General features: G+C 51.3%; 2 protein-coding genes across 2 annotated transcripts; one reads left to right on the top strand and one right to left on the bottom strand.

Moving 5' to 3' along the window:
• Positions 1-69212: 69212 nt before the first annotated feature.
• lypc (ly6 domain containing, pigment cell) lies at positions 69213-74284 on the top strand. The gene is made up of 3 exons (XM_070862399.1): positions 69213-69237; positions 69345-69467; positions 74073-74284. Exons 1-3 carry the CDS (start codon positions 69213-69215, stop codon positions 74282-74284), a joined length of 360 nt encoding a protein of 119 aa, XP_070718500.1.
• A 5876-nt stretch (positions 74285-80160) lies between these two features.
• LOC139229749 (chloride intracellular channel protein 1-like) lies at positions 80161-129483 on the bottom strand. Its single transcript, XM_070861303.1, has 6 exons — positions 129241-129483; positions 95637-95746; positions 94104-94235; positions 90366-90472; positions 81996-82177; positions 80161-80499 (listed from the first exon to the last, which is right to left on the bottom strand). The coding sequence occupies exons 1-6, from the start codon at positions 129274-129276 to the stop codon at positions 80338-80340; spliced, it is 729 nt and encodes a 242-aa protein (XP_070717404.1). The 5' UTR covers positions 129277-129483; the 3' UTR covers positions 80161-80337.
• Positions 129484-144179: the final 14696 nt, after the last annotated feature.

Here is a 144179-nt window from a genome sequence, read left to right as displayed (position 1 = left end):
CCCAGTCAGACAGCAGACTCTGCCACATTCAGACAGCAGACACTTCCCAAGTCAGACAGCAGACACTGTCCCAGTCAGACAGCAGATACTCCTCCAGTCAGACAGTAGACACTGCCCCAGTCAGACACCAGATACTCCCCCAGTCAGACAGCAGACACAACCACATTCAGACACCAGATACTCCCCCAGTCAGACAGCAGACACTGCCCCAGTCAGACAGCAGACACAACCACATTCAGACAGCAGACTCTCCCCCAGTCAGACAACAGAAATTCAACCAGTCAGACAGCAGACACTCCCCCAGTAACGCAGCAGACACTCCCTCAGTCAGACAGCATACTCTCCCCGAGTCAGACTGCAGACACTGTCCCAGTCAGACAGCAGAAACTGTCCCAGTCAGACAGCAGACACTGCCCCAGTCAGACAGCAGATATTCCCCAGTCAGACAGCAGACACTCCCCCAGTCAGAGAGCAGACCCTTCCCCGAGTCAGACAGCAGACGCTGCCCCGAGTCAGACAGCAGACTCTCCCCCAGTCAGACAGCAGACGCTCCCCCAGTCAGACAGCAGACAATGCCCCAGTCAGACAGCAGACACTCACTAAGTCAGAGAGAAGACACTGCCCCAGTCAGGCAGCACACACTGCCCCAGTCAGACAGCAGACACTGCCCCAGTCAGAGAGCAGACACTCCCCCAGCAAGACATGACACGCTCCCCCAGTCAGACAGCAGACACTGCCCCAGACAGACAGCAGACACTCTCCAAGTCAGACAGCAGACATTCCCCAAGTCAGACAGCAGATAATCCCCCATTCACTCAGCAGACACTGTCCCAGTCAGACAGCAGATACTGCCACAGTCAGAAAGCAGACACTCCCCCAGTCAGACAGCAGACACTCCCCAAGTCAGACAGCAGATAGTCCCCTAGTCAGACAGCAGACACTGTCACAGCCAGACAGCAGATACTCTCTCAGTCAGACAGCAGACACTGCCCCAGTCAGACAGCAGACACTGCACCATTCAGACAGCAGACACTCCCCCAGTCAGGCAGCAGACACTCCCCCAGTCAGACAGCAGACACTGCCCAAGTCAGACAGCAGACACTGTCCCAGTCAGACAGCAGACACTGCCCCAGTCAGACAGCAGATACTCCCCAGTCAGACAACAGACACTCCCCCAGTCAGAGAGCAGACACTTCCCCGAGTCAGACAGCAGACACTCCCCCAGTCAGAGAGCAGACCCTTCCCCGAGTCAGACAGCAGACGCTGCCCCGAGTCAGACAGCAGACTCTCCCCCAGTCAGACAGCAGACGCTCCCCCAGTCAGACAGCAGACACTGCCCCAGACAGACAGCAGACACTCCCCAAGTCAGACACAGACACTCCCCAAGTCAGACAGCAGATAATCCCCCAGTCACTCAGCAGACACTGCCCCAGTCAGACAGCAGATACTGCCACAGTCAGAAAGCAGATACTCCGCCAGTCAGACAGCAGACACTGTCCCAGTCAGACAGCAGATAAAACCCCAGTCAGACAGTAGACACTGCCCCAGTCAGGCACCAGATACTCCCCCAGTCAGACAGCAGACACTGCCCCAGTCAGACAGAAGACGCTATCCCATTCAGACAGCAGACTCTCCCCCAGACAGACAGCAGATAGTCCCACAGTTAGACAGCAGACACTCCCCAGTCAGACAACAGACACTGCCCCAGTCAGACAGCACACACTCCCCAAGTCAGACAGCAGACACTCCCCAAGTCAGACAGCAGATAGTCCCCTAGTCAGACAGCAGACACTGTCACAGCCAGACAGCAGATACTCTCTCAGTCAGACAGCAGACACTGTCTCAGTCAGACAGCAGACACTGCCACATTCAAACAGCAGACTCTCCCCCAGTCACACAGCAGAAAATGTCCCAGTCAGACAGTAGACACTGCCCCACTCAGACAGCAGACACTGCCCCAGTCAGACAGCAGACACTACCCCAGTCAGACAGCAGACACTCCCCCAGTCAGACAGCAGACACTGTCCCAGTCAGACAACAGACACTGCCCCAGTCAGACAGCAGATACTCCCCAAGTCAGACAGCAGATACTCCCCAAGTCAGACAGCAGATACTCCCCCAGTCAGACAGCAGACAGTGTTCCAATCAGACAGCAGATACTCCCCCAGTCAGACAGCAGACACTCACTAAGTCAGAGAGAAGACACTGCCCCAGTCAGGCAGCACACACTGCCCCAGTCAGACAGCAGACACTGCCCCAGTCAGAGAGCAGACACTCCCCCAGCAAGACATGACACGCTCCCCCAGTCAGACAGCAGACACTGCCCCAGACAGACAGCAGACACTCTCCAAGTCAGACAGCAGACACTCCCCAAGTCAGACAGCAGATAATCCCCCATTCACTCAGCAGACACTGTCCCAGTCAGACAGCAGATACTGCCACAGTCAGAAAGCAGATACTCCCCCAGTCAGACAGCAGACACTCCCCAAGTCAGACAGCAGATAGTCCCCTAGTCAGACAGCAGACACTGTCACAGCCAGACAGCAGATACTCTCTCAGTCAGACAGCAGACACTGCCCCAGTCAGACAGCAGACACTGCACCATTCAGACAGCAGACTCTCCCCCAGTCAGGCAGCAGACACTCCCCCAGTCAGACAGCAGACACTGCCCAAGTCAGACAGCAGACACTGTCCCAGTCAGACAGCAGACACTGCCCCAGTCAGACAGCAGATACTCCCCAGTCAGACAACAGACACTCCCCCAGTCAGAGAGCAGACACTTCCCCGAGTCAGACAGCAGACACTGCCCCGAGTCAGACAGCAGACTCTCCCCTAGTCAGACAGCAGACGCTCCCCCAGTCAGACAGCAGACAATGCCCCAGTCAGACAGCAGACACTCACTAAGTCAGAGAGAAGACATTGCCCCAGTCAGGCAGCACACACTGCCCCAGTCAGACAGCAGACACTGCCCCAGTCAGAGAGCAGACACTCCCCCAGCAAGACATAACACGCTCCCCCAGTTAGACAGCAGACACTGCCCCAGACAGACAGCAGACACTCCCCAAGTCAGACACAGACACTCCCCAAGTCAGACAGCAGATAATCCCCCAGTCACTCAGCAGACACTGCCCCAGTCAGACAGCAGATACTGCCACAGTCAGAAAGCAGATACTCCGCCAGTCAGACAGCAGACACTGTCCCAGTCAGACAGCAGATAAAACCCCAGTCAGACAGTAGACACTGCCCCAGTCAGGCACCAGATACTCCCCCAGTCAGACAGCAGACACTGCCCCAGTCAGACAGAAGACGCTACCCCATTCAGACAGCAGACTCTCCCCCAGACAGACAGCAGATAGTCCCCCAGTCAGACAGCAGACACTCCCCAAGTCAGACAGCAGATAGTCCCCTAGTCAGACAGCAGACACTGTCACAGCCAGACAGCAGATACTCTCTCAGTCAGACAGCAGACACTGCCCCAGTCAGACAGCAGACACTGCACCATTCAGACAGCAGACTCTCCCCCAGTCAGGCAGCAGACACTCCCCCAGTCAGACAGCAGACACTGCCCAAGTCAGACAGCAGACACTGTCCCAGTCAGACAGCAGACACTGCCCCAGTCAGACAGCAGATACTCCCCAGTCAGACAACAGACACTCCCCCAGTCAGAGAGCAGACACTTCCCCGAGTCAGACAGCAGACACTGCCCCGAGTCAGACAGCAGACTCTCCCCTAGTCAGACAGCAGACGCTCCACAAGTCAGACAGCAGACAATGCCCCAGTCAGACAGCAGACACTCACTAAGTCAGAGAGAAGACACTGCCCCAGTCAGGCAGCACACACTGCCCCAGTCAGACAGCAGACACTGCCCCAGTCAGAGAGCAGACACTCCCCAAGTCAGACACAGACACTCCCCAAGTCAGACAGCAGATAATCCCCCAGTCACTCAGCAGACACTGCCCCAGTCAGACAGCAGACACTGCCCCAGTCAGACAGCAGACACTACCCCAGTCAGACAGCAGACACTGCCTCAGTCAGACAGTAGACACTGCTCCAGTCAGAGAGCAGATACTCCCCCAGTCAGAGAGCAGACACTCCCCCAGTAAGACATAAAACGCTCCCCCAGTCAGACAGCAGACACTGCCACAGTCAGATAGCAGACACTGCCAAAGTCAGTCAGCAGATACTCCCCCAGTCAGATAGCAGACACTGTAAAAGTCAGACAGCAGATACTCCCCCAGTCACACAGTAGACACTGCCCCAGTCAGACAGCAGACACCCCCAAGTCAGACAGCAGACAGTGCCCCAGTCAGACCGCAGAAACTCCCCCAGTCAGACAGCAGATAATGCCCCAGTCAGACAGCAGACACTGTCCCAGTCAGACAGCGGACACTGCCCCAGTCAGACAGCAGACACTCCCCAAGTCAGACAGCAGATACTCCCCCAGTCAGACAGCAGACACTGCCCCAGTCAGACAGCAGACACTGCCCCATTCAGACAGCATACTCTACCCCAGTCAGACAGCAGACACTCCCCAAGTCAGACAGCAGACACTGCCTCAGTAAGACAGCAGATACTCCTCCAGTCAGATAGTAGACACTGCCCCAGTCAGACAGCAGACACTGCCCCAGTCAGACAGCAGACTCTGCCACATTCAGACAGCAGACACTTCCCAAGTCAGACAGCAGATACTGTCCCAGTCAGACAGCAGATACTCCTCCAGTCAGACAGTAGACACTGCCCCAGTCAGACACCAGATACTCCCCCAGTCAGACAGCAGACACTGCCCCAGTCAGACAGCAGACACTGCCACATTCAGACACCAGATACTCCCCCAGTCAGACAGCAGACACTGCCCCAGTCAGACAGCAGACACAACCACATTTAGACAGCAGACTCTCCCCCAGTCAGACAACAGAAATTCAACCAGTCAGACAGCAGACACTCCCCAAGTAACACAGCAGACACTCCCTCAGTCAGACAGCATACTCTCCCCGAGTCAGACTGCAGACACTGTCCCAGTCAGACAGCAGACACTGTCCCAGTCAGACAGCAGACACTGCCCCAGTCAGACAGCAGATACTCCCCAGTCAGACAGCAGACACTCACTAAGTCAGAGAGAAGACACTGCCCCAGTCAGGCAGCACACACTGCCCCAGTCAGACAGCAGACACTGCCCCAGTCAGAGAGCAGACACTCCCCCAGCAAGACATGACACGCTCCCCCAGTCAGACAGCAGACACTGCCCCAGACAGACAGCAGACACTCTCCAAGTCAGACAGCAGACACTCCCCAAGTCAGACAGCAGATAATCCCCCATTCACTCAGCAGACACTGTCCCAGTCAGACAGCAGATACTGCCACAGTCAGAAAGCAGATACTCCCCAGTCAGACAGCAGACACTCCCCAAGTCAGACTGCAGATAGTCCCCTAGTCAGACAGCAGACACTGTCACAGCCAGACAGCAGATACTCTCTCAGTCAGACAGCAGACACTGCCCCAGTCAGACAGCAGACACTGCACCATTCAGACAGCAGACTCTCCCCCAGTCAGGCAGCAGACACTCCCCCAGTCAGACAGCAGACACTGCCCAAGTCAGACAGCAGACACTGTCCCAGTCAGACAGCAGACACTGCCCCAGTCAGACAGCAGATACTCCCCAGTCAGACAACAGACACTCCCCCAGTCAGAGAGCAGACACTTCCCCGAGTCAGACAGCAGACACTGCCCCGAGTCAGACAGCAGACTCTCCCCTAGTCAGACAGCAGACGCTCCCCCAGTCAGACAGCAGACAATGCCCCAGTCAGACAGCAGTCACTCACTAAGTCAGAGAGAAGACACTGCCCCAGTCAGGCAGCACACACTGCCCCAGTCAGACAGCAGACACTGCCCCAGTCAGAGAGCAGACACTCCCCCAGCAAGACATAACACGCTCCCCCAGTTAGACAGCAGACACTGCCCCAGACAGACAGCAGACACTCCCCAAGTCAGACACAGACACTCCCCAAGTCAGACAGCAGATAATCCCCCAGTCACTCAGCAGACACTGCCCCAGTCAGACAGCAGATACTGCCACAGTCAGAAAGCAGATACTCCGCCAGTCAGACAGCAGACACTGTCCCAGTCAGACAGCAGATAAAACCCCAGTCAGACAGTAGACACTGCCCCAGTCAGGCACCAGATACTCCCCCAGTCAGACAGCAGACACTGCCCCAGTCAGACAGAAGACGCTACCCCATTCAGACAGCAGACTCTCCCCCAGACAGACAGCAGATAGTCCCACAGTTAGACAGCAGACACTCCCCAGTCAGACAACAGACACTGCCCCAGTCAGACAGCACACACTCCCCAAGTCAGACAGCAGACACTCCCCAAGTCAGACAGCAGATAGTCCCCTAGTCAGACAGCAGACACTGTCACAGCCAGACAGCAGATACTCTCTCAGTCAGACAGCAGACACTGTCTCAGTCAGACAGCAGACACTGCCACATTCAAACAGCAGACTCTCCCCCAGTCACACAGCAGAAAATGTCCCAGTCAGACAGTAGACACTGCCCCACTCAGACAGCAGACACTGCCCCAGTCAGACAGCAGACACTACCCCAGTCAGACAGCAGACACTCCCCCAGTCAGACAGCAGACACTGTCCCAGTCAGACAACAGACACTGCCCCAGTCAGACAGCAGATACTCCCCAAGTCAGACAGCAGATACTCCCCAAGTCAGACAGCAGATACTTCCCCAGTCAGACAGCAGACACTGTTCCAATCAGACAGCAGACACTGTTCCAATCAGACAGCAGACACTGCCCCAGTCAGACAGCAGAAACTGCACCATTCATTCAGGAGACTCTCCCCCAATCATACAGCAGACACTCCTTCAGTCAGACAGCAGACACTCCCCCAGTCAGACAGCAGACACTGCCCCAGTCAGACAGCAGACACTGCCCCATTCAGACAGCATACTCTCCCCCAGTCAAACAGCATACTCTCCCCCAGTCAGACAGCAGACACTCCCCCAGTCAGACAGCAGACACTCCCCCAGTCGGACAGCAGACACTCCCCCAGTCAGACAGCAGACACTGCCCCAGTCAGACAGCAGACTGACCCCAGTCACACAGCAGAAACTGTCCCAATCAGACAGTAGACACTGTCCCAGTCAGACAGCAGACACTGTCCCAGTCAGACAGCAGGCACTGTCCCAGTCAGACAGCAGATACTCCCCCAGTCAGACAGCAGACAATGCCCCAGTCAGACAGCAGACACTTCCCCGAGTCTGACAGCAGACACTGCCCCAGTCAGACAGCAGACACTGCCCCAGTCAGACAGCAGACCCTCCTCCAGTGAGACATCAGACACTCTCCCAGTCAGACAGCAGATGCTCCCCCAGTCAGACAGCAGACACTCCCCCAGTCAGACAGCAGATACTCGCCCAGTCAGACAGCAGACACTCCCCCAGTCAGACAGCAGACACTCACTCAGTCAGAGAGAAGACACTGCCCCAGTCAGGCAGCACACACTGCCCCAGTCAGACTGCATACACTGCCCCAGTCAGACAGCAGATACTCCCCCAGTCAGACAGCAGACACTGCCCCAGTCAGACAGCAGAAACTGCACCATTCAGACAGGAGACTCTCCCCCAATCATACAGCAGACACTCCTTCAGTCAGACAGCAGACACTCCCCCAGTCAGACAGCAGACACTGCCCCAGTCAGACAGCAGACACTGCCCCATTCAGACAGCATACTCTCCCCCAGTCAGACAGCATACTCTCCCCCAGTCAGACAGCAGACACTCCCCCAGTCAGACAGCAGACACTCCCCCAGTCGGACAGCAGACACTCCCCCAGTCAGACAGCAGACACTGCCCCAGTCAGACAGCAGACTGACCCCAGTCACACAGCAGAAACTGTCCCAATCAGACAGTAGACACTGTCCCAGTCAGACAGCAGACACTGTCCCAGTCAGACAGCAGACACTGTCCCAGTCAGACAGCAGATACTTCCCCCAGTCAGACAGCAGACAATGCCCCAGTCAGACAGCAGACACTTCCCCGAGTCTGACAGCAGACACTGCCCCAGTCAGACAGCAGACACTGCCCCAGTCAGACAGCAGACCCTCCTCCAGTGAGACATCAGACACTCTCCCAGTCAGACAGCAGATGCTCCCCCAGTCAGACAGCAGACACTCCCCCAGTCAGACAGCAGATACTCGCCCAGTCAGACAGCAGACACTCCCCCAGTCAGACAGCAGACACTCACTCAGTCAGAGAGAAGACACTGCCCCAGTCAGGCAGCACACACTGCCCCAGTCAGACAGCATACACTGCCCCAGTCAGACAGCAGACACTGCCCCAGTCAGAAAGCAGACACTTCCCCAGTCAGACAACAGACACTGTCCCAGTCACAAAGCAGAAACTGCCCCAGTAAGACAGCAGATACTCCCCCGGTCAGACAGCAGACACTCGCCCCGTCAGACAGCAGACACTGTCCCAGAGAGACAGCAGACACTCCCCAAGTCAGACAGCAGACACTTCCCAAGTCAGACAGCAGATACTCGCCCAGTCACTCAGCAGACACTACACCAGTCAGACAGCAGACACTCCCCAAGTCAGACAGCAGACACTGCCAGAGTCAGACAGCAGACACTGCCACAGTCAGACAGCAGATACTCCCCCAGTCAGACAGCAGACACTGTCCCAGTCAGACAGCAGATAAAACCCCAGTCAGACAGTAGACACTGCCCCAGTCAGACACCAGATACTCCCTCAGTCAGACAGCAGTCACTGCCCCAGTCAGACAGCAGACATTACCCCATTCAGACAGCAGACTCTCCCCCAGTCAGACAGCAGACAGTCCCCCAGTCAGATATCATACACTCCCAAGTCAGACAGCAGACACTCCCCCAGTCAGACAGCAGACACTGTCCCAGTCAGACAACAGACACTGCCCCAGTCAGACAGCAGACACTCCCCAAGTCAGACAGCAGACATTCCCGAAGTCAGACAGCAAATAGTCCCCCAGTCAGACAGCAGACACTGTCACAGCCAGACAGCAGATACTCTCTCAGTCAGACAGCAGACACTGTCACAGTCAGACAGCTGACACTCCCCCATTCAGACAGCAGGCACTGTCCCAGTCAGACAGCAGACACTGCCACATTCAGACAGCAAAGTCTCCCCCAGTCACACAGCAAAAACTGTCCCAGTCAGACAGTAGACACTGCCCCAGTCAGACAGCAGACACTGCCCCAGTCAGACAGCAGACCACTGCCCCATTCAGACAGCAGACACTGCCCCATTCAGACAGCAGACACTTCCCCAGTCAGACAGCAGACACTGCCCCAGTCAGACAGCAGACAATGCCCCAGTCAGACAGCAGACACTGCCGCAGTCAGACAGCAGACACTTTCCCGAGTCAGACAGCAGACGCTCCAGTCAGACAGCAGATACTCCCCCAGTCAGACAGCAGACACTTCCCCATTCAGGCAGTAGACACTGCCCCAGTCAGACAGTAGACACTGTACCAGTCAGACAGCAGATACTCCCCGAGTCAGACAGCAGACACTGTCCCAGTCAGACAGCAGACACTGCCCCAGTCATACAGCAGACACTGCCCCAGTCAGACAGCAGACACTGCCCTAGTCAGAAAGCAGACACTGCCCCAGTCAGACTGCAAACCTGCCCCAGTCAGAAAGCAGAAACTGCCCCAGTCAGACAGCAGATACTCCTCCAGTCAGACAGCAGACACTCGCCCCGTCAGACAGCAGACACTGTCCCAGACAGACAGCAGACACTCCCCAAGTCAGACAGCAGACACTCCCCAAGTCAGACAGCAGATACTCCCCCAGTCACTCAGCAGACACTACACCAGTCAGACAGCAGACACTCCCACAGTCAGACAGTAGACACTCACTCAGTCAGAGAGAAGACACTGCCCCAGTCAGACATCAGACACTATCCTTTTCAGACAGCAGACTCTCCCCCAGTCAGACAGCAGACAGTTCCCCAGTCAGACAGCAGACACTGTCACAGCCAGACAGCAGAAACTGTACCATTCAGACAGCAGACTCTCCCCCAGTCAGGCAGCAGACACTCCCCCAGTCAGACAGCAGACACTGTCCCAGTCAGACAGCAGACACTGCCACATTCAAACAGCAGACTCTCCCCCAGTCACACAGCAGAAAATGTCCCAGTCAGACATTAGACACTGCCCCACTCAGACAGCAGACACTGCCCCAGTCAGACAGCAGACACTGCCCCAGTCAGACAGCAGACACTCCCCCAGTCAGACAGCAGACACTCCCCCAGTCAGAGAGCAGACACTGTCCCAGTCAGAAAACAGACACTGCCCCAGTCAGACAGCAGACACTCCACAAGTCAGACAGCAGATACTCCCCAAGTCAGACAGCAGATACTCCCCCAGTCAGACAACAGACACTGCCCCAGTCAGACAGCAGACACTCCACAAGTCAGACAGCAGATACTCCCCAAGTCAGACAGCAGATACTCCCCCAGTCAGACAGCAGACACTGTCCAAATCAGACAGCAGATACTCCCCCAGTCAGACAGCAGACACTGCCCCCGTCAGACAGCAGAAACTGCACCATTCAGACAGGAGACTCTCCCCCAATCATACAGCAGACACACCCTCAGTCAGACAGCAGACACTCCCCCAGTCAGACAGCAGACACTGCCCCAGTCAGACAGCAGACACTGCCACATTCAGACAGCATACTCTCCCCCAGTCAGACAGCAGACACTCCCCCAGTCAGACAGCAGACACTCCCCCAGTCAGACAGCAGACACTGCCCCAGTCAGACAGCAGACACTGTCCCAGTCAGACAGCAGACACTCCCCAAGTCAGACAGCAGACACTGCCTCAGTAAGACAGCAGATACTCCTCCAGTCAGATAGTAGACACTGCCCCAGTCAGACAGCAGACACTGTCCCAGTCAGACAGCAGACACTCCCCAAGTCAGACAGCAGACACTGCCTCAGTAAGACAGCAGATACTCCTCCAGTCAGATAGTAGACACTGCCCCAGTCAGACAGCAGACACTGTCCCAGTCAGACAGCAGATACTCCTCCAGTCAGACAGTAGACACTGCCCCAGTCAGACACCAGATACTCCCCCAGTCAGACAGCAGACACAACCACATTCAGACACCAGATACTCCCCCAGTCAGACAGCAGACACTGCCCCAGTCAGACAGCAGACACAACCACATTCAGACAGCAGACTCTCCCCCAGTCAGACAACAGAAATTCAACCAGTCAGACAGCAGACACTCCCCCAGTAACGCAGCAGACACTCCCTCAGTCAGACAGCATACTCTCCCCGAGTCAGACTGCAGACACTGTCCCAGTCAGACAGCAGACACTGTCCCAGTCAGACAGCAGACACTGCCCCAGTCAGACAGCAGATATTCCCCAGTCAGACAGCAGACACTCCCCCAGTCAGAGAGCAGACCCTTCCCCGAGTCAGACAGCAGACGCTGCCCCGAGTCAGACAGCAGACTCTCCCCCAGTCAGACAGCAGACGCTCCCCCAGTCAGACAGCAGACAATGCCCCAGTCAGACAGCAGACACTCACTAAGTCAGAGAGAAGACACTGCCCCAGTCAGGCAGCACACACTGCCCCAGTCAGACAGCAGACACTGCCCCAGTCAGAGAGCAGACACTCCCCCAGCAAGACATGACACGCTCCCCCAGTCAGACAGCAGACACTGCCCCAGACAGAGCAGACACTCTCCAAGTCAGACAGCAGACATTCCCCAAGTCAGACAGCAGATAATCCCCCATTCACTCAGCAGACACTGTCCCAGTCAGACAGCAGATACTGCCACAGTCAGAAAGCAGACACTCCCCCAGTCAGACAGCAGACACTCCCCAAGTCAGACAGCAGATAGTCCCCTAGTCAGACAGCAGACACTGTCACAGCCAGACAGCAGATACTCTCTCAGTCAGACAACAGACACTGCCCCAGTCAGACAGCAGACACTGCACCATTCAGACAGCAGACTCTCCCCCAGTCAGGCAGCAGACACTCCCCCAGTCAGACAGCAGACACTGCCCAAGTCAGACAGCAGACACTGTCCCAGTCAGACAGCAGACACTGCCCCAGTCAGACAGCAGATACTCCCCAGTCAGACAACAGACACTCCCCCAGTCAGAGAGCAGACACTTCCCCGAGTCAGACAGCAGACACTGCCCCGAGTCAGACAGCAGACTCTCCCCTAGTCAGACAGCAGACGCTCCCCCAGTCAGACAGCAGACAATGCCCCAGTCAGACAGCAGTCACTCACTAAGTCAGAGAGAAGACACTGCCCCAGTCAGGCAGCACACACTGCCCCAGTCAGACAGCAGACACTGCCCCAGTCAGAGAGCAGTCACTCCCCCAGCAAGACATAACACGCTCCCCCAGTTAGACAGCAGACACTGCCCCAGACAGACAGCAGACACTCCCCAAGTCAGACACAGACACTCCCCAAGTCAGACAGCAGATAATCCCCCAGTCACTCAGCAGACACTGCCCCAGTCAGACAGCAGATACTGCCACAGTCAGAAAGCAGATACTCCGCCAGTCAGACAGCAGACACTGTCCCAGTCAGACAGCAGATAAAACCCCAGTCAGACAGTAGACACTGCCCCAGTCAGGCACCAGATACTCCCCCAGTCAGACAGCAGACACTGCCCCAGTCAGACAGAAGACGCTATCCCATTCAGACAGCAGACTCTCCCCCAGACAGACAGCAGATAGTCCCACAGTTAGACAGCAGACACTCCCCAGTCAGACAACAGACACTGCCCCAGTCAGACAGCACACACTCCCCAAGTCAGACAGCAGACACTCCCCAAGTCAGACAGCAGATAGTCCCCTAGTCAGACAGCAGACACTGTCACAGCCAGACAGCAGATACTCTCTCAGTCAGACAGCAGACACTGTCTCAGTCAGACAGCAGACACTGCCACATTCAAACAGCAGACTCTCCCCCAGTCACACAGCAGAAAATGTCCCAGTCAGACAGTAGACACTGCCCCACTCAGACAGCAGACACTGCCCCAGTCAGACAGCAGACACTACCCCAGTCAGACAGCAGACACTCCCCCAGTCAGACAGCAGACACTGTCCCAGTCAGACAACAGACACTGCCCCAGTCAGACAGCAGATACTCCCCAAGTCAGACAGCAGATACTCCCCAAGTCAGACAGCAGATACTCCCCCAGTCAGACAGCAGACACTGTTCCAATCAGACAGCAGATACTCCCCCAGTCAGACAGCAGACACTCACTAAGTCAGAGAGAAGACACTGCCCCAGTCAGGCAGCACACACTGCCCCAGTCAGACAGCAGACACTGCCCCAGTCAGAGAGCAGACACTCCCCCAGCAAGACATGACACGCTCCCCCAGTCAGACAGCAGACACTGCCCCAGACAGACAGCAGACACTCTCCAAGTCAGACAGCAGACACTCCCCAAGTCAGACAGCAGATAATCCCCCATTCACTCAGCAGACACTGTCCCAGTCAGACAGCAGATACTGCCACAGTCAGAAAGCAGATACTCCCCCAGTCAGACAGCAGACACTCCCCAAGTCAGACAGCAGATAGTCCCCTAGTCAGACAGCAGACACTGTCACAGCCAGACAGCAGATACTCTCTCAGTCAGACAGCAGACACTGCCCAAGTCAGACAGCAGACACTGTCCCAGTCAGACAGCAGACACTGCCCCAGTCAGACAGCAGATACTCCCCAGTCAGACAACAGACACTCCCCCAGTCAGAGAGCAGACACTTCCCCGAGTCAGACAGCAGACACTGCCCCGAGTCAGACAGCAGACTCTCCCCTAGTCAGACAGCAGACGCTCCCCCAGTCAGACAGCAGACAATGCCCCAGTCAGACAGCAGTCACTCACTAAGTCAGAGAGAAGACACTGCCCCAGTCAGGCAGCACACACTGCCCCAGTCAGACAGCAGACACTGCCCCAGTCAGAGAGCAGACACTCCCCCAGCAAGACATAACACGCTCCCCCAGTTAGACAGCAGACACTGCCCCAGACAGACAGCAGACACTCCCCAAGTCAGACACAGACACTCCCCAAGTCAGACAGCAGATAATCCCCCAGTCACTCGGCAGACACTGCCCCAGTCAGACAGCAGATACTGCCAGTCAGAAAGCAGATACTCCGCCAGTCAGACAGCAGACACTGTCCCAGTCAGACAGCAGATAAAACCCCAGTCAGACAGTAGACACTGCCCCAGTCAGGCACCAGATACTCCCCCAGTCAGACAGCAGACACTGCCCCAGTCAGACAGAAGACGCTACCCCATTCAGACAGCAGACTCTCCCCCAGACAGACAGCAGATAGTCCCACAGTTAGACAGCAGACACTCCCCAGTCAGACAACAGACACTGCCCCAGTCAGACAGCACACACTCCCCAAGTCAGACAGCAGACACTCCCCAAGTCAGACAGCAGATAGTCCCCTAGTCAGACAGCAGACACTGTCACAGCCAGACAGCAGATACTCTCTCAGTCAGACAGCAGACACTGTCTCAGTCAGACAGCAGACACTGCCACATTCAAACAGCAGACTCTCCCCCAGTCACACAGCAGAAAATGTCCCAGTCAGACAGTAGACACTGCCCCACTCAGACAGCAGACACTGCCCCAGTCAGACAGCAGACACTACCCCAGTCAGACAGCAGACACTCCCCCAGTCAGACAGCAGACACTGTCCCAGTCAGACAACAGACACTGCCCCAGTCAGACAGCAGATACTCCCCAAGTCAGACAGCAGATACTCCCCAAGTCAGACAGCAGATACTTCCCCAGTCAGACAGCAGACACTGTTCCAATCAGACAGCAGATACTCCCCCAGTCAGACAGCAGACACTGCCCCAGTCAGACAGCAGAAACTGCACCATTCAGACAGGAGACTCTACCCCAATCATACAGCAGACACTCCTTCAGTCAGACAGCAGACACTCCCCCAGTCAGACAGCAGACACTGCCCCAGTCAGACAGCAGACACTGCCCCATTCAGACAGCATACTCTCCCCCAGTCAAACAGCATACTCTCCCCCAGTCAGACAGCAGACACTCCCCCAGTCAGACAGCAGACACTCCCCCAGTCGGACAGCAGACACTCCCCCAGTCAGACAGCAGACACTGCCCCAGTCAGACAGCAGACTGACCCCAGTCACACAGCAGAAACTGTCCCAATCAGACAGTAGACACTGTCCCAGTCAGACAGCAGACACTGTCCCAGTCAGACAGCAGACACTGTCCCAGTCAGACAGCAGATACTCCCCCAGTCAGACAGCAGACAATGCCCCAGTCAGACAGCAGACACTTCCCCGAGTCTGACAGCAGACACTGCCCCAGTCAGACAGCAGACACTGCCCCAGTCAGACAGCAGACCCTCCTCCAGTGAGACATCAGACACTCTCCCAGTCAGACAGCAGATGCTCCCCCAGTCAGACAGCAGACACTCCCCCAGTCAGACAGCAGATACTCGCCCAGTCAGACAGCAGACACTCCCCCAGTCAGACAGCAGACACTCACTCAGTCAGAGAGAAGACACTGCCCCAGTCAGGCAGCACACACTGCCCCAGTCAGACAGCATACACTGCCCCAGTCAGACAGCAGATACTCCCCCAGTCAGACAGCAGACACTGCCCCAGTCAGACAGCAGAAACTGCACCATTCAGACAGGAGACTCTCCCCCAATCATACAGCAGACACTCCTTCAGTCAGACAGCAGACACTCCCCCAGTCAGACAGCAGACACTGCCCCAGTCAGACAGCAGACACTGCCCCATTCAGACAGCATACTCTCCCCCAGTCAGACAGCAGACACTCCCCCAGTCACTCAGCAGACACTCCCCCAGTCAGACAGCAGACACTCCCCCAGTCGGACAGCAGACACTCCCCCAGTCAGACAGCAGACACTGCCCCAGTCAGACAGCAGACTGACCCCAGTCACACAGCAGAAACTGTCCCAATCAGACAGTAGACACTGTCCCAGTCAGACAGCAGACACTGTCCCAGTCAGACAGCAGACACTGTCCCAGTCAGACAGCAGATACTTCCCCCAGTCAGACAGCAGACAATGCCCCAGTCAGACAGCAGACACTTCCCCGAGTCTGACAGCAGACACTGCCCCAGTCAGACAGCAGACACTGCCCCAGTCAGACAGCAGACCCTCCTCCAGTGAGACATCAGACACTCTCCCAGTCAGACAGCAGATGCTCCCCCAGTCAGACAGCAGACACTCCCCCAGTCAGACAGCAGATACTCGCCCAGTCAGACAGCAGACACTCCCCCAGTCAGACAGCAGACACTCACTCAGTCAGAGAGAAGACACTGCCCCAGTCAGGCAGCACACACTGCCCCAGTCAGACAGCATACACTGCCCCAGTCAGACAGCAGACACTGCCCCAGTCAGAAAGCAGACACTTCCCCAGTCAGACAACAGACACTGTCCCAGTCACAAAGCAGAAACTGCCCCAGTAAGACAGCAGATACTCCCCCGGTCAGACAGCAGACACTCGCCCCGTCAGACAGCAGACACTGTCCCAGAGAGACAGCAGACACTCCCCAAGTCAGACAGCAGACACTTCCCAAGTCAGACAGCAGATACTCCCCCAGTCACTCAGCAGACACTACACCAGTCAGACAGCAGACACTCCCCAAGTCAGACAGCAGACACTGCCAGAGTCAGACAGCAGACACTGCCACAGTCAGACAGCAGATACTCCCCCAGTCAGACAGCAGACACTGTCCCAGTCAGACAGCAGATAAAACCCCAGTCAGACAGTAGACACTGCCCCAGTCAGACACCAGATACTCCCTCAGTCAGACAGCAGTCACTGCCCCAGTCAGACAGCAGACATTACCCCATTCAGACAGCAGACTCTCCCCCAGTCAGACAGCAGACAGACCCCCAGTCAGATATCATACACTCCCCAGTCAGACAGCAGACACTCCCCCAGTCAGACAGCAGACACTGTCCCAGTCAGACAACAGACACTGCCCCAGTCAGACAGCAGACACTCCCCAAGTCAGACAGCAGACATTCCCGAAGTCAGACAGCAAATAGTCCCCCAGTCAGACAGCAGACACTGTCACAGCCAGACAGCAGATACTCTCTCAGTCAGACAGCAGACACTGTCACAGTCAGACAGCTGACACTCCCCCATTCAGACAGCAGGCACTGTCCCAGTCAGACAGCAGACACTGCCACATTCAGACAGCAAAGTCTCCCCCAGTCACACAGCAAAAACTGTCCCAGTCAGACAGTAGACACTGCCCCAGTCAGACAGCAGACACTGCCCCAGTCAGACAGCAGACCACTGCCCCATTCAGACAGCAGACACTGCCCCATTCAGACAGCAGACACTTCCCCAGTCAGACAGCAGACACTGCCCCAGTCAGACAGCAGACAATGCCCCAGTCAGACAGCAGACACTGCCGCAGTCAGACAGCAGACACTTTCCCGAGTCAGACAGCAGACGCTCCAGTCAGACAGCAGATACTCCCCCAGTCAGACAGCAGACACTGCCCCAGTCAGACAGCAGACACTGCCCTAGTCAGAAAGCAGACACTGCCCCAGTCAGACTGCAAACCTGCCCCAGTCAGAAAGCAGAAATTGCCCCAGTCAGACAGCAGATACTCCCCCAGTCAGACAGCAGACACTCGCCCCGTCAGACAGCAGACACTGTCCCAGACAGACAGCAGACACTCCCCAAGTCAGACAGCAGACACTCCCCAAGTCAGACAGCAGATACTCCCCCAGTCACTCAGCAGACACTACACCAGTCAGACAGCAGACACTCCCACAGTCAGACAGTAGACACTCACTCAGTCAGAGAGAAGACACTGCCCCAGTCAGACATCAGACACTATCCCATTCAGACAGCAGACTCTCCCCCAGTCAGACAGCAGACAGTTCCCCAGTCAGACAGCAGACACTGTCACAGCCAGACAGCAGAAACTGTACCATTCAGACAGCAGACTCTCCCCCAGTCAGGCAGCAGACACTCCCCCAGTCAGACAGCAGACACTGTCCCAGTCAGACAGCAGACACTGCCACATTCAAACAGCAGACTCTCCCCCAGTCACACAGCAGAAAATGTCCCAGTCAGACATTAGACACTGCCCCACTCAGACAGCAGACACTGCCCCAGTCAGACAGCAGACACTGCCCCAGTCAGACAGCAGACACTCCCCCAGTCAGACAGCAGACACTCCCCCAGTCAGAGAGCAGACACTGTCCCAGTCAGAAAACAGACACTGCCCCAGTCAGACAGCAGACACTCCACAAGTCAGACAGCAGATACTCCCCAAGTCAGACAGCAGATACTCCCCCAGTCAGACAACAGACACTGCCCCAGTCAGACAGCAGACACTCCACAAGTCAGACAGCAGATACTCCCCAAGTCAGACAGCAGATACTCCCCCAGTCAGACAGCAGACACTGTCCAAATCAGACAGCAGATACTCCCCCAGTCAGACAGCAGACACTGCCCCCGTCAGACAGCAGAAACTGCACCATTCAGACAGGAGACTCTCCCCCAATCATACAGCAGACACACCCTCAGTCAGACAGCAGACACTCCCCCAGTCAGACAGCAGACACTGCCCCAGTCAGACAGCAGACACTGCCACATTCAGACAGCATACTCTCCCCCAGTCAGACAGCAGACACTGCCCCAGTCAGACAGCAGACACTCCCCCAGTCAGACAGCAGACACTGTCCCAGTCAGACAGCAGACACTCCCCAAGTCAGACAGCAGACACTGCCTCAGTAAGACAGCAGATACTCCTCCAGTCAGATAGTAGACACTGCCCCAGTCAGACAGCAGACACTGCCCCAGTCAGACAGCAGACTCTGCCACATTCAGACAGCAGACACTTCCCAAGTCAGACAGCAGACACTGTCCCAGTCAGACAGCAGATACTCCTCCAGTCAGACAGTAGACACTGCCCCAGTCAGACACCAGATACTCCCCCAGTCAGACAGCAGACACAACCACATTCAGACACCAGATACTCCCCCAGTCAGACAGCAGACACTGCCCCAGTCAGACAGCAGACACAACCACATTCAGACAGCAGACTCTCCCCCAGTCAGACAACAGAAATTCAACCAGTCAGACAGCAGACACTCCCCCAGTAACGCAGCAGACACTCCCTCAGTCAGACAGCATACTCTCCCCGAGTCAGACTGCAGACACTGTCCCAGTCAGACAGCAGAAACTGTCCCAGTCAGACAGCAGACACTGCCCCAGTCAGACAGCAGATATTCCCCAGTCAGACAGCAGACACTCCCCCAGTCAGAGAGCAGACCCTTCCCCGAGTCAGACAGCAGACGCTGCCCCGAGTCAGACAGCAGACTCTCCCCCAGTCAGACAGCAGACGCTCCCCCAGTCAGACAGCAGACAATGCCCCAGTCAGACAGCAGACACTCACTAAGTCAGAGAGAAGACACTGCCCCAGTCAGGCAGCACACACTGCCCCAGTCAGACAGCAGACACTGCCCCAGTCAGAGAGCAGACACTCCCCCAGCAAGACATGACACGCTCCCCCAGTCAGACAGCAGACACTGCCCCAGACAGACAGCAGACACTCTCCAAGTCAGACAGCAGACATTCCCCAAGTCAGACAGCAGATAATCCCCCATTCACTCAGCAGACACTGTCCCAGTCAGACAGCAGATACTGCCACAGTCAGAAAGCAGACACTCCCCCAGTCAGACAGCAGACACTCCCCAAGTCAGACAGCAGATAGTCCCCTAGTCAGACAGCAGACACTGTCACAGCCAGACAGCAGATACTCTCTCAGTCAGACAGCAGACACTGCCCCAGTCAGACAGCAGACACTGCACCATTCAGACAGCAGACACTCCCCCAGTCAGGCAGCAGACACTCCCCCAGTCAGACAGCAGACACTGCCCAAGTCAGACAGCAGACACTGTCCCAGTCAGACAGCAGACACTGCCCCAGTCAGACAGCAGATACTCCCCAGTCAGACAACAGACACTCCCCCAGTCAGAGAGCAGACACTTCCCCGAGTCAGACAGCAGACACTCCCCCAGTCAGAGAGCAGACCCTTCCCCGAGTCAGACAGCAGACGCTGCCCCGAGTCAGACAGCAGAATCTCCCCCAGTCAGACAGCAGACACTCCCCCAGTCAGACAGCAGACACTGCCCCAGACAGACAGCAGACACTCCCCAAGTCAGACACAGACACTCCCCAAGTCAGACAGCAGATAATCCCCCAGTCACTCAGCAGACACTGCCCCAGTCAGACAGCAGATACTGCCACAGTCAGAAAGCAGATACTCCGCCAGTCAGACAGCAGACACTGTCCCAGTCAGACAGCAGATAAAACCCCAGTCAGACAGTAGACACTGCCCCAGTCAGGCACCAGATACTCCCCCAGTCAGACAGCAGACACTGCCCCAGTCAGACAGAAGACGCTATCCCATTCAGACAGCAGACTCTCCCCCAGACAGACAGCAGATAGTCCCACAGTTAGACAGCAGACACTCCCCAGTCAGACAACAGACACTGCCCCAGTCAGACAGCACACACTCCCCAAGTCAGACAGCAGACACTCCCCAAGTCAGACAGCAGATAGTCCCCTAGTCAGACAGCAGACACTGTCACAGCCAGACAGCAGATACTCTCTCAGTCAGACAGCAGACACTGTCTCAGTCAGACAGCAGACACTGCCACATTCAAACAGCAGACTCTCCCCCAGTCACACAGCAGAAAATGTCCCAGTCAGACAGTAGACACTGCCCCACTCAGACAGCAGACACTGCCCCAGTCAGACAGCAGACACTACCCCAGTCAGACAGCAGACACTCCCCCAGTCAGACAGCAGACACTGTCCCAGTCAGACAACAGACACTGCCCCAGTCAGACAGCAGATACTCCCCAAGTCAGACAGCAGATACTCCCCAAGTCAGACAGCAGATACTCCCCCAGTCAGACAGCAGACAGTGTTCCAATCAGACAGCAGATACTCCCCCAGTCAGACAGCAGACACTCACTAAGTCAGAGAGAAGACACTGCCCCAGTCAGGCAGCACACACTGCCCCAGTCAGACAGTAGACACTGCCCCAGTCAGAGAGCAGACACTCCCCCAGCAAGACATGACACGCTCCCCCAGTCAGACAGCAGACACTGCCCCAGACAGACAGCAGACACTCTCCAAGTCAGACAGCAGACACTCCCCAAGTCAGACAGCAGATAATCCCCCATTCACTCAGCAGACACTGTCCCAGTCAGACAGCAGATACTGCCACAGTCAGAAAGCAGATACTCCCCCAGTCAGACAGCAGACACTCCCCAAGTCAGACAGCAGATAGTCCCCTAGTCAGACAGCAGACACTGTCACAGCCAGACAGCAGATACTCTCTCAGTCAGACAGCAGACACTGCCCCAGTCAGACAGCAGACACTGCACCATTCAGACAGCAGACTCTCCCCCAGTCAGGCAGCAGACACTCCCCCAGTCAGACAGCAGACACTGCCCAAGTCAGACAGCAGACACTGTCCCAGTCAGACAGCAGACACTGCCCCAGTCAGACAGCAGATACTCCCCAGTCAGACAACAGACACTCCCCCAGTCAGAGAGCAGACACTTCCCCGAGTCAGACAGCAGACACTGCCCCGAGTCAGACAGCAGACTCTCCCCTAGTCAGACAGCAGACGCTCCCCCAGTCAGACAGCAGACAATGCCCCAGTCAGACAGCAGACACTCACTAAGTCAGAGAGAAGACATTGCCCCAGTCAGGCAGCACACACTGCCCCAGTCAGACAGCAGACACTGCCCCAGTCAGAGAGCAGACACTCCCCCAGCAAGACATAACACGCTCCCCCAGTTAGACAGCAGACACTGCCCCAGACAGACAGCAGACACTCCCCAAGTCAGACACAGACACTCCCCAAGTCAGACAGCAGATAATCCCCCAGTCACTCAGCAGACACTGCCCCAGTCAGACAGCAGATACTGCCACAGTCAGAAAGCAGATACTCCGCCAGTCAGACAGCAGACACTGTCCCAGTCAGACAGCAGATAAAACCCCAGTCAGACAGTAGACACTGCCCCAGTCAGGCACCAGATACTCCCCCAGTCAGACAGCAGACACTGCCCCAGTCAGACAGAAGACGCTACCCCATTCAGACAGCAGACTCTCCCCCAGACAGACAGCAGATAGTCCCCCAGTTAGACAGCAGACACTCCCCAGTCAGACAACAGACACTGCCCCAGTCAGACAGCACACACTCCCCAAGTCAGACGGCAGACACTCCCCAAGTCAGACAGCAGATAGTCCCCTCGTCAGACAGCAGACACTGTCTCAGTCAGACAGCAGACACTGCCACATTCAAACAGCAGACTCTCCTCCAGTCACACAGCAGACTCTCCCCCAGACAGACAGCAGATAGTCCCCCAGTTAGACAGCAGACACTCCCCAGTCAGACAACAGACACTGCCCCACTCAGACAGCAGACACTGCCCCAGTCAGACAGCAGACACTACCCCAGTCAGACAGCAGACACTGCCTCAGTCAGACAGTAGACACTGCTCCAGTCAGAGAGCAGATACTCCCCCAGTCAGAGAGCAGACACTCCCCCAGTAAGACATAAAACGCTCCCCCAGTCAGACAGCAGACACTGCCACAGTCAGATAGCAGACACTGCCAAAGTCAGTCAGCAGATACTCCCCCAGTCAGATAGCAGACACTGTAAAAGTCAGACAGCAGATACTCCCCCAGTCACACAGTAGACACTGCCCCAGTCAGACAGCAGACACCCCCAAGTCAGACAGCAGACAGTGCCCCAGTCAGACCGCAGAAACTCCCCCAGTCAGACAGCAGATAATGCCCCAGTCAGACAGCAGACACTGTCCCAGTCAGACAGCGGACACTGCCCCAGTCAGACAGCAGACACTCCCCAAGTCAGACAGCAGATACTCCCCCAGTCAGACAGCAGACACTGCCCCAGTCAGACAGCAGACACTGCCCCATTCAGACAGCATACTCTACCCCAGTCAGACAGCAGACACTCCCCAAGTCAGACAGCAGACACTGCCTCAGTAAGACAGCAGATACTCCTCCAGTCAGATAGTAGACACTGCCCCAGTCAGACAGCAGACACTGCCCCAGTCAGACAGCAGACTCTGCCACATTCAGACAGCAGACACTTCCCAAGTCAGACAGCAGATACTGTCCCAGTCAGACAGCAGATACTCCTCCAGTCAGACAGTAGACACTGCCCCAGTCAGACACCAGATACTCCCCCAGTCAGACAGCAGACACTGCCCCAGTCAGACAGCAGACACTGCCACATTCAGACACCAGATACTCCCCCAGTCAGACAGCAGACACTGCCCCAGTCAGACAGCAGACACAACCACATTTAGACAGCAGACTCTCCCCCAGTCAGACAACAGAAATTCAACCAGTCAGACAGCAGACACTCCCCAAGTAACACAGCAGACACTCCCTCAGTCAGACAGCATACTCTCCCCGAGTCAGACTGCAGACACTGTCCCAGTCAGACAGCAGACACTGTCCCAGTCAGACAGCAGACACTGCCCCAGTCAGACAGCAGATACTCCCCAGTCAGACAGCAGACACTCACTAAGTCAGAGAGAAGACACTGCCCCAGTCAGGCAGCACACACTGCCCCAGTCAGACAGCAGACACTGCCCCAGTCAGAGAGCAGACACTCCCCCAGCAAGACATGACACGCTCCCCCAGTCAGACAGCAGACACTGCCCCAGACAGACAGCAGACACTCTCCAAGTCAGACAGCAGACACTCCCCAAGTCAGACAGCAGATAATCCCCCATTCACTCAGCAGACACTGTCCCAGTCAGACAGCAGATACTGCCACAGTCAGAAAGCAGATACTCCCCAGTCAGACAGCAGACACTCCCCAAGTCAGACTGCAGATAGTCCCCTAGTCAGACAGCAGACACTGTCACAGCCAGACAGCAGATACTCTCTCAGTCAGACAGCAGACACTGCCCCAGTCAGACAGCAGACACTGCACCATTCAGACAGCAGACTCTCCCCCAGTCAGGCAGCAGACACTCCCCCAGTCAGACAGCAGACACTGCCCAAGTCAGACAGCAGACACTGTCCCAGTCAGACAGCAGACACTGCCCCAGTCAGACAGCAGATACTCCCCAGTCAGACAACAGACACTCCCCCAGTCAGAGAGCAGACACTTCCCCGAGTCAGACAGCAGACACTGCCCCGAGTCAGACAGCAGACTCTCCCCTAGTCAGACAGCAGACGCTCCACAAGTCAGACAGCAGACAATGCCCCAGTCAGACAGCAGACACTCACTAAGTCAGAGAGAAGACACTGCCCCAGTCAGGCAGCACACACTGCCCCAGTCAGACAGCAGACACTGCCCCAGTCAGAGAGCAGACACTCCCCAAGTCAGACACAGACACTCCCCAAGTCAGACAGCAGATAATCCCCCAGTCACTCAGCAGACACTGCCCCAGTCAGACAGCAGATACTGCCACAGTCAGAAAGCAGATACTCCGCCAGTCAGACAGCAGACACTGTCCCAGTCAGACAGCAGATAAAACCTCAGTCACACAGTAGACACTGCCCCAGTCAGGCACCAGATACTCCCCCAGTCAGACAGCAGACACTGCCCCAGTCAGACAGAAGTCGCTACCCCATTCAGACAGCAGACTCTCCCCCAGACAGACAGCAGATAGTCCCCCAGTTAGACAGCAGACACTCCCCAGTCAGACAACAGACACTGCCCCAGTCAGACAGCAGACACTGCCCCAAGTCAGACAGCAGACACTCCCCAAGTCAGACAGCAGATAGTCCCCTAGTCAGACAGCAGACACTGTCACAGCCAGACAGCAGATACTCTCTCAGTCAGACAGCAGACACTGTCTCAGTCAGACAGCAGACACTGCCACATTCAAACAGCAGACTCTCCCCCAGTCACACAGCAGAAAATGTCCCAGTCAGACAGTAGACACTGCCCCACTCAGACAGCAGACACTGCCCCAGTCAGACAGCAGACACTACCCCAGTCAGACAGCAGACACTCCCCCAGTCAGACAGCAGACACTGTCCCAGTCAGACAACAGACACTGCCCCAGTCAGACAGCAGATACTCCCCAAGTCAGACAGCAGATACTCCCCAAGTCAGACAGCAGATACTCCCCAAGTCAGACAGCAGATACTCCCCCAGTCAGACAGCAGACACTCACTAAGTCAGAGAGAAGACACTGCCCCAGTCAGGCAGCACACACTGCCCCAGTCAGACTGCAGACACTGCCCCAGTCAGAGAGCAGACACTCCCCCAGCAAGACATGACACGCTCCCCCAGTCAGACAGCAGACACTGCCCCAGACAGACAGCAGACACTCTCCAAGTCAGACAGCAGACACTCCCCAAGTCAGACAGCAGATAATCCCCCATTCACTCAGCAGACACTGTCCCAGTCAGACAGCAGATACTGCCACAGTCAGAAAGCAGATACTCCCCCAGTCAGACAGCAGACACTCCCCAAGTCAGACAGCAGATAGTCCCCTAGTCAGACAGCAGACACTGTCACAGCCAGACAGCAGATACTCTCTCAGTCAGACAGCAGACACTGCCCCAGTCAGACAGCAGACACTGCACCATTCAGACAGCAGACTCTCCCCCAGTCAGGCAGCAGACACTCCCCCAGTCAGACAGCAGACACTGCCCAAGTCAGACAGCAGACACTGTCCCAGTCAGACAGCAGACACTGCCCCAGTCAGACAGCAGATACTCCCCAGTCAGACAACAGACACTCCCCCAGTCAGAGAGCAGACACTTCCCCGAGTCAGACAGCAGACACTGCCCCGAGTCAGACAGCAGACTCTCCCCTAGTCAGACAGCAGACGCTCCCCCAGTCAGACAGCAGACAATGCCCCAGTCAGACAGCAGACACTCACTAAGTCAGAGAGAAGACACTGCCCCAGTCAGGCAGCACACACTGCCCCAGTCAGACAGCAGACACTGCCCCAGTCAGAGAGCAGACACTCCCCCAGCAAGACATGACACTCCCCAAGTCAGACAGCAGATAATCCCCCAGTCACTCAGCAGACACTGCCCCAGTCAGACAGCAGATACTGCCACAGTCAGAAAGCAGATACTCCGCCAGTCAGACAGCAGACACTGTCCCAGTCAGACAGCAGATAAAACCCCAGTCAGACAGTAGACACTGCCCCAGTCAGGCACCAGATACTCCCCCAGTCAGACAGCAGACACTGCCCCAGTCAGACAGAAGACGCTACCCCATTCAGACAGCAGACTCTCCCCCAGACAGACAGCAGATAGTCCCCCAGTTAGACAGCAGACACTCCCCAGTCAGACAACAGACACTGCCCCAGTCAGACAGCACACACTCCCCAAGTCAGACAGCAGACACTCCCCAAGTCAGACAGCAGATAGTCCCCTCGTCAGACAGCAGACACTGTCTCAGTCAGACAGCAGACACTGCCACATTCAAACAGCAGACTCTCCTCCAGTCACACAGCAGAAAATGTCCCAGTCAGACAGTAGACACTGCCCCACTCAGACAGCAGACACTGCCCCAGTCAGACAGCAGACACTACCCCAGTCAGACAGCAGACACTGCCCCAGTCAGACAGTAGACACTGCCCCAGTCAGAGAGCAGATACTCCCCCAGTCAGAGAGCAGACACTCCCCCAGTAAGACATAAAACGCTCCCCCAGTCAGACAGCAGACACTGCCACAGTCAGATAGCAGACACTGCCAAAGTCAGTCAGCAGATACTCCCCCAGTCAGACAGCAGACACTGTAAAAGTCAGACAGCAGATACTCCCCCAGTCACACAGTAGACACTGCCCCAGTCAGACAGCAGACACCCCCAAGTCAGACAGCAGACAGTGCCCCAGTCAGACCGCAGATACTCCCCCAGTCAGACAGCAGATAATGCCCCAGTCAGACAGCAGACACTGTCCCAGTCAGACAGCGGACACTGCCCCAGTCAGACAGCAGACACTCCCCAAGTCAGACAGCAGATACTCCCCCAGTCAGACAGCAGACACTGCCCCAGTCAGACAGCAGACACTGCCTCATTCAGACAGCATACTCTACCCCAGTCAGACAGCAGACACTCCCCCAGTCAGACAGCAGACACTCCCCCAGTCAGACAGCAGACACTGCCCCAGTCAGACAGCAGACACTGTCCCAGTCAGACAGCAGACACTCCCCAAGTCAGACAGCAGACACTGCCTCAGTAAGACAGCAGATACTCCTCCAGTCAGATAGTAGACACTGCCCCAGTTAGACAGCAGACACTGCCCCAGTCAGACAGCAGACTCTGCCACATTCAGACAGCAGACACTTCCCAAGTCAGACAGCAGATACTGTCCCAGTCAGACAGCAGATACTCCTCCAGTCAGACAGTAGACACTGCCCCAGTCAGACACCAGATACTCCCCCAGTCAGACAGCAGACACTGCCCCAGTCAGACAGCAGACACTGCCACATTCAGACACCAGATACTCCCCCAGTCAGACAGCAGACACTGCCCCAGTCAGACAGCAGACACAACCACATTTAGACAGCAGACTCTCCCCCAGTCAGACAACAGAAATTCAACCAGTCAGACAGCAGACACTCCCCCAGTAACACAGCAGACACTCCCTCAGTCAGACAGCATACTCTCCCCGAGTCAGACTGCAGACACTGTCCCAGTCAGACAGCAGACACTGTCCCAGTCAGACAGCAGACACTGCCCCAGTCAGACAGCAGATACTCCCCAGTCAGACAGCAGACACTCACTAAGTCAGAGAGAAGACACTGCCCCAGTCAGGCAGCACACACTGCCCCAGTCAGACAGCAGACACTGCCCCAGTCAGAGAGCAGACACTCCCCCAGCAAGACATGACACGCTCCCCCAGTCAGACAGCAGACACTGCCCCAGACAGACAGCAGACACTCTCCAAGTCAGACAGCAGACACTCCCCAAGTCAGACAGCAGATAATCCCCCATTCACTCAGCAGACACTGTCCCAGTCAGACAGCAGATACTGCCACAGTCAGAAAGCAGATACTCCCCCAGTCAGACAGCAGGCACTCCCCAAGTCAGACAGCAGATAGTCCCCTAGTCAGACAGCAGACACTGTCACAGCCAGACAGCAGATACTCTCTCAGTCAGACAGCAGACACTGCCCCAGTCAGACAGCAGACACTGCACCATTCAGACAGCAGACTCTCCCCCAGTCAGGCAGCAGACACTCCCCCAGTCAGACAGCAGACACTGCCCAAGTCAGACAGCAGACACTGTCCCAGTCAGACAGCAGACACTGCCCCAGTCAGACAGCAGATACTCCCCAGTCAGACAACAGACACTCCCCCAGTCAGAGAGCAGACACTTCCCCGAGTCAGACAGCAGACACTGCCCCGAGTCAGACAGCAGACTCTCCCCTAGTCAGACAGCAGACGCTCCCCCAGTCAGACAGCAGACAATGCCCCAGTCAGACAGCAGACACTCACTAAGTCAGAGAAAAGACACTGCCCCAGTCAGGCAGCACACACTGTCCCAGTCAGACAGCAGACACTGCCCCAGTCAGAGAGCAGACACTCCCCAAGTCAGACACAGACACTCCCCAAGTCAGACAGCAGATAATCCCCCAGTCACTCAGCAGACACTGCCCCAGTCAGACAGCAGATACTGCCACAGTCAGAAAGCAGATACTCCGCCAGTCAGACAGCAGACACTGTCCCAGTCAGACAGCAGATAAAACCCCAGTCACACAGTAGACACTGCCCCAGTCAGGCACCAGATACTCCCCCAGTCAGACAGCAGACACTGCCCCAGTCAGACAGAAGTCGCTACCCCATTCAGACAGCAGACTCTCCCCCAGACAGACAGCAGATAGTCCCCCAGTTAGACAGCAGACACTCCCCAGTCAGACAACAGACACTGCCCCAGTCAGACAGCAGACACTGCCCCAAGTCAGACAGCAGACACTCCCCAAGTCAGACAGCAGATAGTCCCCTAGTCAGACAGCAGACACTGTCACAGCCAGACAGCAGATACTCTCTCAGTCAGACAGCAGACACTGTCTCAGTCAGACAGCAGACACTGCCACATTCAAACAGCAGACTCTCCCCCAGTCACACAGCAGAAAATGTCCCAGTCAGACAGTAGACACTGCCCCACTCAGACAGCAGACACTGCCCCAGTCAGACAGCAGACACTACCCCAGTCAGACAGCAGACACTCCCCCAGTCAGACAGCAGACACTGTCCCAGTCAGACAACAGACACTGCCCCAGTCAGACAGCAGATACTCCCCAAGTCAGACAGCAGATACTCCCCAAGTCAGACAGCAGATACTCCCCCAGTCAGACAGCAGACACTGTTCCAATCAGACAGCAGATACTCCCCCAGTCAGACAGCAGACACTCACTAAGTCAGAGAGAAGACACTGCCCCAGTCAGGCAGCACACACTGCCCCAGTCAGACAGCAGACACTGCCCCAGTCAGAGAGCAGACACTCCCCCAGCAAGACATGACACGCTCCCCCAGTCAGACAGCAGACACTGCCCCAGACAGACAGCAGACACTCTCCAAGTCAGACAGCAGACACTCCCCAAGTCAGACAGCAGATAATCCCCCATTCACTCAGCAGACACTGTCCCAGTCAGACAGCAGATACTGCCACAGTCAGAAAGCAGATACTCCCCGAGTCAGACAGCAGACACTCCCCAAGTCAGACAGCAGATAGTCCCCTAGTCAGACAGCAGACACTGTCACAGCCAGACAGCAGATACTCTCTCAGTCAGACAGCAGACACTGCCCCAGTCAGACAGCAGACACTGCACCATTCAGACAGCAGACTCTCCCCCAGTCAGGCAGCAGACACTCCCCCAGTCAGACAGCAGACACTGCCCAAGTCAGACAGCAGACACTGTCCCAGTCAGACAGCAGACACTGCCCCAGTCAGACAGCAGATACTCCCCAGTCAGACAACAGACACTCCCCCAGTCAGAGAGCAGACACTTCCCCGAGTCAGACAGCAGACACTGCCCCGAGTCAGACAGCAGACTCTCCCCTAGTCAGACAGCAGACGCTCCCCCAGTCAGACAGCAGACAATGCCCCAGTCAGACAGCAGACACTCACTAAGTCAGAGAGAAGACACTGCCCCAGTCAGGCAGCACACACTGCCCCAGTCAGACAGCAGACACTGCCCCAGTCAGAGAGCAGACACTCCCCCAGCAAGACATAACACGCTGCCCCAGTTAGACAGCAGACACTGCCCCAGACAGACAGCAGACACTCCCCAAGTCAGACACAGACACTCCCCAAGTCAGACAGCAGATAATCCCCCAGTCACTCAGCAGACACTGCCCCAGTCAGACAGCAGATACTGCCACAGTCAGAAAGCAGATACTCCGCCAGTCAGACAGCAGACACTGTCCCAGTCAGACAGCAGATAAAACCCCAGTCACACAGTAGACACTGCCCCAGTCAGGCACCAGATACTCCCCCAGTCAGACAGCAGACACTGCCCCAGTCAGACAGAAGTCGCTACCCCATTCAGACAGCAGACTCTCCCCCAGACAGACAGCAGATAGTCCCCCAGTTAGACAGCAGACACTCCCCAGTCAGACAACAGACACTGCCCCAGTCAGACAGCAGACACTGCCCCAAGTCAGACAGCAGACACTCCCCAAGTCAGACAGCAGATAGTCCCCTAGTCAGACAGCAGACACTGTCACAGCCAGACAGCAGATACTCTCTCAGTCAGACAGCAGACACTGTCTCAGTCAGACAGCAGACACTGCCATATTCAAACAGCAGACTCTCCCCGAGTCACACAGCAGAAAATGTCCCACTCAGACAGCAGACACTGCCCCAGTCAGACAGCAGACACTACCCCAGTCAGACAGCAGACACTCCCCCAGTCAGACAGCAGACACTGTCCCAGTCAGACAACAGACACTGCCCCAGTCAGACAGCAGATACTCCCCAAGTCAGACAGCAGATACTCCCCAAGTCAGACAGCAGATACTCCCCCAGTCAGATAGCAGACACTGTTCCAATCAGACAGCAGATACTCCCCCAGTCAGACAGCAGACACTGCCCCAGTCAGACAGCAGAAACTGCACCATTCAGACAGGAGACTCTCCCCCAATCATACAGCAGACACTCCTTCAGTCAGACAGCAGACACTCCCCCAGTCAGACAGCAGACACTGCCCCAGTCAGACAGCAGACACTGCCCCATTCAGACAGCATACTCTCCCCCAGTCAGACAGCAGACACTACCCCAGTCAGACAGCAGACACTCCCCCAGTCGGACAGCAGACACTCCCCCAGTCAGACAGCAGACACTGCCCCAGTCAGACAGCAGACTGACCCCAGTCACACAGCAGAAACTGTCCCAATCAGTCAGTAGACACTGTCCCAGTCAGACAGCAGACACTGTCCCAGTCAGACAGCAGACACTGTCCCAGTCAGACAGCAGATACTCCCCCAGTCAGACAGCAGACAATGCCCCAGTCAGACAGCAGACACTTCCCCGAGTCTGACAGCAGACACTGCCCCAGTCAGACAGCAGACACTGCCCCAGTCAGACAGCAGACCCTCCTCCAGTGAGACATCAGACACTCCCCCAGTCAGACAGCAGATGCTCCCCCAGTCAGACAGCAGACACTCCCCCAGTCAGACAGCAGATACTCGCCCAGTCAGACAGCAGACACTCCCCCAGTCAGACAGCAGACACTCACTCAGTCAGAGAGAAGACACTGCCCCAGTCAGGCAGCACACACTGCCCCAGTCAGACAGCATACACTGCCCCAGTCAGACAGCAGACACTGCCCCAGTCAGAAAGCAGACACTGCCCCAGTCAGACAACAGACACTGTCCCAGTCACAAAGCAGAAACTGCCCCAGTAAGACAGCAGATACTCCCCCGGTCAGACAGCAGACACTCGCCCCGTCAGACAGCAGACACTGTCCCAGAGAGACAGCAGACACTCCCCAAGTCAGACAGCAGACACTTCCCAAGTCAGACAGCAGATACTCCCCCAGTCACTCAGCAGACACTACACCAGTCAGACAGCAGACACTCCCCAAGTCAGACAGCAGACACTGCCAGAGTCAGACAGCAGACACTGCCACAGTCAGACAGCAGATACTCCCCCAGTCAGACAGCAGACACTGTCCCAGTCAGACAGCAGATAAAACCCCAGTCAGACAGTAGACACTGCCCCAGTCAGACACCAGATACTCCCCCAGTCAGACAGCAGTCACTGCCCCAGTCAGACAGCAGACATTACCCCATTCAGACAGCAGACTCTCCCCCAGTCAGACAGCAGACAGTCCCCCAGTCAGATATCATACACTCCCCAGTCAGACAGCAGACACTCCCCCAGTCAGACAGCAGACACTGTCCCAGTCAGACAACAGACACTGCCCCAGTCAGACAGCAGACACTCCCCAAATCAGACAGCAGACATTCCCGAAGTCAGACAGCAAATAGTCCCCCAGTCAGACAGCAGACACTGTCACAGCCAGACAGCAGATACTCTCTCAGTCAGACAGCAGACACTGTCACAGTCAGACAGCTGACACTCCTCCATTCAGACAGCAGGCACTGTCCCAGTCAGACAGCAGACACTGCCACATTCAGACAGCAAAGTCTCCCCCAGTCACACAGCAAAAACTGTCCCAGTCAGACAGCAGACACTGCCCCAGTCAGACAGCAGACACTGCCCCAGTCAGACAGCAGACCACTGCCCCATTCAGACAGCAGACACTGCCCCATTCAGACAGCAGACACTTCCCCAGTCAGACAGCAGACACTGCCCCAGTCAGACAGCAGACAATGCCCCAGTCAGACAGCAGACACTTCCCCGAGTCAGACAGCAGACACTGCCCCAGTCAGACAGCAGATACTCCCCCAGTCAGACAGCAGACACTTCCCCACTCAGACAGCAGACACTGCCCCAGTCAGACAGCAGACACTTTCCCGAGTCAGACAGCAGACGCTCCAGTCAGACAGCAGATACTCCCCCAGTCAGACAGCAGACACTTCCCCATTCAGGCAGTAGACACTGCCCCAGTCAGACAGTAGACACTGTACCAGTCAGACAGCAGATACTCCCCCAGTCAGACAGCAGACACTCCCCCAGTCAGACAGCAGACACTCCCTAAGTCAGACAGCATACACTCCCCCAGTCAGCCAGCAGACACTGCCCCAGTCAGACAGCAGACTGTGCCCCAGTCAGACAGCAGAAACTTCCCCAGTCAGACAGCAGATACTCCCCGAGTCAGACAGCAGACACTGTCCCAGTCAGACAGCAGACACTGCCCCAGTCATACAGCAGACACTGCCCCAGTCAGACAGCAGACACTGCCCTAGTCAGAAAGCAGACACTGCCCCAGTCAGACTGCAGACCTGCCCCAGTCAGAAAGCAGAAATTGCCCCAGTCAGACAGCAGATACTCCCCCAGTCAGACAGCAGACACTCGCCCCGTCAGACAGCAGACACTGTCCCAGACAGACAGCAGACACTCCCCAAGTCAGACAGCAGACACTCCCCAAGTCAGACAGCAGATACTCCCCCAGTCACTCAGCAGACACTACACCAGTCAGACAGCAGACACTCCCCCAGTCAGACAGTAGACACTCACTCAGTCAGAGAGAAGACACTGCCCCAGTCAGACATCAGACACTATCCCATTCAGACAGCAGACTCTCCCCCAGTCAGACAGCAGACAGTTCCCCAGTCAGACAGCAGACACTGTCACAGCCAGACAGCAGAAACTGTACCATTCAGACAGCAGACTCTCCCCCAGTCAGGCAGCAGACACTCCCCCAGTCAGACAGCAGACACTGTCCCAGTCAGACAGCAGACACTGCCACATTCAAACAGCAGACTCTCCCCCAGTCGCACAGCAGAAAATGTCCCAGTCAGACATTAGACACTGCCCCACTCAGACAGCAGACACTGCCCCAGTCAGACAGCAGACACTCCCCCAGTCAGACAGCAGACACTCCCCCAGTCAGACAGCAGACACTGCCCCAGTCAGACAGCAGACACTGCCCCAGTCAGACAGCAGACACTCCCCCAGTCAGACAGCAGACACTCCCCCAGTCAGAGAGCAGACACTGTCCCAGTCAGAAAACAGACACTGCCCCAGTCAGACAGCAGACACTCCCCAAGTCAGACAGCAGATAATCCCCAAGTCAGACAGCAGATACTCCCCCAGTCAGACAACAGACACTGCCCCAGTCAGACAGCAGACACTCCCCAAGTCAGACAGCAGATACTCCCCAAGTCAGACAGCAGATACTCCCCCAGTCAGACAGCAGACACTGTCCAAATCAGACAGCAGATACTCCCCCCAGTCAGACAGCAGACACTGCCCCCGTCAGAGAGCAGAAACTGCACCATTCAGACAGGAGACTCTCCACCAATCATACAGCAGACACACCCTCAGTCAGACAGCAGACACTCCCCCAGTCAGACAGCAGACACTGCCCCAGTCAGACAGCAGACACTGCCACATTCAGACAGTATACTCTCCCCCAGTCAGACAGCAGACACTCCCCCAGTCAGACAGCAGACACTCCCCCAGTCAGACAGCAGACACTGCCCCAGTCAGACAGCAGACTGACCCCTGTCACACAGCAGAAACTGTCCCAATCAGACAGTAGACACTGTCCCAGTCAGACAGCAGACACTGTCCCAGTCAGACAGCAGACACTGTCCCAGTCAGACAGCAGATGCTCCCCCAGTCAGACAGCAGACAATGCCCCAGTCAGACAGCAGACACTTCCCCGAGTCAGACAGCAGACACTGCCCCAGTCAGACAGCGGACACTGCCCCAGTCAGACAGCAGACCCTCCTCCAGTGAGACATCAGACACTCCCCCAGTCAGACAGCAGACGCTCCCCCAGTCAGATAGCAGACACTCCCCCAGTTAGACAGCAGATACTCGCCCAGTCAGACAGCAGACACTCCCCCAGTCAGACAGCAGACACTCCCCCAGTCAGACAGCAGACACCCCGAGCAAGACATAAGATGCTCCCCCAGTTAGACAGCAGACACTCCCCAGTCAGACAACAGACACTGCCCCAGTCAGACAGCAGACACTGCCCCAAGTCAGACAGCAGACACTCCCCAAGTCAGACAGCAGATAGTCCCCTAGTCAGACAGCAGACACTGTCACAGCCAGACAGCAGATACTCTCTCAGTCAGACAGCAGACACTGTCTCAGTCAGACAGCAGACACTGCCATATTCAAACAGCAGACTCTCCCCGAGTCACACAGCAGAAAATGTCCCACTCAGACAGCAGACACTGCCCCAGTCAGACAGCAGACACTACCCCAGTCAGACAGCAGACACTCCCCCAGTCAGACAGCAGACACTGTCCCAGTCAGACAACAGACACTGCCCCAGTCAGACAGCAGGTACTCCCCAAGTCAGACAGCAGATACTCCCCAAGTCAGACAGCAGATACTCCCCCAGTCAGATAGCAGACACTGTTCCAATCAGACAGCAGATACTCCCCCAGTCAGACAGCAGACACTGCCCCAGTCAGACAGCAGAAACTGCACCATTCAGACAGGAGACTCTCCCCCAATCATACAGCAGACACTCCTTCAGTCAGACAGCAGACACTCCCCCAGTCAGACAGCAGACACTGCCCCAGTCAGACAGCAGACACTGCCCCATTCAGACAGCATACTCTCCCCCAGTCAGACAGCAGACACTCCCCCAGTCAGACAGCAGACACTCCCCCAGTCGGACAGCAGACACTCCCCCAGTCAGACAGCAGACACTGCCCCAGTCAGACAGCAGACTGACCCCAGTCACACAGCAGAAACTGTCCCAATCAGTCAGTAGACACTGTCCCAGTCAGACAGCAGACACTATCCCAGTCAGACAGCAGACACTGTCCCAGTCAGACAGCAGATACTCCCCCAGTCAGACAGCAGACAATGCCCCAGTCAGACAGCAGACACTTCCCCGAGTCTGACAGCAGACACTGCCCCAGTCAGACAGCAGACACTGCCCCAGTCAGACAGCAGACCCTCCTCCAGTGAGACATCAGACACTCCCCCAGTCAGACAGCAGATGCTCCCCCAGTCAGACAGCAGACACTCCCCCAGTCAGACAGCAGATACTCGCCCAGTCAGACAGCAGACACTCCCCCAGTCAGACAGCAGACACTCACTCAGTCAGAGAGAAGACACTGCCCCAGTCAGGCAGCACACACTGCCCCAGTCAGACAGCATACACTGCCCCAGTCAGACAGCAGACACTGCCCCAGTCAGAAAGCAGACACTGCCCCAGTCAGACAACAGACACTGTCCCAGTCACAAAGCAGAAACTGCCCCAGTAAGACAGCAGATACTCCCCCGGTCAGACAGCAGACACTCGCCCCGTCAGACAGCAGACACTGTCCCAGAGAGACAGCAGACACTCCCCAAGTCAGACAGCAGACACTTCCCAAGTCAGACAGCAGATACTCCCCCAGTCACTCAGCAGACACTACACCAGTCAGACAGCAGACACTCCCCAAGTCAGACAGCAGACACTGCCAGAGTCAGACAGCAGACACTGCCACAGTCAGACAGCAGATACTCCCCCAGTCAGACAGCAGACACTGTCCCAGTCAGACAGCAGATAAAACCCCAGTCAGACAGTAGACACTGCCCCAGTCAGACACCAGATACTCCCCCAGTCAGACAGCAGTCACTGCCCCAGTCAGACAGCAGACATTACCCCATTCAGACAGCAGACTCTCCCCCAGTCAGACAGCAGACTGTCCCCCAGTCAGATATCATACACTCCCCAGTCAGACAGCAGACACTCCCCCAGTCAGACAGCAGACACTGTCCCAGTCAGACAACAGACACTGCCCCAGTCAGACAGCAGACACTCCCCAAATCAGACAGCAGACATTCCCGAAGTCAGACAGCAAATAGTCCCCCAGTCAGACAGCAGACACTGTCACAGCCAGACAGCAGATACTCTCTCAGTCAGACAGCAGACACTGTCACAGTCAGACAGCTGACACTCCTCCATTCAGACAGCAGGCACTGTCCCAGTCAGACAGCAGACACTGCCACATTCAGACAGCAAAGTCTCCCCCAGTCACACAGCAAAAACTGTCCCAGTCAGACAGCAGACACTGCCCCAGTCAGACAGCAGACACTGCCCCAGTCAGACAGCAGACCACTGCCCCATTCAGACAGCAGACACTGCCCCATTCAGACAGCAGACACTTCCCCAGTCAGACAGCAGACACTGCCCCAGTCAGACAGCAGACAATGCCCCAGTCAGACAGCAGACACTTCCCCGAGTCAGACAGCAGACACTGCCCCAGTCAGACAGCAGATACTCCCCCAGTCAGACAGCAGACACTTCCCCACTCAGACAGCAGACACTGCCCCAGTCAGACAGCAGACACTGCCGCAGTCAGACAGCAGACACTTTCCCGAGTCAGACAGCAGACGCTCCAGTCAGACAGCAGATACTCCCCCAGTCAGACAGCAGACACTTCCCCATTCAGGCAGTAGACACTGCCCCAGTCAGACAGTAGACACTGTACCAGTCAGACAGCAGATACTCCCCCAGTCAGACAGCAGACACTCCCCCAGTCAGACAGCAGACACTCCCTAAGTCAGACAGCATACACTCCCCCAGTCAGCCAGCAGACACTGCCCCAGTCAGACAGCAGACTGTGCCCCAGTCAGACAGCAGAAACTTCCCCAGTCAGACAGCAGATACTCCCCGAGTCAGACAGCAGACACTGTCCCAGTCAGACAGCAGACACTGCCCCAGTCATACAGCAGACACTGCCCCAGTCAGACAGCAGACACTGCCCTAGTCAGAAAGCAGACACTGCCCCAGTCAGACTGCAGACCTGCCCCAGTCAGAAAGCAGAAATTGCCCCAGTCAGACAGCAGATACTCCCCCAGTCAGACAGCAGACACTCGCCCCGTCAGACAGCAGACACTGTCCCAGACAGACAGCAGACACTCCCCAAGTCAGACAGCAGACACTCCCCAAGTCAGACAGCAGATACTCCCCCAGTCACTCAGCAGACACTACACCAGTCAGACAGCAGACACTCCCCCAGTCAGACAGTAGACACTCACTCAGTCAGAGAGAAGACACTGCCCCAGTCAGACATCAGACACTATCCCATTCAGACAGCAGACTCTCCCCCAGTCAGACAGCAGACAGTTCCCCAGTCAGACAGCAGACACTGTCACAGCCAGACAGCAGAAACTGTACCATTCAGACAGCAGACTCTCCCCCAGTCAGACAGCAGACACTGCCACATTCAAACAGCAGACTCTCCCCCAGTCGCACAGCAGAAAATGTCCCAGTCAGACATTAGACACTGCCCCACTCAGACAGCAGACACTGCCCCAGTCAGACAGCAGACACTGCCCCAGTCAGACAGCAGACACTCCCCCAGTCAGACAGCAGACACTCCCCCAGTCAGAGAGCAGACACTGTCCCAGTCAGAAAACAGACACTGCCCCAGTCAGACAGCAGACACTCCCCAAGTCAGACAGCAGATAATCCCCAAGTCAGACAGCAGATACTCCCCCAGTCAGACAACAGACACTGCCCCAGTCAGACAGCAGACACTCCCCAAGTCAGACAGCAGATACTCCCCAAGTCAGACAGCAGATACTCCCCCAGTCAGACAGCAGACACTGTCCAAATCAGACAGCAGATACTCCCCCAGTCAGACAGCAGACACTGCCCCCGTCAGAGAGCAGAAACTGCACCATTCAGACAGGAGACTCTCCACCAATCATACAGCAGACACACCCTCAGTCAGACAGCAGACACTCCCCCAGTCAGACAGCAGACACTGCCCCAGTCAGACAGCAGACACTGCCACATTCAGACAGTATACTCTCCCCCAGTCAGACAGCAGACACTCCCCCAGTCAGACAGCAGACACTCCCCCAGTCAAACAGCAGACACTGCCCCAGTCAGACAGCAGACTGACCCCTGTCACACAGCAGAAACTGTCCCAATCAGACAGTAGACACTGTCCCAGTCAGACAGCAGACACTGTCCCAGTCAGACAGCAGACACTGTCCCAGTCAGACAGCAGATGCTCCCCCAGTCAGACAGCAGACAATGCCCCAGTCAGACAGCAGACACTTCCCCGAGTCAGACAGCAGACACTGCCCCAGTCAGACAGCGGACACTGCCCCAGTCAGACAGCAGACCCTCCTCCAGTGAGACATCAGACACTCCCCCAGTCAGACAGCAGACGCTCCCCCAGTCAGATAGCAGACACTCCCCCAGTTAGACAGCAGATACTCGCCCAGTCAGACAGCAGACACTCCCCCAGTCAGACAGCAGACACTCCCCCAGTCAGACAGCAGACACCCCGAGCAAGACATAAGATGCTCCCCCAGTTAGACAGCAGACACTCCCCAGTCAGACAACAGACACTGCCCCAGTCAGACAGCAGACACTGCCCCAAGTCAGACAGCAGACACTCCCCAAGTCAGACAGCAGATAGTCCCCTAGTCAGACAGCAGACACTGTCACAGCCAGACAGCAGATACTCTCTCAGTCAGACAGCAGACACTGTCTCAGTCAGACAGCAGACACTGCCATATTCAAACAGCAGACTCTCCCCGAGTCACACAGCAGAAAATGTCCCACTCAGACAGCAGACACTGCCCCAGTCAGACAGCAGACACTACCCCAGTCAGACAGCAGACACTCCCCCAGTCAGACAGCAGACACTGTCCCAGTCAGACAACAGACACTGCCCCAGTCAGACAGCAGGTACTCCCCAAGTCAGACAGCAGATACTCCCCAAGTCAGACAGCAGATACTCCCCCAGTCAGATAGCAGACACTGTTCCAATCAGACAGCAGATACTCCCCCAGTCAGACAGCAGACACTGCCCCAGTCAGACAGCAGAAACTGCACCATTCAGACAGGAGACTCTCCCCCAATCATACAGCAGACACTCCTTCAGTCAGACAGCAGACACTCCCCCAGTCAGACAGCAGACACTGCCCCAGTCAGACAGCAGACACTGCCCCATTCAGACAGCATACTCTCCCCCAGTCAGACAGCAGACACTCCCCCAGTCAGACAGCAGACACTCCCCCAGTCGGACAGCAGACACTCCCCCAGTCAGACAGCAGACACTGCCCCAGTCAGACAGCAGACTGACCCCAGTCACACAGCAGAAACTGTCCCAATCAGTCAGTAGACACTGTCCCAGTCAGACAGCAGACACTGTCCCAGTCAGACAGCAGACACTGTCCCAGTCAGACAGCAGATACTCCCCCAGTCAGACAGCAGACAATGCCCCAGTCAGACAGCAGACACTTCCCCGAGTCTGACAGCAGACACTGCCCCAGTCAGACAGCAGACACTGCACCAGTCAGACAGCAGACCCTCCTCCAGTGAGACATCAGACACTCCCCCAGTCAGACAGCAGATGCTCCCCCAGTCAGACAGCAGACACTCCCCCAGTCAGACAGCAGATACTCGCCCAGTCAGACAGCAGACACTCCCCCAGTCAGACAGCAGACACTCACTCAGTCAGAGAGAAGACACTGCCCCAGTCAGGCAGCACACACTGCCCCAGTCAGACAGCATACACTGCCCCAGTCAGACAGCAGACACTGCCCCAGTCAGAAAGCAGACACTGCCCCAGTCAGACAACAGACACTGTCCCAGTCACAAAGCAGAAACTGCCCCAGTAAGACAGCAGATACTCCCCCGGTCAGACAGCAGACACTCGCCCCGTCAGACAGCAGACACTGTCCCAGAGAGACAGCAGACACTCCCCAAGTCAGACAGCAGACACTTCCCAAGTCAGACAGCAGATACTCCCCCAGTCACTCAGCAGACACTACACCAGTCAGACAGCAGACACTCCCCAAGTCAGACAGCAGACACTGCCAGAGTCAGACAGCAGACACTGCCACAGTCAGACAGCAGATACTCCCCCAGTCAGACAGCAGACACTGTCCCAGTCAGACAGCAGATAAAACCCCAGTCAGACAGTAGACACTGCCCCAGTCAGACACCAGATACTCCCCCAGTCAGACAGCAGTCACTGCCCCAGTCAGACAGCAGACATTACCCCATTCAGACAGCAGACTCTCCCCCAGTCAGACAGCAGACAGTCCCCCAGTCAGATATCATACACTCCCCAGTCAGACAGCAGACACTCCCCCAGTCAGACAGCAGACACTGTCCCAGTCAGACAACAGACACTGCCCCAGTCAGACAGCAGACACTCCCCAAATCAGACAGCAGACATTCCCGAAGTCAGACAGCAAATAGTCCCCCAGTCAGACAGCAGACACTGTCACAGCCAGACAGCAGATACTCTCTCAGTCAGACAGCAGACACTGTCACAGTCAGACAGCTGACACTCCTCCATTCAGACAGCAGGCACTGTCCCAGTCAGACAGCAGACACTGCCACATTCAGACAGCAAAGTCTCCCCCAGTCACACAGCAAAAACTGTCCCAGTCAGACAGCAGACACTGCCCCAGTCAGACAGCAGACACTGCCCCAGTCAGACAGCAGACCACTGCCCCATTCAGACAGCAGACACTGCCCCATTCAGACAGCAGACACTTCCCCAGTCAGACAGCAGACACTGCCCCAGTCAGACAGCAGACAATGCCCCAGTCAGACAGCAGACACTTCCCCGAGTCAGACAGCAGACACTGCCCCAGTCAGACAGCAGATACTCCCCCAGTCAGACAGCAGACACTTCCCCACTCAGACAGCAGACACTGCCCCAGTCAGACAGCAGACACTGCCGCAGTCAGACAGCAGACACTTTCCCGAGTCAGACAGCAGACGCTCCAGTCAGACAGCAGATACTCCCCCAGTCAGACAGCAGACACTTCCCCATTCAGGCAGTAGACACTGCCCCAGTCAGACAGTAGACACTGTACCAGTCAGACAGCAGATACTCCCCCAGTCAGACAGCAGACACTCCCCCAGTCAGACAGCAGACACTCCCTAAGTCAGACAGCATACACTCCCCCAGTCAGCCAGCAGACACTGCCCCAGTCAGACAGCAGACTGTGCCCCAGTCAGACAGCAGAAACTTCCCCAGTCAGACAGCAGATACTCCCCGAGTCAGACAGCAGACACTGTCCCAGTCAGACAGCAGACACTGCCCCAGTCATACAGCAGACACTGCCCCAGTCAGACAGCAGACACTGCCCTAGTCAGAAAGCAGACACTGCCCCAGTCAGACTGCAGACCTGCCCCAGTCAGAAAGCAGAAATTGCCCCAGTCAGACAGCAGATACTCCCCCAGTCAGACAGCAGACACTCGCCCCGTCAGACAGCAGACACTGTCCCAGACAGACAGCAGACACTCCCCAAGTCAGACAGCAGACACTCCCCAAGTCAGACAGCAGATACTCCCCCAGTCACTCAGCAGACACTACACCAGTCAGACAGCAGACACTCCCCCAGTCAGACAGTAGACACTCACTCAGTCAGAGAGAAGACACTGCCCCAGTCAGACATCAGACACTATCCCATTCAGACAGCAGACTCTCCCCCAGTCAGACAGCAGACAGTTCCCCAGTCAGACAGCAGACACTGTCACAGCCAGACAGCAGAAACTGTACCATTCAGACAGCAGACTCTCCCCCAGTCAGGCAGCAGACACTCCCCCAGTCAGACAGCAGACACTGTCCCAGTCAGACAGCAGACACTGCCACATTCAAACAGCAGACTCTCCCCCAGTCACACAGCAGAAAATGTCCCAGTCAGACATTAGACACTGCCCCACTCAGACAGCAGACACTGCCCCAGTCAGACAGCAGACACTGCCCCAGTCAGACAGCAGACACTCCCCCAGTCAGACAGCAGACACTCCCCCAGTCAGAGAGCAGACACTGTCCCAGTCAGAAAACAGACACTGCCCCAGTCAGACAGCAGACACTCCCCAAGTCAGACAGCAGATACTCCCCAAGTCAGACAGCAGATACTCCCCCAGTCAGACAACAGACACTGCCCCAGTCAGACAGCAGACACTCCCCAAGTCAGACAGCAGATACTCCCCAAGTCAGACAGCAGATACTCCCCCAGTCAGACAGCAGACACTGTCCAAATCAGACAGCAGATACTCCCCCAGTCAGACAGCAGACACTGCCCCCGTCAGAGAGCAGAAACTGCACCATTCAGACAGGAGACTCTCCACCAATCATACAGCAGACACACCCTCAGTCAGACAGCAGACACTCCCCCAGTCAGACAGCAGACACTGCCCCAGTCAGACAGCAGACACTGCCACATTCAGACAGTATACTCTCCCCCAGTCAGACAGCAGACACTCCCCCAGTCAGACAGCAGACACTCCCCCAGTCAAACAGCAGACACTGCCCCAGTCAGACAGCAGACTGACCCCTGTCACACAGCAGAAACTGTCCCAATCAGACAGTAGACACTGTCCCAGTCAGACAGCAGACACTGTCCCAGTCAGACAGCAGACACTGTCCCAGTCAGACAGCAGATGCTCCCCCAGTCAGACAGCAGACAATGCCCCAGTCAGACAGCAGACACTTCCCCGAGTCAGACAGCAGACACTGCCCCAGTCAGACAGCGGACACTGCCCCAGTCAGACAGCAGACCCTCCTCCAGTGAGACATCAGACACTCCCCCAGTCAGACAGCAGACGCTCCCCCAGTCAGATAGCAGACACTCCCCCAGTTAGACAGCAGATACTCGCCCAGTCAGACAGCAGACACTCCCCCAGTCAGACAGCAGACACTCCCCCAGTCAGACAGCAGACACCCCGAGCAAGACATAAGATGCTCCCCCAGTTAGACAGCAGACACTCCCCAGTCAGACAACAGACACTGCCCCAGTCAGACAGCAGACACTGCCCCAAGTCAGACAGCAGACACTCCCCAAGTCAGACAGCAGATAGTCCCCTAGTCAGACAGCAGACACTGTCACAGCCAGACAGCAGATACTCTCTCAGTCAGACAGCAGACACTGTCTCAGTCAGACAGCAGACACTGCCATATTCAAACAGCAGACTCTCCCCGAGTCACACAGCAGAAAATGTCCCACTCAGACAGCAGACACTGCCCCAGTCAGACAGCAGACACTACCCCAGTCAGACAGCAGACACTCCCCCAGTCAGACAGCAGACACTGTCCCAGTCAGACAACAGACACTGCCCCAGTCAGACAGCAGGTACTCCCCAAGTCAGACAGCAGATACTCCCCAAGTCAGACAGCAGATACTCCCCCAGTCAGATAGCAGACACTGTTCCAATCAGACAGCAGATACTCCCCCAGTCAGACAGCAGACACTGCCCCAGTCAGACAGCAGAAACTGCACCATTCAGACAGGAGACTCTCCCCCAATCATACAGCAGACACTCCTTCAGTCAGACAGCAGACACTCCCCCAGTCAGACAGCAGACACTGCCCCAGTCAGACAGCAGACACTGCCCCATTCAGACAGCATACTCTCCCCCAGTCAGACAGCAGACACTCCCCCAGTCAGACAGCAGACACTCCCCCAGTCGGACAGCAGACACTCCCCCAGTCAGACAGCAGACACTGCCCCAGTCAGACAGCAGACTGACCCCAGTCACACAGCAGAAACTGTCCCAATCAGTCAGTAGACACTGTCCCAGTCAGACAGCAGACACTGTCCCAGTCAGACAGCAGACACTGTCCCAGTCAGACAGCAGATACTCCCCCAGTCAGACAGCAGACAATGCCCCAGTCAGACAGCAGACACTTCCCCGAGTCTGACAGCAGACACTGCCCCAGTCAGACAGCAGACACTGCACCAGTCAGACAGCAGACCCTCCTCCAGTGAGACATCAGACACTCCCCCAGTCAGACAGCAGATGCTCCCCCAGTCAGACAGCAGACACTCCCCCAGTCAGACAGCAGATACTCGCCCAGTCAGACAGCAGACACTCCCCCAGTCAGACAGCAGACACTCACTCAGTCAGAGAGAAGACACTGCCCCAGTCAGGCAGCACACACTGCCCCAGTCAGACAGCATACACTGCCCCAGTCAGACAGCAGACACTGCCCCAGTCAGAAAGCAGACACTGCCCCAGTCAGACAACAGACACTGTCCCAGTCACAAAGCAGAAACTGCCCCAGTAAGACAGCAGATACTCCCCCGGTCAGACAGCAGACACTCGCCCCGTCAGACAGCAGACACTGTCCCAGAGAGACAGCAGACACTCCCCAAGTCAGACAGCAGACACTTCCCAAGTCAGACAGCAGATACTCCCCCAGTCACTCAGCAGACACTACACCAGTCAGACAGCAGACACTCCCCAAGTCAGACAGCAGACACTGCCAGAGTCAGACAGCAGACACTGCCACAGTCAGACAGCAGATACTCCCCCAGTCAGACAGCAGACACTGTCCCAGTCAGACAGCAGATAAAACCCCAGTCAGACAGTAGACACTGCCCCAGTCAGACACCAGATACTCCCCCAGTCAGACAGCAGTCACTGCCCCAGTCAGACAGCAGACATTACCCCATTCAGACAGCAGACTCTCCCCCAGTCAGACAGCAGACAGTCCCCCAGTCAGATATCATACACTCCCCAGTCAGACAGCAGACACTCCCCCAGTCAGACAGCAGACACTGTCCCAGTCAGACAACAGACACTGCCCCAGTCAGACAGCAGACACTCCCCAAATCAGACAGCAGACATTCCCGAAGTCAGACAGCAAATAGTCCCCCAGTCAGACAGCAGACACTGTCACAGCCAGACAGCAGATACTCTCTCAGTCAGACAGCAGACACTGTCACAGTCAGACAGCTGACACTCCTCCATTCAGACAGCAGGCACTGTCCCAGTCAGACAGCAGACACTGCCACATTCAGACAGCAAAGTCTCCCCCAGTCACACAGCAAAAACTGTCCCAGTCAGACAGCAGACACTGCCCCAGTCAGACAGCAGACACTGCCCCAGTCAGACAGCAGACCACTGCCCCATTCAGACAGCAGACACTGCCCCATTCAGACAGCAGACACTTCCCCAGTCAGACAGCAGACACTGCCCCAGTCAGACAGCAGACAATGCCCCAGTCAGACAGCAGACACTTCCCCGAGTCAGACAGCAGACACTGCCCCAGTCAGACAGCAGATACTCCCCCAGTCAGACAGCAGACACTTCCCCACTCAGACAGCAGACACTGCCCCAGTCAGACAGCAGACACTGCCGCAGTCAGACAGCAGACACTTTCCCGAGTCAGACAGCAGACGCTCCAGTCAGACAGCAGATACTCCCCCAGTCAGACAGCAGACACTTCCCCATTCAGGCAGTAGACACTGCCCCAGTCAGACAGTAGACACTGTACCAGTCAGACAGCAGATACTCCCCCAGTCAGACAGCAGACACTCCCCCAGTCAGACAGCAGACACTCCCTAAGTCAGACAGCATACACTCCCCCAGTCAGCCAGCAGACACTGCCCCAGTCAGACAGCAGACTGTGCCCCAGTCAGACAGCAGAAACTTCCCCAGTCAGACAGCAGATACTCCCCGAGTCAGACAGCAGACACTGTCCCAGTCAGACAGCAGACACTGCCCCAGTCATACAGCAGACACTGCCCCAGTCAGACAGCAGACACTGCCCTAGTCAGAAAGCAGACACTGCCCCAGTCAGACTGCAGACCTGCCCCAGTCAGAAAGCAGAAATTGCCCCAGTCAGACAGCAGATACTCCCCCAGTCAGACAGCAGACACTCGCCCCGTCAGACAGCAGACACTGTCCCAGACAGACAGCAGACACTCCCCAAGTCAGACAGCAGACACTCCCCAAGTCAGACAGCAGATACTCCCCCAGTCACTCAGCAGACACTACACCAGTCAGACAGCAGACACTCCCCCAGTCAGACAGTAGACACTCACTCAGTCAGAGAGAAGACACTGCCCCAGTCAGACATCAGACACTATCCCATTCAGACAGCAGACTCTCCCCCAGTCAGACAGCAGACAGTTCCCCAGTCAGACAGCAGACACTGTCACAGCCAGACAGCAGAAACTGTACCATTCAGACAGCAGACTCTCCCCCAGTCAGGCAGCAGACACTCCCCCAGTCAGACAGCAGACACTGTCCCAGTCAGACAGCAGACACTGCCACATTCAAACAGCAGACTCTCCCCCAGTCACACAGCAGAAAATGTCCCAGTCAGACATTAGACACTGCCCCACTCAGACAGCAGACACTGCCCCAGTCAGACAGCAGACACTGCCCCAGTCAGACAGCAGACACTCCCCCAGTCAGACAGCAGACACTCCCCCAGTCAGAGAGCAGACACTGTCCCAGTCAGAAAACAGACACTGCCCCAGTCAGACAGCAGACACTCCCCAAGTCAGACAGCAGATACTCCCCAAGTCAGACAGCAGATACTCCCCCAGTCAGACAACAGACACTGCCCCAGTCAGACAGCAGACACTCCCCAAGTCAGACAGCAGATACTCCCCAAGTCAGACAGCAGATACTCCCCCAGTCAGACAGCAGACACTGTCCAAATCAGACAGCAGATACTCCCCCAGTCAGACAGCAGACACTGCCCCCGTCAGAGAGCAGAAACTGCACCATTCAGACAGGAGACTCTCCACCAATCATACAGCAGACACACCCTCAGTCAGACAGCAGACACTCCCCCAGTCAGACAGCAGACACTGCCCCAGTCAGACAGCAGACACTGCCACATTCAGACAGTATACTCTCCCCCAGTCAGACAGCAGACACTCCCCCAGTCAGACAGCAGACACTCCCCCAGTCAGACAGCAGACACTGCCCCAGTCAGACAGCAGACTGACCCCTGTCACACAGCAGAAACTGTCCCAATCAGACAGTAGACACTGTCCCAGTCAGACAGCAGACACTGTCCCAGTCAGACAGCAGACACTGTCCCAGTCAGACAGCAGATGCTCCCCCAGTCAGACAGCAGACAATGCCCCAGTCAGACAGCAGACACTTCCCCGAGTCAGACAGCAGACACTGCCCCAGTCAGACAGCGGACACTGCCCCAGTCAGACAGCAGACCCTCCTCCAGTGAGACATCAGACACTCCCCCAGTTAGACAGCAGATACTCGCCCAGTCAGACAGCAGACACTCCCCCAGTCAGACAGCAGACACTCCCCCAGTCAGACAGCAGACACCCCGAGCAAGACATAAGATGCTCCCCCAGTTAGACAGCAGACACTCCCCAGTCAGACAACAGACACTGCCCCAGTCAGACAGCAGACACTGCCCCAAGTCAGACAGCAGACACTCCCCAAGTCAGACAGCAGATAGTCCCCTAGTCAGACAGCAGACACTGTCACAGCCAGACAGCAGATACTCTCTCAGTCAGACAGCAGACACTGTCTCAGTCAGACAGCAGACACTGCCATATTCAAACAGCAGACTCTCCCCGAGTCACACAGCAGAAAATGTCCCACTCAGACAGCAGACACTGCCCCAGTCAGACAGCAGACACTACCCCAGTCAGACAGCAGACACTCCCCCAGTCAGACAGCAGACACTGTCCCAGTCAGACAACAGACACTGCCCCAGTCAGACAGCAGGTACTCCCCAAGTCAGACAGCAGATACTCCCCAAGTCAGACAGCAGATACTCCCCCAGTCAGATAGCAGACACTGTTCCAATCAGACAGCAGATACTCCCCCAGTCAGACAGCAGACACTGCCCCAGTCAGACAGCAGAAACTGCACCATTCAGACAGGAGACTCTCCCCCAATCATACAGCAGACACTCCTTCAGTCAGACAGCAGACACTCCCCCAGTCAGACAGCAGACACTGCCCCAGTCAGACAGCAGACACTGCCCCATTCAGACAGCATACTCTCCCCCAGTCAGACAGCAGACACTCCCCCAGTCAGACAGCAGACACTCCCCCAGTCGGACAGCAGACACTCCCCCAGTCAGACAGCAGACACTGCCCCAGTCAGACAGCAGACTGACCCCAGTCACACAGCAGAAACTGTCCCAATCAGTCAGTAGACACTGTCCCAGTCAGACAGCAGACACTGTCCCAGTCAGACAGCAGACACTGTCCCAGTCAGACAGCAGATACTCCCCCAGTCAGACAGCAGACAATGCCCCAGTCAGACAGCAGACACTTCCCCGAGTCTGACAGCAGACACTGCCCCAGTCAGACAGCAGACACTGCACCAGTCAGACAGCAGACCCTCCTCCAGTGAGACATCAGACACTCCCCCAGTCAGACAGCAGATGCTCCCCCAGTCAGACAGCAGACACTCCCCCAGTCAGACAGCAGATACTCGCCCAGTCAGACAGCAGACACTCCCCCAGTCAGACAGCAGACACTCACTCAGTCAGAGAGAAGACACTGCCCCAGTCAGGCAGCACACACTGCCCCAGTCAGACAGCATACACTGCCCCAGTCAGACAGCAGACACTGCCCCAGTCAGAAAGCAGACACTGCCCCAGTCAGACAACAGACACTGTCCCAGTCACAAAGCAGAAACTGCCCCAGTAAGACAGCAGATACTCCCCCGGTCAGACAGCAGACACTCGCCCCGTCAGACAGCAGACACTGTCCCAGAGAGACAGCAGACACTCCCCAAGTCAGACAGCAGACACTTCCCAAGTCAGACAGCAGATACTCCCCCAGTCACTCAGCAGACACTACACCAGTCAGACAGCAGACACTCCCCAAGTCAGACAGCAGACACTGCCAGAGTCAGACAGCAGACACTGCCACAGTCAGACAGCAGATACTCCCCCAGTCAGACAGCAGACACTGTCCCAGTCAGACAGCAGATAAAACCCCAGTCAGACAGTAGACACTGCCCCAGTCAGACACCAGATACTCCCCCAGTCAGACAGCAGTCACTGCCCCAGTCAGACAGCAGACATTACCCCATTCAGACAGCAGACTCTCCCCCAGTCAGACAGCAGACAGTCCCCCAGTCAGATATCATACACTCCCCAGTCAGACAGCAGACACTCCCCCAGTCAGACAGCAGACACTGTCCCAGTCAGACAACAGACACTGCCCCAGTCAGACAGCAGACACTCCCCAAATCAGACAGCAGACATTCCCGAAGTCAGACAGCAAATAGTCCCCCAGTCAGACAGCAGACACTGTCACAGCCAGACAGCAGATACTCTCTCAGTCAGACAGCAGACACTGTCACAGTCAGACAGCTGACACTCCTCCATTCAGACAGCAGGCACTGTCCCAGTCAGACAGCAGACACTGCCACATTCAGACAGCAAAGTCTCCCCCAGTCACACAGCAAAAACTGTCCCAGTCAGACAGCAGACACTGCCCCAGTCAGACAGCAGACACTGCCCCAGTCAGACAGCAGACCACTGCCCCATTCAGACAGCAGACACTGCCCCATTCAGACAGCAGACACTTCCCCAGTCAGACAGCAGACACTGCCCCAGTCAGACAGCAGACAATGCCCCAGTCAGACAGCAGACACTTCCCCGAGTCAGACAGCAGACACTGCCCCAGTCAGACAGCAGATACTCCCCCAGTCAGACAGCAGACACTTCCCCACTCAGACAGCAGACACTGCCCCAGTCAGACAGCAGACACTGCCGCAGTCAGACAGCAGACACTTTCCCGAGTCAGACAGCAGACGCTCCAGTCAGACAGCAGATACTCCCCCAGTCAGACAGCAGACACTTCCCCATTCAGGCAGTAGACACTGCCCCAGTCAGACAGTAGACACTGTACCAGTCAGACAGCAGATACTCCCCCAGTCAGACAGCAGACACTCCCCCAGTCAGACAGCAGACACTCCCTAAGTCAGACAGCATACACTCCCCCAGTCAGCCAGCAGACACTGCCCCAGTCAGACAGCAGACTGTGCCCCAGTCAGACAGCAGAAACTTCCCCAGTCAGACAGCAGATACTCCCCGAGTCAGACAGCAGACACTGTCCCAGTCAGACAGCAGACACTGCCCCAGTCATACAGCAGACACTGCCCCAGTCAGACAGCAGACACTGCCCTAGTCAGAAAGCAGACACTGCCCCAGTCAGACTGCAGACCTGCCCCAGTCAGAAAGCAGAAATTGCCCCAGTCAGACAGCAGATACTCCCCCAGTCAGACAGCAGACACTCGCCCCGTCAGACAGCAGACACTGTCCCAGACAGACAGCAGACACTCCCCAAGTCAGACAGCAGACACTCCCCAAGTCAGACAGCAGATACTCCCCCAGTCACTCAGCAGACACTACACCAGTCAGACAGCAGACACTCCCCCAGTCAGACAGTAGACACTCACTCAGTCAGAGAGAAGACACTGCCCCAGTCAGACATCAGACACTATCCCATTCAGACAGCAGACTCTCCCCCAGTCAGACAGCAGACAGTTCCCCAGTCAGACAGCAGACACTGTCACAGCCAGACAGCAGAAACTGTACCATTCAGACAGCAGACTCTCCCCCAGTCAGGCAGCAGACACTCCCCCAGTCAGACAGCAGACACTGTCCCAGTCAGACAGCAGACACTGCCACATTCAAACAGCAGACTCTCCCCCAGTCACACAGCAGAAAATGTCCCAGTCAGACATTAGACACTGCCCCACTCAGACAGCAGACACTGCCCCAGTCAGACAGCAGACACTGCCCCAGTCAGACAGCAGACACTCCCCCAGTCAGACAGCAGACACTCCCCCAGTCAGAGAGCAGACACTGTCCCAGTCAGAAAACAGACACTGCCCCAGTCAGACAGCAGACACTCCCCAAGTCAGACAGCAGATACTCCCCAAGTCAGACAGCAGATACTCCCCCAGTCAGACAACAGACACTGCCCCAGTCAGACAGCAGACACTCCCCAAGTCAGACAGCAGATACTCCCCAAGTCAGACAGCAGATACTCCCCCAGTCAGACAGCAGACACTGTCCAAATCAGACAGCAGATACTCCCCCAGTCAGACAGCAGACACTGCCCCCGTCAGAGAGCAGAAACTGCACCATTCAGACAGGAGACTCTCCACCAATCATACAGCAGACACACCCTCAGTCAGACAGCAGACACTCCCCCAGTCAGACAGCAGACACTGCCCCAGTCAGACAGCAGACACTGCCACATTCAGACAGTATACTCTCCCCCAGTCAGACAGCAGACACTCCCCCAGTCAGACAGCAGACACTCCCCCAGTCAGACAGCAGACACTGCCCCAGTCAGACAGCAGACTGACCCCTGTCACACAGCAGAAACTGTCCCAATCAGACAGTAGACACTGTCCCAGTCAGACAGCAGACACTGTCCCAGTCAGACAGCAGACACTGTCCCAGTCAGACAGCAGATGCTCCCCCAGTCAGACAGCAGACAATGCCCCAGTCAGACAGCAGACACTTCCCCGAGTCAGACAGCAGACACTGCCCCAGTCAGACAGCGGACACTGCCCCAGTCAGACAGCAGACCCTCCTCCAGTGAGACATCAGACACTCCCCCAGTCAGACAGCAGACGCTCCCCCAGTCAGATAGCAGACACTCCCCCAGTTAGACAGCAGATACTCGCCCAGTCAGACAGCAGACACTCCCCCAGTCAGACAGCAGACACTCCCCCAGTCAGACAGCAGACACCCCGAGCAAGACATAAGATGCTCCCCCAGTCAGACAGCAGACACTGCCCCAGACAGACAGCAGACACTCCCCAGTCAGACAGCAGGCACTCCCCAAGTCAGACAGCAGATACTCCCCCAGTCACACAGCAGACACTGCCCCAGTCAGCCTGCAGACACTGCCACAGTCAGACAGCAGATACTTCTCCAGTCAGACAGCAGACACTGTCCCAGTCAGACAGCAGATAAACCCCCAGTCAGACAGTAGACACTGCCCCAGTCAGACACCAGATACTCCCCCAGTCAGACAGCAGACACTGCCCCAGTCAGACAGCAGACACTGCCCCAGTCAGACCGCAGACACTACCCCATTCAGACAGCAACTCGCCCCTAGTCAGACAGCAGACAGTTTCCCAGTCAGACAGCAGACACTCCCCAGTCAGACAGCAGACACTCCCCCAGTCAGACAGCAGACACTATCCCAGTCAGACAACAGACACTGCCCCAGTCAGAGAGCAGACACTCCCCAAGTCAGACAGCACACACTCCCCAAGTCAGAAAGCAGATACTCCCCCAGTGAGACAGCAGACACTTTCCCAGTCAGACAGCAGATAAAACCCCAGTCAGACAGTAGACACTGCCCCAGTCAGGCACCAGATATTCCCCCAGTCAGACAGCAGACACTGCCCCAGTCAGACAGAAGACACTACCCCATTCAGACAGCAGACTCTCCCCCAGACAGACAGCAGATAGTCCCCCAGTCAGACAGCAGACACTCCCCAGTCAGACAACAGACACTGACCCAGTCAGACAGCACACACTCCCCAAGTCAGACAGCAGACACTCCCCAAGTCAGACAGCAGATAGTCGCCCAGTCAGACAGCAGACACTGTCACAGCCAGACAGCAGATACTCTCTCAGTCAGACAGCAGACACTGCCCCAGTCAGACAGCAGACACTGCACCATTCAGACAGCAGACTCTCCCCCAGTCAGGCAGCAGACACTCCCCCAGTCAGACAGCAGACACTGCCCAAGTCAGACAGCAGACACTGTCCCATTCAGACAGCATACTCTCCCCCAGTCAGACAGCAGGCACACCCCCAGTCAGACAGCAGACACTCCCCCAGTCAGACAGCAGACACTGTCCCAGTCAGACAGCAGACACTGCCACATTCAGACAGCAGAAACAACCCCAGTCAGACAGCAGACACTCCACCAGTCAGACAGCAGACACTCCCCCAGTCAGACAGCAGACACTGTCCCAGTCAGAAAACAGACACTGCCCCAGTCAGACAGCAGACACTCCCCAAGTCAGACAGCAGATACTCCCCAAGTCAGACAGCAGATACTCCCCCAGTCAGACAGCAGACACTGTCCAAATCAGACAGCAGATACTCCCCCAGTCAGACAGCAGACACTGCCCCAGTCAGACAGCAGAAACTGCACCATTCAGACAGGAGACTCTCCCCCAATCATACAGCAGACACTCACTCAGTCAGACAGCAGACAATCCCCCTGTCAGACAGCAGACACTGCCCCAGTCAGACAGCAGACACTGCCCCATTCAGACAGCATACTCTCACCCAGTCAGACAGCAGACACTCCCCCAGTCAGACAGCAGACACTCCCCCAGTCAGAAAGCAGGCACTGCCCCAGTCAGACAGCAGACTGACCCCAGTCACACAGCAGACACTCCCCCAGTCAGACAGCAGATACTCACCCAGTCAGACAGCAGACACTCCCCCAGTCAGACAGCAGACACTCACTCAGTCAGAGAGAAGACACTGCCCCAGTCAGACAGCAGACACTATCCCATTCAGACAGCAGACTCTCCCCCAGTCAGACAGCAGACAGTTCCCCAGTCAGACAGCAGACACTGTCACAGCCAGACAGCAGATACTCTCTCAGTCAGACAGCAGACACTGCCCCAGTCAGACAGCAGAAACTGCACCTTTCAGACAGCAGACTCTCCCCCAGTCAGGCAGCAGACACTCCCCCAGTCAGACAGCAGACACTGCCCAAGTCAGACAGCAGACACTGTCCCATTCAGGCAGCATACTCTCCCCCAGTCAGACAGCAGACACTCCCCCAGTCAGACAGCAGACTCTCTCCCAGTCAGACAGCAGACACTACCCCAGTCAGACAGCAGACACTCCCCCAATCAGACAGCAGACACTTCCCCAGTCAGACAGCAGACACTGTCCCAGTCAGACAACAGACACTGCCCCAGTCAGACAGCAGACACTCCACAAGTCAGACAGCAGATACTCCCCAAGTCAGACAGCAGATACTCCCCCAGTCAGACAGCAGACACTGTCCAAATCAGACAGCAGATACTCCCCCAGTCAGACAGCAGACACTGCCCCCGTCAGACAGCAGAAACTGCACCATTCAGACAGGAGACTCTCCCCCATTCATACAGCAGACACTCCCCCAGTCAGACAGCAGACACTGCCCCAGTCAGACAGCAGACACTACCCCAGTCAGACAGCAGACACTCCCCCAGTCAGACAGCAGATACTCCCCCAGTCAGACAGCAGACACTGTCCCAGTCAGACAACAGACACTGCCCCAGTCAGACAGCAGACACTCCCCAAGTCAGACAGCAGATACTCCCCAAGTCAGAGAGCAGATACTCCCCCAGTCAGACAGCAGACACTGTCCAAATCAGACAGCAGATACTCCCCCAGTCAGACAGCAGACACTGCCCCAGTCAGACAACAGACACTGCCCCAGTCAGACAGCAGACACTCCACAAGTCAGACAGCAGATACTCCCCAAGTCAGACAGCAGATACTCCCCCAGTCAGACAGCAGACACTGTCCAAATCAGACAGCAGATACTCCCCCAGTCAGACAGCAGACACTGCCCCCGTCAGACAGCAGAAACTGCACCATTCAGACAGGAGACTCTCCCCCAGTCAGACAGCAGACACTGCCCCAGTCAGACAGCAGAAACACACCATTCAGACAGGAGACTCTCCCCCAATCATACAGCAGACACTCCCTCAGTCAGACAGCAGACATTCCCCAGTCAGACAGCAGACACTGCCCCAGTCAGGCAGCAGACACTGCCCCATTCAGACAGCATACTCTCCCCCAGTCAGACAGCAGACAATCCCCCAGTCAGACAGCAGACACTCCCCCAGTCAGACAGCAGGCACTGCCCCAGTCAGACAGCAAACACTCCCCCAGTCAGACAGCAGACACTCACTCAGTCAGAGAGAAGACACTGCCCCAGTCAGACAGCAGACACTATCCCATTCAGACTGCAGACTCTCCCCCAGTCAGACAGCAGACAGTTCCCCAGTCAGACAGCAGACACTGTCACAGCCAGACAGCAGATACTCTCTCAGTCAGACAGCAGACACTGCCCCAGTCAGACAGCAGAAACTGCACCTTTCAGACAGCAGACTCTCCCCCAGTCAGGCAGCAGACACTCCACCAGTCAGATAGCAGACACTGCCCAAGTCAGACAGCAGACACTGTCCCATTGAGAAAGCATACTCTCCCCCAGTCAGACAGCAGACACTCCCCCAGTCAGACAGCAGACACTCTCCCAGTCAGAAAGCAGACACTGTCCCAGTCAGACAGCAGACACTGCCCCAGTCACACAGCAGAAAATGTCCCAGTCAGTCAGTAGACACTGCCTCACTCAGACTGCAGACACTGCCCCAGTCAGACAGCAGACACTGCCACATTCAAACAGCAGACTCTCCCCCAGTCACACAGCAGAAAATGTCCCAGTCAGTCAGTAGACACTGCCTCACTCAGACGGCAGACACTGCCCCAGTCAGACAGCAGACACTCCCCCAGTCAGACAGCAGACACTGTCCCAGTCAGACAACAGACACTGCCCCAGTCAGACAGCAGACACGCCACAAGTCAGACAGCAGATACTCCCCAAGTCAGACAGCAGATACTCCCCCAGTCAGACAGCAGACACTGTCCAAATCAGACAGCAGATACTCCCCCAGTCAGACAGCAGACACTGCCCCCGTCAGACAGCAGAAACTGCACCATTCAGACAGGAGACTCTCCCCCATTCATACAGCAGACACTCCCTCAGTCAGACAGCAGACACTCCCCCAGTCAGACAGCAGACACTGCCCCAGTCAGACAGCAGACACTGCCCAATTCAGACAGCATACTCTCCCTCAGTCAGACAGCAGACACTGCCCCAGTCAGACAGCAGACACTACCCCAGTCAGACAGCAGACACTCCCCCAGTCAGACAGCAGATACTCCCCCAGTCAGACAGCAGACACTGTCCCAGTCAGACAACAGACACTGCCCCAGTCAGACAGCAGACACTCCCCAAGTCAGACAGCAGATACTCCCCAAGTCAGACAGCAGATACTCCCCCAGTCAGACAGCAGACACTGTCCAAATCAGACAGCAGATACTCCCCCAGTCAGACAGCAGACACTGCCCCAGTCAGACAGCAGAAACTGCACCATTCAGACAGGAGACTCTCCCCCAATCATACAGCAGACACTCCCTCAGTCAGACAGCAGACACTCCCCCAGTCAGACAGCAGACAATGCCCCAGTCAGACAGCAGACACTGCCCCATTCAGACAGCATACTCTCCCCCAGTCAGACAGCAGACACTCCCCCAGTTAGACAGCAGACACTCCCCCAGTCAGACAGCAGGCACTGCCCCAGTCAGACAGCAGACTGACCCCAGTCACACAGCAGACACTCCCCCAGTCAGACAGCAGATGCTCACCCAGTCAGACAGCAGACACTCCCCCAGTCAGACAGCAGACACTCACTCAGTCAGAGAAAAGACACTGCCCCAGTCAGACAGCAGACACTATCCCATTCAGACAGCAAACTCTCGCCCAGTCAGACAGCAGACAGTTCCCCAGTCAGACAGCAGACACTGTCACAGCCAGACAGCAGATACTCTCTCAGTCAGACAGCAGACACTGCCCCAGTCAGACAGCAGAAACTGTACCATTCAGACAGCAGACTCTCCCCCAGTCAGGCAGCAGACACTCCCCCAGTCAGACAGCAGACACTGTCCCAGTCAGACAGCAGACACTGCCACATTCAAACAGCAGACTCTCCCCCAGTCACACAGCAGATAATGTCCCAGTCAGACAGTAGACACTGCCCCACTCAGACAGCAGACACTCCCCCAGTCAGAGAGCAGACACTGTCCCAGTCAGAAAACAGACACTGCCCCAGTCAGACAGCAGACACTCCCCAAGTCAGACAGCAGATACTCCCAAGTCAGACAGCAGATACTCCCCCAGTCAGACAACAGACACTGCCCCAGTCAGACAGCAGACACTCCCCAAGTCAGACAGCAGATACTCCCCAAGTCAGACAGCAGATACTGCCCCCGTCAGACAGCAGAAACTGCACCATTCAGACAGGAGACTCTCCCCCAGTCAGACAGCAGACACTCCCCCAGTCAGACAGCAGACTGACCCCTGTCACACAGCAGAAACTTTCCCAATCAGACAGTAGACACTGTCCCAGTCAGACAGCAGACACTGTCCCAGTCAGACAGCAGACACTGTCCCAGTCAGACAGCAGATGCTCCCCCAGTCAGACAGCAGACAATGCCCCAGTCAGACAGCAGACACTTCTCCGAGTCAGACAGCAGACACTGCCCCAGTCAGACAGCAGACACTGCCCCAGTCAGACAGCAGACCCTCCTCCAGTGAGACATCAGACACTCCCCCAGTCAGACAGCAGACGCTCCCCCAGTCAGACAGCAGACACTCCCCCAGTCAGACAGCAGATACTCGCCCAGTCAGACAGCAGACACTCACTCAGTCAGAGAGAAGACACTGCCCCAGTCAGACAGCAGACACTGCCCCAGTCAGAAAGCAGACACTGCCCCAGTCAGACAGCAGACACTCCCCCAGTCAGACAGCAGACACACCCCGAGCAAGACATAAGACGCTCCCCCAGTCAGACAGCAGACACTGCCCCAGACAGACAGCAGACACTCCCCAGTCAGACAGCAGGCACTCCCCAAGTCACACAGCAGATACTCCCCCAGTCACACAGCAGACACTGCCCCAGTCAGCCTGCAGAGACTGCCACAGTCAGACAGCAGATACTTCTCCAGTCAGACAGCAGACACTGTCCCAGTCAGAAAGCAGATAAACCCCCAGTCAGACAGTAGACACTGCCCCAGTCAGACACCAGATACTCCCCCAGTCAGACAGCAGACACTACCCCAGTCAGACAGCAGACACTACCCCATTCAGATAGCAACTCGCCATCAGTCAGACAGCAGACAGTTTCCCAGTCAGACAGCAGACACTCCCCAGTCAGACAGCAGACACTCCCCCAGTCAGACAGCAGACACTGTCCCAGTCAGACAACAGACACTGCCCCAGTCAGAGAGCAGACACTCCCCAAGTCAGACAGCACACACTCCTCAAGTCAGACAACAGATACCCCCCCAGTCAGACAGCAGACACTGTCCCAGCCAGACATCAGATACTCCCTCAGTCAGACAGCAGACACTGCCCCAGTCAGACAGCAGACACTGCACCATTCAGACAGCAGACTCTCCCCCAGTCAGACAGCAGACACTCCCTCAGTCAGACAGCAGACACTCCTCCAGTCAGACAGCAGGCACTATCCCAGTCAGACAGCAGACTCTGCCCCATTCAGACAGCAGACTCTCCCCCAGTCACACAGCAGAAACTGTCCCAGTCAGACAGTAGACACTACCCCAGTCAGACAGCAGACACTTCCCCAGTCAGACAGCAAACACTGCCCCAGTCAGACAGCAGACACTGCTCCAGTCAGACAGCAGATACTTCCCCAGTCAGACAGCAGACTCTTCCCCAGACAGACAACAGACACTCCCCCAGTCAGACAGCAGACACTCCCCCAGTCAGACAGCAGACACTGTCCCAGTCAGACAGCAGACACTGCCCCAGTCAGACTGTGGACCCTCCCTCCCAGTCAAACAGCAGTTACACATCACTCATGTTTTGTTGCTGGTTCTCAGTCAACAACGGACTGTTGTCAAGAAGTCTCAGAATATCCTCTTCATTCTGGATTGATCCGACATTCATTGGAGATGTAAGACTGAAAACATTTTGAGAAGGTTATGCCAGTGTCTGATTTGTTTGACTTGTTAGTGACAGTAAACAGCAGGTACAGAGCCAGTGGCAGGCAGGTCCCATGGTAGCGGGCATGGTCTATTCTGGAAAGGAAAAGATCAGCAGGGGTTTCCACTTCTGATTACTATTCAGTCAATTCTTCTGGAATTTGCACGTGTGTGGAAGGACATGAGGACAGAAGCGGGATAAGCTGTGATGCTTTCACAGTCAAATAGCCAGCAAGCACTCACTGTCCAAGCTTCCATGTGAAGAATAGCCATGATTGTAAAGAGCGTGTTATTTCATACAGGGTTGCAATGAATGGTATGCTTTATCACAATGTTACAATGAGGGGTATGGTGTATCACAGTGTTACAATGAGGGGTATGGTGTATCACAGTGTTACAATGAGGGGTATGGTGTATCACAGTGTTACAATGAGGGGTATGGTGTATCACAGTGTTACAATGAGGGGTATGGTGTATCACAGTGTTACAATGAGGGGTATGGTGTATCACAGTGTTACAATGAGGTGTATGGTGTATCACAGTGTTACAATGACGGGTATAGTGTATCACATAGTGTTACAATGAAGGGTATAGTGTATCACAGTGTTACAATGACGGGTATGGTGTATCACAGTGTTACAATGAGGGGTATGGTGTATCACAGTGTTACAATGAGGGGTATGGTGTATCACAGTGTTATAATGAGGGGTATAGTGTATCACACAGTGTTACAATGAAGGGTATAGTGTATCACAGTGTTACAATGATGGGTATGGTGTATCACAGTGTTACAATGACGGGTATGGTGTATCACAGTGTTACAATGAGGGGTATGGTGTATCACAGTGTTACAATGAGGGTATAATGTATCACAGTGTTACAATGACGGGTATGGTGTATCACAGTGTTATAATGATGGGTATGGTGTATCACAGTGTTGCAATGAGGGTATAATGTATCACAGTGTTACAATGAGGGTATAATGTATCACAGTGTTACAATGACGGGTATGGTGTATCACAGTGTTATAATGATGGGTATGGTGTATCACAGTGTTGCAATGAGGGTATAATGTATCACAGTGTTACAATGAGGGGTATGGTGTTTTGGATCAATAATAATAGACCCAGGTTCTGGATCTGGGTGAATGTTAAATAAGAGACAATACAAATGAAGTAAAGAATAAAACACCGTTTACTGAGAGAAAAGAGACATAATACAGTTTACGAAGAAAAGAGAAGTATGATAAGATACAACAAAGCTCACGGCCCTCAGCCCGTCGGGAACTCTGCAACAACGGCTGGTCAGGAGCCTTGATCGTCCCGGCACCGCTCGCGAATCACGGTCCAAGGTGAAGTTCAAAGAGCTACTGGACATGTCCGTTCCTTTATACAAATGAACAAACATGGATGCATGTGGCTTATAGCTAACTCCTAATCTGTAAGGCCCCAGCTGCTCTTCCACAAAGCATGAGATCTCAAGGCGCCGACCGTCCCATAAACAAGCTGGTGTGCGCCTCAAGGTCTCTCTCTCTCTCTCTCTCTCTGCGTCAACAACATTCCACGAGGCATGGAGCAGAAACACACTGTAAATGTCGAAATATCATAATTAACCCTATGTGAGTAACCCTATACAATACAATCCACCCTTGATATTTAGACATTCTAAGTAATATAATCGAGTTGAAGGCGTAATGCATCAGTTACATGTTGAGTATGCGCAAGCAACGCCCACAATCTACACCAAAGAATGAATACAAGCAGTAATATCAGTAATAACGTGATGATTAAAACAACGATAGGATGTATTAACAGCTTCAAAATGGCAGATCAGTGTTAACTAACCGCCACTCTATAAGGCCATCCCATGCTGTGTTTGAGGATGGAAGTAGCATAGTCACAGATAATGAGACACAGAGTATGGCCAACACGAGTTGGCAAGTCGCTATTTTGGGCAGAATCCCTGTGGGAGGAAGCATAAGTATATTAATTCAGCCCCCTTTAGTCAATTTACCCTTGTCAACACAACACCAATCAGGAGCACCCAATAAGTGTTTCCTTCTCCTTTTGCTAAGATTTCCCCTGCTCGTAAGGGTTTCTGGGGGTACTGCACCCACACTTTTCCTCCTTCACAAACTGTGTCCTGAGTCTGATTTCCTTTTTCAATAGTAGGGACACTAACTTTGCCTAACATGTGGATTATGGGAGTTCCCCCCCACCCCCTGCAATGGTCGGTGATTCAGATTGTGCACTGCTTGTGGTAAGACCTTTAACCACCCTTGCAATGTGTTAGTAGGAGTTAATATTTTAATCTGTTGCTTAAGTAGTCCATCCATGCGTTCTATTAAACCTGAAGCTTGCGGTTAGTAAGGTATGTGAAACATCCAATAGATCCCGTTGTCTACCGCCCACTGTTGCACTGTTTGACCTGTGAAGTGTGACCCATTATCGGACTGTATTCCTGCTGGCTCACCGTAGTATGTGATTACATTCTCCAGTCCTTTAATCGTACTTTGTTGATTCGCTTTAGTCACTGGATAAGCTATCAAAAGTCCAGAATAGGTATCAACAGTAGTGAGAAAATATTGCAACCGTTGTTGCAATGGTAAAGGTCCTACATAATCAACTTGCCATATTTGTGCTAGTTGAGTCCCTCTCTTAATATGAGCACCGGGTTGTCGTTGTAGGGGAAAATGCTTCACCTTTTGACAAATTTCACAGGTGTTTATGATCTGTTTAACACCTTCCGTAGTCAAATGTAACCCCCTATGTCGTGCCCATTGTATCGTACCCTGAATGCCCAAATGTCCAGATTTGTGGTGGGCCCACTTTCCTATACCATATTCTTCCTCTTCCGCCTCTTTGACAGCACGTACCCGGGCTATATTATCAATGGTGTTATTATATTCAGAGGTCTGTGAAGTGTTTTTCATGTGAGCGTCCACATGACATACAGTTATTTTCATCTTCTGGGCTTTGGACCATATTTGTTCCCATAGGTGCTTTCCCCACAAGTCTTTCCCAGTTATTTGCCAGTTATATTCATGCCAGTTTCTCATCCAGCTCGCCATGCCATTGGCTATTGCCCATGAGTCAGTATATATGTGTACTTGTTGCTGTTCCTCTTCTAACGCAAGGACTACAGCTGCTAGTTCTGCTAGCTGACTGGAGCCTCCCACGCCCTCATCATGCACAGTTGCCTGGGTTTTTGGATTGAAGGCAGTGGCTCGCCATCATCGAAGGCCATTTCACCAGACCGCTGAGCCATCTGTGAACCAGGCATGGCTACATTCTTCAGGTGTTAACTGTTCAAAAGACACGCCCCAGGAGATCGGTGACTCTTTGCCTAAACTGACAGACGACTGCGTAATTCACTATCATCTGTTTGTGGGTATTCAGCCACATGCTCATGTAGTCGGGTGATTCCTTCTTTTCCTTTACTTTGCTCGGTCTGCGATATACCATTTCCAGCGCACAATGGAGCTTTGCTGCGCTCGCCCGATCTTGTGTGTCTCATTTTCTGAGTGAACCCAGGATAATATGGGTAGGTCTGATCTTAACCTGACTTTGTCATCCCCTGTCTGTCCTTCTGTTTCTGTTAGGGCCCAATAACATGCTAATAATTGTTTCTCAAATGGAGTGTAACGAGTAGCAGTATCTGTCAATTTTCTAGACCAGAACCCTAACGGTATATGAGTGCCATGTTGAACCTGCCACAAACTCCATACTGCAGTATCATTGGTAACGGATACCTGGAGCTCAAAAGGCTGCCGAAGCACTCACGGGGCTAGGGGTAAAGCTTGAGCTACGGCTTCTTTGGCTGCCGTAGGGTAGGGCTATGTATGTAACCTTGAGGTCGGCGTTTTAACGTGTATTGCCTCCCTTCCCAAGTGAATGCAAACTGGTCCTGGGATTCTTCCGCTATTGGAATGGAGAACAAGGCATTGGCCAGGTCGATTACCGCATACCACTCCGCACTGTTATAGTTACTACATCTGGGACAGCGGTTGCCAGGGGAGGGGCAAATTTGTTCCGTTGTCGATAGTGCACAGTCATCCTCCAACTTTTGTCGGGTTTCTGCACAGGCCAAACAGGGCTATTGTAGGGGGACACCACATGTCTAATGATACCCGCCTCCAAGAGCCCTTGTATGGTTTCCCTTATTTCTTTGTGTCCCCCAGGTATTTGGTACTGTTTCATAGTCACTATACGCGATGGCTGTGATTTTACCACTGGTTCCCACTTTGCTTCCCTAGCAATAACAGTGATCGGCCGTATCCCGAATGAGAATCGCCCGAAAGAGGTGTTGTGTGTGGTTCCCTTTAAAAGGTCCATCCCAATAATATGTTCCTTTACTGCCAATATCAGGTCCGTTACCCAGCGCGGAGGCTCACTTCCCAACACCATTCTGATAGTTGTTTGGACAGCGGGTGTTTCTGCCCCTCCGAACCCATTAATCATCATACAGGTCCCCGTGTGTTTCCTAGGATTTCCATGGATAATAGTAACTTCTGCCCCTGTGTCTTGTAAAGCAACATCTCTTTGTATGTTCCCCCCCCCCCACCCGCCAATGTATCGTAATCGGAATGTGTGGCCTCAGATCCCCGGGAGCTTGGGTTGATGTGGTTCTAACGGGGAGTACTCCCGGATCCCTGCTACACCCCTAGTTGAGGGGATTACTAGCCTTCCACAGCTCTTCTACGTTGGGGTATAAGCTAGTGGGAGGTGGTTTCTCCACATCCACAGACTTATCGCTATCCGATTTAGTCTCCCTTACCTCCCTCCTTTCACTCTTCCCTGTTCCCGGGACACAATGTTGCTTCCACAAAGAATACATCGCTCCTGTTGGGATTCCATCAATTTTTTCCTTGGGGACCCCTGTCTTCAGTAAAGCTGCGAACATGTCCCTCCGCGTAATTCTTTTTTTTGTCTTTCCTGACCCTGTACCTTTCCCAGAGGTCGAACCTTGTCGCTGGTCCCGATCCCCCTCTACATTAGCCATTCTCGACTCTCGCACACTATCTTCTGCATCCTCTAACTGTCCTAACAATAGGCAAGCGTGCCCCACCCGCTGCCCTTGGGCTGGTCCCAATAATGCGAGTAGCACACCCTTCATCATAAGAGGGCCACTCTTCATCAGCCTACTCCGCATTCCTGCCGTAAAGAGTTCCTGATCTGGCCCCCCATATGGTTGGTGGTGTATTCCTCCCTGTGTTGCCATGTAGCGCAACTGTATCGCACCCACCGCCATAGTATTCCAAGGTTTTACCTCCCCTTCCCAATCAATGGCAGAGGGATATTTTTGCCGGACCCCTGTAGTAACCATGTCCCATAGCGAACCTGTGCCCTGGACATTCTGTAGCACTGCTGTGATATGGTGGTCCCGAGTCATAGACCCCATTTTTGTTAACTCTTCGGGGTTAAGTATTACGCCTGATGCTCCCTGGTCCCAAATCCGGGTTAGCCACTCTGACAATGATTCCCCGAGTTTTTGGCGAAATCGAGACCCTATTTCTTGTAACTCACTCATGGTGAAGCCACGCACCCCTCTAGTGGTTACTGGCTGTTCCCCATCTTGCTGTTTCGTCTTATTTGTCATAAGGGGTCTAGCTTTCATGCTCAGAGTGTATGGGGGAGGGTCTTTAGTTTCCTCCCGCTCCCCCCAACCCCCTCTCCATCTATCCACTCAGATTCTGAGTCAGAGGAGTACCAGATATTTTTAGTGCACCCCCCACAATTTTTTCCAGCTTGTATACACTCCCCACATGATTTCACATTGGCTTTTAAACCTCACTGGGATCTGATTGAGCAAGTCCATACCACATGCAGCAGCAAATCAGTGCAGTACAAAGGATATATTTCAAATCCATCTGTAATTTCAGTCGTCTGGCTTTCTTTTTATTTTATACTGTCGCCAGACGGCATATTAAAGTTTCTGGTTGTTCATTGACCTTGTCCGCGTTCTTGTGCAGTGCGGACTGCTTCAGTCAGGGTCGAGTTTTGACTTTCCAAAACCTTAACAGCTGTTTTTAACTGTAGGTTTTCTGCCTCACTTTCCTTAAGTTGTTTACACATCGCCCTTAATGCTGTCAACAAAATCCATCCCATTTGTGGGGGACTACTTTTCTCCTGTGGGATGCCCACTTCCTCCAGGAGAGACAGTACCGCGTGGGGTACGGTTCTATCTTTGCTCTGTTCCAATAACTGCGTATCCCAATGTTGCGAGGGTCCAAACCTAGCACATTGGCAAGAGAGCCAAAACCCTCATCCCTCGTGCTCCACCCTGGTATTCTATACTTCTCTCCCGCAGGAGGAGACTGCTTCTTGTCTTTTCTCTTAAACATTTTACCACATCCTGTTCGTGACGCCAAAATGTTTTGGATCGATAATAATAGACCCAGGTTCGGGATCTGGGTGAATGTTAAATAAGAGACAAGACAAATGAAGTAAAGAATAAAACACCGTTTACTGAGAGAAAAGAAACATAATACAGTTTACGAAGAAAAGAGAAGTATGATAAGATGCAACAAAGCTCACGGCCCTCAGCCCGTCGGGAACTCCGCAACAACGGCTGGTCAGGAGCCTTGATCGTCCCGGCACCGCTCGCGAATCACGGTCCAAGGTGAAGTTGAAAGAGCTACTGGACATGTCCTTCCTTTATACTAATGAACAAACATGGATGCATGTGGTTTATGGCCAACTCCTAATCTGTAAGGTCCCAGCTGCTCTTCCACAAAGCATGAGATCTCGAGGCGCCGACCGTCCCATAAACAAGCTGGTGTGCGCCTCAAGGTCTCTCTCTCTCTCTCTCTCTCTCTCTCTCTCTCTCTCTCTGCGTCAACAACATTCCACGAGGCATGGAGCAGAAACACACTGTAAATGTCGAAATATCATAATTAACCCTATGTGATTAACCTTATACAATACAGTGTATCACAGTGTTACAATGAGGGCTATAGTGTATCACAGTGTTACAATGAGGGGTATAGTGTATCACAGTGTTACAATGAGGGATATAGTGTATCACCGTGTTACAATGGGCAGTATGGTGTATCATGCTGTTACAATGAGGTGTATATGTATCACAGTGTTACAATGAGGTGTATAGTGTATCACACAGTGTTATAATGAGGGGTATAGTGTATCACAGTATTACAATGAGGTGTATAGTGTATCACAGTATTATAATGAGGTGTATAGTGTATCACCCAGTGTTACAATGAGGGGTATAGTGTATCACAGTGTTACAATGAGGTGAATATGTATCACAGTGTTACAATGAGGTGTATAGTGTATCACACAGTGTTACAATGAGGGGTATAGTGTATCACAGTATTACAATGAGGTGTATAGTGTATCACAGTATTACAATGAGGTGTATAGTGTATCACCCAGTGTTACAATGAGGGGTATAGTGTATCACAGTGTTACAATGAGGGGTATAGTGTATCACAGTGTGACAATGAGTGGTATGATGTATTACAGTGTTACAATGAGGTGTATAGTGTATCACAGTGTTACAATGAGGGGTATGATGTATTACAGTGTTACAATGAGGGGTATAGTGTATCACAGTGTTACAATGAAGGTTATAGTGCATCACAGTGTTACAATGAGGCGTATAGTGTATCACAGCATTACAATGAGGAGAATGATGTATCACAGTGTTACAATGAGGTGTATAGTGTATCACACAGTGTTACAATGAGGGTTATAGTGTATCACAGTGTTACAATGAGGGTTATAATGTATCACACAGTGTTATAATGAAGGGTATGGTGTATCACGGTGTTACAATGAGGGGTATAGTATATCACAGTGTTACAATGAGGGGTATAGTGTATCATCGTGTTACAATGAGCAGTATGGTGTATCACGGTGTTACAATGAGGGGTATAGTGTATCACAGTGTAACAATGAGTGGTATGATGTATTACAGTGTTACAATGAGGTGTATAGTGTATCACAGTGTTACAATGAGGGGTATGATGTATTACAGTGTTACAATGAGGTGTATAGTGTATCACAGCATTACAATGAGGAGTATGATGTATCACAGTGTTACAATGAGATGTATAGTGTATCACACAGTGTTGCAGTGAGGGGTATGGTGTATCACAGTGTTATAATGAGGGGTACAGTGTATCACAGTGTTACAATGAGGGTTATAGTGTATCACACAGTGTTACAATGAGGGGTATGGTGTATCACAGTGTTATAATGAGGGGTGCGGTGTATCACAGTGTTACAATGAGGGGTATAGTGTATCACAGTGTTATAATGAGGGGTATGGTGTATCACAGTGTTACAATGAGGGGTATAGTGTATCACAGTGTTATAATGAGGGGTATGGTGTATCACAGTGTTACAATGAGAGGTATAGTGCATCACAGTGTTACAATGAGGGTTATAGTGTATCACAGTGTTACAATGAGGGTTATAGTGTATCACACAGTGTTACAATGAGGGGTATGTTGTATCACAGTGTTATAATGAGGGGTATGGTGTATCACAGTGTTACAATGAGAGGTATAGTGCATCACAGTGTTACAATGAGGGTTATAGTGTATCACAGTGTTACAATGAGGGTTATAGTGTATCACACAGTGTTACAATGAGGGGTATGTTGTATCACAGTGTTATAATGAGGGGTACGGTGTATCACAGTGTTACAATGAGCGGTATAGTGTATCATTGTGTTATAATGAGGGGTACGGTGTATCACAGTGTTACAATGAGGGGTATGGTGTATCACAGTGTTACAATGAGAGGTATAGTGTATCACAGTGTTACAATGAGGGGTGTGGTGTATCACAGTGTTACAATGAGGGGTATGGTGTATCACAGTGTTACAATGAAGGGTATAGTGTATCACAGTGTTACAATGAAGGGTATAGTGTATCACAGTGTTACAATGAGGGGTGTGGTGTATCATAGTGGCACAAGAGTATGGTACATCTGAAAAAGGAGAGAAAGCGATTGCATTTTTCACGACCACAGGGTGTCCCAAAGCACTTCACAGCCAATGAAGTACTTTTGAAGTGTAGTCACTGTTGTAATGTAGGAAACACGGCAGTCAATTTGCACACAGCAAGCTCCCACAAACAGCAATGTGACAATGACCAGATAATCTGTTTTGGTGATGTTGGTTGAGGGATAAATATTGGTCAGCAATCCAGGGATAACTCCGCTGCTCTTCTTCGGAATAGTGGCCGTGTGATCTTTAACATTCACCTGAGAGAGAAGACGGGAGCTTGGTTTAACGTCTCATCTGAAAGATGGCACCTCCAACAATGCGCTCTGGGGGTGTCAGCCTTGATTTATGGGCTTAAGTCTCTGAAGTGGGACTTGAACTCACAACCTTCTGACTCAAAGGCGAGAGGCAACAGAGCCACCTGAAAGGGTGGCATTTTTAAGACAGGTATAATAAGGCCTCTATCATTGGCCTCATGGGCTGAACACAAGCTGATTAGTAAGTAAGGACCTTCAACATTAGGGGGCAGTAACTCAACTGTAATGGTACGCTCCCAGCTGAGCCCTGGCTCACAGAACCAGTTGCTGCTGTTAACACCGTTTCTCTCCCGGTCGCACTCTGCCGGGATTAGTTCGAATGCTTCCGACAGAATTCCCTCTCTGTTTCCCTTTTAGGTGTAACCCTGAAATGCTACACGTGCATCTTCCCTGCCCTGACAACAAGCGACTGCCTGAAATTCCCGAGGATGTGTCTAGCCACGGAGACCTGCTTAAGGAGCAAAGCTGTGGGCAAGAAAGGTAATCTAAATACTCTACTCGCTGTCTGACCCACTGCACCACCCAGTCCGAGAGGGAGAAAGGACAGTGTGTGACCCACTGCACCACCCAGTCCCTGAGGGGGAAAGGACAGTGTGTGACCCACTGCACCACCCAGTCCCAGAGGGGGAAAGGACAGTGTGTGACCCACTGCACCACCTAGTCCCAGAGGGGGAAAGGACAGTGTGTGACCCACTGCACCACCCAGTCCCAGAGGGGGAAAGGACAGTGTGTGACCCACTGCACCATCCAGTCCCAGAGGGGGAATGGACAGTGTGTGACCCACTGCACCACCCAGTCCCAGAGGGGGAAAGGACAGTGTGTGACCCACTGCACCACCTAGTCCCAGAGGGGGAAAGGACAGTGTGTGACCCACTGCACCATCCAGTCCCAGAGGGGGAATGGACAGGATCTCCCACACCACGGAGTGCACTTCCTCATTGAGCCATCATGGGCGGGGAATAGGAAAGGGTATGAAGAATAATTTGAAAGTTAAGCAACAAACAGAGGTATTGCCACCCCCTGTGCAGCAGCACAAGACCCAGCAGAGCTCAGTGTTGTTTCCAAGGTGGAATAACCTCCTTCTGATATAAATAATGTGCCACATAGTCTCCACAGTTTTGCCTTGGCTCCAAGGTCTGAAGGGGCATTTTGTCAAAGAAAATGTGAACTTGTTACGGTATAATGACTTCCTGGACTTGCACATCCTTGTATTCAAATCCCCTCTATTGCCTCACCCCTCCCGATTTCTGTAACCTCCTCCAGCCCCACTACCCACTCTGAGATATCTGCACTCCTCCAATTCTGGACTCTTGCGCATCCCTTGATTTTAATCGCACCACCATCAGTGGCCGTTCCTTCAGCTGCCTGGGCCCTAAGCTCTGGAACTCCCTCCGTAAACCTCTCCACCTCTCTCCCCTCCTTTAAGACGCTCCTTAAAACCTACTTCTTTGACCAAGATTTTGGTCACATATCTCCTTATGCAACATGGTGTCAAATTTTTGTTTAATAATCGCTCCCCTGAAGTGCCGTGGGATGTTTTACTACTTTTAAGGCGGTGTACAAGTGCATGTTGGCCTTTATTGCAAAGGGGATGGAGTATAAAAGCAAGTAAGTCCTGCTACAACTGTACAGGATATTGGTGAGGCCACACCTGGAGTACTGCGTACAGTTTTGGTCTCCGAATTTAAGGAGGGATATACTTGCATTGGAGGCTGTTCAGCGAACGTTCAGTAGGTTGATTCTTGAGATGAAGGGGTTGAATTATGAAGATAGGTTGAGTAGGTTGGTCCTATACTCATTGGAGTTCAGAAGAATGAGAGGTGATTTTATTGAAACATATAAGATAATGAGGGGTTTGGACAAGATGGATGCAGAGAGGATGTTTCCCCTCATGGGGGAATCTAGAACTAGGGGGCATAGTTTCAGAATAAGGGGCTGCCCATTTAAAATGGAGATGAGGAGGAATTTCTTCTCTCAGAGGGTCATGAATCTGTGGAATTCTGTCCCCAGAGAGCTGAGAAGGCTGGGTCCTGGTGAATCAAATAACTTGGGCTGTAGAGAGGGCTTTAAACTAATTAGTGGGGGCGGGGATTCAGCCGAATGAAAATTTAAGAAGTCAACGAATAAGGAGAAGGCAATAGAACAGGGTTGCACTGGGGGAAATGAAAACCTGAGCGTGACAGGAAGGGACAGAATGTATAAACATAAAAGTGAATCAGGAAGTGGGGTCAAAGCAGGAAATAATTGTAAAAAAACAAATTTAAAAGCTCGTTATCTGAATGCACACAGCATTCGTAACAACATAGATATTCAGAGGTATTTGACAATTCGGAAGGACAGACAGAAAGGAAAAGGAGGTGGGGTCGCACTGTTAATAAAGGATGGGATCAGTGCATTTGTGAGAAATGATACTGGCTCAGAATATCAAGATATTGAATCAGTTTGTGTGGCGATAAGGAATAATAAGGGGAAAAAGTCACTGGTGGGCGTAGTCTATAGGCCCCCAAACAGTAGCTACACTGTTGGACGGAGTATAAATCAAGAAATAATGGAGGCTTGTAAAAAAGGAACGGCAAAAAACATGGGAGATTTGAATCTTTACAAAGCAAATTGGCCAGGGTAGCCTTGATGAAGAGTTCATGGGCTGTATCCGGCATAGTTTCCCTGAACAGTACATTGTGGAACCAACCAGGGAGCAGCCTATCTTAGATCTGATACTGTGTAATGGGGCAGGATTAATAAACAATCTCCCAGTAAAGGATTCTCTAGGAATGAGTGACCATAGCATGGCTGAATTTCAAATTCAGTTGGAAGGTGAGAAAGTTGGATCTCTAACCAGTGTCCTAAGCTTAAAAAAAGGAGTCTACAAAGGTATGAAGGCAGAGTTGGCTAAAGTGCACTGGGAAAATAGATTACAGAGTGGGACGGTTGATGAGCAGTTGCAGACATTTAAGGAGATATTTCATAACTCTCAGCAAAAATATATCCCAATGAGAAGGAAAGACTGTAAGAGAAAGGATAACCATCCGTGGCTAATTAAGGAAATAATGGATGGTATCACCTTGCTAACAAGGGCATACAATGTGGCCAAGACTAGTGGGAGGCCACGGGATTGGGAAACTTTTAAAAGCCAGCAAAGAACGACTAAAAAAATAATAAAGAGAGGGAAGATAGATTATGAAAGTAAACTAGCACAAAATATAAAATCAGATAGTAAGAGTTTCTATAGGTACATAAAAAGGAAGAGAGTGGCTAAAGTAAATGTTGGTCCCCTAGAGCATGAGACTGGGGAATTAATAATGGGGAACAGGGAAATGGCAGAGACTTTGAACAAATATTTTGTATCGGTCTTCACGATAGAAGACACTAAAAACATCCCAATAATGGATAATCAAGGGGCTAAAAGGAGGGAGTATCTTAATACAATCACTGTCACTAAAGAAGTAGTAATTGGTAAAATAATGGGATTTAAAACGGACAAGTCCCCTGGGTCTGATGGCTTGCATCCTAGGGTCCTTAAAGAAATGGCTGCAAAGATAATGGATGCATTAGTTGTAATCTACCAACATTCCCTGGATTCTGGGGAGGTCCCAGCGGATTGGAAAACCACAAATGTAACACCCCTATTTAAAAAAGGAGGTAGACAGAAAGCAGGAAACTATAGACCAGTTAGCCTAACATCTGTCGTTGGGAAAATGCTGGAGTCCATTCTTAAGGAAGCAGCAGCAGAACATTTAGAAACGCATAATTCAATCAAGCAGAGTCAGCATGGTTTTATGAAAGGGAAATCATGTTTGACAAATTTGCTGGAGTTCTTCGAGGATGTAGCGAGCAGGGTGGATAAGGGGGAAACAGTGGATGTGGTGTATTTGGATTTCCAGAACGCATTCGATAAGGTACCACATAAAAGTAAACTGTACAAGATAAAAGTTCACGGGATTGGGGGGAATATATGGATTGGCAAATATGAGGATTGGCTAACTAACAGAAAAAGAGAGTCGGGATAAATGGATCATTTTCCGATTGGCAAAAACTAGTGGGGTACCTCAACTGTTTACAATCTATATTAATGACTTGGATGAAGGAACTGAGTGTAATGCAACCAAGTTTGCTGATGACACAAAGATGGGTGGGAAAGCAAATTGTGAGGAGGACACAAAAAATCTGTAAAGGGATATAGACAGGCTAAGTGAGTGAGCAAAAATTTGGCAGTTGGAGTATAATGTGGGAAAATGTGAGAAAAAATAGAAAATCAAATTATAATTTAAATCGAGAAAAATTGCAAAGTGTTGAAGTACAGAGGGACCTGGGGGTCCTTGTGCATGAAACACAAAAAGTTAGTATGCAGTTACAGAAATTAATCAGGAAGGCAAATGGAATGTTGGCCTTTATTGCAAGGGGGTTGGAGTATAAAAGCAGAGAAGTTGAGCTACAACTGTACAGGGGGGTCAGACCACACCTGGAGTACTGCGTATAGTTTTGGTCACCGTATTTAAGGAAGCATATACTTGCATTGGAGACTGTTCAGAGAAGGTTCACTAGGTTGATTCTGGAGATGAGAGGGTTGACTTATGAAAATAGGTTGAGTAGGTTGGGCTTATACTCACTGGAGTTTGGAAGAATGAGGGGTGATCTTATTGAAACATGTATGATACTGAGGGGGCTCAACAGGATAGATGCAGAGAGAATGTTTCCCATCATGGGGGAATCTAGAATTAGGGACGTAGTTTCAGAATAAGGGTCCGCCCATTTAAAACTGAGATGAGGAGAAATTTCTTCTCTCTGAGGGTTGTAAATCTATGTTATTCTCTCCCTCAGCGAGCTGAAAAGGCTGAGTCAGTGAATATATTTAAGGCCAAGATAGTCAGATTTTTTGAGCGATAAGGGAGTCAAGGGTTATGGGGAGCGGGCAGGGAAGTGGAGCTGAGTCCATGATCAGATCAGCCATGATCTTATTGAATGGCGGAGCAGGCTCGAGGGACCAGGTAGCCGACTCCTGCTCCTATTTCTTATGTTCTTGTGGTCTTATGTTTTTGTTGACGCGGCCTCACTCCCCGAATTCTGTATATGTTTTTGGTTAAACAGGCCGGCTGAAGTTCACCCTGTACGAGAAGGGCTGCGTGCTCACGACTCTGTGCGGCGTCTGCGGCACCAAGATGGCGATGGGTATCGTGTTCACCTACAACAACAGCTGCTGCGACACCGACCTCTGCAACGGAGCCACCGGACCCAAGGCCCCGCTGGCTCTGACCATCGGGACGGGCCTGGTCTCTGCCCTGGGCCTCACCCGCTTGTAAAGCAAAACGCTACGGCTCAAGTCAACTCTGTCGCTGCTTAGGATCTGCAGCGGGGAGCGGGGGAGGGCAACACAGGAACAGGAGAAGGCCATTCAGCCCCTCGAGCCTGTTCCGCCCATTCAGCATTGATCATGGCCGCTTTCTTATCTTAACCCCATTCACCTGCCGTGGATCCGTCTCCTTCTTATACGCTTGTCTAGCGCAAACCTATCCATCTCGGTGCGGCCTTCCAACTCGGGTTGGAGATATTACCTACCCATAGGCTGCCTTTTTCCATCCATTCAAGTCTGCTCGCACCACTCTCTGCCATAATCCCTTATCTATGTGCATGTACCCGTGCCTCTTCACTTCTCTATATATCGGTGTGACTGCCCCTCCTCTCCTCGCATCCTGAGTCACCCTTTCGAGTCTGTTTCCTTAATATTTCGACATAAAATCCAAGCCGCATTGGAAAAATGGACAGATGCCAGCAGAAGTCACACTCAAGGAACATCATGACTAATAAACTTTTCTTTTGATTCCTTCACGGGATGTGGGCATCGCTGGCAAGGCCAGCATTTGTTGCCCATTCCTAGTTGCTCTTGAGTGACTTGCACGGCCATAAGAGTCAGCCACGTTGCTGTGGGTCTGGAGTCACCTATAGGCCAGTCCGGGTAAGGATGGCAGATTTCCTTCCCCGACGGGACATTAGGACCCACGCATGCAAGTTACACACACACACACTCTCCCCGGCCCTCGACAAATCAAGTGACAAGAAGGGAGAAACTGGAGGCAACCGGAACGGGGAGTCGGATTAGCCAGTTCATGGGCGAGAACACGGGAGCAGGAGCAGGCCATTCAACCCCTTTAGCCTGCTCTATCATTCACTGAGACGGTGGCTGATCAGCAGCTTAACTCCACCCACCAGTCTTGGCTCCATATCCTTCCATAGCAAAAATAAATCGATCGGTCACGGGGGTGGGTAGGGTTGCATCAGGTGAGGTTTCATCACATGACCTTCCTGTCTCCCAGCGTCCCGCCATTGGCCGCTCGGCATGTCCATCCTCGCGGTGCCCCGCCTTCCCACTGACCAATCGGATTGGATGATTCTCGACTGTCGGTCAATCAACCTTATTTAAAAAAAAAAATCCATCTCGAATATTTTTCTAATTAGTAAGAAACACTTGCATTTATATAGCGCCTTTCACGACCACCGGGCGTCCCAAAGTGCTTTACAGCCAAGGAAGTGCTTTTGGAGTGTAGTCACTGTTGTAATGTGGGAATTGCGGCAGCCAATTTGCGCACAGCAAGCTCCCACAAACAGCAATGTGATAATGACCATATAATCCTTTTTTTTGTTATGGAATCGTTGGTTGAGGGATAAATATTGGCCAAGGTACCAGGGTAACTCCACTGCTCTTCTTCAAAATAGCGCCATGGGATCTTTTACGTCCACCTGAGAGCGCGGACAGGGCCTCGGGTTGAGGTCTCATCTAAAAGACAAGATGTACGAGAGTACAGCACAGGCGGCCATTCAGCCCACCGAGTCTGCGCAGGACCTATCGAAGAGTAATCCAGCCCACACCACCCCCTACTCCCTCCCCCATACACCATAGTAACTAAAAATGTTCAAAAGGAATTTTTTGTGTGTTGAAAAAGCACACATATTTTTTTATGCTCCTGTGAGTATTCTCCCGCACTATTGTTTGCATCAACAGTGTCCAGGAGATCTGTCTTTCATTCCTGGAGACTCCAGGACGATCCTGGAGAGGTTGACAATCATAGGGTTGGGGGAAGGGGTAGGTGAAGGGGAAAAAAACACCCAACTGGAAATCAGTCACAGAGCAGGGTTGGGGGAGTCCCATTACAACTCATTTCCCCTACTCTCAGGGAGTATATCCCAGATGGTATACCCCTCCCCTCTCTCCTGACTCAACTGGCAAGAACCGTTCCTTACTGTCCCATTGGATGTTATACTTCCCCCCCCCCCCCCCCACCTCCACGCCCCTCTCAAAAGTGGCACCAATGCTGCATTAGGCCACTGAAAGTTCAGATATCTTCTGGTAGCTCGGCCCAATCCCTGGAAGTCTAAGGGGGTGATTTGATCAAAGGTTTCAAGATATTAAGGGGAACTAATGGAGAGAAACTATTTCTGCTGGTTGGGGAGTCTAGGACTAGTGGGGCACAGTCTAGAAATTAGAGCCAGGTATTTCAGGATGAAACAAGGAAACACTTCAACACACAAAGGGTGATAGAAGTTTGGAACTCTCTGCCACAAATGGCAATCGATACTGGGTCAATTGTTGATTTTAAATCGGAGACTGATTTGGTTTAAAAAAAAAACAAGGTACCTGTATTAAGGGATATGGGCCAAAGGCAGGTGTATGGAGTTAGGTCGCAGATCAGCTGCGATCTCATTGAATGGCAGAGCAGGCTCGAGGGGCTGAATGGCCTCCTGTTCCTACGTCGGTTCCTCAGGTGTGTCTTCTTTGCACAGAGCCGAACGTTAAGGCCAGGGATTGAGACTCGGGCCCTCTTGCTCTGAATTCTTAGCACCAGACACCACCGGTGGAGTGATGCCCCCTCCCTGACATTTAAAGCACATTCAGGCCACTATTGCACTCCCAAAAACAACCTACACCCCAAGTCCGGATTAATATCCAGTGCCCCGCTTCCCCCCCAAGTATTTTCACGTGGGAACAGGTCCCGTACAGCTATCATTTTCTCCCTCACCCCCAGACTCAAAGGTGTCCTCCAGCACTCAAGGTGAAGAATTGGGACAAGGCCGCACAGGGGAAGCATGACAACCCCTAGGCCAGTACCCGAGTGCAGGAGCTCCTCCTACAGGAGAGCAGAGGAACAGGAACAGAAAAGGACTCGCAACCAACACCCTCCTTATTGCGTCTCGTCAAGTCTGTGAGGGATGGTGGGGGTCAGCACTGCTTCGTGAGCCGGCAGTTCTGTTTCCATGGTAACTAACCTCGTTAACATTGATGAACGATTGGAGGTGCACAGCATGGCACACTCAATTGGAAGTTATACTTGTTAAATAAAGCCTAGCTCTAAATAAGTGAGTGCGTGTGTTGTGTGTGAGCCTTGTAGGGACTGTTCCAAGCTGTAGGGGGCAGTAGACCTAGCCCCCACATCAGGAGCTTGAGTTCTCTGTTGATAGGCGGTTTGGAATTTTCTGCTTTTTCAAAAGCCGATATTTATTGGCCATCTCTAGTTGCCCCTTGAGAAGGTGGTGGCGAGCCACCTTCTTGAACCGCTGCAGTCCGTATGGCAAAGGTACTCCCACAGTGCTGGTTGGGAGTTCCAGGATTGGGACCCAGCAACGATGAACGGAACTGTCATGGTCGTTCCACGGATATTGACTGCACTTTATTGGCTATTTTACCATGGGGTGCATCACAGCCGGGCCTCCTTCCAGCCCTCAGCTGACGCACACACTCGTCCACTTTCCAACTCGCTGGATTGCAATAAGAATCCAAGAAATAGGAGCAGGTGTCGGCCATTCAATAAGATCATGGCTGATGACTTACCTCAACACATCTTTCCCACCCCATCCCCATATCCCTCGATTCCTTCATCAGGAAGTGGCGGTTGTGGGTAGATCGGGTGATTTTCCTCCTCCCTAAACGCACGGGCATAAAGGGCAATTGTGTTACCGCGATGAGGGGAGCAGAACATAAGAATTAGGAACAGGAGTAGGCCATCTAGCCCCTCGAGCCTGCTCCACCATTCAAGATCATGGCTGATCTAGCTGTGGACTCAGCTCCACTTACCCGCCCGCTCCCCATTACCCTTAATGGTTAAAAATCTGTCTGTCTGTGACTTGAATACATTCAATGAGCTAGCCTCAACTGCTTCTCTGGGCAGAGAATTCCAGATTCACAACCCTCTGGGAGAAGAAATTCCTTCTCAACTCGGTTTTAAATTGGCTCCCCCGTATTTTGAGGCTGTGCCCCCTAGTTCTAGTCTCCCCGACCAGTGGAAACAACCTCTCTGCCTATCTTGTCTATCCCTTTCATTATTTTAAATGTTTCTATAAGATCACCCCTCATCCTTCTGAACTCCAACGAGTAAAGACCCAGTCTACTCAACCTATCATCATAAGGTAACCCCCTCATCTCCGGAATCAGCCTAGTGAATCGTCTCTGTATCCGCTCCAAAGCGAGTAGATCCTTCCTTAAGTAAGGTGACCAAAACTGCACGCAGTACTCCAGATGCAGCCTCACCAATACCCTGTACAGTTGCAGCAGGACCTCCCTGCTTTTGTACTCCATCCCTCTCGCAATGAAGGCCAACATTCCATTCGCCTTCCTGATTACCTGCTGCACCTGCAAACTGACTTTTTGGGAACCAGGGACTTTTTCTGATCTGTACATTGCGTGGTGTATTGACACAGCTATCAGACAGTGTTGCATTTTTTTTTTATAAACTTGTTCATCGCCGGTTCGGAGAGATACCCTAGCCATGGTGTCACCCAAGAGGGCAGATGGGGTTTCAGTTTAACATCTCAACTGAGAAAGATGGCACCTCAGACAGTGCAGCGCTCCCCTCAGCACTGCACTGGGGAGGCGCCGTGCCTGGATTATGTGCTCAAGTCTCACGAGTGCTGTCTCGAGCCCTGTCTCGAGCCCGCGAGCTTCCGACTCAGAGGGGAGCGCGCTGCCCACTGAGCCATGACTGGCACTAGCCTCGGTAGCAATTTCCATGGCGTTGGCGGCACTGGGCTTTTTTTTTTAAATTAAAGGGAGTGGGTTCAATTCAAAGTGGTGGTGGGTAAGGGTTTCCAGGGAGGAAGCGGCAGACAAAAATAAAGATTGGGGGCCGCAGGTGGGCAGCCATTACCAAACGGCCGAGGGCATCACAAACCGGTCGCTCCCGTAACGATTCGCCTCGACGTTAATGGTGATTTCAAGAGGGTATGAAAGAAAGAAACTTAGATTTATATAGTGCTTTTTCACGACCGCCAGCCGTCTCAAAAGCGCTTTACAGCCAATGAAGTACTTTTGGAGCGTGGTCACTGTTGTAATGTAGGAAAAGTACATATGAGGCGAGAAAGGGGGCTTTTTTAAACTCATGCAATATTCACGAGGAAGGGAGGTGGAAAAAAAAAGATAGCGAGCCTGTGCTCCAATGAGGTGAAATTCCCGCGCAACATTCGAAGTTCCCGCCACATTGTTCCTTTCCTGGTAACTGCACATTTCCGCCTCAAAGTAGGAGTGCCCCCCCCACCCCCCTCCCCTCGGCTCGCCCACACGGTTCCTTCCCATTGAAGCTGCTGACTGAATTCTCAGGAATGCTAAGCAAATGGAATCTATCCCCATCATCGCACTGGTCAAGGCAAAAGGACAAGGAGTGGGTGCGAGCGACGCAAGACTTCCCGTCCGAGGTAACCGGCCTCAGGATCGAGAGCACCAGGGTCAGGTACAACATGCCCGATTCAGGCCAAACCTCCCTTCAACCCCATCCCCAACCATTTGTACAGTCTTCACCCCTGAATGCACTAGGGTGACTTTCCTGACGCTTTAGCCACCCTCCTTTCCGACCCCCCCCCCCCACAATTCCCACACGAGGCCCAATTCTACAGCCTCCAACTGATCAGGAAGAGGAAAGCCATCATCCCTTGACCTTGCACCTCCCACCCATGAGAGAGAGACTGGGGTGAGGGTTGCCCTCTGAGGCGAGATGGAATAGAAAGGGCCTGTAATTCATAGAAATTTACAGCACGGAGGGAGGCAATTTCGGCCAGAGTCTCGTTTCCAAAGCAATCACGCAGGCTTCGACTAAACATAAATATATATTTTGAGGAAATACTCCAGGAAAGCAAATAAAGGGCAGAGAGAGAGAGAGAGAGAGAGAGAGAGAGAGAGAGACCACGGAACATTGGACAAGTAATACTTCTTTTTATAAAAAAAAAGACACAGGGGAAAAAAAAAAAAGGATTGACTATCAGAACGGCCAACGCGACTCTACGGAGATTTTACGCGGCTCCTCATCCGGCAACATTGGTGGAACTTCTCGTTTTATCTTGTGTTAAGGTTGTTCCCCGTTGACCGGCGGGATCCTTATTTGAGGGGTTTGGCCACCAAAGCGTACGCAAGCTCGATCTCTTCGTCCTTGGGGCAGGTGTGGGCAAACTCTTCACAGTCATAAGCATTCTTCAGGTACCGCCAAATTCCTACGAACTGCTGAGGGATCTCAAAGGCTCGATACTTCCTGCACACCACCTGAGGGAGGGGAGGGAGGAGTTAATTATTATAAAGAAAAATATAAATATCTCCCTCAACACAATCTGCTAACATACAATTTTACAGATTCTAGAACTAGATTCTGGAAACTAGAACTAGGGGGCATAAGGGGTTGCCCATTTAAAACAGGGGTTAGGGTTAGGGTGCGGAGGGTCGTGAATCTTTGGAAATCCCTACCCCAGAGAGCTGTGGAGGCTGGGTCGCTGAATATATTTAAAGGTGGAGATCGACAGATTTTTGAATGTTGAGAGCAGGCAAGGGTTATGGAGAGCGGGCAGGGAAGGGGAGTTGAGGCCAAGATCAGATCAGCCATGATCTTACTGAATGGCGGAGCCCCTCACTCTGGTATCTCTCATTACCCTTTGGTTTAGAAAGTGCCGCCTTACTTTGTATTCCCAAGTTACCCACTTTTTTTTTGGGCAAACTCCTCTAATCGCTTGAATTTTCACCCTTTCACCACAATAATCAATGTTCTCAATTCTATTCATATACTTCAACTGGATTGCCTCAAACCCGCACTAGTTTTAGTAGAAAGATACCAGGGGGCGAAGGACTTGAGTTATGAGGAGAACCACCCCAGTTTCTCCTTAGAGCAGAGAAGGTTACACGGAGATTCAGTAGAGGCGTACAAAAGCATGAAGGGTTTCAATAAGAGTAAGTAAGGAGAAATTGTTTCCGCTAGCAAGAGGGACAGTAACAGATTGAAGACTATTGGCAGGCGAGATGTGGAGAAGTTATTTTACACAGCGAGTTATGATGATTTCACCCCGAGTGATAGAATTAGATTCAACAATAACTTTCAGGAGAGAATGGGATAAATACTTGAAAAGTGGAAAAATTTGCAGGGCGATGTGGAAAGAACGGGTGTGGGGTGGGGGATGGGTTAGAGTGGGACTAATAGGACAGCCGAACGGCCTCTTTGGTGTTGTATAATTCTACAAGAGGGAAAGAAAGAAAGACTTGCATTTATATAGCGCCTTTCATGGCCACCAGATGCCTCAAAACACTTTACAGCCAATGAACTACTTTTGGAGTCTAGTGACTGTTGTAATGTTGGAAACACGGCAGCCAATTTGCACATAGCAAGCTCCCACAAACAGCAGCGTGATAATGACCAGATCATCTCTTTTTGTTATGTTGATAGAGGTATAAATATTGGGCCAGGACACCGAGAATAACTCCCCTGCTCTTCTTCGAAATAGTGCCACGGGATCTTTTACATCTCCCCAAGAGGGCAGATGGGGCCTCGAATTAACGTCTCATCTAAAAGACGGTACCTCCGATAGTGCAGCACTCCCTCAGCACTGCACTGGAGTGTCAGCCTAGATTTGTGCGCTCAAGTTCCTGGAGTGCGACTTGAACCCACAACCATCTGACTCAGAGGCAACTGAACCACGGAACACCAAAAAGCTCAACTACTTTCATCATAAGGTTCCAGTTCTCGACGCCATTAAAAATAAAATGGCAGTTTTTACCTGGACAATGTGGAGTTTGGGCAACAGGTTGCAGTCAGCCAGGGTCAGCTCATTCCCGTCCAGGAACTTCCTGCCGGACACCGTGATATCCTCAGTGCTGTTCTCGTCGATCTCCTCGGGTACAGGTGTGTTGAGAAACTCGTCCAGCTTCAACAGGGATTTCACGAGAGCCTTCTCCAATGCTGAGGGAGAGAATAGCTAGTATTTATAGAGCGTCTTGAAGGAGGAAAGAGAGATAGAGAGGCAGAGAGGTTTAGGGAGGGAATTCCAAAGTTCAGGGCCTAGGCAACAGAAGGTACGGCCACCAATAGTGGAGCGATTATAATCAGGGATGCTCAAAAGGCCAGAATTTGTGGAGTGCAGATATCACGGGGGTGGTAGTGGTGGGGGCGGGGGGGGCTTGAGGAGATTACAGAGATAGGGAGGAGTGAGGCCATGGACGGATTTGAAATCAAGGCTGAGAGTTTTGAAATCGAGGCATTGCTTGACCAGAAGTCAATGTCGGTCAGCGAGCAGAGATGACGGGTGAGCAGGACTTGGTGCGAGTTGGCAGCTGAGTTTTGGATCACCTCTATTTTGCGCAAGGTAGAATGTGGGAGTGTGTTGGAATAGTCAAGTCTTGCAGGTAGTAAAGGCATGGTTGAGAGCTTCAGCAGCAGATAAGCTGAGGCATGGGTGGAGACGGGTGATGTTATGGAAGTGGAAAGAAGAATCACTCGAGAGACGGTCGGACACTGCACAGTGTCAGCCGCGGCTCAATGGGTAGCCACTCGCGCCTCAGAGTCCGAAAGTCACGAGTTCAAATCCCGCTATAGGGACTGGCGCACAAAAATCTAGGCTGACACTCCGGTGCAGTACTGAGGGAGTGCGGCACTTTTGGATGAGACATTAAACAGAGGCCCCGCATGCCCTCTCAGATGAACGTAAAGGATCCCATGGCACTACTTCGAAGAAGAGCAGGGAGAGTTCTCCATGGTGTCCTGGGCCAATATTTATCCCTCAATCAACATAAAAAAAAAAAAGAGATTATCTGGTCATTATCACATTGCTGTTTGTGGGAGCTTGCTGTGCGCAAATTGACTGCCCACTTTTCCCACATTACAACAGTGACTACAATTAAACAATGAATTGGCCTAATTGTCATGGTGCAAGGGGAGCCATTAAGAAAAATGCACTCGAGCTGAATTTGAAAAACAGGAGCCAAGAATTTCTTTTTAGACTTTAGGGAAGCTATGAATGCAGTGAGAGCTTTTGACGAGAGTTTGACGAGAGTTTGCCAAGGTTGATGGGAGGAAATGTGGAGTGGGGGGTGGGGAGCTGGGGAGGGAGGGTGGTGTGAAAGGGGGTCGGGTAAAAGTGTCAGGAAAATTCAAAGTGAATGGAAACCTAATGTAGGACCACAAACTGGTATCGCAGAGAGTCAGAAGATGGACGGGTCCCTGCTCAGAGCGAGTTCAACCCAGGGGTCGACACCGCAATTTGGGTGCAATTGTAACCTAACCCCGCCTGTCAGGAAGCTGAGTGGATTGAGTGCAAGGCTGGGTTAACGCGTTGCCACTCGATTTCACTCTCCGTAGCAGAGAGTAATATCGGGCGGGGATGTAAAACCGATCGCACGGGACTCCCACCAGATGAGCCAGGTTAAAATCACCCCTATAGATCTCTGGGGAGGGGTGTCAGGCTGCAAAGGCAACGTGCAAGGAGGAACCAACATCAGACCATACATACACTCACTTGTGCGCACACATACATGGTCACTCAGCCTCTAAATAAAGTGGGTGAGTTGGTGCCTAGTTTGGCCGGGGGGGGGGGGGGGGGGGAGAGAGAGAGAAAGAGTGAGAGAAAAGAATCAAGCTCCATTACTTCAGATATGGCTCCTCTTTCCTCCCCCCCCCCACCGGTTGACAGATTGCCCAGTGACAGCCACACTCAGGAAAAATAAAGTCACTTTGGCAAGGCAACAAAGGGCTGTCAAACGAGAAGGAATGAAACAGAACGGCCAAAGAGGAAGAGAAGAGCTTCTGTTCCACTCAGTAATCCGGCCCCAACTGGAGTGCTGTGTTCAATTCTGGGCACCGCACTTTAGGAAGGCTGGGAAGGCCTTAAGCCAGGGCGCAGAAGAGATTTACGAGAATGGTTCCAGGGATGAGGGACTTCAGTTACGTGGATAGACTGGAGAAGCTGGGGTTGTTCTCCTTAGAGCAGCGAAGAGTGAGAGGAGATTTGATAGTGTTGTTCAAAATCATGGGGTCCAGGCAGGGTAGCTAGGGAGAACCCGTCCCCCTTGACGCAAGGGTGGAAAACCAGAGGACACAGATTTAAGGTGATTGGCAAAAGAACCAAAAGCGACACGAGGGGAAACTTTTTTATGCAGCGAGTGGTTCGGATCTGGAATGCACTGCCTGAGGGGGTGGTGGAGGCAGACTTAATCATGGTTTTCCAAAAAGGGAATTTGATAAGTATCTGAAGGAAATACATTTTTGCAGGTCTACGGGGAAAGGGCGGGGGAGTGGTACTAGCTAAGGTGCTCTTGCAGAGCCGGCATGGGTTCGACGGGCCGAATGGCTTCCTTCTATGCTGTAACCATTCTATGACTTCACCAACTCTTAACACCCACATCTGAAGCCCGAATAGCAGCACTGGAATGAACTTCACCACAACTCACTCAGAACGAGCTGCTCCCAGCTCATTAAACATAAACAAGAAACAGGCCCAGCTAGTTTCCATTCTCAAAGGAGTTCGAAAAGGCAAGTCATATATGTGGCAATTATTCAGTCTGTTCTTCATGCCAGCTCATCATTCCACGAACTTCACCCAGAACTCCAAGTATGACAGCACAGAAACAGGCCATTCAGTTACCAATAGGTCCCCGCCAGTGGTTATGCTCCACATGAGCCTCATCCCAGCTTTCTTCAACTCATCCGAGCAGTGTATCCTTCTATTCCTTCCTCCCTCATTTGCTTATCTAGCTTCCCCTTGCATGCATCTAAACTATTTTCCTCAACCATTTCTTGTGGTACAGCGTTCCACCTATTCCAATCAATCCAAGTTCATAACACGCACCAAGTCCTGCTCACCCACTGTGCTCGCCGACCTACATTGGCTCCCGGTTAAGCAACGCCTCGACTTCAAAATTCTCATCCTTGTTTTCAAATCACTGCGTGGTCCCTTTTTAAAAAAAAATTCATTCACAGGATGTGGGCATTGCTGGCAAAGCCAGCATCTATTGCCCATCCCTCATTGCCTTCGAGAAGGCGGTGGTGAGCTGCCGCAGGCCGTGTGGTGAAGTGGCTTTGTCGTAGTGGTTTGGTGCAAATGAGTGGCTTGCTAGGCCAATTCAAAGGGCAGTTAGGAGCCAACCAGATCTGGAGTCACATATGGGCCGGACCAGGTAAGGATGACAGAGTTCCTTCCCAAAGGACATTGGTTAACCAGATGGGTTTTTACGACGATCCGGTAGTTTCACGGTCACCATTACTGACACCCAGCTTTGATATCCCAGATTTATTTAATTAACTAAATTTAAATTCCCCAGCTGCCATGGTGGGATTTGAACTCACGTCTCCGAATCATTGATAGTTCAGTAACATAACCGCTATGCTACCGTTCCTTCCCGATCTCTAATCTCCTCCGAGATCTCTGTGCTCCTCCAATTCTGGTCTCTCCAGCATCCCCAATTTTAAATCGCTCCACCATTGGTGCCCATGCCTTCAGCTTCCTTGGCCCCAAGCTCTGGAATCCGCTCCCTAAATCTCTTCCCCTCTCTTTAAGTCACTCATTAAAACCTACCTTTTTGACCAAGTTTTTGTCCCAATATCTCGTCCTGCTGCTGCTCACTGACAAGTTTTATTTCAGAACGGTCCGGTCACGCACCTTAGGATGCTTTAGTACATTAAAGGCGTTAAAGCCCATCTGGTTCACTAATGTCCTTTGGGAAGGAAATCGGTCGACCTTACCTGGTGCGGCCCACGTGACTCCAGATGTGGTTGGCTCTTAACTGCCCTCTGAATTGGCCTAGCAAGCCACGACGACAAAACCACTTCACCGCACGGACTGCAGCGGCTCAAGAAGACGGCTCACCACACCTTATCAACGGCAATTAGGGATGGGCAATAGATGCTGGCTTTGCCAGCGACGCCCACATCTGTGAATGATTTTTTTTTTATTTAAAGGGGCCACGAAGGGAATTGAAAACCAGGATGAGAATTTTGAAATCGAGGCGTTGCTTAACCGGGAGCAAGCAAGTTGCTACTAAATACGGGATCCTGGGCTTTAGAAATAGGAGGCATAGAGTACAACAGTAAGGAAGTTACGCTAATCCTTTCTAAAATCACTTGTTGGGCCTGAGCTGGAGTATTGTGTCCAATTCTGGGCACCGCACTTTAGACACATAGAAGAAACATAGAAATCTAACAGTGCAGAAGGAGGCCATTTCGGCCCATCGTGTCCACGCCGGCTGACAAAGCTGCACACCCTCAGTCAGCAGCCCTGAAGGTTACATATAAACCTATGAACAATGGCGGACGGGTAAAGAGCACCCGGTCCAACCAGTCCGCCCCACACAACTGAGATATCCCATATATCGCAACACTTTAGGATAAAAACAGAAAATGCTGGAAATCTCAGCAGGTCAGGCAGCATCTGTGGAGAGAGAAACAGAGTTAACGTTTCGGGTCAACGACCCTTTGTCAGACATGGAGTGTGTTCGAAGAGAACAGATTCTTAACAAGCACTGAAAGGGGGAGGGGAAGAATGAACAAAAGGGAAGGTCTGTGATAGGGTGGAAGGCAGGAAAGATGAGAGACACAAAAGGGATGATGGGCCGAATTCAAATGATAACGCCACTCCAGTTCTGAGGAAGGGTCATCGACCTGAAACGTTAACTCTGCTTCCTCTCCACAGATGCTGCCTGACCCGCTGAGATTTCCAGCATTTTCTGCTTTCATTCTAGATTCCAACATCTGCAGTATTTTGCTTTTGTATTTTTTTTAAAAAACTTTAGGAGGGACGTCGAGGCCTTGGAGGAGCAGATTTGCCAGAATGGTACCAGGGATGAGCGACTTCAGTTCTGTGGAGAGACTGGAGAAGCTGGGGTTGTTCTCCCTAGAACAGAGAAGGGTTAAGGGGAGATTTAATACGTGGTGTTAAAAACTATGTTTGCTATTGAGGGAGTAAAATAAGAAACTGTTGCCACTGGCAGGAGGGCTCTTATCTAGCAGACACAGGTTTAAAATAATTGGCGACGAGCCAGAGGGGAATTGGAGATTTAAAAATGTTTTTTTTTAACGCAGCAAGTTATTGCAATCTGGAATGCACTGCCTGAAAGGGTGAAGCTGTTTCAATAGAAATGTTCCAAAACAGGAATTGGATAAATACATGAAAAGGAGAAATCTGCAGGGCTACGGGGAAAGGGCAGGGAGTAGTGGGACTGATTGGACAGCTCTTTCAGAGACACGATGGGCCAAATGGCCTCCTCCTGTGCTCCATGATTCTGAAAATTAGTCATTCCCCCCCCCCCCCCCCCCCACCACGGATTCCAGCAGGAAGGCCGCGGATTCAATTCCTTGAGGCTGAGTGAACTGCTCTTAGCCGGGACCACTGCAAGGGAGGATCCTGATCTCTATTCCAGTGACCCTTGAATATTGGACAAGGATTGCTCGGACACCGGCCCCTCTCCTCCCCCGCCCACCGATGAGCCTACCAACAGTCACCAGCTAGGCCGACCTCTGAAGCATGACCACCAGAGAAAGGGATGTGCGTGCGGAGCCTTGAAGCAGTCAACGCACTCCTGGGGGTGGGTGGGGGAAGAGAGTTGGTCACGGGTAACCCACAGAAAGAAGACATGCGTCCTTTTTTTTTTTAAAAAAAAAAGAATTGAGCAACAGTGCGGTACTGCACCAAGATAAACCCTGCTCCATGGCCCCACCTGGTGGGCTGTACCCCTCGATTACGTTGCCTTCAATTTTCACTCAAAAGAATCAACTTGCATTTCTACAGCACCTTGCATGACCACCTGATGCCCCAAAGCACTTTACAGCAAGTGAAGTACTTGTCCAGTGTTGTAAAGTTGGAAAAGCAGCAGCCAATTTGCGCACAGCAAGCTCCCACAAACCGCAGTGAGATAATAATGTTGGTTGAGGGATAAATATTGGCCAGCACACTGGGGTTAACTCCCCTGTTGTTCTTCAAAATAGTGCCGTGGGATCTTAATGTCTCAACCAAAAGATGGCACCCCCCCGACAGTGCAGCGCTCCCTCTGTACTTAACACAAGAACATAAGAATTAGGAACAGGAGTAGGCCATCTAGCCCCTCGAGCCTGCTCCGCCATTCAACAAGATCATGGCTGATCTGGCCGTGGACTCAGCTCCACTTACCCGCCCGCTCCCCGTAACCCTTAATTCCCTTATTGGTTAAAAATCTATCTATCTGTGATTTGAATACATTCAATGAGCTAGCCTCAACTGCTTCCTTGGGCAGAGAATTCCACAGATTCACAACCCTCTGGGAGAAGAAATTCCTTCTCAACTCGGTTTTAAATTGGCTCCCTCATATTTGAGGCTGTGCCCCCTAGTTCTAGTCTCCCCGACCAGTGGAAACAATCTCTCTGCCTCTATCTTGTCCATCCCTTTCATTATTTTAAATGTTTCTATAAGATCACCCCTCATCCTTCTGAACTCCAACGAGTAACGACCCAGTCTACTCAATCTATCATCATAAGGTAACCCCCTCATCTCCGGAATCAGCCTAGTGAATCGTCTCTGTACCCCCTCCAAAGCTAGTATATCATTCCTTAAGTAAGGTGACCAAAACTGCACGCAGTACTCCAGGTGCGACCTCACCAATACCCTGTACAGTTGCAGCAGGACCTCCCTGCTCTTGTACTCCATCCCTCTCGCAATGAAGGCCAACATTCCATTCGCCTTCCTGATTACCTGCTGCACCTGCAAACTAACTTTTTGGGATTCATGCACAAGGACCCCCAGGTCCCTCTGCACTGCAGCATGTTGTAATTTTTCCCCATTCAAATAATATTCACTTTTACTGTGTTTTTTTCCCCAAGGTGGATGAGCTCACACTTTCCGACATTGTATTCCATCTGCCAAACCTTAGCCCATTCGCTTAACCTATCTAAATCTCTTTGCAGCCTGTGTCCTCTACACAACCCACTTTCCCACTAATCTTTGTGTCATCTGCAAATTTTGTTACACTACACTCTGTCCCCTCTTCCAGATCATCTATGTATATTGTAAACAGTTGTGGTCCCAGCACCGATCCCTGTGGCACACCACTAACCACCGATTACCAACCTGAAAAGGACCCATTTATCCCGACTCTCTGCTTTCTGTTAGCCAGCCAATTCTCTATCCATGCTAATACATTTCCTCTGACTCCGCGAACCTTTACCTTCTGCAGTGGCCTTTTGTGTGGCACCTTATCGAATGCCTTTTGGAAATCTTAATACACCACATCCATCGGTACACCTCTATCCACCATGTTCGTTATATCCTCAAAGAATTCCAGTAAATTAGTTAAACATGATTTCCCCTTCATGAATCCATGTTGCGTTTAGGAGTGGCTCAATCTGTTGACACGATGACCCAATCTCAATTCCGTCCCACTCCCCAGTCCTGCCGAGTTCCATCAGGGGCTGCTCCCCAAGAGAAAAACAATTTTTGTGCTCAAATCTCTGGAGCAGGACCCATGGCCGACATCTGTGTGGGCCATTGGCAGGATAGGCACACTAACCTGTGTTCTCGCTCAGGCCAACATCCCCAACAATGAAGCACTGACCACACTTGATCTGCTGGACCAGCCACATCGCCCGCATACCCGACACAAGATTCCCAAAGCAAGCGCTCTACTCGGAGCTCCGATACGGCAAACGAGCCCCAGGTGGGCCGAGGAAACCCTCAAAGCCTCCTTGAAAACAACGTAACATCCCCACCGACACCTGGGAATCCCTGGCCCAAAACCGCCTAAAGTGGAAGAAAAGCATCCGGGAAGGCGCCGAACACCTCTAGTCTCTTCGCCGAGAGCAAGCTGAAGCCAAACGTGAGGCAAACCAGGCTCACCACCCATCCGTTCCTTCAAACAGCATCTGCCCCACCGGTGAGAGACTGTAGGTCCTGCATTGGACTCTCCAGTCACCTCAGAACTCATTTCTAGGGTGGAATCAAGTCATCCTCGACTCCGAGGGACTGCCCATGATGATGGCCGACACCTAAACGGTAGGGAGAGTCCCCTTTGCCAATAGGAAGGCTCGATCTGCTGACACAATGAACCAATCCCAATCCCAATCCCGCCCCACTCCCAGTCCTGCCGAGTTCCAACAGAGGCTGCGCTCCCCAAGAGAAAACCGATCCACTTACTGTCATTCATGCCGGGATTGGAGTTCTTGATGTAGGCCGAAAACTTGGAGAAGACATTACTCCCGGCAGCGTTGGAGTCTGGGTTCCTTGCTGCAAGTCGTGGATATCTTAAAATAAAAAAAAACACATTAGAAACAGGGAGGGTGGGGACGGGGGGGTGAAAATGAGTGGAGTGAGGGCACGTGACTGGAGGTCACGGGGTACCAATTCTGGGCCTGTCCAGTTAAGGGTCACAGGTTGGGGTTCAGAAGCTTTTCTCCGTCACTAGTCCAGGGGTTGATGTATGGCCTCCCAGCTGGCATCACTTAACTAGACACCAAGGCATCGAACTGGAGGCCCTGCAGTCTCAGCTGTGGACTGGGTAGAGGTTTTTTTTTTTTTTTTTTACTTATTTGTTCCTGGGTGGCCAGCATTTATTGCCCATCCCCAATTGCCCTCGAGAAGGTGGTGGTGAGCCTGAGTGTGTGTGTTTGGGCAACTGAGTCAACCACATTGCTGTGGGTCTGGAGTCACATCTAGGCCAGACCGGGTAAGGATGGCAGATTTCTTTCTCTTAAAGGACAGATGGGTTTTTAACAACAATCCGGTAGTTTCATGGTCAACATTACTGACATTAACCTTTTTTGCAGATTTATGAGGGGAGTGGAGAAACAGAGGGACCTTGGAGTGCATGTCCACAGAGCCTTAAAGGTAGCAGGCCAGTTAGACAAGGTGGTTAAGGCGGCATACAGAAAGCTTTCCTTTATCAGCCGAGGCATAGAATACAAGAGCAGGGAAGTTATGCTGGAACTGTATACAGCACTAGTTAGACCACAGCTGGAGCACTGCGTGCAGTTCTGGTCACCACATTACAGGAAAGATGTGATTGCGCTACAGAGAGTACAGAGGAGATTTACGAGGATGTTGCCAGGACTGGAGAATTTTAGCTACGAGTGTTGGAGCGGATTTTTGGACATATACTTGACTAGTATACGGGACCAAACATTTTTGTTTTTATTTTCCCCTTTAATGAATTTTGTAAGGGACAATACTGATGCATTATGCTTTATATTAAAAAAAAACACAGTTAGACTTCAAGGTATGCTGGCCTTGAGTTATGGAGATAGGAAAGTGAAATAATGAACGACTGGAGAGATAAGTGCTGGGTATGTTTGTTTATACCGGTGCCAAAAGGCCTGCACTTGTTTATAATGCCCTGTCACAATGCAGGCTGGTTTATATCAAGAGCTCAGCCTTGGATAGTAAAAGCTTTGTAAACCTTGTAATGCGATGATTAGACTTAAGGACTAGTGCTAAAGCATGTGATGTAAAGTGATGTAATTTGTAAGATAAAAGAACCTCACTGGAGATACCAATTTGAGAAGTGGTTCAGAGACAGGGGTCCCTAACACTTCTCCCAAAGCTTTGTCTCTGATTTAATAAACCTCTTTATATATTATACAGTCTCGGAAATATTTTTCCACAACAATGAGGAAAGATTGGATAGGCTGGGTTGGTTTTCTTTGGAACAGGAGGAGGCTGTGGGGAGGTTTAATTGAGGTGTATAAAATAATGAGGAGCTGAAATCGAGTGGATAGGAAGGACCGACTTCCATTAGCAGAGGGATCAGTAACCAGGGGACATAGATTTAAATGTTAGTAGAAGGATTAGAGTGGAGATGAGGGAAAATTCCTTCACCCAGAGGGTGGTGAGGGTCTGGAACTCACTGCCTGAAAGGGTGGGAGGCGCAGAAACCCTCACCACATTTAAAAAATACTTGGATGCACACTTAGAGAGGCGTGATCTACAGGGCTACGGACCTAGTACTGGAAGGTGGGATTAGGCTGGGTTGGTCTTTTTCGACCGGCACGTACAAGATGGGCCGAAATAGCCTCCTTCTGTGTCGGAATTTTTCTATGATTCCATGATTTAACTGAATTTAAATTCCCCCAGCTGCCGTGGTGGGGTTTGAACTCGTGTCTCTGGATTAGCAGTTCAGTAACATTACCACTATGCTACCATACACATGGTGGTGAAAAAACTACTGAAAAGAAGTGCAGGGATTTCTCCCGAAGTCCTGTCCAACATTCCCGACTCAGTACAATCGTCAAAGACGGCTGCACGCCAAACAGAAACCGAAGGTGCAAAACTTTAAGGGACGACACCCTGCCCACGTGACGCAGTAATCCACCGACCTTCGAAACACCGTCAGGAGCTCGGGCGGGTAAAGGAGGTAGACTAGGAAGAGTTGGGAGGTTAGGACTTGGGGATTGGGGGGGGCACACATTGGGGAAAGGGTGCCAGGGACCGGGGTTTTTTGGGGGGGGGGGGGGAGGTGGGGAGCAGCAGAGGGTAGGCGACTTGGGAATAGGGGCTCAGGAGATTGGGACTCAGGGGGAGAAAGAAAGAGAGAGTGGGGCAGACTGGGGGTCAGATAGAGGGAACCGGGAGAATGATTGTCAGGTAGAGGGAGAATGAGGGATGAGGAGAGGCAGATTGGGGAGTGGGGTTTGCAAGAGCGAGATGGTGACGAGTCAGTGATGGTTGGGGCTCGAATGGGTGGGGGGGGGGGGTGAAAGAGAGACAGGCAGATTGGGGAATGGGGGTGGGTATGGGGCCCTGCATTTCCTGTTAGGAGCAGCAGCATCTTGGTGAGAGGCAGTGGCACAGAGAGAGGGACATCTAGTTTGGGGGCGAGTGAAATCTGGGGACCTTGCTGTGGGTATACAGTGCAAGATTCTTTCTACTGGTAGGCAAATGGGGAACAAAGCGAGAGGGACAGAGGATTCTCTCCGCGCAGAGGGGAGCTGCATGCTCTGACTTTAGATATCAAACTCCAATACATGGTGCAGGAGGATCAGATACATGCCGGACGGGTCCCCTAATAGAGCCGGTGGGGGGGGGGGGGGGGGGGGGAAAAAAGAGGAGAATGTAGAATCATAGAATGGTTACAGAACAGAGGGGGTCGTTCGGCCAGTCAAGCCCGTGCCAGCTCTCTGCAAGAGCACCTCAGCTAGTCCCACTCCCTCGCCCTACATCAATTTTTTTTTCCTTCGGGTACTTATCTAACTCCCTTTTGAAAGCCAGAATTGAGTCTGCCTCCACCACCCTCTCAGGCAGCGCATTCCAGATCCTAACCACTCGCTGCGTTAAAAAGTTTATCCTCATGTCGCCTTTGGTTCTTCTGCCAATCACCTTAAATCTGTGTCCTCTGGTTCTCGACCCTTCCACCAATGGGAACAGTTTCTCGCTAGCTACTCTGTCAAGGCTCCTCATGATTTTGAGCACTTCTGAATACCCTCTTTAAAGGCCTTCACATCCTTCTTGAAGTGCAGTGCCTAGGGTTACGGACCTATAGCTGGAAAGTGGGATTAGGCTGGATAGCCTCTTTGTTGGCTAGCATGGAGACGATGGGCCGAAATGGCCTCCTTCCGTGCTATAAACTTCTATGGTTATATGATTCTGTCAAATCTCTTCTCACTCGTCTCTGCTCCAAGGAGAACAATCCCAGCCTCTCCAGTCTATCCACATAACTGAAGCCCCTCATCCCTGGAACCATTCTTGAAAATATTTTCTGCACCCTCTCCAAGGCCTTCACATCCTTCCTAAAGTGCGGTGCCCAGAATTGGACACAATACTCCAGTTGAGGCCAAAACTGTGTTTTATACAGGATCATCATAACTTCCTTGCTGTCGTACTCGACGCCTCTATTTATGAAGCCCAGGATCCCGTATGCTTTCTGTATTGTTACGCACGTACTTGGGAGGGCAGAGGTTCTCCTCCAGAAATTCCTCGATTTTGTTGGTGTCTGTCTTCACTTCATTCTCGTAGAGTAGAAACGGCGGCTGAGCGCCAGGAGCCAAATCCTCCAGGACTTTGTTCTCAAATTTCCTAAATCCGGGAGCGAAGGGGGAAAAAAAACCAAAAACGATCTTGGGTTAAATAGCGAGTACAACATTTCAGGAGACCGGTTCACTGGTCAATTCAACCAGCGAGACATTCACGCGAATCCAGCAGCGGTTGGGCTGAATGAGATTCCTTACATCCTCCGTAATATCAGCGGTCTCTGGCCCACCTCAGCTCATCCGTTGCTGAAACCCTCATCCACGCCTTTGTTGCCTCTAGACTTGACTTTTCCAAAAAACTCCTGGCTGGCCTCCCACATTCTACCCTACGTAAACTTATGATCCAAAACTCGGCAGCCCATGTCCTAACTCGCACCAAGTCCCGCTCACCCATCACCCACCGTGCTCGCCGACTGACATTGGCTCCCAGTTAAGTAACGCCTCAATTTCAAAATTCTCACCCTTGTTTTCAAATCCCTCCATGGCCTCGCCCCGCCCCTCCCCATCTCTGTTATCTCCTCCAGCCAACCCCCCCCCCCCCCCCCCCCCCCCATTCTGCCCTCCTGAGCATCCCCGATCGCTAAACCATCAGTGGCCGTGCCTTCAGCTGCCTGGGCCCCAAGCTCTGGAACTCCCTCCCTAAACCTCGAACTCCCTCCCTAAACCTCCCTACCCCCTTTAAGATGCTCCTTAAAACCTACCTCTTTGACCAAGCTTTTGGTCATCTGCCGTAATATTTCCTCATGTGGCTGGGATGTCAAACTTTGGTTGATAATCACGCCTCCGAAACGACTTGGGACATTGTACTGCGTCAAAGGCGCCGTATAAATATAAGTTGTTGCAAGCCACCAATTTAGCAGTTGTGCTCAAGAGGTCAGTGGAATGCAGGGGTAGGAAATGGGAAAAGGTTACATGTGTGCAGAAGGGAACGGTACTGTGGCCAAGGCCTGCAGCTGGGGCACAGTCAGGGCTGTCGAGCCCCAACCTTCCAGGATTGGCCTGGAGCCCCCGCCCCCCAAGGGATTAAAGACAGTGAATGATTGGGGCCACGTGATGGAGCCAGAGAGACTAGGAAAGTCCCAGGCTCCGGCCCGTGTGGTGCTGGAGGCTGGAGGCACACCCAATAGTAGTTGGACAATGGAAAAATAAACAAGCCCAATAAAGGAGTTCAAGTGCGTGACATTTCTTCTCATTCAACAAAATGACTTCATAATCTCCTCGCTACCTACGCGACACCGCGAATGATCCAGGGGTAAATTATGCTGGTGGATCTTGTGGCTTTAAACATGCTGATGGGGAGATGAGGTAGGGCGAGGGGAGCATAAACACCAGCATGGACCTGCTTCTGTGCTATTAAAATCACGGCCGCCATGCCATTCCGGAAGATCTCTCCACGAGGATAAGGCTTTTGAACCCACCCACCAGTCCCCACGTACGCCCCACTGACCTCTTCATGTCGACTGTGGTGACGTTGAATGTGACGCCCTTCAGCCAGAGGACCATAAAGAGCCGCTGAGAGAACGGACAGTTGCCGATGCTCTGCCCATCGCTGCCAGCCTGCGAGAGAAGGAGGAGGAGAGAGGACAAGTCAAGAGCAAGGTTCAATACCCGACCCCCTTGAACCGTGCCCTTTACCCCTCCAGTTATCAGCTCCCTCATTGGGTGCAGTTCCACAGTTCGGTACCTCAACCAAAAGCTCATCACACACACACACACACACACACACACACACACACACACACACGACAAGCTATTCAACCACAGAAGGCACCACAGGCAAGCCTGCTTCTATCCATTAATAGACACACACACACTTTCTGGCAGGGTCACGGGATAACAAACGATATCAGGAGCAAAGCTCCCTGGCTGCTTTCTCCTCCGTACTGAGAGTCGCTGCCTTGTCGGAGGGACAGTATCACCCACCCCCACTCTATTCGAGGGGACACTGTATCAGCTCTTCTGCAAGGGTGAGCTCTGATAAGCTCAAGGGTCCGAGTCATCCAAAACCCACCCTGTGATTGAGGTCTCCATGTGTTGGTCGTCAAGACTGAAGTAGATTCAAACCCAGTTGACAAGTACTCGAAGATAAAGGCCCTTTACATCAATACTTGGATATGCACTTCATAGAATCATAGAAATTTACAGCACAGAAAGAGGCCATTTTGGCCCATCGTGTCCGTGCCAGTCGACCAAAGGCTACCCAGCCTAATCCCACTTTCCAGCTCTTGGTCCGTAGCCCTATAGGTGACGGCACTTTAAGTGCACCTCCAAGTACTTTTTAAATGTGGTGAGGCTTTCTGCCTCTACCACCCTTTCAGGCAGTGAGTTCCAGACCCCCATCACCCTCTGGGTAAAGAAATTTCCCCTCATATCTCCCCTCAATTACTTTAAATCTATGCCCCCTGGTTGTTGACCCCTCTGCTAAGGGAAACAGGTCCTTCCCATCCACTCTATCCAGGCCCCTCATAATTTTATACAATCAGGTCTCCCCTCAGCCTCCTCTATTCCACTTGAAGTGTCTTTGTACACTGGGTGTCCTTGTACACGAATCACTGAAGGTTAACATGCAGGTACAGCAAGCAATTAAGAAAGCAAATGGTGTGTTGAGGTTTACTACAAGAGGATGAGTACAAGAGTAAAGATGTCTTACTGCAATTATATAGGGCCCTGGTGAGACCACACCTGGAGTATTGTGTACAGTTCTGGTCTCCTTATCCAAGGAAGGATATACTCGCCACAGAGGCAGTGCAACGAAGATTCACCAGGCTGATTCCTGGGATGGGGAGGGGGAATTGCCTTACGAGTAGAGATTGAGCAGACTACATCTATATTCTCGAGTTTAGAAGAATGACAGCCAGTTTCATTGAAACATACAAAATTCTTACAGGGCTCGACAAGGTAGATGCAGGGAGGATGTTTCCCCTGGCTGGGGAGTCTAGAACCGGGGGTCACAGTCTCAGAATAAGGGGTCGACCATTTAGGACTGAGATGAGGAGAAATTTCTTCACTCAGAGGGTGGTGAATCTTGGAATTCTCCACCCCAGAGGGCTGTGGAGGCTCAGTCATTGAGTATATTCAAGACAGATCGATAGATTTTTGGATAATAAGGGAATCAAGGGATATGGCGTCAGTGCGGGAAAGTTGAGTTGAGGTAGATCAGCTATGATCTTATTGAATGGTGGAGCAGGCTTGAGGGGCCGAATGGCCTACTCCTAATTTTATGTTCTTGAAGTGCCACAACCTACAGATCAAGAGGTGGAAAATGTGATTAGGCTGGGTAGCTCTTTTTCAGCCGGCACAGACATGATGGGCCGAACGGCCTCCCTCTGTGCCACAAGATTCTATGATTCTATGACCCTTCAACAATACGGAGTCATACAAAACAATTAAGTCCCAGGTTTGGTCTGCAGCTTGTGCTGGATTCACCGATCTCAGCCAATAGGGACACTAGAATTGGAAAAAGGAGAGACTTAAGCCCTCAACTAAACTGCTGCTCCCAATCCCTATCCACTGCCTCCTCCTGGAAAGGCATATGCACAAGGTCAAGCCTGGCCAACAAATACAAAATGTAATATAGTGCTCCACCTAGTGGACTGCTGAGGTAATGTAACTACATGTAAATACAATAAAATCACGTGACAAGGTCACCTGACAAGTTCCTGTCGAGCCATCTTGTATGAGCGTTTGTGATGTTGTAAAGAATATATCATGCAAAGAAAGGGAGAACTTGCATTTATATAGCACCTTTCATGACCTCAGGACTTTTCAAAGCATTTTACAACCAGCGAAGTACTTTTTGAAGTGTAGTCACTGTTGTAATGTAGGAAACCAGGCAGCCGATTTGCGCACAGCATGATTTTTTACATCTCCCTGTATTGGGAGTATCAACCTTGATTTTGTGCTCAAGTCTCTGGAGTGGGACTCGAACCTACAAACTTGTCGGGTGGACATAAAATATCCCATGGCACTATTTCGAAGAAGAGCAGGGGAGTTCTTCCTGGTGTCCTGGGCCAATATTTATCCTTCAACCAACATCACGAAGAAAAAAAATCATCTGGTCATTATCACATTGCTGTTTGTGGGATCTTGCTGTGAGAAAAAAATGGCTGCCACATTACAACAGTGACTACACTTCAAAATGTACTTCATGGCCTGCAAAGCTCTTCGGGGCGTCTTGAGGTCGTGATAGGCGCTATATAAACACAAGTTCTGTCTTTATGACAGAGGCGAGAGAGAGCTACCCAGACAGGGAGACAGGGAGACAGGGAGACAGGGAGACAGGGAGACAGGGAGACAGGGAGACAGGGAGACAGGGAGACAGGGAGACAGGGAGACAGGGAGACAGGGAGACAGGGAGACAGGGAGACAGGGAGACAGGGAGACAGGGAGACAGGGAGACAGGGAGACAGGGAGACAGGGAGACAGGGAGACAGGGAGACAGGGAGACAGGGAGACAGGGAGACAGGGAAAAAACATTCTGGTAGTTAGCAGAAAGGGCAGATGAGTAGTGAACGCCCTATGCTTTGAATGAGGCATTTCATTGCCCACGTAGAAGAGATCAGTTCAAGGTCCATTCCCTCCCACCCAGTGACTAACTATTAACGGATAGAGGCGATGGAGTAGGTAGATCAAAATTATCCAGTGACTCATTTCGGGTTACACCTCTTGCTGCAATAGCTTGACTCAAATCATTTACCAGTGGGTAGTGTGGTGAAGGGGTGGGGGGGGGGGGGAGAGGCAGGGCTGTACCAGCCAGTGCAGACTCCGTCGCAGACACCAAAGTCACATACACAGGAGGCGGCAGTGCAGTCCACCGCAGAGAGAGAATGCAGAAATGAAGCCCAGGGCGCGTGGGCAAACCAGTCCCACCCACCTGTTCCCGCGATGACTGTCTGTCCCACCTGTGACAGTCTGTGGTTCTCTTATTGGACGGTTCAGCCACCCAAGAACTCATGCTAAGAGTGGAAGCAAGTCTTCCTCGATTCTGAGGGACTGCCCATGATGATAGGCCTGCCACTAATTGATGCTTCGTAATATCTGCGCTCCTCCAATTCTGGCCTCTTGCGCATTCAATTTTCATCACCCCAGTATTGGCGGCTGCGCCTTCAGCTGCCTAGGCCCCAAGCTCTGGAATTCCCTCCCTAAACTTCTCCACCACTCTCTTTCCTCTTTTAAGACACTCCTTCAAACCTACCTCTTTGATGAAGCTTTTGATTATCTGCCCCAGTACCTCCTTGCGAGGCCGGGCAGGGGGTGGGGGGGTGGGCAGAGCGAGGCGGGGTGGGGTGGGGACGCGAGAATCTATGTATAGTGATTAAATTACTAGTCTAGTAATCCAGAGGCCTCGACTAATAAACTGGGAGACGCAAGTTCAAATCCCACTGCAGCAGCCTGGGGAATTTAAATTTAGTTAATTGAATAAATCTGTAATTTAAAAAAAAAACGGTATCAATAATAAAACTACCGTAACAACTCATCTGGTTCACTTGTGTCCTTTAAGAAAGCAAAACTGCCTTACCCAGTCTGGCCTATAAGTGACTCTAGAACCACAGCAATGTGGCCGACTCTGAAATGCCCTTTGAAATGGCCAAAAGTTGTGCCAAACCGCAACGACAAAGTCAGCAACGTGGGAGTACCTTCACCACACGGACTGCAGCGGTTCAAGGCGGCGGCTCACCACCACCTTCCCACGGTGCAATTAGAGATGGGCAAATAAATGCCGGCCTTGCCCGCGATGGCCACATCCGGGGAACGAACGGAGAGCTGTTGCAATGTGCCCGACAATGTCGGACACCTAGACTTTCGTGGAGTTGCTGAGCTACCGTTAAGTCTCTGCTTAAGTAAAATGAAGGGCGCTGACCTGGATTCCCTCCTGTTCAGAAATGGGATTCTTGGTTCTCCGACTAGGCCACAAATGAGGAGCGAAGCAAGAAGAAAAAGGGAGAGCAACACACAGGTCCCCATTTGTTGCAACACTGAAGCCAGAGAGTTAGAATTTGTCCCATCCAAAAGGAACCTTGGGCTGATTTCATAAAAATCTTACAACACAGGAGCCCAGTTGGTCCGTGACATTCCTAAGGCAGCGCATTCCAGATCACAGCAACTCGCTGTGTAAACAAACAAAAACTAAATTCTCCTCCTTATCTCCTGATATCATAAGAAATAGGAGCAGGAGTCAGCCCCTCGAGCGAGCTCCGCCATTCAACAAGATCGTGGTTGGTCTGATCATGGACTCAGCTCCACTTCCCCACCCGCTCCCCTCAACCCTTACTCCCAATATCCTTCAAAAATCTGTCTATCTCCACCTTAAATACATTTAACGAGCCACTCTCCACAGCTCCCTGGGGCAGAGAATTCCAATTCTTTTGCCAATTATTTTAAATTGGTATCTGCCGGTTTCTTGGGAAAACCCCAGTGCGTCAGTTACATGCAATTCCTTTCAAACTTTTCAAAAAACAAACCGCCCAATTTCCAGAAGGAGCAGTATGCTTTCAAACCAGTATTGGGGTTTAGAAGTAGCAGTGAATGGTTGTTTTTCCGACAGATGGAAGGTACACAGTGATATTCCTCAGGGGTCAGTACCAGGACCACTGCTTTTCTTGATATATATTAATGACTTGGATGTGAGTGTACAGGGCACAATTTCAAAATTTGAAGATAACACAAGTATAGTGAACAGTGAGGAGGATAGCGCTAGACTTCAAGAAGACAGAGACTGGCTGGTGGAATGGTGCGGACACGTGGCAGATGAAATTCAACGCAGAAAAGTGTGAACTGATACATTTTGGTAGAAAGAATGCGGAGATAAACTAAATGGTGCAATGGTGCATGAACAGAGAGACCTGGGGTAGGTGTGCACAAATCGTTGAAGGTGGCAGGGCAGTTTGAGAAAGCAGTTAAACTGGCTGAAGTGCTCTTGCAGAGAGCCAGCACGGGCTCGATGGCCACCTTCTGTGCTGTAACTATGATATCTGATAGTTATGACCCCTAGTTTTGGTCTGCCACACAAGTGGGAACATCATCTCTCGGTCTACCCGATTAAACCCGTATTGAGAGTCTGTCGTCGGTCTGCGCCATCCACTGCAAGGCTTTTGGTCGAGGTGGAGCGAGTGGGACTCTGCCAAAGGGGATGGTCACCTACCAGAACGAAGGGTTTACTGCAGCGTGAAGCTTTACAAGGATTCCAGTGCTATACACGGTGCCTTGGATGTGTTATACATGAGGTTATTGGATTTTCATAGGAAGAACAAACACTAGTTTAAAAACCCTGAAACCCAAATGTAACAAAGGGAGATTTAACAGTCACCTTGAACGGCTCTTGGTCACAGCTTCCCAGTTGTGAATTGTTTTTTGAGCCATCAGAACAATCTGAGGAGGTGGGCCACACCGCCCAGCTTTATTGCCTATGCCTAGTTGACCTTGCAGTCGTCCATCAAGAACAAGAAAGCTTGCATTTATACAGCGCCTTTCACTCCCTCAGGATGTCCCAAAGCACTTGACAGCCAATGAACTACTTTTTGAAGTGTATTCACTGTTGTAATGTAGGAATTCAGCAGCCGATTTGCGCACAGCAAGCTCCCATCGCAGCAATATGATAATGACCAGATCACCTGTTTTAGTGATGTTGCTTGAGGGATAAATATTGGCCAGGACACCGGGGAGAACTCCCCCCTGCACTTCTTCCAAGTACCATGGAATCTTTTACATCCACCTGAGCGAGCAGACAGGGCCTCGCTTTAATGTCTCAGAAAAATGGCACCCGTTTCAAACATGCAGGTGCAGCAAGCGGTCAGTCATTGAAAGTTGGCATGCAGGTACAGCAGGCGGTGAAGGCAGCAAATGGCACGTTGGCCTTCATAGTGAGAGGATGTGAGTATAGGGTCAGGGAGGTCTTACTGCAGTACAGGGACTTGGTGAGGCCACACCTTGAATATTGTGCACAGTTTTGGTCTCCTAATCTGAGGAAGGACATTCTGGCTATTGAGGGAGTGCAGCAAAGGTTCACCAGACTGATTCCCGGGAAGGCTGGGCTGTCATATGACGAAAGACTGGATCGACTAGGCTTATATTCACTGGAATTTAGAAGAAGGAGGGGGGATCTCATAGAAAACATATAAAATTCTGGTGGGATTGGACAGGTTAGATGCAGGAAGAACGGTCCCGATGTTGGGGAAGCCCAGAACCAGGGGACACAGTCGAAGGATAAGGGGGTAAGCCATTTAGGACCGAGATGAGGAGAAACTTCTTCACTCGAGAGTTATCGGCATGTGGAATTCTCTACCACAGAAAGTTGTTGGGGCCAGTTCGTTAGCTATATATTCAAAAGGACGTTAGATGTGGCCCTTACGACTAAAGGGATCAAGGGGTATGGAGAGAAGGCGGGAGTGGGGTACTGAGGTTGCATGATCAGCCATGATCATATTGAATGGCGGTGCAGGTTCGAAGGGCCGAATGGCCTGCTCCTGCATCTATTTTCTATGTTTTTAATGATCAGATTGAATGGCGTTGCAGGCTCAAAGTGCCGAATGGCCTACTACTGTTCCTATTTCCCATATTTCCATCAGTACTGTACTTGAGCATCAACCTAGAATCTGTGGTCAAGTAGCTGGGGTGCAACTTGAACCCACAGCCTACTGATACAAAGGAGAGTGCGCTACCTACCGAGCCAGGGCTGATACTGCAGCCACAGTGCACTGGCATGGACTCCAGTGGCAAGGGCACTAATCAGGCAAACTGCTCTGTGCCAGACGGAGCCAAGCTTTGAGTGTCGTTGCGGCTGCACCCATCCAGGCAAGCAGCGAGTATTCCATCGCAATCCTGACTTGAGCCTTATGGATGGTGGAAAGACTTTGCGAGGCCATCCCTCTGCCCTGCCCTTTAGGCACCGTGTAGATAAAGACTGGTCCAGTTAGGTATCTGGTCAATGGTAACCATTCCCCCCACAACCAAGAAACGTTGATGGTTGGAGAAGTCAGCGATGGCCGTGCTATTGAATGTCCAGTTGAGCAGCAAGTATTACATCCCACTCCAGGGTACTTGCGCACAAAAATCTGAGGGAGCGCTGCACTTTCAGAGGTACCATCTTTCAGATGAGACTTTAAACCGAGGCCCCGTCTGCTCGCAGGTGGATGGAGAAGATCCCATAGCACTATTTCGAAGAAGAGCAGGGAAGTTATCCCCGGTGTCCTCATCAATATTTATCCCTCAATCAACATAACCAAAAAAAAACAGATTATTTGGTCATTATCACACTGCTTGGTGAGAGATTTCTTGTGCGCAAATTGGCTGATGAGTTTCCCACATTACAAGTGACGACACTCCAAAAAGTACTTCATTGGCTGTAAAGCGCTTAGAGACGTCCGGTGGCCGCGAAAGGCGCTATATAAATCCAAGTCTTTATTTCAAGGTGAAGATGGCTTTGCTGTCACTTGCTTGAGATGGTCATTATAACAACGACGACACTTCATAAAGTGCTTCATTTGCTGCAAAGCGCTATGGGACATCCCGAGGTCGTGAACAGCGCCATATAAATGCAGGCTCTTCCTTCACTGAACTTTGCAGCGATGGGTTTACATGTGGGCGGCCTGTTACCTCGCTTCAAAGAGAATCAAGAGTCAAGCCTGTAGTGTTGGACTGGAATCACCTGCGGGTCTGACCAGGTTGGGGGTGGGAAAAAAGAGACAGGCTCCCTCTCCCCGAGGGACATCAGTGAACCAGTTGGCACTTATGACGATCTGGAATTTCTGTCGGCCTTTCACAACTTGCTTTGTACTCACGACATAAGAACATAAGAAATAGGAGCAGGAGTAGGCCATACGGCCCCTCGAGCCTGCTCCGCCATTTAATACGATCATGGCTGATCCGATCATGGACTCAGGTCCACTTCCCCGCCCGCTCTCCATAACCCCTATTCCCTTATCGTTTAAGAAACTGCCTACTTCTATCTTAAATTTATTCAATCTCCCAGCTTCCACTGCTCTGAGGCAGTGAATTCCACAGATCCACAACCCTCAGAGGAAATTTCTCCTCATCTCAGTTTTAAATGACCTCTCGGGTTACTCAGCCAGCAACATATCATGCCACACCCGGCATCTTCTCCCACTGGTGTCAGCAGAGGCTCAGTGGGTAGCACGCTCGCCTCAGAGTCAGAAGATCGTGGGTTCAAGCTGCACGCCAGAGACTTGAGCACGTAATCCAGGCTGACACACCCCTGTGTCAGTGCTGAGGGAGCGCCGGACTGTCAGAGATGCTATTAAGGCAAGGACCCCGTCTGCTCTCTCGGGCGGATGTAAAAGATCCCGTGGCACTATTGTGAAGGAGAGCAGGAAATTTCTCCCCAGTGTCCTGGACAATATTAATCCTTGAACTCACATCTAAAGATTATCCAGTCATTATCACATTGCTGTTTGTGGGAGGTTGCCGTGCGTAAATTGGCTCCCACGTTTCCTACATTACAGCAGTGGCTACACTCCAAATTGGCTGCAAAGTACTTTGGGAAGTCCTGAGGTTGCGAAAGGCGCTGTATCAAAGTATGTTCTCTGGTTACAGTAACATAACCACTAGACTACCGTGCCCATCAGGAGCCGCGAGGAACATGCACGTGGATGTCACGCTCCCACTCGAAATGCACCACACTTTCCGAGACCAAGTGTTTCCTAATGTCTCTCCTGAATGGCCGGGCTCTGATTTTAAGGTCATGTCTGCTAGTCCGAGGCTCCCCACCAGTGTAAATGTTTCTCCCCATCTACCCTATCAGTTCCTTCAAAATCCTAAAACCCTCAAACAAATCATAAGAACATAAGAACAAAAGAATTAGGAACAGGAGTAGGCCATCTAGCCCTTCGAGCCTGCTCCGCCATTCAAAAAGATCATGGCTGATCTGGCCGTGGACTCAGCTCCACTTACCCCCCCTCTCCCCATAACTCTCAATTCCCTTATTGGTTAAAAATTTATCTATCTTTGATTCGAATACATTCAATGAGCTAGCCTCAACTGCTTTCCTGGGCAGAGAATTCCACAGATTCACAACCCTCTGGGAGAAGAAATTCCTTCTCAACTCGGTTTTAAATTGGCTCCCCCGTATTTTGAGGCTGTGCCCCCTAGTTCTAGTCTCCCCGACCAGTGGAAACAACCTCTCTGCCTCTATCTTGTCTATCCCTTTCATGATTTTAAATGTTTCTATAAGATCACCCCTCATCCTTCTGAACGCCAACGAGTAAAGACTACTCAATCTATCATCATAAGGTAACCCCCTCATCTCCGGAATCAGCCGAGTGAATCGTCTCTGTACCCCCTCCAAAGCTAGAATATCCTTCCTTAAGTAAGGTGACCAAAACTGCACGCAGTACTCCATGAATCACCCCTCGCCCTTCCAAATTCCAGGGAACACAAGCCTAGTTTATGTAATTTCTCCTCATAACCTAAGCCTCGGAGCCCTGGTAATATTACATCAGAAATAGGAGCAGGAGTAGGCCATTTGACCTCTCGAGCCTGCACCACCATTTAGTAAGATCATGGCTGATCTGATCACGGACTCAGCTCCACTTCGCTGCCCGCTCCCCATAACCCTTTGCTCCCTGATCGCTCAAAAATCTGTCCATCTCCGCCTGAAATATATTCAAGGCTCCCACGTGATCTTTGACATCCACCTGAGGGAGCAGACGGGGCCTCAGTTTAACGTCTCATCTGAAAGATGGCACCTCCGGCGGTGCAGCACTCCCTCAGCACTGCACTGGAGTGTCAGCCTGGATTATGTGCTCGAGTCCCTGGAGTGGGGCTTGAACCCATAACCTTCTGACTCAGAGGCAAGTGTGCTGCCCACTGAGCCACAGCTGATGTACTGAACAAAGCTGGACAGGTCCCTTCCCCTTTGTGTCCCTAAGGACTCGGTGGAGGGACAAAGAGATTCACTTCGAAAGCACTGCATTGGCTGTTAAGCGCGTTTGGGACGGCCCGGGGTCGTGAAAGGCGCTTAACATTCCTACACCCGGCAACACAGGGTCAGTCTGGACTGCACCCAGGGCTGCTTACTGCTGGCTCTTCACTGGTTTTGCTGTATTGCTTTCACCAACCAAATATTTGCAGAAGTAGTGCACTGATTCAATGGCAAACACCTGGAGCCTGAGAGAGAGAGAGAGAGAGAGAGTGTGTGTGTGCATCACATGACAATCACCTGGTCTCAAACCTACTGCCAGCCAACATTCCTCTCACTGCAGAGTATTTCAGGCACTGAGCTAATCAACGCCAAACTCTCGAGGGTCCAGACTAATGCAAGAAATGGTGAATTGGAAGAAATAATGAGACCATTAAAGTCTCTTCAGACGGGTGTTAGAATTGAAGCATTCAATTCCCTGGTACAACAGCTGACACGACTTGAAACATAGAAAATAGGTGCAGGAGTAGGCCATTCGGCCCTTCGAGCCTGCACCGCCATTCAACAAGATCATGGCTGATCACCCACCCCAGCACCTCCCCCCCCCACACCCCCCGACCCCCCCAGCCGCAAGGACCACATCCAACTCCCTCCCGAACACATCCAACGAACTTGCATCAACAACTCTCCGCGGCAGGGAACCCCACAGGTCAACAACTCTCCGAGTGAAGAAGTCTCTCCCAATCTCAGCCCCAAACAACCTACCTACTCCCAGTTTCCCTCCCCCACCCCCCCCACCCCCCCCGGCTCCAGACCCACCCAACACCAGGAACACTCCCCCCGCACCCAACCCGGCAAAATCCTTCCCAAATGCCGAACACCCCCGGATGTCGAGCCCCCAGCCCCGGCCACCCCGGAGTCACGCCCCCGCGACGCCAACCACAGCACATCCACCAACCGCCGTCAACCCCACTCTGAACACTCCCCGCACCGAGGCACAGAGCCCCCAGGCCCGCCCCCTCCTTGAACAGAGTGAACATAAATAACGGTTAACAAGCAGCTCCAAACATCTGAAGGCCAAGAATGGCCTGTCGGACTCCAACCTTGGGCGAATGTGAGGGGAAGGGTTTCACCCAAGAGTTGAGGCAAAGAACTCGACATATCATCGGTTAAATGGTCCTGTCCATACCCTACACCAGGCCCACCCCTAAAAAGGAGAATTAAAAGACCGAGAAGGCATTTCAAGGCAGACGGTGCAGAGAAGAGTTGTTTGTATCACCAGCCGTCTGCCCGATCGGGACTACTGCCAGCTCCTTGTCATGGTCGTATGTACAGTATGTCTATCCTGATTGTGTGTTGTGTTTGACGAACATTTGAACTGCGGCTCCCTTAATAAAATGCCTTATAATTCCCAATAACCTTTGGAGATCAGTGCGTGACCTGTGCTCCTAATCTTACTCTTCCCCCCCCCCCGCTATTTGAAACGTGGCCCCACTGTACCACTCCGTCGCATCTCCCAGAAGAAGCAGTGAGTTCCTGATTCTAAACATCCTCCCTTTGCTTTTGGGAGCTTGGACTGATTCCAGGAAGGGATCTGGGAACATTTACGCACTCCCAAGGGACTCCACCCAAATTTCCCCGAACACGCAGGCAGGAAGACTGGAAGAGGAGGAAAATTGAAGACACACAGGACTCTCAAACCCCACCGGCAAACACCACGGTGCTGAAACGCAGTGGTGCACGTCGAGCCTGCAGTCACATCAATCGCGCGTGACATCGGCCCCCCCCCCCCCCCGCTACCCACAAACCCAACCACCACCCGGTAAAGTTCACTTACGGCCAAACAATTGCACCTTAGAAAAAGGATATATTGGCCTTGGAAGGAGCACAGGACAGATTCGCCCGAATGTTACCAGGGCTCCAAGGGTTAGGTTATGAGGAGAGATTACACCAACTAGGCTTGCATTCCCTGGAATTTGGAAGGTTAAGGGGAGGGGGATTTGTTTGAGGGTTTTAGGATTTTGAAGGAACTGATAGGCTAAGATGGGGAGAAATATTTACACTGGAGGAGTCTGGGACAAGCAGACATAACATTAAAATCAGAGCCAGGCCGTTCAGGAGAGAAGTTAGGAAACCCTACTTCACACAAAGGGTGGTGCAATTAGAGTGGGAGCGTGACATCCATGTGGCTACTCCTTGCGGCTCCTGATGATGGGCATGGTAGCCTAGTGGTTATATGTTACTGGAACCAAAGAAAATACAGTACTTTTATCATCAGAGGCAGTCCCTCGAAATCGAGGAAGAGCTGCTTCCACTCTAAAAGTGAGTTCTCAGGTAACTGTACAGCCCAATACGGGAATTACAGTCTCTGTCACAGGTGGGGCAGATAGTGGTTGAAGGAAAGGGTGGGTGGGGAGTCTGGTTTGCCGCACGCTCCTTCCACAGTCTGCGTTTGGTTTCTGCCTACTCTCGGCGACGAGACTCAAGGTGCTCAGCGCCCTCCCGGATGCACTTCCTCCACTTAGTGCGGTCTTTGGCCAGGGACCCCCAGGTGTTGGTGGGGATATTGCACTTTATCAAGGAGGCTTTGAGGGTGTCCCTGAAATGTTTCCTTTGTCCACCTGGGGCTTGCTTGCCATGTAGGAGTTCCGAGTAGAACGCTTGCTTTGGGAGTCTTGTGTCGGGCACGCGTACAATGTGGCCCGCCCAACGGAGCTGGTCGAGTGTGGTCAGTGCTTCGATGCTGGGGATGTTGACCTGATCGAGAACACTGACTTTTATACAGGGCCTTTCACAGCCACAGAATATCCCAAAGCACTTTACTGCCAATTTTGAATTGTAGTCACTTGTAATATAAGAAACGCGGCAGCCAATTTTCACACAGCAAGATCCCACAAACTAGCAATGTGATAATGACAAGATAATTTTTTTTAGGTGCGAGTTCAGGGATAAATATTGTCCAGGATACCGGGGAGACATTCTCTGCTCTGCTTCGAAATAGTGCCATGGGATTTTTTTTTACATCTACCCGAGGGGGCAAATGGGGCCTCTGTTTAACGTCTCAGAAAGTTGTTGAGGCCAGTTTGTTAGATATATTCAAAAGGGAGTTAGATGTGGCCCTTATGGCTGAAGGGATCAAGGGGTATGGAGAGAAAGCAGAAATGGAGTACTGAAGTTGCATGATCAGCCATGATCATATTGAATGGTGGTGCAGGCTCAAAGGGCCGAATGGCGTACTCCTGCACCTATTTATGTTTTTATGCTTCTCATCTGAAAGACGGCACCTCCGACAGTGCAGTGCTCCCTCACTGGAGTGTCAGCCTGGATTTTGTGCTCAAGTCCCTGGAGTGGGACTCGAACCCACAACCTTCTGACTCCAAGGCAAGAATGCTACCCACTGAGCCACGGCCGATACCAGTAGGCGAGACGACGGCCGGTGTGGGAAATAATTTTGACAAGGCCCTAGAAGGGTAGGAGACAAGTAGCAAGATACAGGAGATGGGGAAAAAGGGGGGTCTTAAGAGGAGATTGCCATATAGGTAATGCATTGGGGGGGGGGGGGTCGAACAAGGCAAGGGAAGAGACATTAAATGGTAGGACACCGAGAAAGGGAGAGGAACAAAGGGACCCTGGAGTGCATGTCCACAGATCCCTGAAGGTAGCAGGCCAGGTAATTAAGGCGGCATACAGAATACTTGCCTTTATTAGCCGAGGCATAGAGTACAAGAGCAAGGAGGTTATGTTTCAACTGCACAAAACACTAGTCAGGCCACAGTTAAAGTACGGTGTGCAGTTCTGGTCACCACATTACAGGAAAGATGCGATTGCACTAGGGAGGGCACAGAGAAGATTTACGAGGATGTTGCCTGGACTGGAGAGTTGTAGCTATGAGGAAAGATTGGATAGGCTGGGGGTTAGTGTGTTTTCTTTGGAACAGAGGAGGCTGAGGGTAGATCATATTGAGGGGCCCAAAATTATGAGGGGCCAAGATAAGAGTGGATAGGAAGGACCTATTTCCCTTAGCAGAGGGGTCAACAACTAGGGAGCATAGATTGAAAGTAATTGGTAGGAGGGGATTTGAGGGGAAATCTCTTCACCCAGAGGGAGATGGGGGTCTGGAACCAATTGCCTGAAAGGGTGGTAGATTTAGAAAGCCTCACCACTTTTCAAAAGAACTTGGATAGGCACTTGAAGTGCCCCAACCTACTCGAACCTAGAGCTGGAAAGTGGGATTGGGCTGGATAGCTTTGTCGGCTGGCATGGACACGATGGGTCGAAACTGCCTCCATTCGTGCTGTAAATTTCTATGATGTAATAGATTGAGAGATAGGCAATTGGGGGAAGGGAGGTGGAAAGACTGCACACCCCCTCCAATAAAGCCATAGACCCATTGGCACAGGGGATTACTTCCTCCCACCCCCAGTCAGGTGGAGGACAGTATCTTGGAGGGGATGCGGGTTAACTGCCGGGTGTGAAGCTGAAAAGGGAAATGTCATCTGTATTTTCACACCTCAGATATTGCGGGCGTTTTCTCACACACCCCGAGCATCAGCAGCCAGGCAACAGTTGGACAGCCACAGGTCAGCAAACGTTTCCTGCTCTCTCTCGATACAGCATTGCACAAGAGCACTGCAAAGCACCAGACCAGCCTCCTCCCTGATTTGCCAAGCCTTTAGGATTGCCCTGGAGTCTCTTAATCACCTTGCTGTGAGCAACGCCCCGGGAGCAAAAAATCACAGGGACATCAATACTATTTTTTTGTAAAAAAAGGTCATTGGACACTTATTAGTCATGAAAGTATCAGGAGATGTCCGCTTTCCAATTGGTCGGCGGGAGGATGGACATGTCAGATGACCAATGGCAGGAGTTTGGGGGCGGGGCGGTTGGAGGTCGGAGGTCGTGCGATCAAACCGCCAAGATTACGTCCACGCATCTCCCACCCTGGTGGTTTCACTTCAACAAAAGCTCTGCAAACGGGCCTCAGACTAAAGGGAAGTGGGTGGGGCAACGAAAAAACCCGGCTCCTCAATCATTTGGCTTGAAGACGTGGCTTAAAAGTAGAAAGTCAGCGCACAAAAATGAGGAAGCAAAAAAAATGTATACAAGGGCCCACACTGCGGTGTGTGCACTAGGTCTGTGCAGCAGAGCAGGTCACCAGTCGTCCTGGTTAACCCTTGCCACTGGATAAAGGCCTAGCTCGGTCAAGCCCGTGTGGTGGCTGATATGCAAGGGCCACCACACATTAAAAAAAATCCACGCACAGGTATCTTCCACCCCTGGAGTTCAGAACTGGAACATCGGGGCCTTCATTGAAACATCTGTGAACTCATGTGGAAGCAATTCATCCTCGTTCTAGGGACCGCCTATGATGACGAAGACGAGGGAACCCAAGCCTAGCTGTGGTTGTGCGCGCAGGGATGGAAAGATGGAAGGAAAGAGGGAAAGAGGGAGAAAGAGGGAAAGAGGGAAAGAGGGAAAGAGGGAAAGGAGGGAAAGAGGGAGAAAGAAAGAGAGAGAGAAAGAGAGAGAGAAAGAGAGAGAGAGAAAGAAAGAGAGAGAGAGAGAGAGAGAGAGAGAAAGAGAGAGAAAAAGAGAGAGAGAGAGAGAGAGAGAGAGAGAGAGAGAGAGAGAGAGAGAGAGAGAGAGAGAGAGAGAGAGAGAGAGAGAGAACTTGCATCAATATAGTGTCTTTTACACCCTTGGATGAACGGCACCTCCGACACCAATGTTGATTGAGGGATAAATACTTGGCCAGGACACCGGGAAGAACTCCCCTGCTCTTCTTCAGAATAGTGGCCGTGGAATCCTGTACGTCCACCCGAGGGGACGGGCGGGGCCTCGGCCTAACGAAAGGACGGGCACCTCCGACAGTGCAGTACTCCCTCGGTGCTGCACTGGGGAGCGTCGGCCTGGATTTTATGCCCAGATCTCTGGAGTAGGGATTGAACCCATGAGCTTCTTGCTCAGAGGCAAGAGTGCTACCCACCCAAGCCACGGCCGACACCGAAGTACTCCTTCAATGCGGCTGTGGGAAAACGGGACAGTCTGAAGGTTACTGAAATACGTTAACTCAGTAATTCCCGACAGCAGAATGTCCGGGACCTAAGAACAAGAGGCCATTCAGCCCCTCGAGCTTGTTCCACCCTTCAATTAGATCACGGCTGACCTGCACTGCAACCCTATCTACCTGCCTTGGTTACATAACCTTTAATAACCTTGCTTGACAAAAATCCATCTCAGTTTTGACATTTTTAATAGACCCCACAACATCAGCAGTGTTTTTTGGTGGGGCGAGGGTGGGGAAAAGAAGAGAGAGTTCCAAACCTTCCATCAGATGGTGATGGAACACCAGCAGCTGCAAGTCACACACCACCCTGAAACATTCCCTCCCATCACCTCCTGACTCCCCAAAGCCTTTCCACCATCTACAAGGCACAAGTCAGGAGTGTGATGGAACACTCTCCACTTGCCTGGATGTGTGCAGCTCCAACAACACACAAGGCGCTTGACACCGTCCAGGACAAAGCAGCCCGCTTGATTGGCACCCCATCCACCACCTTAAACATTCACTTCCTCCACCACCGGTGCACCGTGGCTGCAGTATGTACCATCTACAAGAAGCACTGCAGCAACTTGCCAAGGCTTCTTCGGCAACACCTCCCAAACCCATGACCTCTACCACCTAGAAGGACAAAAGCAGCAGGCGCATGGGGACACCACCATCTCCACGTACACATCCAAGTCACACAGCATCCTGACTTGGAAATATATCGGCCGTTCCTTCATCGTCGCTGGGTCACAATCCTGGAACTCCCTCCCCAACAGCACTGTGGGAGCATCTTCACCACACAGCAGCTCAGCACTACATTATCATAGGCAGGCCCTTAAATCGAGGATGACTTGCTTCCACGTCAAAAAAGTTCACAGGTGTTTCAACAAAAGACCTAAAATTCCAGGTCCAAACTAAATCTTGACGGGTGGAAGATACCTGTGCGTGGATTTTTTTTAACGTCTGGTGACCGTTGCACACCAGCCACCACACGAGCTGGACAGAGCCAGGTCTTGGCCCAGTGGCAAGGGTTGACCAGGACAACTGGAGACCAGTTCTGGCTGCATGGACCTAGTGCGCACACACATATCGCAGTGTGGGCTGGCCCGTGCTGCCCCTGGGCCCTCGCCTCTCCTGGGCCCGGATCACATCCCTCTACAATCTCTCGCCGTTCCTTCGCCCCGGCCTCGCCGCTCCTGCTGTACCTGCCCACGCTCCAATCACCGACCTGGACCTTGGTGACGTCACTCTCCGCTGCCGTTGCTCTCCTGCTCCAGCACGTGCTGCTCCCTGGAGCGGTATGCCACCACACTGCTCCTTCCGCTCCCCGGCCTGCTCCGATGGTGCTTGCAAGCCAGGGGCCGCGTAGACTGCTGGGCCAGGCTGCCAAGCTGCTCCTTAAGGATAATTAGGGATGGGCACTAAATGTTGGCCACATCCTATGAATTAATATTTTTTTTAAATCACTGGTTTAACAAAGTACCATTGAATTCATGGCACTTGGAGCTCCCTATCCAACAACACTGTGGAAACAACCATCAGCACAAGGACACGGCAAGATTGAAGCTCGCTGCCAACTTCTCGATATTACCGGGAGGTGGCAAATAGCTGCGGCCTTGCCATCACCACTCGCATCTCCTGGACAAAGGCTCAAGAAAGAATACATCGCTGATAAACCACAGCAACGTTACAGCACAGCCTGCTGCACCAACTGAGCACGCTGGAGTAGAGCTATTTAGGGTACGGTGGCATAGTGGTTAGGTTGTTGGACTAGCAATCCATAGACCTGGACTAATGATCCGGAGACAGGAATTCATAATCCCACCACGGCAGCTGGGGGAACTTAAATTCAGTTAATTCAATTTATAAAAATATGAAATAGAATGCTCGTATTAGTAATCGTAACCGTGAAACTATTGGATTGTCTTAACAACCCAATCGGGATCACTGGTGTCCTTTAGGGAAGGAAATCTGCTGTCCTTACCCGGTCTGGCCGATAAGTGATTCCAGACCCACAGCGATGTGGTTGACTCTGAACTGCCCCTCTGAAATGGCCTAGCGAGCCACTCCGTTGTATAAGGTGGCTCCTCACCATCTTCTTGAGGGCAATAAATGCTGGCAAATAAACGTTGTGCCAGATCGTTCGCTCTATAGCTCCGCCAGTGGGTCAATGCACCATTTAATGAGTGCTTCATTAGCATCAGTCACCTGAGCCAAGAGGAAGTGCTGGTTGGGTGGAGCAGCGAGGTAGTCACGGTTCCTGATCGTTATCCAGTAACTCTTAATTACAAAACAGGAGTCTCGTAGAGCTGGGAGGAGGGCAGGGTTGAGCTCGGTTGGGATGTCCCTGGAGCGTTGTGTGGCTTGATGCCCATCACTTGGACTGAGGGGGCAAATGTCCACTTACAAGAGGGTCAGGAGAGAGGCAATGGATAAATAAATATAGAGGACGTGGTCTCCACAGCCCAGCGTCAGCCATGGCTAAGTGGGTGGCACCCTCGCCCCCGAGTCAGAAGGTTGTGGGTTCAAGTCCCACTCCACCAACTTCAGCACAAAAAAAAGTAACAGGCTGACACTCCAGTGCAGTACTGAGGGAGCGCTGCACTGTCGGGAGGGGCCGTCCTTCGTTAAATCAAGACCCCTTCTGCCCTCTCATGTGGAAGTAAAAGATCCCATGGCACTACTCAAAGATTAGGGGAATTCTCTCGGGTGCCCTGGACAATAAACATCCCTCAACCAACATCACTAAAAACAGATTATCTGGTCATTCTCTCATTGTTGTTTGTGGGAGCTTGCTGTGCATCAATTAGCTGTCGAGTTTCCAATATTACAAGTTACGGCACTTCAGAAAGTGCTTCAAGACATTGAGGTGAAGGAAAGCTTTATGCAAGTGCAAGTCTAGTGTGCTTTGAACGGCGGAGATCACGGAGAGTTAATGGCTCAATCCCTCAGCCAATTACATCCAACAGTCCCAACTTTTCCCAACATCACTCGCTGCCACTAACAGACCACTCAGTTCGGACTCTTGCTCCGATTCTCTGTACCACACATTACAGGAAGGATGTGATTGCACTGGAGAGGGTACAGAGGAGATTCACGAGGAGGTTGCCGGAAGTGGATAATCTAAGCCATGGGGACAAATTGGATAGGCCGGGTTTGTTTTCCTTGGAACAGAGGAGGCGGAGGGGAGACCTCATTGAGGTCTATAAAATTATGAGGGGCCTAGATATAGTGGATAGGAAGGACCTATTTCCCTTAGCAGAGGGGTCAACTACTTTAAATTTATGACCCGTGGTAATTAGTAGATGGTTTAGAGGCGAGTTGAGGGAAAATGACTTCACTCAGAGGGTTGAGGGGGTCTGGAACTCACTGCTTGAAAGGGTGGTAGAGGCAGAAACCCTCACCACATATAAAAAGTGCTTGGACGTACACCTGAAGTGCTGTAACCTGCAGGGTTACGGACCTAGAACTGGAAAGTGGGATTAGGCCGGATAACCTCTTGTTGGCCGGCGCGGACATGATGGGCCGAAATGGCCCCCTTCCGTGCTGTAAACGGGTGTGATTCTAGATTCACACATGGCGTTGGCTGAAGGGTCGATACTCTCCTCTCGTTGAGCAGAGGCCTGGCATCTCACCTTACTCCCCGTGGGAAGATAGCTCTATGCAGGGCAGTGCACGGAGCAACAGATTCAGTAGAAACACAGCAAGGGGGACAACACAGACATGTGGCTGTTGCACAGTGTCAGCTGAGGCTCAGTGGGCAGCACACTCGCTTCTGAGTCAGAAGGTTGTGGGTTCAAGTCCCACTCCAGGGACTTGAGCACATAAATCTAGGCCGACGCTCCCAGTGCAGTGCTGAGGGAGCGCCGCACTGTCGGAGGTGTCGTCTTTCGGATGAGATGTTGAACCGAAGCCCCGTCTGCGCTCACAGGTGGATGTGGAAGACCCCATGGCACTATTTCGAAGAGGAGCAGGGGAGTTATTATCCCTGTTGTCCTGGACAAATATTTATCCCTCAAATCAGCACTAAAACAGATCATTTGGTCATTATCACATTGCTGTCTGTGGGAGCTTGCTGTGCGCAAATTGGCTGCCACGTTTCCTACATTACAACAGTGACTGTACTTCATTGGCTGTAAAGCACTTTGAGATGTCCAGTGGCCGTGAAAGGGGCTAGATAAATGCAAGTCTTTTTCTTTCATGCTGCTACCCTACCCTACCCACCCATCCACCTCTCCTACTCGTAAAATCCCCCACCTCGTGGTATGCAGCTCAGAATGCTCTCCCAGATACAACCCCCACAGCAAATGTAGAATCTGTAACAGCGCAGCTGGTATTTCACACGGTTGTAAATCTCTCAAACCCACCATATTCCAACTTTACTGAAATCTTAGGGCAAACGAGCAGTCTTGTCACCATGATTACCGGGCTGCGAGCAACCAAGAAGAAACAACAAATCACAGAACCCAGGACAATAAACAAAATTACGTGTGTTTTAAAAAAAAATAATTACCTTTGAACACTTGTGTTTGCTACATATAAAGATAATGGATATGGGGGCAGGGGGGGGCAGTGGAGAGAGAGAGAGAGAGAGAGAGAGAGAGAGAGAGAAAGAGCAAAGGTTGTTTGGCTGACAGAAGAATCATCCAATCAAGTATTGAAGAGTCTATCCGCTTTCCAATTGGCTGGGAAGGTAGGGCACCCGAAGATGGACATGTTGGGTGACCAATGGCGGGATCGCGGGGGCGGGGCAGATGGAGGCAGGAGGTCATGTGATGAAAGCTCCAGGAATATGCTCAAGCAGAGTTGGCAACCCTCGTTTGCACACACCCTATTCCCTTTCCCCCCCAACCCCCACCCATCAGAGGGGAGCCCGACGTGAGCGGCCTAGTTATTTTATTGTCCTGCCTGTGGGCCTGAAGTCCCGCTTCACCCGGACAGTGTAGACAAGCTCGAGCAGTGGCACCTTGAGCAACTCCCACTTATGGGTGAAAAGACAAATTTACACAGAACTGGACCGTCACAATATTTAAAACACAAAAACAAAAGTCAGATCAATTTATGAGAGAACAGGTTTGCATAGCAATCTCGGTTCTGGGTATCCATGGTGACGTCATGGCAACGGGCCTGCTTGGCTTGCAGCCTGGAAGCCCAGCCGACAAAAGAGGCTCCTTGCAATTCCAAAGATCACAGGAACGAGGCAAGTTGGTCTGAACTTCAAACAAACATCACGGGTTCCAGCAGTTTCAACCAGAAAATGATTAATCTCCAGTTGCCAGGCTCAGCTATGTTTAGGCCACTATTATGTTTGCGGTAAGCAATACAAACTGGTCTCCATATTACAAAAAGGATACAGAGTCTCGGAGAAGGGGCAAAAAAGATTTGCAAGGATGATACCAGAAACGAGAGGGTGCAACTATATATAACTTGCATTTATATCGTGCCTCTCACAACCTCAGGACCTCTCCAGCCAATGAAATACATTTAAATTGTAGGCACTGTTGCAATGTAGGAATTACAACAGTGAATACACGCCAAAAGTACTCCATTGGCTGCAAAGCGATTTGAGATGTCCGGTGGTCGTTAAAGGCGCTATGCAAATACAATCCAAGTCTTTATTCAGTAGCCAATCCTTGCACAGTAAACTCCCACAAACAGCAATGTGATAATGACCAGATAATGTTTTTTTTAAATTGGCTAGGTTGCGAGGGAGAACTCCCCTGCTCCTCGTCAAAATTGTGCCATGGGATCTTTTACATCCGCTTAAGGGGGCAGAGGGGGCCTCAGTTTAACTCATCATCAGAAACACAGCACCTCCGATAGTGCAGCATTGGATGTCAGATTAGATTTTATGCTCAAGTCTCTGACTCAGAAGGGTGCTACCCACTGAGCCACATGTACTGCATGTAGAGTGAAAAAAATAATTGGCAATCCTAAATGAATATAATGGAAAGTGAACGCATCCGTGTGTCTTTCACAGTTGGACCCCATAAACAGAGGGGGTGTATGCTGGTGGATAACCTCCCGACATTGCAATCAGCGCCACCGAAAGTGATTGTCTGGTCATTTATCTCCTTGCTGGTTGTGGGAGCTTGCTATGTGCAAAATGACTGCTGGATTTCCTATATCGCCACATCCCATTGGCTGCAAAGTACTTGGACACTATACAAGTGCAGTTCTGTCTTTCTCTTCTACATGTCTGGCAAGAGCAGAGAGTGTCTGGGGCTCGACTATGATACAATGATCAAATCATGTGACCACGCCCTAGGCTCAGCCGCGGTTACATTCGAGCCAGGGTGTTCCTGGAGATGGAGCACGCGGTGTCCATCGGTACGGTCGCGGCCTTCCGCGAGAGGTGGGCGCCGGAGGGATTGGAGTGCATCATTTCAACAGGGAACAGAATTTTAATTTGATTTGAAAAAGGTTCCCCTTTAATGCTCAATTGTTAATTTGTGGTTTTTGGTGCCCTCAAAAAAAAAAGACGGGGGCACTTGATTGAAAGTTACTTTAAAATAGTTTAAGAAACTGCAGCCTATACTCTGGACTCAAACACTTTTCCCGGTGAGAAGTAAAATGGAAGCAATTTTATTTATTTATTTTTACACTGGCATCACTTTGAACATAAGAATTAGGAGCAGGAGTAGGCCATTCAATCCCTCCAGCCTACCCCACCATTCAATAAGATCACGGCTGATCTTCTACCTCAACTCCACTTTCCTGCACTATCCCCATATCCCTGGATTCCCTTAATATCCAGAAAATATCAGTGGATTAATTACATCTGAACGCCTCGGTTTAAAAATACTCATTCTTGTATTCAAATCCCTCTCCCCGCCACCAGAACCTCCTCCAGCCCTACAACCCGCCAAGATCTTGGAGTTCCTCTAATTCGGGCCTCTTGCGTATCCCCGATTTGCATCGCTCCAACATTGGTGGCCGTGCCTTCAGCTGCCTCGGCGCTAAGCTGCGGAATTCCTTCCGTAAACCTCTCTGCCAATCTCCTCCTTTAACCTGCCTTTTAGCCAAGCTGTCGGTTACCTGTCCAATATCGCAAAGTGGCTCGGTGTCAAATGTTGTCCGATAGTGCTCCTGTGAAGCACCTTGGGCCGTTTTACTACGAGTTGCTGCAGTGTGTACAATCCACAAGATACACAGCAGCAACTCGCCAAGGCCTCGTTGGCTGCACCTCCCAAACCCACAACCACTACCAGCTAGAATCCTGGTTTGACTTGCCCCTCCCTATCTCTGTAATCTGTTTCAGCCTCACAATCCCACAAGATGTCTGGCGCTCCTCAAATTATGGCCTCTTGATCATGCCTCATTATAGCTGCTCAACCATCGGTGGATGTTCTGTCAGCTGCCTGGGCCTCAAGCTCTGGAACTCCCTGCCCAAACCTCTCCGCCTCTCTACCTCGCCATCCTCCTTTAAGACGCTCGTTCCCTTTGAACGAGCTTTTGATCATCTGCCTTAATTTCTTCTTGGCTCGGTGTCAAATTTATCTGTTTGTCTGTAACACTGTTGTGAAGCGCCTTGGGACCTTTTACTACGTTAAAAGGTGCTATATAAATTAAAAAGTTATTATTAGAAGGACAAGGGCAGCAGGGGCAAGGGAACACCACCACCTGCAAGTTCCCCAAGATACGCACCACCCCCACCTGGAAACAGGTGGGTTTGAGTTTAGAACTTGAAGTATGGCGAATTACAGCACTGAGCTGAGGTCCCTGCGCCAGTATAGCCAAGTGCTGAGCTCCACCATTACCCATCCCAGCCGAGGGATTGCCCTGGGGTCTCCAGGGATTGAAGATTCGTCTCCAGGTTACTGCTGTGAGCAAACACCCTGGTGGAAAATCATAGGGACACTTGTGCGCACTAAATTTCATTTCGCTTTGCATCTGCCCAACTCGCTCTGTAATTCCGAATTCCTAACCCCTTCCGTACCATCAGCAAATCTGACCGCTTTGTATCAGGTTTCCGTAACAATGATTTGCTTTGTCACAATGGTACCCGTTCGGCCGTTTCTAATCTACCGATACATTCCCCAGTGTCTTCCTTAGAATGGTCGCCCATTCCTCATTAATCTCCTCCCTCGTCTCTCTCAGCACTCTGGGTTAAGTGCCATCCACCTCTGGGGCTTGATTTGGTTTTGAGCTAGGCCTCCCATCTCACTTGTATCATAAAAAAGAAAAAAAAACTTACATTTATATAGCGCCTTTCACAACCAGATGTCTCAAAGCGCTTTACAGCCAATTAAGTACTTTTGGAGTGTAGTCACTGTTGTAATGTGGGGAAGGCTGCGGCCAAATTGCACGCAGCAAGCTCCCATAAACAACATTGTGATAATGACCAGATCATCTGTTTTTGTTATGTTGATTGAGGGATAAATATTGGCCCAGGACACCGGGAATAACTCCCATGCTCTTCTTCGAAATAATGCCATGGGATCCTTTACATCCACCTGAGAGAGCAGACGGGGCCTCGGTTTAACGTCTCATCCGAAAGATGGCACCTCCGACAGTGCAGCACTCCCTCAGCACTGCACTGCAGTGTCAGCCTAGATTTAGGTGCTCAAGTTCGCGGAGTGGGACTTGAACCCACAACCTTCTGACTCAGAGGCGAGAGTGCTACCCAAATCATCATAGGCAGTCCCGCGGAGTCGAGGATGACTTGTTTCCACTTTTAAAAAGTGAGTTGTCAGGTGACGGTACAGTCCAATGCGGGACCTACAGTCTCTGTCACAGGTGGGGCAGAGAGATCCTGCCAATGGATTTGCCAGAGCTGACACTCAGTCGCTGATTCCACTTCAATTATCTTTTACTTGCTCTGTGCATCTCCCCATTAACATTGCTTTGGTGGCAGGGAGCATACGATCAAGGTCTTCCCCTTGCGTATACTAAGATAGCGTACATTTCCTCATTGTTAGGAGCTGGGAGCTCTGCCTTTTGCAAGTTGCAGACGCTGATCCTGCCATGGATCTGCACCAAAGTAAATAGGATCATAAACGGTCACACCTTTTCGAGGCAGCTTTGATTTTAAAACAGCGTCGCCTGATAACCATTGATAACCTTGGGTTAGAATAATGACGTTTATTTTAGAGGGGGGGGGCGGGGGTTGGTTGGTGGGTGGCATGGTAAATAGGAGAAATGGAATTCAGAATATCAGATAAATCCAATTCCACGGCCTCAGATATGCCAACATAGCTTCTCTTACGGCTAAAGGGATCAGGGGAGAAGGCAGGAGTGGGGTACTGAAGTTGCATGATCAGCCATGATCATACTGAATGGTGGTGCAGGCTCGAAGGGCCGAATGGCCTGCTTCTGCACCGGTTTTCTATGCTTCCATGTCTAACCTTCTATCACCTCGAGAGTGGAGTTGCTTTGCTCAGGGGCCTCGGTCAAGATGGCATTGCAAAGCATCATGGGGTGATGCCAACCTGCAGGTGCTGCTTGTGTGACAAGCTCTTGGTTTCAAAGGAGTCACCCTGGACAGGCGTATCCCTGCAGAAAGCAGGAGAGGGGGAGGAACATACCAAAGGTGGCCGGTGATTGTTTCAAAACTGTACAACCGACATACTCTTAAAGGGCCGGGGGGGGGGGGCACTTTCACTCGTTCTGTGCATTTCCCAATAGCGTTCCTTTGCCTTTTTTTCCTCCCCTCTACCGGAGCCATGGCTCGGTAATTAGCATGCCCGCCTCCCGAATCAGGAGGTTGTGGGTTCAAGTCCCACTCCAGCTCATAATCTGGGCGGATACGCCCAGTGAGGGAGTGCAGCAAGGTCGGAGGCACCGTCTTTCAATGAGAGACGTTAAACCAAACTGAGTCAGGTGGACGTAAAAGATCCCATGGCACTCTTTCGAAGATTTCCCCCCCCCCCACCCCCCCGGCCAATATTTATCCTTCAACCAGCATGATAATATAAAAGATGGTCTGGTCATTATCTCATTGTTGTTTGTGGGAGCTTGCTGTGCGCCATGTTACCCTGCATTACAACAGTGACTACACTCCAAAAGTACTTCACTGGCTGCAAAGCACTTTGGGAAGTCCTGAAAGGCGCTATAGAAATGCAAATCTTTCTGTTTCTTTCCACTGTACCTCATCCCTGGAGATGCACCACCACTGCAAAGGGACTTAGAGGCCAAATTGAAGGGGCTAGTGTGCACCGGGTATATTGTGAGCAATGCTGATGTAATCTAACCCTCTTCAACCCTCTAATTCCATGCAACATGTTCAAATCCCACTCCAGAAACTTGAGCACATAAATCTAGGCTGACACTCTAGTGTAGTGCTGAGCGAGTGCTGCACTGTCGGAGGTGCCGTCTTTCGGATGAGACGTTAAACAGAGATCCCATCTGCTCTCTCAGGTGGACATAAAAGATCCCACGGGCACTATTTCAAAGAAGAGCAGGGGAGTTCTCCTCGGTGTCCTGACCAATATTTTATCCCTCAATCCAACATCACCAAAATAAAAACCAGATAATCTGGTCATTATCACATTGCTGTTTATGGGAGCTTGCAGTGCGCAAATTGGCTTCCGGGTTTCCTACATTACAACAGTGACTGCACTTCAAAAGTTCTTCACTGGCTGTAAAGTGCTTTGGGATACCGAGGTCGCGATAGGTGCTATATAAATGCAAGTCTTTCTTTATAATTATATTGTTGCTTCGCCCCCATCACTAGTGACCAATAAAACTAAAACATGTAGGGTAAAGTGTGTAATTTTAGCCTAACTCGCCAGGCAGGAATCCCATGGGATCGGGTGAAACGCTGGTTTCTTACTCCACCCAATATTACACTTCAAAGAGTAAAAATCGTGCGGAAGGGTAAAACCAGCATTACACCCAATCCAGTCAGTTTCTCGCCGGGCCGGTTAGGTCACAATGGGCCCCATGATGTCCATTCCCAACAACTTGACTCAGTTTGGTAGCATTCTTACTCGAACGAGGTGGTCACTTGCCCACACAAGTTAGGTTGACACTTCAGCACTGAAGCAGCACTTCACAGTCAGAGGTGCAGGTCCTGGAAATGAGATGTTAGGCCAAGGGTCCAATGGCCCTCTCAGGCGGGCGCAAAACATCCCATGGTTGCTATTTCAAAGCAGAACAGGGCCTGCTCCCCACATGTTGGCCAACATTCCTTCCTCAAACAAAAAAAAGTTATCTGGTCATTCATTTATTTGCTGCCTGAGGGACCTCGAGGTGCACAAATTGGCTGCCATAATGGAGGGGAGATGAGGAGATTGTTGTTCTTTTAAATGAGGCGAGTTGTGATGATATGGAATGCACTGCCCGAAAGTGTGGTGGATGCAGATTCAATAGTAATTTCCAAAAGGGAAATTGGATATATACGCAAAAAGGAAATAATTGCAGCAATATGGGGAAACAGGAGCAAAGAAAATGAAAGACTTGGATTTATATAGCGCCTTTCATGACCACCGGACGTCTCCAAGCACTTTACAGCCAATGAAGTACTTTTTGGAGCGTCGTCACTGTGGAAGATGTAGGAAACGTGGCAGCCAATTTGCGCACAGCAAACTCCCACAAACAGCAATGTGATAATGACCAGATCATCTGTCTTTTGTTATGTTGGTTGAGGGTTAAATATTGCCCTCAGGACACCAGGGATAATGCCCCTGCTCTTCTTCGAAATAGTGCCGTGGAATGTTTTACGTCCACTTGGGAGAGCAGATGGGGCCTCGATTTAACGCCTCATCCGAACGACGGCACCTCAGACAGTGCAGCGCTCCCACTGGGAGTGTCAGCCTAGATTTTTGTGCTCAAGTCTCTGGAGTGGGACTTGAACCCACAACCTTTTGACTCAGAGGCGAGTTCGCTACTCCTAAGCCACAGCTGACAAAGAGGGAATAGAACAAATTGGACAGCTGTTTCAAAGAGCTGACACAGGTGCTGTATCATTCTATGATAAAGCTTCAAAAAGGTCATTTATGAGGTTATAAAGCGTTTTGGGACATCCCAAGGATGCAATCAGGGTCGATACAAATCTGACTGCTCGCTTTATAATCTAAACACAACACTGTACTCACACCTCGCGCTATCTTCAGACCTCATTTATGATTCCTTCAGTAAAGAAACATGCCCCTTCTCTGGCGCTGCCCCAAAGACAATGCAACGCACACACTGTTTATGCGTCACAAACACATATCCTTCCCGGTGACACGCCTCACCTCAATACATTTTTCAGCGGGCCAGATGGGACCAGGAATATCCCTTGAACCCACAAACTTCTGCCTTGAGAGGCAAGCGTGCTACCCACTGACCCACGACTGGAACACCCAACAGACTTGCAAGAAGGGGAGTGGAGGCACAACCTCGAGCGATGGGAGACATTTGGAAACGGGTTGTTTGGCGTTAAGCCGGGCTCGTGGGAATTTTCCTTCAGGGCCAAGCGGGCACCTCTCATCCAAATCGAACTCGCGACTCGATCGAGACCACAAAACGACTAGCACGTTGGTGGACTTTCTCCGACAGTAGGGCAGGTCACCACTGGCCCTCCAGGACATTGTTGCTGGAACTGCGTCCAACTTGGCAATCCAATATCTATGGAAGGCGGCCCACAGTCCCTTAGGGCGCTGCTGATGATCGAACAGACACACGGGCTCATTAACATGAACCTGGGAGGGTTAGATTGGTCCCTGGAGCCAGGACTTTGCCCACCCACTCTGGATAGCCTTACAATGGACAAGTGATCCAGGCCTTGGAACATCATGGGCGAAGGTGTGGAGAATGAGGGTATGGGGCCCAGAAGAGCCGAGGGCCCAGGGGCAGCATGGGTCAGCCCACACTGCGATGTGTGCGCGTGCTAGGTCTGTGCAGCAGAGCAGGTCGCCAGTCGTCCTGGTTAACCCTTGCCACTGGATAAAGGCCGAGCTCTGTCAAGCCCATGTGGTGGCTGATGTGTAAGGGCCACCACACGTTAAAAAAAAAATCCACGCACAGGCATCTTCCACCCCCTTAATTGGAGTTCAGGACTGGAACATCGGGTCCTTCATTGAAACATCTGTGAACTCTCGTGGAAGCAAGTCATCCTCGTTCAAGGGACAGCCTATGATGATGATAATAGTAATGTTCCATTAAGTATGTTGACAAGCTGCGCAGTTTTAGCTTTAGTTACATAGGAACAGGCATAGGCCATTCAGCCCCTCGAGCCTGTTCCGCCATTCAATTATATCGTGGCTGATCTGTATCCCAATTTCAACTACCCGCCTTGGTTGCGTAATCCTTAGTACCCTTGCCTAACAAAAATCTATCGATCTCAGTTCTGAAATTTGCAATTGATGCCCCCAGCCTCCACAGCTTTTTTTTTCCTTCGGGGAGGGTTTAGGGTTTTAGGGTTAGTGGGGAGTTGGAGGAGAGAGTGGTCCAGATTTCCACTATCCTGTGTGTGAAGAAGTGCATCCTGATATCACCCCTGAACAGCCTGGCTCTAATTTTAAGGTCATGCCCTAAGTCAGTATCTAGATGGTAAGCTATCTATGAAGATCTGATTAAAAAGCTCACACCCAGAGCCATTCGGGTCTTAGAATCATGGAACAGTACAGCACAGCAGGCCATTCAGCCCATCGAGTCTGTGCCGGCTCTCTCGACGAGCAATCCAGTTAGTCCCACTATCCCTGCTCTTTCCCCATATCCGTGCAATTTTTTTCCCTTCAAGTATTTATCCAATTCATTTTTGAAGGCTACTATTGAACCTGTATCCACCACCCTATCAGGCCGTGCATTCCAAATCCTAACCGCTCATTGCATAAAAAAGTGTTTCCTCACGCCACCTCTGGTTCCCTTGCCAATCAGCTTAAATCTGTGCCCTCTGTTTAGCAAACCTTCAGACACAAAGTCATGCCCTTCAGAATCTGACCAACCCAATTCGCATCTCCAGAATTTGCTTTGAAATTTAGAAAAACCAGCACTTTTATTTTTGAAACATATCTATTAAGTCCTTCAGGAGCACCGTATGGGGGGGAATCAGAATCACATGATTTAAAAAAAAAATCTTTTAACGACTGGCAATTTCCCCTCCCTGTTTTACCACAGTCTGCAGGAGCATGAATGGCTTGTAATCTCCCCATCTTCAGCTTTTATCACAGGCTCTGTGAGCTGTGCATTCTGCACACACCCTGAATCAATGCTCCACCCCACTAGGTCTCAGCAAGCCTTCCACCTCCCATTTTTAAAGATAGAATGGTTACATCACGGAAGGCAGCCATTTGGCCCATGCCGATTCTCAGCTCGCCCCACTCCCCCACCCTTTCCCCATCGCCCTGCAAATATTTTTCTTTCAGATACTTATCCAACTCCCTTTTGAAAGCTAAGATTGAGTCTGCCTCCACCACCCTCTCAGGCTGTGCATTCCAGATCATAACCACTCGCTGCGTAAAAAAAGTTTTAAAAAAAACGTCACCTTTGGTTCTTTTGCAAATCACCTTAAATCTGTGTCCTCTGGTTCTCGACCCCTCCACCAACAGGAAGAGTTTCTCTCCGTCTACTCTGTCCAGACCCCTCATGATTTTGAAAGCCTCGATCAAATCTCCTCGCAATATTCTCTGCTACAAGGAGAACAGCCCCAGCTTCTCCTGTCTATCAACATAACCGAAGTTCCTCAATCCTGGATTCATTCTCGTAAATCTTTTCTGCACCATCTCCAAGGCCTTCGCATCCTTCCTTGAGTGCAGAGTCCAGAATTGGCCCCAAACTCCAGTTGGCGCTGAACCAGGTTCATCATAATTTCCACATTTTTGAACTCTATTTATGAAGCTCAGAATTCTCTATGCCTCTTTAAACATCTTTCTCAACCTGCCCTGCCACCTTCAATGATTTATGCACACAACATACCCCCAGGTCTCTCTGTTCATGTAGCACCTTTAGGATTGTACCATTTAGTTTATTTGTCCTCTCCTCATTCTTTCTACCAAAATGCATCACTTCACACTTTTCTGCATTAAACTTCATCTGCCGCTTGTCTGCTCATTTCTCCAAGATCATCTCAGTCACAGCAGGAGGGGTAGGAGTGCTCCCACGATTAAAGAGCACTGTGTGCAGTTCTAGTCTCCAGATTCCAAAAAAGGATACAGGCACTGCAGAAGGAGCAAAAAAATAGATTTATAAAAGGATACTAGAATTGAGAGGTCCCAACGATAAGATTGAACAGACTGGTGCCCTCTTCTCTAGAGAAAGGAAAGAGAATGCTGGGGGTGGGCGGATGGTGACCTAATAGAGCCTCAGAGAGCTGTGGAAGCTGGGATATTGAATAAATTTAAGACAGAGATAGACAGTTTCTTAACCGATAAGGGATTAAGCGGTTATGGGGAGCGGGCAGAGAAGTGGACCAGAGTCCATGATCGGATCAGCCATGATCTTATTAAACGGTGGAGTAAGCTCAAGGGGCCATATGGCCCACTCCTGCTCCTATTTCTTATGTTATGTAGGTCTCTAGGATTATGAAATGGGTTCAATAGGGTAGATGCAGAGAAGATGTTTCCATTTGTGGACTAGACTAGAACTAGGGGTCATAAATATAAGATAGTCACTAATAAATACAGTAAGGAATTCAGAGAGATTCAAATGTGGAGCTCGATACCAGGTAGAGTGTTTGGGCCAAAATACCATAGATTCCTTTAAAGAAAAGCTAGCTAAACACACGAGGGAGAAAGGAATAGAAGGATATGTTGAAATAGGGTGGGAGGAAGCTCGTGTGGAGCATAAACATCAGCATGCACTAGTTGGGTCAAGTAACCTGTTCTTGTGCTGTAAATTCTATGCAATTGGTCTTAGGACCCCCACCCCAACAGGGTAGGAGATAGAAACCAAGCCAGGGTTGCAATTTCCTGAACACTATCCAGTGACCATTTCTAAAAGGGGTACATGTGTGTGGACATCACGCAAAGAGGGGATCAGTTCACATTATTCCCCGCTCCAAATACGTGGTGACAGTCACCCTGGGCTCAAACAGGTAACAATCACTCGGGCAAGGTACAGCAGAAGAATTTTATTCAAGCTCATCCAGAACCTATAGTTTCTCTCTTTCCCCACCTCACCGGCCCCCCCCCCCAAAATCACAGCATCCAATGGGGTTTTACCCTCTCCACCACCACCGAGACTCATACTCAATGCTGGCCAGCTCGCGTCACATCCCAGGACAAGAAAGGGCATGAGTGAGCAGGAAAAAAATATGGGGAGGAGACAGAGCAAGAGATACAGACAGAGCAAGAGATAAAGAGAGAGATACAGAAAGAGAGCTAGAGATAGAGGGGGGATATACAGGGAGTTAGAGATAGAGAAGGAATTAGAGATAGAGAAAGAGCTAGAGAAACAAAGAGGAGCGATATAGAATTAAGGCAGAAACACCCATTTCCAGGACCCAACTGATATACATATCCAACCATCCCTTCAGAAAAAATACCAAATATGCACACCAGTCTCTCTCAACTCCCTCCCCCATCATCCTCCTCTTCCCAGACAACCATCCTCCCAGACTGACACAGCCGTGTACACGCAACAAAAGTGCAGAATAAGTTACAGTGACAAAGTGTGAACCCTTTAACGGGGGGTGGGAAGCGAAAAAAGAGAAACGAAACTGACTGCACGTCACAGGAAACTTAAAGTGAATCACAAGCCACTTCTGCTTGCAAAACGAAAGTATAGATTTTTTTTTAAGTTAATCGACGCGCAACTTAAAAATTTGAAAAGGCGGTATTGTATTCCAGGGTGTAACGGAGACCTCTGTCGTCAAGTCAAAGAGACAAGCCTTCCTTTTCCCCAGCCCTGCTCATTAACTGCACATAATGGCCAGTCTGTCTCCCAGCGAGCCGGAAACCTTGTACATACACACACAGAATTATTAACCTGGCACACGTGGCTTAAAATATGTAGTTGGAGAGTTTGTTTGAAAAAAAGTTGGTCAACAAAGCGAAAAAGTTTGAAAGTTTAATCAGAAGGAGTTGGAGGTGAGAACACAAGTCCTTGACCCAAGCAGCAGCAGCAAATAGCCAGGCTGAAACTGACCTCGAAAGCAGGTCTGAAACTGACCACAAAACAGACATAAATCGCGCTAAGACTTTAGAGTTAACTTTTCTCCCTTCCCCTCCCGCTTTGCTGGAGGAAGACACTGAAGAGCCCCCTTACCTTTACAAAGAGTTCCACTCGCTTTTCGTCAGCCATTGCTCACAGAGAGGAATTGCTCAAGGTTTCTGCCCCCCAGCCCACACACGCGCGTTTATCAAATTCGGTGGGTTCCTCCTCCGGTCGCAGTTTTATACAACAGTCGATCAGGCAGCCACCTTCCTGTCGCGCCTGGCCCACGGCTCACACTCCTGCAAAACTCAGCTCCAGCGCCGAGACCACACCCCGGAAGCAAGTGTGCTGAACTGAGCCGAATCGTTCCGAGACAAGGTAGAACCCAGAAAGCCAATCAGACTCAGCGAAAGATAGAGAGAGAGAAGCACAGAAATAGAGAAAGATAGACATACTGAAAGAGCTAGGCATGTACTTCACAAAGAGGCAGAGAGAGAGAGAGATCTACCAAAAGATATAGGCATGCAGAGAGAGATAATAAGATAGGCATACTGGGAGAGAGACAAAGATAGGCAAAGAGAGGGATACAGTCACTGTTGTAATGTAGGAAACGCGCAGCTAATTTGCGCACAGCAAGCTCCCACACACAGCAATGAGATAATGACAACATCATCAGTTTTAGTGATGTTGATTGAGGGATAAATATTGACCAGGGCACCGGGGAGAACTCCCCCTGCTCTTCTTTGAAATAGTGGCCGTGGGATCATTTACGTCCACCTGAGAGAGAAGACAGGGCCTCAGTTTAATGTCTCATCCGAAAGATGTCACCTCTCGGAATATAGAAACAGGAGTAGATCATTTAGCCCCTCTGTGACCTAACTCTATATACCCGCCTTTAACCCATACCCCTTATTACGTTTGCAGGTCGAGGCCGCTGTGCCAAATGCCAGGTTGGGCCGCACACTGCTCCTTTGAAGGCCCCGACCCGTTGATTATCCTTGCACTTCAAGGTACAGCGCGTGCTGGAGAGCGATGGCTGTGAAGAGGGGACGTCACCAAGGTCCAGGTCGCTGATTGGAGCGTGGGCAGGTACAGCAGGAGTGGCGAGTGATCGTGGAGCAACGTGGGTCCGGGGCCCAGCAGAGTTCGAGTTCGAGGTCCAGAAGAGGCGAGGGCCCAGGGGCAGCACGGGCCAGCCCACACTGCGATATATGTGCGCACTAGGTCCATGCAGCAGAGCTGGTCTCCAGTCATCCTGGTTAACCCTTGCCACTGGACCAAGACCTAGCTCTGTCAAGCCCGTGTGGTGGCTGGTGTGCAACGGTCACCACATGTTAAAAAAATCCACGCACAGGCATCTTCCACCCTTCAATATGTAGTCCGGGACCTGGAATATTAGGCCCTTCATTGAAACATCTGCAAACTCATTCCTTTTTTGTGTGAATGCAAGTTATCCTCAATACGAGGGACCGCCTATGATGATGATAATTACCTTTCATTAACAAAAATTTATCAATTTCCAATTTAAAATTATCAGTTGATCTAGTATCAATTGCTGTTTGCGGAAGAGATTTCCAAATTTCTACCACCTTTTGTGTGTAGAAGCGATTCCTAATTTCAGTCCTGAAAGGACTGGCTCTAATTTTTAGACTACACCTCCCTAGTCCTAGACTCCCCAACCAGCAGAAATAGTTTCTCTCTATCTGTTCTCCTTAATATAGAAACATAGAAACATAGCAAAATAGGTGCAGGAGTAGGCCATTCGGCCCTTCTAGCCTGCACCGCCATTCAATGAGTTCATGGCTGAACATGCAACTTCAGTACCCATTCCTGCTTTCTCGCCATACCCCTTGATCCCCCGAGTAGTAAGGACTACATTTAACTCTTTTTTGAATATATTTAGTGAATTGGCCTCAACAACTTTCTGTGGTAGAGAATTCCACAGGTTCACCACTCTCTGGGTGAAGAAGTTTCTCCTCATCTCGGTCCTAAATGGCTTACCCCTTATCCTTAGACTGTGACCCCTGGTTCTGGACTTTCCCAACATTGGGAACATTCTTCCTGCATCTAACCTGTCTAAACACATCAGAATTTTAAACATTTCTATGAGGTCCCCTCTCATTCTTCTGAACTCCAGTGAATACAAGCCCACTTGATCCAGTCTTTCTTGATAGGTCAGTCCCGCCATCCCGGGAATCAGTCTGGTGAACCTTCGCTGCACTCCCTCAATAGCAAGAATGTCCTTCCTCAGGTTAGGAGACCAAAACTGTACACAATACTCCAGGTGTGGCCTTACCAAGGTCCTGTACAACTGTAGTAACACCTCCCTGCCCCTGTACTCAAATCCCCTCGCTATGAAGGCCAACATGCCAATTGCTTTCTTAACCGCCTGCTGTACCTGCATGCCAACCTTCAATGACTGATGTACCATGACACCCAGGTCTCGTTGCACCTCCCCTTTTCCTAATCTGTCACCATTCAGATAATAGTCTGTCTCTCTGTTTTTACCACCAAAGTGGATAACCTCACATTTATCCACATTATACTTCATCTGCCATGCATCTGCCCATTCACCTAACCTATCCAAGTCGCTCTACAGCCTCATAGCATCCTCCTCGCAGCTCACACTGTCACCCAACTTAGTGTCATCTGCAAATTTGGAGATACTACATTTAATCCCCTCATCTAAATCATTTATGTACAGTGTAAACAGCTGGGGCCCCAGCACAGAACCTTGCGGTACCCCACTAGTCACTGCCTGCCATTCTGAAAAGTACCCATTTACTCCTACTCTTTGCTTCCCGTCTGACAACCAGTTCTCAATCCACGTCAGCACACTACCCCCAATCCCATGTGCTTTAACTTTGCACATTAATCTCTTATCTTGAAAACTTCGATCAGATCGCCCCTTAACCGTCTAAATTCCAGGGAATACAACCCTAATACAATCCTAATTTGTGTACTCTCTCCTCGTAATTTAACCCTTGGAGTCCGGGTATCATTCTGGTAAACCTACGCTGCACTGCCTCCAAGGCCAATATATCCTTCCTAAGGCGTGGTGCTGATCACAGTACTCCAGGTGTAGTCTAGCCACAGTTTTGTATAGCTGCAGCATAACTTCTACGCCTAGTATTCTAGTCCTCTAGATATAAAAGCTAGCATCCCATGAGCCTTTTTGATTATTTTCTGTACCTGTTCTGTACGTGACAGTGCTGCACTCCCTCAGTACTGCACTGGCAGTGTCAATCTAGATTTTCACACTCAAGTTGTTGGGGTGAGATGAAGAAGGGTGGTAGGAGACTCATATGGAGCATAAACATGGACTTGTTGGGCCAAATGGCCTGTTTCTCCAGGGACTTGAGCACATAAATCTAGGTTGACAGTGCAGTGCTGAGGGAGTGCTGCACTGTCAGAGGTGCCGTCTTTTGGATGAGACATTAACCCGAGGCCCCGTCTGCCCTCTCAGGTGGATGTAAAAGATTCCATGGCACTATTTCGAAGAAGAGCAGGAGAGTTAACTCTGGCCAATATTTATTCCTCAATCAACGTAACAAGATCAGTTCATACAGTCATTATCACCATTGCTGTTTGTGGGAGCTTGCTGTGCGCAGATTAGCTGCCACATTTCCCACATTAAAACAGTGACTACACTTCAAAAATACTTCATTGGCTGTAAAGTGCTTTGAGACGTCGGAGGTCGTGAAAGGCGTTATATAAATATATTTATTTTTCTTCTTTTTCTGTGCTGTAAATACTTTGTAATACTTTGTACGTCTCTGGAATATGAGAGAAAGAGAAAAAGTCAGAAATAGCAAAGAAAAGGAGTAAGAGAAGGAAAGTCTAAGGAAGACGACAAACGTCAAAAGACAAACTGGTTCAGAAGAGCAAGTGATGGAAGAAACTGAGGGCAACATGTGAGAGATAAAGAGGCCTCCTCTATACAGGTGCTCAGTCAGGTGGAATCCCAGGGGAGTGGTAGCTGTGAGCCATCTCCACATGTTCCTGCTACAAGATTCACCTTCCTTTAACGAACATACGGACAATGACGGACAGGGAGAGAACCTCTGGGGGCAGTTAGTTGGGGGGGGAGCAGTTGGCATGAGCCCAAGCCTAGAGTGGGGCCCATACAGGGTCGGATTAAGGTTAAAGATAAACAATATTGACATATGTGATGTAGCAAGAGCGGAGTGAAGCCGCAAGCACACATGTTATTCTTGACTTGATTTTTTTAATATTAAAGCGCTGTTGTTTACTGTTTATACAGGGTTTCATAAGAACATAAGAAATAGGAACAGGAGTAGGCCACATGGCCCCTCGAGCCTGTTCCGCCATTCAATAAGATCATGGCTGATCTGATCATGGACTCAGCTCCACTTCCCCCACGCCCAGCCCCACACTCCCCATAATCTCTTATCCCCTTATCATTTAAGAAACTGTCTATTTCTGTCTTAAATTTAATCAATGTCCCAGCTTCCACAGCTCTCTGAGGCAGCGAATTCCACAGATTTACAACCCTCTGAGAGAAGACGTTTCTCGTTATCTCAGTTTTAAATGGGCGGCCCCTTATTCTAAGACCGTGCCCTCTAGTTCTAGTCTCCCCCATCAGTGGAAACGTCCTCTCTGCATCCACCTTGTGAAGCCCCCTCATTACCTTATACGTTTCGATAAGATCATCTCTCATTCTTCTGAATTCCAATGAGTAGAGGCCCAACCTACTCAACCTTTCCTCATAAGTCAACCCCCTCATTCCCGGAATCAACCTAGTGAACCTTCTCTGAACTGCCTCCAAGGCAAGTATATCCTTTCGTAAATATGGAAACCAAAACTGCACGCAGTATTCCAGGTGTGGCCTCACCAATACCCTGTATAACTGTAGCAAGACTTCCCTGCTTTTATACTCCATCCCCTTTGCAATAAAGGCCAAGATACCATTGGCCTTCCTGATCACTTGCTGTACCTGCATATGATCCTTTTGTGTTTCATGCACAAGTACCCCCAGGTCCCGCTGTATTGCGGCATTTTGCAATTTTTTTCCATTTAAATAATAACTTGCTCTTTGATTTTTTTCTGCCAAAGTGCATGACCTCACACTTTCCAACATTATACTCCAGTTGCCAAATTTTTGCCCACTCACTTAGCTTAGGTCCTTTTGCAGATTTTTTGTGTCCTCCTCACACATTGCTTTTCCTCCCATCTTTGTATCGTCAGCAAACTTGGCTACGTTACACTCCGTCCCTTCTTCCAAGTCATTAATGTAGATTGTAAATAGTTGGGAATCCCAGCACTGATCCCTGCGGCACCCCACTAGTTACTGGTTGCCAACCAGAGAATGAACCATTTATCCCGACTCTCTGTTCTCTGTTAGTTAGCCAATCCTCTATCCATGCTAATATATTACCCACAATCCCGTGAACTTTTATCTTGTGCAGTAATCTTTTAGGTGGCACCTTGTTAATTGCCTTCTGGAAGTCCAAATACACCACATCCACTGGTTCCCCTTTATCTACACTGTTCGTTACAGCCTCAAATAATTCCAGCAAGTTTGTCAAACATGGCTTCCCCTTCATAAATCCATGCTGACTCTACCTGACCGAATTTTGCTTTTCCAAATGTCCTGCTCCTGCTTCATTAAGGTATTGGTTTGATTGTTTGGAAACATAATAAAATATTAAATGAGTGTCATCATAGCATCAATGAGAACATAATTTGAGATGTAGACCTGACCTGACCTTGACCTGATGCATACTCAGTATAGTGCCCTGTGACTTAGCTCACTAATGTCATTTACTGCAGGATGTGAATGGGAGTAGGGGCCCATGGCTGGTGTACTACCCGGGGCCCGAGGCCCCATTATTCCATCCCTGGGTGAGTTAACCTGCCCCTGTTTGCTCTGACGACTAATCCAGTTAGGGATTAAGTTACCAGGATCGGCGACTGGAGTGGACAACACAAATTGCATCAAGACACGATTTCTGGGAGAAGCTAGTAGTGGTAAGAATGCGGAACTCTCTACCCCATGGAATGGTTGAGGCGAATAGCACAGGTAGATTTCAGAGGAAGCCAGATAAAAAGACAGACTTGAGTTTATACGCCACCTTTCACAACCTCAGGATGTCCCGAAGCGCTTTACATCCAATTAAGTACTTTTTGAAGTGTGGTCACTGTTGTCAGGTAGGAAACGCGGCAGCCAATTTACGCACAGCAAAACTCCGACAAACATCAATGTGAAAATAATCATGTCATCTGGTTTAGTGATGCTGTTTGAGGGATAAATATTGGCCCCGGACACTGGGGGAGAACTCCCCTGCTCTTCTTCAACATAGTGGCTGTGGGATCCTTCACGCCTACCTGACAGCAAATGTTGCATCCGAAAGATGGCACTTCCAACAGTGCAGCACTCCCCTCAGTGCCACACTGGAGCATTAGTATAGATTTTATGAGGGAGATGGGAATAGAAGGATATGGTGATAGGGTGAGATAAAGTAGGGTGGATGGAGGCTCGTGTGGAGCATAAACACTGACGTGGATCGGTTGAGCCGAATGGCCTGTTTCTTAGCTTCAAAGTCCATGTAATTTTCATGGGTCGGGGAGGGAGGGAGGCCCATTTCAGCACAGACGTCACAACGTTAGACACACTTAGCTCTGTGTGTTTGGTGGGCTAGAATCTCAGGTGATGACACGAGATAATTCAGAAAGCCCACGGAAATAAAGTCGATGTCTGCTGTCATCCAGAGCATGGTGGGTCGGAGGCATTTATAATTCGAGCCTGTAACCAAGGGACGGGGGAACTGGGAGTTGACTGTCATCTGCAATTCTACTAACATCCATCATCATCATCATCATAGGCAGTCCCTCGTATCGAGGATGACTTGCTTCCACGCCAAAAAAGGATAAATTCACAGGTGTTCTAATGAAGGACCTAATATTCCAGGTCCCGAACTACATGTTGAAGGGTGGAAGATGCCTGGGTGTGGATGTTTTTAACGTGTGGTGGCCGTTGCACACCAGCCACCTCACGGGCTTGACAGAGCTAGGTCTTGGTCCAGTGGCAAGGGTTACCCAAGACGACTGGAGACCAGCTCTGCTGCACAGACCTAGTGTGCACACATATCGCAGTGTGGGCTGGCCCGTGCTGGCCCTGGACCCGAACTCACGCCTCTCCTGGGCCCCGATCACGTCCCTCCACAATCTCTCACCGCTCCTTCGCCCCGACCTCGCTGCTCCTGCTGTATCTGCCCACATTCCAATCACCGACTTGGACTTTGATGACGTCACTCTTCGCTGCTATCGCAGCTCGTGTTACTCCCTATAGTGGTATGCCTCCACGCTGCTCCCAGGTCACTGCTCGCCACTCTTTTTATGGCCCCGACCAAACATTTATAACACCAAAGCAGTGTGGATTGGCGAAATGTTCTTCACCTCCTCCAGCCCCACAACCCTCCCAGATCGTTCCTGGTGGGGGACCTAACGCAGTGTGCCTTGGCAAGCTGATCGACCAGGGTGTGCCTCTTGCGCATCCCCCACTTCTTTCACACCACCATTGCCATTCCTGCATTCGGCCACCTCGACCCAAAACTCTGGAATTCCTTCCCTAACCTACTTCGCCTTTCCCTCCTCCTTTTAAGATGCTACTTTTCAGCGAGTACGGTATCATAGTGCTTATGGTACTGGACTAGTAATCCAGGGGTCATGGACTAATGATCTGGAGATGCCATTTTAAATCCCACAATGGCAGCTGGGGCAGTTGAATAAATAAGTTAATTGAATAAATCTGGAATAAAAATCTAGTATCAGTCATGGTCACCACGAAACTACCGGATTGTCATAAAAACCCATCTGATTCATTAATGTGAAGGAAATCTGCCGTCCTTATCCGGTCTGGCCTACATGTGATTCTAGAACCGCAGCAATGTGGTTGACTCTTAACTGCCTTCTGGGGTTCAAGAAGGTGGCTCACCACCAATTAGGGATGGGCAATAAACGCTGGCCTTGCTTGCGAGACGAATTTAGGGAGCTCGGAGCAAAATTAAAAGGTAGGACCTCAAAGGTAGTAATCTCAGGATTGCGACCAGTGCCACATGCTGGTCAGAGTAGGAATCGCAGGATAGCTCGGATGAATACGTAGCTGGAGGAGTGGTGCAAGAGGGAGGGATTCAAACTGCTGGGACATTGAACCAGTTCTGAAGGAGGTGGGACCAGTACAAATCAGACGGTCTGCACCTGGGCAGGACCAGAACCAATGTTCTAGGGGGAGTGTTTGCTTGTGCTGTTGGGGAGGAGTTAAACTAACATGGCAGGGGGATGGGAACCTATGCAGGGAGACAGAGGGAAATAAAATGGAGGCAGAAGCAAAAGATAGAAAGGAGAATAGTAAAAGTGGAGGGCAAAGAAACCCAAGGCAAAAAACAAAAAGGGCCACATTACAAAAAAATTCTAAAGGGGCAAAGTGTGTTAAAAAGACAAGCCTGAAGGCTCTGTGCCTCAATGCGAGGAGTATTCGGAATAAGGTGGACGAATTAACTGCGCAGACGGATATGATGCAATTGGCATCACGGAGACATGGCTCCAGGGTGACCAAGGCTGGGAACTCGATATCCAGGGGTATTCAACATTTAGGAAGGATAGGCAGAGAGGAAAAGGAGGCGGGGTAGCGTTGCTGGTTAAAGAGGAAATTAATGCAATAGTAAGGAGGGACATTAGCCTGGATGATGTGGAATCGGTATGGGTGGAGCTGCGGAATTCCAAATGGCAGAAAATGTTAGTGGGAGTTGTGTACAGACCACCAAACAGTAGTAGTGAGGTTGGAAACAGCATCAAACAAGAAATAAGGGATGTGTGCAATAAAGGTACAGCAGTTATCATGGGCGTCTTTAATCTACATAATGATTGGTCTAACCAAACTGGTAGCAATGTGGTGGAGAAGGATTTCCTGGAGTGTATTCGGGATGGTTTTCTAGACCAATATGTCGAGCAACCAACTAGAGAGCTGGCCATCCTAGACTGGGTGATGTGTAATGAGCAGGGACTAATTAGCAATCTTGTTGTGCGAGGCCCCTTGGGGAAGAGTGACCATAATATGGTAGAATTCTTTATTAAGATGGAGAGTGACACAGTTAATTCGGAAACTAGGGTCCTGAACTCAAGGAAAGGTAACTTCGATGGTATGAGGAGTGAATTGGCTAGAATAGATTGGCAAAGGATACTTAAAGGGTCGACGGTGGATAAACAATGGCAAACATTTAAAGATCACATGGATGGACTTCAGCAATTGTACATCCCTGTCTGGAGTAAAAATAAAACAGGGAAGGTGACTAACAAGGGAAATTAAGGATAGCGTTAAAGCCAAGGAAGAGGCATATAAATTGGCTAGAAAATGCAACAAACCTGAGGACGGGAGAAATTTAGAATTCAACAGAGGAGGACTAAGGGTTTAATTAGGATGGGGAAAATAGAGTACAAGAGGAAGTTTGCCGGAAACATAAAAACTGACTGCAAAAGCTTCTATAGATATGTGAAGAGAAAAAGATTAGTGAAGACAAACGTAGGTCCCTTGCAGTCAGATTCAGGTGAATTTATAATGGAGAACAAAAAAATGGCAGAGCAGTTGAACAAATACTTTGGTTCTGTTTTCATGAAGGAAGACACAAATAACCTTCCGGAAATACTAGGGGGCTGAGGGTCTAGTGAGAAGGAGGAACTGAAGGAAATCCTTATTAGGCGGGAAATTGTGTTAGGGAAATTGATGGGATTGAAGGCCGATAAATCCCCGGGCCCTGATAGTCTGCATCCCAGAGTACTTAAGGAAGTGGCCCTAGTGATGCATTGGTGATCATTTTCCAACAGTCTATCGACTCTGGATCAGTTCCTATGGACTGGAGGGTAGCTAATGTAACACCACTGTTTAAAAAAGGAGGGAGAAAGAAAACGGGTAATTATAGACTGGTTAGCCTGACATCAGTAGTGGGGAAAATGTTGGAATCAATCATTAATGATGAAATAGCAGCGCATTTGGAAAGCGGTAACAGGATCGGACCAAGTCAGCATGGATTTATGAAGGGGAAATCATGCTTGACGAATCTTCTGGAATTTTTTGAGAATGTAACTAGCAGAGTGGACAAGGGAGAACCAATGGATGTGGTGTATTTGGACTTTCAAAAGGCTTTTGACAAGGTCCCGCACAAGAGATTGGTGTGCAAAATCAAAGTGCATTGTATTGGCGGTAATGTACTGACGTGTATACAGAACTGGTTGGCAGACAGAAAGCAGAGAGTCGGGATAAGCGGGTCCTTTTCAGAATGGCAGGCAGTGACTAGTGGAGTGCCGCAGGGCTCAGTGCTGGGACCCCAGCTCTTTACAATATACATTAACGATTTAGATGAAGGAGTTGAGTGTAATATCTCCAAGTTTGCAGAAGACACTTAACTAGCTGGCGGTGTGAGCTGTGAGGAGGACGCTAAGAGGCTGCAGGTTGACTTGGACAGGTTAGGTGAGTGGGAAAATGCATGGCAGATGCCGTATAATGTGGATAAATGTGAGGTTATCCATTTTGCGGGCAAAAACACGAAGGCAGAATATTATCTGAATGGTGGCAGATTAGGAAAAGGGGAGGTGCAACGAGACCTGGGTGTCATGGTTCATCAGTCACTGAAAGTGGGCATGCAGGCGGTGAAGAAGGCAAATGGTATGTTGGCCTTCATAGCTAGGCGATTTAAGTATAGGAGCAGGGAGGTCTTACTGCAGTTGTACAGGGCCTTAGTGAGGCCTCACCTGGAATATTGTGTTCAGTTTTGGTCTCCTAATCTGAGGAAGGACGTTCTTGCTATTGAGGGAGTGCAGCGAAGGTTCACCAGACTGATTCCAGGGATGGCTGGACTGTCATATGAGGAGAGACTGGATCAACTGGGCCTTTATTCACTGGAGTTTAGAAGGATGAGAGGGGATCTCATAGAAACATATAAGATTCTGACGGGAAGAATGTTCCCGATGTTGGGGAAGTCCAGAATCAGGGGACATAGTCTTAGGATAAGGGGTAGGCCATCTAGGACTGAGATGAGGAGAAACTTCTTCACTCAGAGAGTTGTTAACCTGTGGAATTCCCTGCCGCAAAGAGTTGTTGATGCCAGTTCATTGGATATATTCAAGAGAGAGTTAGATATGGCCCTTACAGCTAAGGGGATCAAGGGGTATGGAGAGAAAGCAGGAAAGGGGTACTGAGGGAATGATCAGCCATTATCTTATTGAATGGCGGTGCAGGCTCGAATGGCCGAATGGCCTACTCCTGCACCTATTTTCTATGTTTCTATGTTTCTATGACACCCACATTCCGTGAATGGATTAAAAAAAAACGACCTCTTTGCGTAAGCATTTGGTCACCCATCCTAATATCTCATTCTTTGGCTCGATGTCAATTTTTGTCTCACAATCGCTCCTGTGAAGCACCTCGGTACATTTTACTTATTCAAAACGCTACATAAATGCAAGTTGTTGTTGTTGTCTTGGCAGGCAGCCTATTGCTGCTATTGGCTTTGCAAAGATGTTGCGACGTCACAAAGGGGCTCGTCCAGACACACAAGGGAAATGATTGGCTCTTCTCCCAACCTGAAAGCATGGCAAGCACGTTCCCCAGTGTTTTAATCTCACCCGGGGCAGGAGTGACCCCCTGCTCGAAGCCCCACATGCATGGACACCGGGCCAAGAGGACAGGGTTCGGGCATGCCAAGGTTCACTGCGTTAAGTCCCCCACCAAGAACAATCTCAAGTGTCAAACGAAAGGCTGAACAGTCTGAAATAAGGTGGGAGGAGGCCCGTGTGGAGCATAAACACTGGTATAGACCAGTTGGACCGAATGGCCTGTATCTGTGCTGTAAATTCTATGTAAATTATTTTCTCTAGATGCAGGCCATTCGGTCCAGCTGTGCTGGTGTTTACACTGCACGTGGTCTCATCTCATTTCATCAACCTCATCTCAACCTGTCAGCCTATCTTTCGATCCCCTTTTCTCTTGTCTGGTTTCCTTTTGACAGCCTTGAAGGTATTTGCCTCAATCATTTCATGAGGTAACGAATTCTACATTGTAACCACTCTCTGCGAAAAGACATTTCTCCTTATTCCACTATTAGATTTATTAATAACTACCTTGTATTTACGTCGCCTAGTTTTGGATTCAACCACAAGTGGAAATATTGGGGGTGAAATTGGGCTACTTGGCGCCTCCCATTAGAGGTCCTAGGGGGTGCAAATGGGATGTAAATGAGTTAACAACTGGGTGTAGTGCTTTTAATGACTCCCGCTATATTGGGCGGGAGTTTAGCGGGGGCGCTACAGCACCCAGAGCTCATGACGTCACCGCTGTGCGCATCAAGTGAGTTTGCAGGTACAGCAAGAAATCAGGAAGGCCAAATGGAATGTTGGCCTTTATTGCAAGGGGGATAGAGTATAAAAGCAGAGAAGTCCTGCTACAACTGTACAGGGTATTGATGAGGCCACACCTGGAGTACTGCGTACAGTTTTAATCTCCGTATTTAAGAAAGGACATACTTGCACTGGAGACTGTTCAGAGAAGGTTCACTAGATTGATTCCGGAGATGAGGGGGTTGACTTATGAAGATAGGTTGAGTAGGTTGGGCCTATACACGTTGGAGTTAGAAGAATGAGAGGTGATCTTATTGAAACATATAAGATAATAACTGGTCTCGACAAGGTGGATGCAGAGAGGATATTTCCACCCACAGGGGAAACTAAAACTAGGGGGACATAGTCTTAGAATAAGGGGCCGCCCATTTAAAACTGAGATGAGGAGAAATTTCTTCGCTCAGAGGGTTGTAAATCTGTGGGATTCTCTGCCCCAGAGAGCTGTGGAGGCTGGGTCATTGAATATATTTAAGTCGGAGATAGACAGATTTTTGAGCGATAAAGGAATAAAGCGTTATGGTGGAGCAGGCAGGGAAGTGGAGCTGAGTCCATGATCAGATCAGCCACGATTGTATCAAATGGCGGAGAAGGCTCAAGGGGCCAGGTGGCCGACTCCTGCTTCCTATTTTTTATGTTCTTATGTATCAACCTGTTAGCACCATGGCACCTAACTTGCAACACCGCCGGGTGATAACAGCGCCAGCTTCAGGGGCACGGTTCGGGCGGCCGGCCGCTACAGTGGCGAAAATGAAAGGGGAGGTGGCCAGGGCCGGGGGGGTGAAGAGGGGCAGGGAGGAAATGTACCTTTTTATTGCCGCTCCTCATGCGGTTTCTTCGCGGGGTCCTGGCCGCGATCACTCAGCCTGGCACTCTGTTTCAATGCTGGGCTGATCGCGCGGCAACCCCACTCCCTGGTGGTCCAGGTAGGTGCCTTACCCTTCTGCAGAGCCAGCTGCGTGGGGCCTTCCTTTATGTGAGGGAAGGGCCCCTCGGACACGGCAGCATTGTGCGGCTCAGTGTGTAGCGCTGCCGAGGCGCCCCACCCGTTAGAGACCCAGGAGCACTTGATTTGGCACTCTGCTTCCTTCCAGGGTCGGTAACCCGAAGTTATCGAGAAGGGGAGAGACTTCAGCGCCTGGCGCTAAGTCCCGCACCTCCCGAGTGTTACCGCCCCCAAACGGGATGATGCTGAATTTCTCCCCCATTCTCTCCACATCTACCCCGTCCAACCCATTCATAACTTTAAAGACCTCTATCAGGTCACCTATTGAGTCCCGATGCTCGGAACTGGAAAGTATACTATCATTAGAATCACTGAGGACCAATGCATGGATATATACATATATATATATCTATAGGGAGATATATATATATATAGATATTTATAGAGAGAGAGAGAGTTATACCTGTATATAAAAAACAAAACTGCTGATTCCGCTCGTTATTTTTTATTGCTGTAATATTTTATTGCCATTCTTCCAGACACGAAAAAAAGATCACAGAGAAAAATTACTAGCACAGCAACAACAGTCAGCACAATCAGAGTGCGTGGAATCTTTTGCAATTTGCAGCGATTAAGAGCGAGGGGTTGTGTGTTTGGAAACCCTGATTAGTTCCCAACTTTATAGATCTCTTTTAAAATTATGAAGATATTTGATAGGGTAGATGTAGAGAAGATGTTTCCACTTGTGGGGGAGACCTGATCTAGAGATCACAAATATAAGATATTCACATATAAATCTAATAGGGAATTAAGGAGACACCTCTTTACCCAGAGAGTGATGAGAATGTGGTGCTCGCTACCTCAGGGAGTGGTTGAGGCAATTAGCATAGATGCATTTAAGAGGAAGCTAGATAAATACATTAGGGAGAAAGGAATAGCCAGATATGCTGATTGAGTTAGATGAAGTAGGGTGGGAGGAGGCTCGTGTGGAGCATAAACACTGGCATGGAGTAGCTGGGCCAAATGACCTGTTTCTGTGCTGAAATTTCAATTACATTTTCAGTAAACTACGAGCACAGCCAACTGGTTGCCAGAAATGGACTAAATTTGAGTGGTGATACTATATCCCCAGAAAGAGGATTTCCTATTGTCCTAATGTTGATGGAAATAGTTCAGCATGGTGTAGTTACCAGTTCTGCCATACTTGTGACTTCCCTTTCAAATCCTACAACTCCTCAATTATGGTATCATAGTCATTGTTAATGAACACTGATAGTTCAACACAGCAGCCGGGATGAGTGCAGTTTCAACAACACTCAAAAAGCTCGACACCATCCAGGACAAAGCAGCCCGCTTGATTGGCACCCCATCCACCATCTTAAACATTCACTCCCTCCACCACCGGCGCACCGTGGCTGCAGTGTGTACCATCTACAAGCTGCACTGCAGCAACTCGCCAAGGCTTCTTCGGCAGCACCTCCTAAACCAGCGACCTCTACCACCTAGAAGGACAAGGGCAGCAGGTGGGAATACCGCCACCTACATGTTCCCCTCCAAGTCACACACCATCCTGACTTAGAAATATATCGGCCATTCCTTCAATGTCACTAGGTCAAAATCTTGGAACTCCCTCCATAACAGCACTTGTGGGAGCACCTTCACCACACGGACTGCAGCGGTTCAAGAAGGCAGCTCA

This window comes from Pristiophorus japonicus, chromosome 19, assembly GCF_044704955.1.
Source record: "Pristiophorus japonicus isolate sPriJap1 chromosome 19, sPriJap1.hap1, whole genome shotgun sequence".
NCBI lineage: Eukaryota > Metazoa > Chordata > Chondrichthyes > Pristiophoridae > Pristiophorus > Pristiophorus japonicus.
This window is presented reverse-complemented; position numbering and strand designations above follow the sequence as displayed.

Excerpts from the sequence above, each read along its gene's own strand:
- lypc (XM_070862399.1), top strand. The coding sequence starts at position 69,213 with ATGGTACGCTCCCAGCTGAGCCCTG. Across the intron at positions 69,238-69,344 it reads ACGCTCCCAGCTGAGCCCTG|GTGTAACCCTGAAATGCTAC; the intron begins GCTCACAGAACC and ends TTTCCCTTTTAG. Across the intron at positions 69,468-74,072 it reads CAAAGCTGTGGGCAAGAAAG|GCCGGCTGAAGTTCACCCTG; the intron begins GTAATCTAAATA and ends TTGGTTAAACAG.
- LOC139229749 (XM_070861303.1), bottom strand. The coding sequence starts at position 129,276 with ATGGCTGACGAAAAGCGAGTGGAACTCTTTGTAAAG. Across the intron at positions 94,236-95,636 it reads ACCACAGTCGACATGAAGAG|GAAATTTGAGAACAAAGTCC; the intron begins GTCAGTGGGGCG and ends TCCCGGATTTAG. Across the intron at positions 90,473-94,103 it reads GAGAACCTCTGCCCTCCCAA|ATATCCACGACTTGCAGCAA; the intron begins GTACGTGCGTAA and ends TTTTATTTTAAG.